We start from the raw sequence: 144,179 nt of genomic DNA, 5'->3' as shown, positions 1-144,179 counted from the left end.
ACCTGTCCGCTAGGCCGGAAAATTGTCCGGTAGGCCCTACACACGACCGAACATGTCCGCTGAAACTGGTCCGCGGACCAGTTTCAGCGGACATGTTCGCTCGTGTGTACGGGGCCTATAACTTTCACTAAGCCCTGGTTCACACTGCTGTGTTTTGACATGTCAAATCAGAGGGATTTTCCGGCAATGGCCAGCAATGACACCGTCCTAATCGGTGCGACTCTGTACTACTTTTTGCGATTTCGGCACGCGATTTACATTGACATCTGTGCAGAAACCTGCACAGATGTCTCTGTAATCGCGGCCGAAATCGGGACTGACAGGCGGGAGTGAAATCGTGCAAGTTCAGCTGAACTCGCACGGCTTCACTCCCGCAGCTCAGTGTGAACCTGGGCAAAGACCAAATAATATGCACTTATTTGGGTTATTTTTACCAAAGATATGTAGCAGTATAAATTTTGTCCAAAATTACTAATTTGCAAACTCTTATAACAGAAACAAATTTATTTATTTTTTACAAGGGGACAGTGGGACTTTGGCACTGCCCCCCCCCCCCCCCCCTCACCAAAACCCACCAGTCAGTCATTGGCTGCCAGCGCTGATTGTATGTCGATCGGCTGCTTTTTTTTCTAGCATGCTCATTCGACAGAAGCCAGTCATGAGATCCGCTTGTGTCAAACAAGGACCTATACACACAGGCCAAAAGTCGGCCAGCTTCTGTACTGGATGATTTTGTCCGATATTCGACCTCTGTGTACGGGGCCTTAAGGAGAAGTTTCCAGTACTCTGCCGATGTATGAATCTGTATCTGCACAGCATTGATTGGTGCTGTTCTGGTGATGTGACATTAAAAAAGACTTTCAGAAAATAATTAAAATAAATAATTAAAAGCAACATAAAGCTTCATACAAATCTTTAATTCAAAGCAAATACATTTTTTTTGTAATAACATGGTGTAGGCGGAGTCTAAGTTGACTGACAATAGCGTTTACTTTGTTCACACTGTAGATCTGGAGGAGATTCTGACAATTACTTTGTATATGCCCACATGTGTGACTCTATAATCACATGGGCTGCACAAAAAATGGAAGTAAACAGCTTAGAAGGGAACTCAAACTGAAACTGGAGCATGCTCAGTAGATGCCAACAGCTGGTCTACACAATCTTAGGACGCAGTGGGAACAAGGAGGGAGGGACAGTAAAAAGCAGGACCAACCAGGATTTTTGCAGTCTGCACAAAACAAATGCTCTACTGTATAGGTGAGTATGAACACAATGTAATACAGCTTGCATTTTTTAAATTTGGGCTTTTTTTTGTTCACTTACAGGTGGTTTGTTGTTGTGCACCACCGTGGGTTAAAAAAAAATGGACACTTGCATTAAAGTGTCATTAACACTTTAATGCAACACTTTCAGCCAACTAACGGCCCCCCACCCACCCTGGTTCAGGGGAGAAAGGAACCTAATGGCCAATGTCCTGTGCAGGGATGGACTGGCCGTTGGTACTACAGGGAGTTTCCCGGTGGGCCGATGGCTCAGTGGGCCGGCTTCAGTGACAGCGGACCGCTGCCCCCCTCCGCTCCTCTGTCTCTCCCTCCCCGCAGAGCTCACCTCCTCTCCCTCCCCGCAGCGCTCACCTGGGGGGAACAGAGAATCAGAGGGAGGATCAGAGGAGCAGGGGGACGACAGAGGAGCCTGGGGGAGGGGACAGACAGCTGACTCAAAAGCTATGGCCTGGGAGTTTCTCACTTCTGAATGAATGAATGAAAAATTTATATAGCGCAGCACATGTGAACTAAATCGCCTCTGGGCGCTCGTTGTTCCTGTCTCTCTTGATATCAAAAGAGATGAGTTTTGATCTTTCTTCTGCCTAATCTTGTCCCATAAGGGGGGCACCAAACTGATTATTTGCCCCGGGAGAAATAATGTCTAGCTTCCCCACTGGTACTGCCTATAAGAGTACCAGTACCAACTATTCTACTCTAATAAAGTAGAACGGCTAGTGAAGGGGGAGAGGGGGTGCGGGGGGGGGGGGGGGTTTGCGGGAGTTGTCCGGCCGCCATAGGAGAGACATGTCGAAGTGGGCCAGTCTGGATGAAGTCCAGGGCCAAATTTTTGTCCCAGTCCAGCCCTGGTCCTGTGAGATCCATTTTAGGAGTGATGTGACACATTAGCTTTCTCCTCTGATCAGCAGTTGTAGTTTCCAGTTCAGAGAGCGATTCCCTACTAGGGTTGCCACTTTTTCTTCAAGCCAAACCCGAACACTTTAGCATACTCTATAATTTTGTAAAAGACCTGGGAAACCTTTGGGCACTCCAAAGAGAATAGTAATGCAGCGTGCATAGTGCCCCCTCACGCTCCTATCAGGTCCTGTTCCGAGCCACATTCCCAGGCACGGACTGGCCATTGGGACTACCAGGAGTTTCCCGGTGGGCCGATGGCTCAGTGGGCCAGTCAGGTGCAGTCCTCGAGCCGCTCCTTTCTGACAGTGAGTAATCGCAATTTCACTCCTGTCAAGAGAAGCAGCTGCCGTCACTTGCTGGAGTGAGCATTAGCCTTTCTGCTCCCTCCCGCCCTATAGGGGGAGATAGACAGCCGGCAGACTTTCCTTCCTCTCTCCCCTTATCACTTATCACATGATTGGAGAGAGGAACAATGCTGCCTTTCTGGAGAGCTGTGAATGAGTACATGTGGGAGCATAGTTGCCAACATTGCAAAAAAAAAAAAAGGGACACTTTTTTGCATGTAGGTGGAGCCTTGTTATAATTAGGGGCGGGGCATTCGTTTGTGGGCGTGGTATAGCGTAATAGAAAAATGTGGTGCGCAAAGCGAAAAATAGGCATGGTTTGAGATGATGAAGGGATGGAGGGAGAAAGAAAGAGAGAAAGGGAGAAAGAAAGATGGATGGAGGGACAGCAGGCCCAGATACATTAACCAAATCTGTGCTGTTAACAAAATAACAAATGGATATGCAAATGTTGCTAAATCAAGTAAATGGTGAATAAAGTGCTAAGTGCACAATAATTATTTAACAAGTGAATCCATAATCCATAATATATCCTTAAAGTCCATTTAAATATAACTAAATTACTAAAAATATCCATGTGACACCAAACTTGTGCTCCCCCCATGTGTGTAGCTGCTCACCTCAGGGCATGCAACTACACAATTAAGTTTAGTCAAAACACGCAAGCGATCCACCTGGCAGTGCACACCAGTGCCTGTGCTGCTGAGGCCGCCTAGTAGGTAAGGGTAGCCTGACTGGACTGCCGGATAACGTGCGGGGGAGATGTCGGCGGGTGGCTGACAGCTGTGTCTCGTCTCGGCTGAGCTCGTCACGTGACCCGGCTGAGGAGGGGGGAGACTCCAGGCACGTGCATGCGCCAGCGCGCCGCCAGCCATCAAAATTAGCCAATCGGACAGACAGGCCAGCTCTGTCTGTCAGGGACGCTGTTAGAAATCATGGGGCCCCTGTACAGCCTACCTGACGGGGCCCCCTTTGATCCTGCCCCCGACTCACCCCTTGCCTCTCCCTGAAAGTTGAGGGGGGGATATGATGCAACAGTTGTGGAAGTCGAAGGTGACTTCAGAACTGCTCGTATCACTTCCACATGAAACCAGACAGTTGCTTTTACAAATATACACACACTCCTGGCTGCAGACCACAGCTGGAAATGTGTGTATGTGTTTAAAAAGACATGCTTGCAGCAAGGCCCCAGCTCTGATATAAAATGCCATGGTTAAAGGGTTGGGAGCTGTAAAAATGCAGTTTAGCTGTGCATTTTTACTGCTCCAAAAACACAAGTGTACAGTAGCATCTCACAGTGCCTTGTGATCTTTAGGCCTCATGCACACATTTTTTACTGTTTCCAAGCACCCCTTCCTGTTATCCTATGTGTCTATGTGGCAGAGGCATATACAGGCAAGGACAAAAAAAACAAAACATGGCCATTGCATCCCAGAACAGCAGTTCTTTGAGCAAAAAAATGCTTGACGCATGCAAATACTCCTAAACGCATGTTAACATTAGGCACGTTTACTGCTTGAGTGATAATTCACTTCAGTGACCAGAAAAACGTATTATGTTGGCCAATCAAATGAACGCCCAAGTACTTGATGCCTGTAAGTGAGCATAAACGCTTGTAAAAGTTTTAGGCACTTTTACAAGTGTCAGGCATTTTTTCAGGCAAAAGGCTGCTGCCAAGAGGAGGATCGTTTTTAGAGCATCCTGTGTGCATGAGGCCTTATACCATTAGGATAATCATTGGCACAGGAGGTGCTCTATGGCTCTGTCAAAGTGTGTCACATGCTGTTGGGTGCCGATTTTGCTATGGCTGTACAATGGTACAATTTGTAACACACAGTACAGCCATAAAGTAACAAAGTCAGCACACAACATGTGACACACTTTGACAGAGCCATAGAGCACCTCCTGTGCCAATGATTATCCTATGCTGAGAATCATAAGGCAATGTGAGGATGTGGATGATTCTATTATAATGGATGTTGTAACACCTCAATTCACTCACCCAGTGCTGCCCAGTGCCTGCCACACTACATGCCACCGGCGCCAGGATTAGCATTACCGCTCCCTCCCTGTAAGCCATGTCACATCAGTCTCTGAGACAGCAGCACGGGTCTGTACAGATCACTCCGCCGAGCATCAGTAAAGGAGAGCAGTGGCCTGGCAAACACTAGAGAATGTATGATTGTGCCCCTGGAGTGGCAGTCCAGGGGTGCCATACATTGCACGAGTGTTTGAGGGGCACTCATCGTGTGGCACCTTCAGGTCACGGATCTCCACAACACACTTTTCACACCTGCCGCTTGGGCCGGGCCTTTTGGCTAGGACCAGTGGAATTTTTATCCTGGCCGGAGGGCCGGCCAATGTATTTCACATTGGTCACTTTCCTCACCTTCCCATCTTCCTTTTCCCCACTTTCTTTTATTATGTTTCCCCGTGTGTTGTTTTGTTTTGTCACTTTTTTTGTGGTGCTTGCACTTTATGTGTGGCGAGTAGGGTGCTGGTCCTCGGGCCGGTCTCTGAAAGTCTTGGGAGTTGGTGGACTCGGCCTTCTGGTTAGGTTCACCGGCTCTCATGGGGTCTCCCTTCGGGGGAGCCTCACCGAGGAGGGTTCTGTTTCGGCAGTCCCTCTGAGGATGTTGGGTCCTTGTGGCTTCGGCTGCTTGGACCAAGATGGGTCCATATGGCTTCGGCTGTATAGACCACAGTTTACTCTTTTCCCTGCCAGGAGCCTAACGCCCCGGGGGATCAGAGACGGGTCCTTTTCGGAGGACCACTGACGTTTGCACCCGTCGCAGTTTTTTGTGATGTCACTCTTTATGTGTGTGCACATTTTTCCCTGCACCGGGTGGAGTTTTTGGGTTGTGTTTTGCACGCCACAGGCTTTTCAACAGAAAAAAAAACACTAGAGAATGTGACTAGGCTCAGGGTTGTATACCTCCGCCCGAAAATGAAAAAATAGTCCCTAGTCAGCTTTCACCTCATGAGCTCCTGATAGGGACCAGGGGAAATATATTCATGCACCCCCTAAGCAAGTAGGAGGAGGGGTGTAATTCAGTGAGCCCTATTTTTCTTCTTCTTTTTTTTTTTAAGAAGAAATGCACTATAAAGCACTGGAAGCCGCACCTGCTTTCCCCACTAGCCGGGACAAGTCCCGGCAGGCTAAATTAGCTGGGACTAAGTCCTATTTCACGGGGCTGTCCCTTTAAAAACGGGACAGTTGGCAAGTATGTGGGAGGGGGAGGAGAGGGGGGATCTCTGATTCAAAGGGGTTGGACACACTAATGGGGGACACCCTGGTGCAATGGGGGACACTCTGATGCAAGGGGTAAACTCTGATGAGGGACACTCTAATGCAATGGGAGACACTCTGATACAAGGGGGGACACTCTGATGCAAAAGGGGCTCTCTGGTACAAGGGGGCACACTGATGCAAGGGGGACACTCTAATGCAAGGGGGGCAGTCTGATGTAAGGGGGAACACTCTGATGGAAGGGGGGACACTCTAATGCAAAGGGGGCTCTCTGATGCGAGGGTGCACACTCTGATGCAAGGGGGGACACTCTGATGCAAGGGGGGCACTCTGATGCAAGGGGGACTCTCTGGTGCAAGGGGGACTCTGAAGGGGAACACTAATGCAAGGGGGATCTCTGATGCAAGGGGACACACTCTGATGCAAGGGAGACTCTGATGGGGGACACTCTGATGCAAGAAAAACTGTAATGTGGGACACTCTGATGCAAGGGAGACTCTGATGGGGAATACTCTGATACAAGGGGGGCTCTGATGGGGGGACACTGATGTAAGGGGGACACTTAAAATTAAAGTGGACCGGTCTGGATGAAGTCCAGGGCCAAATTTCTTTCCCAGTCAAGCCCTGGACCTATACACATTTTTCCTTTTCCAACTATATATACTCTGATTAAACCAAGAGTCCTTTGGTAAAAATCAATTGGCCAGAAGTGAAGATCTAGTGATCCTCTCGCCCGTTTGTTGGCACACTGTTGACCAAGAGATTCCAAGCCTGCCCACCACGGCAAGGTAGACTCTTCTAGGGCAGGACCTACACTAACTACACTAAGCTACCCTACTGGATGCTAGTCATCCTTTTTCTAATGTTGGATGTATGTTTGTAGTAGGCCTAATCCTATAATCTGTGTGTGTGATCTACTATCTCCTAATTTGGTTGTCTGTCTGTGTGCATCTATCTAAAGCATGGAGCGGTCAGTTTATGTACATCTGGACGTCGTCTGTTATTGTAGGTTAGTGCATGCCAGTCATTGAATGTTGACCAGTGTCAACATCCTGTTTTTACCTGGGCATGTAGCCCAACTTATCTGCAAGGCACCCCATTTTCTCTGGACCCTCTTGGTGGTAAATGAGTGCATATAGGTGGGGCCAGGGGGTAGTACCATTACGCTGGGCGTGGGGGAGTGTGGACAGATGAAACTCGGGGGGAAGTTCCACTGGCCACACTCACCCTATACTCAGGGTGGTAGTGTCCCCTCTTGGTGGTAGATCAGTGCATTTAGGTGAGGCCAGGGGGTAGTACCATTACGCTGGGCGTGGGGGAGTGTGGACAGATGAAACTTTGGGGGAAGTCCCACTGGCCACACTCACCCTATACTCAGGGTGGTAGCGTCCCCTCTTGGTGGTAGATTAGTGCATATAAGTGAGGCCAGGGGGTAGTACCATTATGCTGGGCGTGGGGGAGTGTGGGCGGATGAAACTTGGGGGGAAGTTCCACTGGCCACACTCACCCTATACTCAGGGTGGTAGCGTCCCCTCTTGGTGGTAGATGAGTGCATATAGGTGAGGCCAGGGGGTAGTACCATTACGCTGGGCGTGGGGGAGTGTGGACAGATGAAACTTGGGGGGAAGTTCCACTGGCCACACTCACCCTATACTCAGGGTGGTAGCGTCCCCTCTTGGTGGTAGATGAGTGCATATAGGTGGGGCTAGGGGTAGTACCATTACGCTGGGCGTGGGGGAGTGTGGACAGATGAAACTTGGGGGGAAGTTCCACTGGCCACACTCACCCTATACTCAGGGTGGTAGCGTCCCCTCTTGGTGGTAGATGAGTGCATATAGGTGAGGCCAGGGGGTAGTACCATTACGCTGGGCGTGGGGGAGTGTGGACAGATGAAACTTGGGGGGAAGTTCCACTGGCCACACTCACCCTATACTCAGGGTGGTAGCGTCCCCTCTTGGTGGTAGATCAGTGCATATAGGTGAGGCCAGGGGGTAGTACCATTACGCTGGGCGTGGGGGAGTGTGGACAGATGAAACTTTGGGGGAAGTTCCACTGGCCACACTCACCCTATACTCAGGGTGGTAGCGTCCCCTCTTGGTGGTAGATTAGTGCATATAAGTGAGGCCAGGGGGTAGTACCATTATGCTGGGCGTGGGGGAGTGTGGGCGGATGAAACTTGGGGGGAAGTTCCACTGGCCACACTCACCCTATACTCAGGGTGGTAGCGTCCCCTCTTGGTGGTAGATGAGTGCATATAGGTGAGGCCAGGGGGTAGTACCATTACGCTGGGCGTGGGGGAGTGTGGACAGATGAAACTTGGGGGGAAGTTCCACTGGCCACACTCACCCTATACTCAGGGTGGTAGCGTCCCCTCTTGGTGGTAGATTAGTGCATATAGGTGAGGCCAGGGGGTAGTACCATTATGCTGGGCGTGGGGGAGTGTGGACAGATGAAACTTGGGGGGAAGTTCCACTGGCCACACTCACCCTATACTCAGGGTGGTAGCGTCCCCTCTTGGTGGTAGATTAGTGCATATAGGTGAGGCCAGGGGGTAGTACCATTATGCTGGGCGTGGGGGAGTGTGGGCGGATGAAACTTGGGGGGAAGTTCCACTGGCCACACTCACCCTATACTCAGGGTGGTAGCGTCCCCTCTTGGTGGTAGATGAGTGCATATAGGTGAGGCCAGGGGGTAGTACCATTACGCTGGGCGTGGGGGAGTGTGGACAGATGAAACTTGGGGGGAAGTTCCACTGGCCACACTCACCCTATACTCAGGGTGGTAGCGTCCCCTCTTGGTGGTAGATTAGTGCATATAGGTGAGGCCAGGGGGTAGTACCATTATGCTGGGCGTGGGGGAGTGTGGGCGGATGAAACTTGGGGGGAAGTTCCACTGGCCACACTCACCCTATACTCAGGGTGGTAACCTCCCCTCTTGGTGGTAGATGAGTGCATATAGGTGAGGCCAGGGGGTAGTACCATTACGCTGGGCGTGGGGGAGTGTGGACAGATGAAACTTGGGGGGAAGTTCCACTGGCCACACTCACCCTATACTCAGGGTGGTAGCGTCCCCTCTTGGTGGTAGATTAGTGCATATAGGTGAGGCCAGGGGGTAGTACCATTATGCTGGGCGTGGGGGAATGTGGACGGATGAAACTTGGGGGGAAGTTCCACTGGCCACACTCACCCTATACTCAGGGTGGTAGCGTCCCCTCTTGGTGGTAGATGAGTGCATATAGGTGAGGCCAGGGGGTAGTACCATTATGCTGGGCGTGGGGGAGTGTGGACGGATGAAACTTGGCGGGAAGTTCCACTGGCCACACTCACCCTATACTCAGGGTGGTAGCGTCCCCTCTTTTTGGTAGATGAGTGCATATAGGTGAGGGCAGGTGGTATTACCAGTATACTGGGCGTGGGGGAGTGAGGGCAGATGAAACTTGGGGGGAAGTTCCACTGGCCACACTCACCCAATACCAAGGGTGGTAGCGTCCCCTCTTGGTGGTAGATGAGTGCATATAGGTGAGGCCAGGGGGTAGTACCATTACGCTGGGCGTGGGGGAGTGTGGACAGATGAAACTTGGGGGGAAGTTCCACTGGCCACACTCACCCTATACTCAGGGTGGTAGCGTCCCCTTTTGGTGGTAGATTAGTGCATATAGGTGAGGCCAGGGGGTAGTACCATTATGCTGGGCGTGGGGGAGTGTGGACGGATGAAACTTGGCGGGAAGTTCCACTGGCCACACTCACCCTATACTCAGGGTGGTAGCGTCCCCTCTTGGTGGTAGATTAGTGCATATAGGTGAGGCCAGGGGGTAGTACCATTATGCTGGGCGTGGGGGAGTGTGGACGGATGAAACTTGGGGGGAAGTTCCACTGGCCACACTCACCCTATACTCAGGGTGGTAGCGTCCCCTCTTGGTGGTAGATGAGTGCATATAGGTGAGGCCAGGGGGTAGTACCATTACGCTGGGCGTGGGGGAGTGTGGACAGATGAAACTTGGGGGGAAGTTCCACTGGCCACACTTACCCTATACTCAGGGTGGTAGCGTCCCCTCTTGGTGGTAGATTAGTGCATATAGGTGAGGCCAGAGGGTAGTACCATTATGCTGGGCGTGGGGGAGTGTGGACGGATGAAACTTGGGGGGAAGTTCCACTGGCCACACTCACCCTATACTCAGGGTGGTAGCGTCCCCTCTTGGTGGTAGATGAGTGCATATAGGTGAGGCCAGGGGGTAGTACCATTATGCTGGACGTGGGGGAGTGTGGACGGATGAAACTTGGCGGGAAGTTCCACTGGCCACACTCACCCTATACTCAGGGTGGTAGCGTCCCCTCTTGGTGGTAGACACACTCTTCTGGAACCTGAGTGTGGACGACACACTCTTCTGGAACCTGAGTGTGGACGACACACTCTTCTGGAACCTGAGTGTGGGTGACACACTCTTCTGGAACCTGAGTGTGGGTGACACACTCTTCTGGAACCTGAGTGTGGGCAACACACTCTTCTGGAGTCTGAATGTGGGCGACACACTCTTCTGGAGTCTGAGCGTGGGCGACACCCTCTTCTGGAGTCTGAACATGGGAGACACACTCTTCTGGAGTCTGAACAAGAATTTCTTCCAACTTGTTGGCAATCTTCGCTCCCAAAAAAGCTGCACCCCTCCCATTTAAGTGCAGTCCATCCCTGCTATAGAGCCGGTAATTGACCGCAAAGTCAGCCCAGTTCTCCATGAAGCCAAACTCCTCTTCTCTGCACCAGTTCTTCAGCCACTTGTTAAGCTCTCTAAGCTCCTGCTGCCTTTCTGGTGTGGCTTGAGGTACAGGCAGTATTTCTGAAAATACTGCCTTGGAGGTCCTTTTTTTCAACATAGTCCCTATGTCCCTGAAATCATTTTGTAGGATGCTCCATCTTCCTCTAACTTTGTCATGGGTACCAATATGTACCAAAACAGCTGGGTCCTCCCCAGCCCCACGCAACAATCTTTCCATCCGATCTGCAATGTCCCGAACCCGAGCACCTGGTAAACAACATACTGTTCGGAGGTGACGGTCTTTGTGACAGATTGCCCTCTCTGTCCCTCTAATCATTGAATCCCCTACCACCAGTATCTGCTTATCCCTTCTTGTAACCTTGCCCCCATCTTTACCGGAGGAGATGTTCCCATGGTTCACCTGGCATTTTGGTGGAGTCTCAATGTCTGGTACAGTTCCAATGTGCACATTACACTTTACTGGAACTTGCACATTAGCATCACACTCTGCTGGAGTCTCAATGTTAGCATCACACTCTTCTGGAGTCTCAAAGTTAGCGTCACACTCTTCTGGAGACTGGACGTGGGAGACACACTCTTCTGGAGACTGAACGTGGGCGACACACTCTTCTGGAGTCTGAATGTGGACGACACACTCTTCTGGAGTCTGAACGTGGACGACACACTCTTCTGGAGTCTGAATGTGGACGACACACTCTTCTGGAGTCTGAACGTGGACGACACACTCTTCTGGAACCTGAGTGTGGGCGACACACTCTTCTGGAACCTGAGTGTGGGCGACACACTCTTCTGGAACCTGAGTGTGGGCAACACACTCTTCTGGAGTCTGAATGTGGGCGACACACTCTTCTGGAGTCTGAGCGTGGATGACACACTCTTCTGGAGTCTGAACGTGGGCGACACACTCTTCTGGAACCTGAGTGTTGGCGACACACTCTTCTAGAACCTGAGTGTGGGCGACACACTCTTCTGGAACCTGAGTGTGGGCAACACACTCTTCTGGAGTCTGAATGTGGGCGACATACTCTTCTGGAGTCTGAGCGTGGGCGACACACTCTTCTGGAGTCTGAACGTGGACGACACACTCTTCTGGAGTCTGAACGTGGACGACACACTCTTCTGGAACCTGAGTGTGGGCGACACACTCTTCTGGAACCTGAGTGTGGGCGACACACTCTTCTGGAACCTGAGTGTGGGTGACACACTCTTCTGGAACCTGAGTGTGGGCAACACACTCTTCTGGAGTCTGAGTGTGGGCAACACACTCTTCTGGAGTCTGAGCGTGGGCAACACACTCTTCTGGAGTCTGAGCGTGGGCAACACACTCTTCTGGAGTCTGAGCGTGGGCGACACACTCTTCTGGAGTCTGAGCGTGGGCGACACACTCTTCTGGAGTCTGAGCGTGGGCAACACACTCTTCTGGAGTCTGAACGTGGGCGACACACTCTTCTGCAGTCTGAACGTCCCTTTCAATACTGCTCACTGTGGCAGGCCTGCCATGTGAGCTGGGTCTGCAGTAAATCTCGCCTTCATCTGCAATAAAGAAAGAGAAATTGGAATTAGCATCTATACCTACTATTTATATATTTTTCTTTATACAACATCAAATTATGAAGAAAAAAGTTCAAAGCTCCACTGCCAGGGACAAATCGTAAACCCGACATGACAGTGACACAGGAAAAACTGTTGATGGCCTTTGTATAAAAATGCTGGTTGCCTGGCAGTCATGCTGACCCACTAAAATTCCATGATTGGAAGCCAACAACAAGTATTTTTAGCAGTATAATAAAACAGCATCTACCAAACATAGGTAATTGCTGTGGGCACATTGTGTAATATATATGTGTATTGTTTATGTTATAGCATTACAGTACCTAGCACCACTATTTACTTTTAACCTATGTTTGGTAGATGCTGTTTCCAGGTAAGTGTCTTTATATTAAAAGTTAGCAGCTATAGCATTTGTAGCTGCTGACTTAAAAAAAATTTGGGGGGGAGCTGCCACTTCACATTGAGAAGCGGGGGGGCTGCCGCAAATTGAGAAAATTAAGAAGCGGGGGGCGTGAATTGAAAAGCAGGGGGGGGGTGCCACGAATTGGGTTTCCCTGGGGACCTCTGGGCCCCTTACAAAATATATATATATATATATATATATAAAAAGGGGGGGGTAGCCATCCGGGGCCCTGGGGACCTCTGGGCCCTTTAATAAAAAGAAAAAAATTATATAAAAAAAAATTATAAAAAAAAAGGGGGACCTTTGGGTCCTTTAATAAAAACCAATATATATATATATATACTGTGTATATATATATATATATATATATATATATATATATAAAAAGGGGGGTTGCCATCCGGGCCCCTGGGGACCTCCGGGCCCCTTACAGGTGTACTGTACAGATTTTCGCGTTCGCTACGTCGCCGCTAGTCTAGTTTCCCGTCACAAAGTTAGTCGTCGTTTTGGGTGCCTTAACTTTACACAGCAATCGTATTGCTGTATAAAGTATGGCCGTCGTTCACACGTTGAAATTTTAAAATTAACGTCGTTTGCGTAAGCCGTCCGGGAATACGGAATTACGCTACGCGCGTCGCCGTTCGAAAAAATTACGTCAATGCGCGCAAAGCACGGCGGGAAATCCGAAACGGAGCATGCGCAGTAGGTCCGCCGCGGGAGCGCGCCTAATTTAAATGGCACACGCCCATTTAAATTACGTGGGCTTGCGCCGGAGGCCGCCGGCGTAGTTTTCATCGCAAGTGCTTTGTGAATCAGGCACTTGCAATGAAAACTTGCGGCGGTGTAACGTATCTACGATACGTTACGCCGCCGCTAGTCTACGTGAATCTGGCCCATAGACTATAGAAGATAGTGACAAAAGTCCATATGTGAAATTTGCAGATAGGGCTGCTAGGAGTAGATATCCCCTAATCCCAAAGATTAATGGAAACTCCACCAAAGACGCCGGTCTGGTCTCCCAGAACTCTCACCTCAATGAGGGGTAAAAAAAGCAATCAATAAACTTATGTCCACCACACGCCAGCCTCTTCGATATCTCCTAGTGGAAGGTAGATGTAAAGCCCGGTCCCTTACCAGAGTACCTATATGTTCTCAAAGCCAGGGAACAAGAGGGACAAAAGAGGGTCTCCAATGGTGTAGTATAAAAAAATCAAGGACATTTATTGAATCAAATTGCGCTTACATGTAAAAATAAAACGAGTGCATAAAATGAACAGTGGCGTCCTCTGCGCCGTCTCACGTCACTCCTGGTGTACGTCTGTCCACGGCCAATCCCTACGCGTTACGACACGGTCACGTGTCTTCATCTAGGGAACCTGATTGTATGTATATGTCTTATGTGGGCAACAAAGGGTTAAACATGTATCTGGGGTTCTTCTCTTTCCATATTGTAAATCCTCTGCCATCTTGCTGGGTGGCACTGAGGTCATCAGTCCAGCCTGTAAAAAGTGGCATGCAAGATTTGTAAGGGTGCATTCACACCACGATTTTATCATCCTACTTGTTCTCACGATTTTTAGGTTTGAAATCGTACAAATCTGTATGGCAAAACGTATCCATTCACTTCCATTCATTAATGTAGGTCCCCAAGTGCATCCGATTTGATCCGCATCAGATTTGATACGATTTAAAATCGCATCAAAAATCGTGTTTGACCACGATTTTTGGTCCTGATTTGAAATCGTATTAAAATCGTGTCCGATTTTTTTTATATTGTGGTCAATCTAAATCGTATTAAATCGGATGACTGTGCGTTTTTATCCGATAAATCGTACCCGATTTTTTTATTACTAGACACTGGAACGAGCTAGAAACTTCAAGAATTGTACAAAAGAAAAAAAAAAACATTCAAATAGCCAAAACTTTATGGCCATTGCCAGACATTATTTAAAATCAGGATCCGATTTTTTAGTGAAAATCGGATGGAAAATTTACATACAATTTTGTCATATACGATTCCATCCGATTTAGCGGTCCGATTATCGGATGTAAAAATCGTGATGTGAACCTAGCCTAAAAAAAAAAAAAAAGTCAGTTAGAAGGCGACAGTTGGAAAAAGAAGGGGGGGGGGGGGGGGGGACTTGGCTCAGGGTGAACAGATCTAAAAATAGCTGCTTGCTTCTCTTTATTTAAAAAATCCTCATAATGGTGTTTACCAGCAATGTCTATGGCCATTCCTATACAAGTGTACATATGGGGGGAGGGGTGATTGTCATCAATGGGGGGAAAACAAATCCAATGAAAGTGTTTTGTATTTATCAATATCTATAAAACTTACCAGCGTCGCGTTCTTTGTGATGGCGCGTTCCATCGGCTTTACTGCCGGCATCAAAACATCCGATAACGGATCTGAAGCAGCGACGTAGACATCGCCGTGCCCTCCGCATCTTGGTGGGCTTCTTGCTTGTAGGATCTACAAGCTGCTGTTGGTTGATAGCTCCTTCCATAGCGGGGCTTCCTGTGGTTGGTTTCTCAATGTTATTATTTTGAGAAACAATCTGTTTACTTTTAAATAGTTTCATTATGAAGATATAATAAAACACGCTTTAAGTCTGAGAAATCGCTAATAAAACTGAATCGAATAAATCCGAATCCAATCAAACAGCAAGAGAACACTGGACAGAGAGAAGAACACGTCTTCACTGTACAGCAAACAACTCAGCTACTGATTCCTCACCTCCGCTCAGCCTTATATTGGGTCAGGCCTGCTATGACATCACAAAGGGCTCATGATGAAAAATAACTGACGATTTTTCTTAAAGGAGCCTCGTCCTTTTTTTGTGAGCTTTGTGAATTCAAGCTGTAGGCTCAGTATACAGATGTAATAGGGATATGCCTCCTGTAATAACATGTTTTTCTTGAGGTGACGGTTATTGTGAACGAGATTTAACCCTTTCACTGCCAAACTATATTGTTCATTGGTTTTAACCCTTTAACCACTTCCCTCCCGCCGGCCGTCATATGACATTCTTTGATTTGAGTGGGGGATATCTGAATGATGGGTGCAGCTACAGGCACCATTCAGATGTCATCTTTTTCATAAAAATTATCATATCGGCTTTTTAGCCGATTGATCGTTCTTATGGGTGGCGAGAGGGGTAGTCCCCCCTCCTCCCGCTGCCCTCTGATGCTTCTACCGACTCACCCCTGCCATCGATGAGTTGGAGAATGGATCCATCGGCTCCAGATGTTTACCATAGTGATTTCTGGCGCACCAGATGGTCGCCGGAGTCTCTATGATCGCTCAGAGGCCGGGCGCAATGGTATGACGTCACACCCGGCCTCTGCATTCAAACAAATGGCGCAGTTTTTTTAATTATTTTTATTTTAGGCTTCTCAGCCTAGAGGTGAGATGTGGGGTCTTTTTGACCTCATATGTCACTGTAAAGAGGACCTGTCATGCCAAATTCCTATTACAAGGGATGTTTAATTTCCTTGTAATAGGAAAAAAAGTGATAAATGTTTTTTTTTTTAAAGTGTCAAACTAAAATAATAAGGCTTCATTTCCATGGACGTTTTTACAGCCACTTTTTTTAGCGTTTTTTACAGCTTAAAAACGCCTGTCCATGTTTATTTTTAAAAATTTTTTGAGCTGGAGCTCAAAAATGCAGCGGTAGCGGTTTTTAGCGTTTTTGCGCGTTTTGATCGTTTTTGGAGCTTCAGAACGCACTGGTCCTGGGTTTTTTTTGCAGCTTAAAAACGGCTCAGCCATCTACAGCTCAAAAACGTCATGGTGGGCATGAGGCCATAGACTAAAATGGAGAGCCAAAAACGTCCATGGAAATGAAGCCTAATGCCCCATACAGACGGTCATTTTTTGTGATGAAAAAAAAATGACGTTTGAAGTGATGAAAAAAAACGACATTTTTGAAACTTCATTTTCAAAAACGATGTAGCATACACACCATCATTTTGAAAAATGATGAACAAAGTGACGGCATTCTAAAGGGGAAGTTCTATTCGCCTTGAGGCTGCTTTTAGCTGGTTACTTGTTAGTAAAAGATGATTCGTGCTTTTTTGTCTGTTACAGCGTGATGAATGTGCTTACTCCATTATGAATGGTAGTTTTACCTCCCGTCTCAAAACTTGCTTCTGGGCATGTGCGGGTTTAAAAACGTCGTTTTGCCCACACACTATCATTTTCATTGACACAAAAAATGACATTTTGAAAAACGACACAAAAAATTCGAGCATGTTCGAATTTTTTTTTTGTCATTTTTCAGAAGACATAAAATGACATTTTGCCCACACACGATCATTTTAATTGACATTTTTAAAAATGTCATTTTATTTCATCACAAAATTTGACCGTCTGTACGCGGCATAATGCCCCGTACACACCATCACTTTATGTGAAGAAAAAAAACGACACTTTCTGTGAAGTAAAAAATGACGTTTTTGAAACTTCAATTTTCTAAGACGAAGTTGCCTACACACCATCGTTTTCTCACAATGATCTTGCAAAGTGAGGTTACGTTCCACCACGTTTTACCATTGAAGCTTGCTTCTGGGCATGCGTGGATGAAAAAACGTCTTAGAAAACGACGTTTTTTGCTACACACGGTCAATTTCTGTGAAGTAAAAAGTGCACTTTTGAAAAACGACACATAAAATTGAAGCATGCTTCAATTTTTTTCTGTCGTTTTTTACAAGACATAAAACGACGTTTTCCCCCACACACGGTCAATTAAAGTGACGTTTTTAAAAACGTCATTTTTTTTCATCACATAAAGTGATGGTGTGTACGCGGCATTAGGCTCCATGCACACTGAAGCTGATAAAAGCTATAAAAAAACGCCAGTAGCTTTGCAGGGAGCCTTTCAACGTTTTTTTGCGTTTTTGCAATAGCTTTAATCAGCGTTTTTCAGTGTAGCTTTTTTTTTTTTTTTTCAATGGATTAAAAAACGCTAAAAAAACGCTGGCACTGGCGTTTTTGAGCGTTTTTCTGCATTTTTCAACGTTTTGCGTTTTTCAGCGTTTTTTCCCCGCCAAAAACTGGCACTTTGAACGCAAATTTCGGGCGTTCAGAAAAAAGCCAATAAACTCCAAAGCTCATTAACACTAAAAAACGCCCAGGGGTGCATGGGCACATAGGCTAACATAGAGTTCAGTTTATGGGCTTTAAAATAAAAAGCCAAAACACCAATAAACTGCAGTTTATCAGCTTCAGTGTGCATGGAGCCTAAAAGTAAAATTAAAAATATTTTTTTTTAGGCGCCACTGTCCCTGTGTGCTTGCAGAAGCAAACACATACGTAAGTCCCACCCACATATGAAAACGGTGTTCAAATCACACATGTGAGGTATTGCCGCGAACGTTGGAGCGAGAGCAATAATTCCAGCACTAGATCTCCTCTGCTATCTGTAACTCAAAACATGTAACCAGTAAAAAAAAAATTGAAGCATTGCCTATGGGGATTTTTGTGACATGGTGAGTAATGTTTGGGGGTAAAAAAATGATGGGAAATGTCAGAATTGGCCTGGGTGGCAAGTGGTTAACTGTCAAACCAAGGAACCCCCTCCCCCCTACACACACAAAGAATTTTTTCCCATTTCTCACCAATATGTTCAATTATACATAAAGGAAAACGTTCTTATTGTTAGTGTTGGATGGAGTGGAGAGAGATTGGAACCCCTGTCAGGTTTTTCTTGCTGTCTACTCATCCTTTAGGGAGAGTCGCTTTCTGTTTTTCATGTTTACCATTTCCACCAAAAGTGAATGAAAATTCCAGATTTTTGGTTGTCACCGGAAGAGGAAATAGAGGGAAAATCTTCCAATGGGGACACTAGTTCTGGTGACACCCAGGTATTATGGCACTTTGAGGGATTTCTCTCACTTCCTTTTGGCTATGGGAAAAGAAGTGAAGGGAAATCCCCCCAATGGAGACACAGATGGCAAAGAAAACCTGACAGAGGTGATAGCCCTCCCTTACTCTATTGTAAATAAAAAAGCTAGTGTGCGGAGGATGGTGGGGAATCAGTCTAAAAGAGGGTGCAGCATATTACACATGGGGCTATGGGGGAGGCATGTTGTTTTTGCAGACCCGAGCAACTGCCACTGCCAGATGGGGGGGGGGGGGGGGGGGGGGGTAGGGGCGAGCGCTCAGATAGTAATTTTGAGGGTAATTTTAGCCCTTTCACTGTTGGACATATTTTTTTATTTTTGCACATTGCTGATTTCTGCTCTCCAAGCACGCCATAGTTTGTGAAATGACGAAGGCCCCAGTCACACCTCTGACATTCACCTGGAATGCAAACACCCATTTATTTATTTTTTTGCCCAACAAGCATAGAGCAGCTGCTTTATGCGCGACAAGCGTGACAAAGTAGCTCATGGTGTGTTCCAGTTTGTTTTATTCACCGTGCATTTTGCCACATTTGTTGTATTGGCATCTCACGTTTGGGGGTGACATTTACAATAAATGGCACTACAAGCGCGAGGAACATATTTTTGCACATATTTTTGCATGGTAGCGGCTAGTTCCCTACCATCCAGATTCACCTAGTGATGTCACAGGAAACATGTGACCAGGAAGCAGGAAATAGAGGGCGGGAACATGAAGTGACTAGAAGTGAATGGGAGGATGCAAGCGGAGCAGACGTTTTCACCCTGAAGGTCTCTCCTTTCCCTCCCTCTCTATCCATCTTCTTTTACATTATATCCTCTCTGTATACCTCTCTGTCTCTCTGTGTCTGTCTGTCTGTCTCTCTCTGTGTGTATCTGTCTCTGTGTGTGGGTGTCTCTCTCTCTGTATACCCCTCTCTCTGTGTGTGTCTCTCTGTCTCTCTCTCTGTCTGTGTGTGTGTCTCTCTCTCTGTGTCTGTCTGTCTGTCTCTCTGTGTGTGTGTGTATCTCTATCTCTCTCTCTGTGTCTGTCTGTCAATTCAATTAAATTCAATTCAATTCAAATAAGCTTTATTGGCAGGACCAAATACAAGTTAGCATTGCCAAAGCAGGGAAAAGGGGAAGGGGGTAATATAAAGGGGAAGGGGGGGTAATATAAAGGGGAATGTCTCTCATGTCCCTCTCAGTCTGTGACACGCTGTCACATATTGGGCAGCTATCTTCACCATTGGCTCCTCTTCTCCCAGTAGAATTTGGAGTTTCCTCTTCTCTTCTGTAGAATTGAAGTCCGGGATGAGAGCGGAGAGTCTCTGGAAGTGAGTGTCCCTCACTGATGAGTACTTAGGGCAATGTAGCAGGAAGTGTTCCTCATCCTCAGGGACCCCCTGGTTACATTGCTGGCACAGTCTTCTCTCCCTAGGCTTGTAGGTCTGTCTGTGCCGTCCTAATTCCATTTCCAGGCTGTGGGCGCTCAGTCTGTACAGGCTCATTGTCTGTCTTTCTTTGGGGTCTTGTAGCACCTCCAGGTACGGGGCCAGTTTGTATTCTCTCTGCAGTGACTGGTAAATTGTTAGTTTTTTGGAGTTTGTTATTGCATGTCTCCATTCTCCAACATGTTTTTCTTTGGAGTTATAAATTATGATTTTTATGTGAGATTTTGTCAGGCCGAATTGTTGAGAGTTTTGGGGAGACAATGTGTTGATGAGTTGTTGCAGGCCACACGGCTTGGACTGGTTCTTGCTGTCCAGTAAGGCTTGATGGTGGTAGGAGTTGGGACTGCTGTTTTGTAGGTGGTCCCAGTATGATAGCGCCCTCTTCTGTACTGCGAGGAGTAAGGGAAATCTGCCCAACTCGGACCGGCAAGCACTGTTGGAGGTGCTCCGATGGACTTGGAGGAGGTGCTTGCAAAATTCCAGATGGAATATTTCTGTTGGGCTGGGGTCCCATTTGGATTGGTCTGGGTAGGTGACAGGACCCCAAACTTCACTGCCATAAAGAAGGATTGGGGCGATGACGCTATCAAATATTCTGATCCAGACTCTCACGGGTGGTTTTAGGTGGTACAGCCGTCTCCTGATGGCATAGTAGGCTCTGCATGCCTTGTCTTTTAGTGTCTCTATGGCTGGCTTGAAGCTTCCTGATTGGGTAATGTCTAGGCCGAGGTATGTGTAGCTGTTAGTTTCATCCACAGTGCAGTTGTTTATTGTGAAGGAAGGGCTCTTTGTTTGATTTGTATTTTTCTTTTGGAACACCATGGTTTTTGTTTTGCCCGAGTTGATTGGTAGTGCCCATGTGGCGCTGTATTTCTCCAGAACTTCCAGGCTGTCTTGTAGGCCTTTCTCTGTTGGTGACAGAAGTAGGAGGTCATCTGCATACAATAGGAACTTCACCTCGGTGTCATGTAGAGTCAGTCCTGGTGCTGCGGAGGATTCTAGAGCTGCCGCCAGTTCATTGATGTAGATGTTGAAGAGGGTTGGACTTAGGCTGCAGCCCTGTCTGACTCCTCGGGCCTGTCGGAAGTGTTCAGTTCTTTTCCCATTCACCTTTACGCTGCAGCTGTTCTCAGTGTATGAACTCTTGATGACGTCGTATGTTTTCCCTCCTATTCCACTCTCCAATAGTTTGAGGAACAGGCCTGGGTGCCACACTGAATCAAATGCCTTCTTAAAGTCCACAAAGCAGGCGAATATCTTCCCATGTTTTGTATGGTGGACATGGTTCTTGATGAGGCTGTGCAGGGTGTAGATGTGGTCTGTAGTGCGATGGTTTGGCATGAACCCCGCCTGACTTCTGCTGAGGACATTGTGTTGTGTCAGGAAGTTGAGGATCCGTTTGTTGAGGATACTGTTGAATAGTTTCCCTAGTGTGAATTCCCATCTGTCTCTCTCTCTCTGTGTATCTCTATCTCTCTCTCTGTGTATGTCTCTCTCTCTCTCTGTGTCTCTCTCTCTCTGTGTCTGTGTCTCTCTCTCTCTCTCTCTCTCTCTGTGTATCTCTATCTCTCTCTCTCTGTGTATCTCTCTCTCTCTCTCTGTGTCTCTCTCTCTGTGTCTGTCTGTCTCTCTCTGTGTGTGTATCTCTATCTCTCTCTGTGTATCTCTCTCTCTCTCTCTCTCTGTGTATCTCTCTCTCTCTCTCTCTCTCTCTGTATCGCTCTCTCTCTCTGTCTCTCTCTCTGTGTATCTCTCTCTCTCTCTCTGTCTGTCTCTCTCTCTGTGTGTCTCTCTCTCTCTCTCTGTATCTCTCTCTCTCTCTGTCTGTCTGTGTCTCTCTCTCTCTGTGTCTTTCTCTCTCTCTGTGTCTCTCTCTGTCTCTCTTTCTGTCTCTGTCTCTGTATCTTCTCCCCCCTCTCTGTCTCCTCCCCCTCTCTGCCCCCCCCTCGATCTCCCCCCCCTCTCTCTCTGCGTTGTAATGCCCGTAAATGAGCATCTCATCAGACGATCAATATAAACAGCTGAAAGTAACACTGCTTACTATCACTATTGTGCTAACAGCATTACTAAATCTCTGTGACCCCTCCTTCTAAATTTTGAATCAGTTCCTTTTTGTTGCCCAAGAAAATATAACATCTAAAAACTACCCTTGGAAAGTGTACACAACCGGTTACAGTACCAGTAGTAGCCCTGGAAGGGTTTTCCCCCTAATGACCAGGCCATTTTTTGCGATACTGCACTGCGTTGCTCTAACTGACAATTGCGCGGTTGTGCGATGTGTTACCCAAACAACATTTAATTTATGTCCTTTTTTTCCCCCACAAATAGAGCTTTCTTTTTGTGGTGTTTGATCACCTATGCAGTTTTTTTGTTTTTTTTTTGCACTATAAAGAAAAAAATAAAAATTTAGGAAAAAACACAAAATGTTGAACTTTTCGCTATAAAACAATATCCCAAAAAAATGTCTTCATCAGTTTAGGCCGATTATGTATTTTTCTACATATTTTTGGTAAAAAAAAAATAATGCAATAAGCATATATTGATTTTTGCGCAAAAGTTATAGCGTCTACAAAATAGGGGATAGTTGTATGGCATTTTTATTAATATATATATTTTTTTTTTTACTAGTAATGGCGGCGATCAGCGTTTTTCTTTTTTTATTGTGACTGCGACATTATGGCGGACACATCGGACACTTTTGACACTATATTGGGACCATTGTCATTTATACAGCTATCAGTGCTATAAAAATACAATGATTACTGTGTAAATGACAGTGGCAGGGAAGGAGTTAAGTGTGTCCTAGGGAGTAATTCTAACTGTGTGGGGGATGGGCTACCAGTGACACAACACTGATCACTGCTCCCGATCACAGGGAGCAGTGGATCACTGTCCTGTTACTAGGCAGAACAGTCAAAGGGGGCTCTCTGGTACAAGGGGGGACACTGATGCAAGGGGGGACACTCTAATGTAAGGGGGGCACTCTGATGCAAGGGGGAACATCTGATGTAAAAGGGGACACTCTAAAGCAAAGTGGGCTCTCTGGTGCAAGGGGGACACTCTGATGCAAGGGGGATACTCTGATGCAAGGGGAGCACTCTAAAGTAAGGGGGCACTCTAATGTAAGGGGGACACTCTAATGTAAGGGGGGACACTCTAATGTAAGGGGGGACACTCTAATGCAAAGGGGGCTCTCTGGTGCAAGGGGGGACACTGTGATGCAAGGGGGGGACACTCTGATGCAAGGGGGGCACTCTGATGTAAGGGGGACTCTCTGATGCAAGGGGGGACACTGAAGGGGAACACTAATGCAAAGGGGGACACTCTGATGCAAGGGGGACTCTGATGGGGGACACTATGATGCAAGAAAAACTCTGATGGGGGACACTCTGATGCAAGGAGGGCTCCGATGGGGGATACTCTGATACAAGGGGGGCTCTGATGGGGGGGACACTGATGTAAGGGGGACACTTAAAATTAAAGTGGGCCGGTCTGGATGAAGTCCAGGGCCAAATTTCTGTCCCAGTCCAGCCATGCACCTATCTGGATGTTGTGTCCGGGTTTCAGGCGAAGTGAAAACCAGAACTGTCCGGGTGAATCCCGGACAGGTGGTACTGGCAACCCTATTCCCTACCCTAAGACACCCTCATAATAAAAGCATAGTTTTCTATGCCTATGCAACAAGGGGCGGTCTTGTAAGCTGACCTCACCTAATGATCATAGAATTCTCTTGCGAGCCTAGGGTGGGCTGATGATGTCCCGCCTCCAAGAGGCGGGTCCTTGATACCCTGGGCTCACAGGAAGTAGGTTAAATGAAACTGAATGTCATTCAACCCAAAAAAGCAGCACCACTTATGGATTAGCTGACCCCACCTAATGATCATCGCATTCTCTTGTGAGCCTAGGGTGGCCTGATGACGTCTCGCCTCCAAGGGGCCGGTCTTTGATGCCCTGGGCTCACAGGAAGTAGGTTAAATGACACTGAATGTCATTCAACCCAGAAAAGCAGCACCATCTAGTAGAAATTACTGACTGCAGGGAGCATCAGAGATAACACGGGCATTGCAGCAAAAGCTGTTTTTATTATTATTATTTATTTCTAGATTTTTTAAAAGCACAAACTCACTAACATATATTGAAACAAGAAATCGAGTACATGTAGAAGATTCAAGTACAATGGTTCTATATTTTAAATGGTAATGGATTTTTTATTTTTTTTTATCCCGCAGCTGAAGTTTGGCCAGGGCCGGCTCTATGATGGGACCGGGTGGTACCAGGCAGCACTTTTAGGGGGGCAGCATACTGATGCCCACCAGCCCGTTCCGCCAGCTCCGCTACCCAAATAAAATTGATGTCCTTTTTTTTCCTCAAATAGAGCTTTCTTTTGGTGATATTTGATCACCTCTGCGGTTTTTATTTTTTGTGCTATAAATATATATATTTTTTAACTTTTTGCTATAATAAATATCCCCAAAATTTTGAAAAATAAACGATTTTCTTCAGTTTAGGCCAATATGTATTCTTCTACATATTTTTTGTACCAAAAAAAACACAATTAGCGTACATTGATTAGTTTGCGCAAAAGACATTGTGGCCGCCGGCAATTCACAGGTCCCTTTATACTCCTGGATACATGTATAGAGCCATGGCAGGTCCTTTTATACGCCTGTATGCATGTATAGAGGCATGACAGGCCCTCTTTATACATCTATAGAGCCATGACAGGTCCTCTTTATACTCCTATATACATGTATAGAGCCATGACAGGTCCTCTTTATACTCCTATATACATTTATAGAGCCATGACAGGTCCTCTTTATACTCCTATATACATTTATAGAGCCATGACAGGTCCTCGTTATACTCCTATATACATTTATAGAGCCATGACAGGTCCTCGTTATACTCCTATATACATTTATAGAGCCATGGCAGGTCCTCGTTATACTCCTATATACATTTATAGAGCCATGACAGGTCCTCTTTATACTCCTATATACATTTATAGAGCCATGGCAGGTCCTCTTTATACTCCTATATACATTTATAGAGCCATGACAGGTCCTCTTTATACTCCTATATACATTTATAGAGCCATGACAGGCCCTCGTTATACTCCTATATACATTTATAGAGCCATGACAGGTCCTCTTTATACTCCTATAAACATTTATAGAGCCATGTCAGGTCCTCTTTATATTCCTTTACATGTAAAGAGTCTTGACAGGTCCTCTATATACATGTATAGAGCCATGACAGGTCCTCTTTATACTTCTTTATACATGTATAGAGCCATGACAGGTTCTCTTTATACATGTATAGAGCCATGACAGGCCCTCTTTATACATCTATAGAGCCATGACAGGCCAACGTTATACTCCTTTATACATGTATAGAGCCATGTCAAGTACTCTTTATAGTCCTATATACATTTATAGAGCCAGGTCCTCTTGATATTCCTTTACATGTAAAGAGTAATGACAGGCCCTCTATATACATGTATAGAGCCATGACAGGTCCTCTTTATACTCCTTTATACATGACGGGTCTCCTTTAGTTATCATGATATAAAATAATGAATGTGGGGGCCTTTTGGTTGGCGTGATTTTTTTTCTGGGGGGGGGGGCAGCATTTCATTCTTGGTCCCAGGCAGCACAATGTCTTGGGCCGGCACTGAGTTTGGCTTTAATGCCCAATGAGATTATTCTATGTGTAATATGCTTTTGGAACACCATGTAATGTATCTACTTTAATGAAAGTATTATTATATTTTTTTAGGCAAGTGTAATACTTTTTTTCAGCTTTTTATTCCGGTGATGCCATCGTCATTTTGAAATTACAGTCCTGACTGCCTCGGGTCAATGACTGTACAAGTCCAAAGAGGATCCTTTGTAATCACAGTGAAAGGCATTCATAATACCAGCCTATTGCTGTATGTAATTTAAGGTGAGCTGGAAGCAGTGACATTGCAAGGCCCTTTAGGTTACTTTGCCCTGGATACCTGTCATGGGACTATTGTCTGCAACGCGTCAGAACAATGAAAACACAGATTGAGGGAAGTGCAGCAGGAAAGGTGAAGAGAGGAAAGAATACAGAAAAGGCCAGAAACATAGGAGAGTTTATGGGGTTTAGAATGGGCAGAGTAGATTGCACCCAAGCAGCTGCTTTGGGCAAAAAATGTTTTAAAAATTATCTACTTTTTTGTTTCTTTATGTGATCTTTGTATTTGTGTTTTTTTTTTTTTTAATCATTAAATAATTTTTATTGAAATTTCCATACAAATAACAGAAAAATTAACCACTCAAGGGCCGAGCCTCTTTCTGAGATTTGTTGTTTACATGTTGAAAACAAGTTGCTAGAAAATTACCCCCAAACATTATAATTGTTATTTCTAACACCCTAGAGCAGGGGTGGCAAACACAAGACCCGAATTCGGCCCGCCAGACCTTGCCATGTGGCCCGCGCAACGGGCCGTCCGTTGCCACCTTGTCTGTGTTCGGATCGGCACAGAACGCGATCCGCGGAGCGCACCGCTGCCTCGGCCCTAGGAAAGGCCACACCTTCGGCCTAGCTCCGGAGCGGTCGGCCATCTTGGTACACCCGGCGGCGGCTGTTGCCTAAGTGCGCGCTGACGTCATCACCCCTCCCTCATCTGCTCGTGGATCTTCTAGCCGGCTATTCTGCAAGAGCGCGTCAATTACAGTGAGTTTTGGCAATGTTGGACTGGATATTACAGTGTTGAGTGGGGGCAATGGTGGACATTACAGTTATAAGTGGGGGCAATGGTGGATGACTGGATGTTACAGTGAGTTTTGGCAATTGTGGATGTTACAGTGAGGGGGGGGCAATGGTGGATGTTACAGTGAGGGGGGGGGGGGCAATGATGGATGTTACAGTGAGGTGGGGGCAATGGTGGATGTTACAGTGAGGTGGGGGCAATGGTGGATGTTACAGTGAGGTGGACGCAATATTTTTTTTGCTGATCCGAAAAATGATCCGATCCGTGACTCTGATCCGAGGATCGATCCGATCCGTGAGTTTTTCGATCCATTGCACCCCTAGCGTCGGGAGTGTGTGGCTAGGGGAACACATAGTCTTACAGATACAACCGGCCCTTTGAGGGCAACCATATTGCTAATGCGGCCCCCGATGAATTTGAGTTTGCCACCCCTGCCCTAGAGAATAAAATGGCGGCCATTGCAATACTTTATGTCACACGGTATTTGCGCAGCGGTCTTACAAGCACACTTTTTTTGGAAAAAATACACTTTTTCGAATTAAAAAATAAGACAACAGTAAAGTTAGCCCAATTTTTTTTTTATATCGTGAAAGATAATGTTACGCCGAGTAAATTGATACCCAACACGTCACGCTTCAAAATGATGCCGGCTCGTGGAATGGCGACAAACTTTCACCCTTAATAATCTTCATAGGCGACTTTTAAAAAAGTCTACAGGTTGCATGTTTTGAGTTACAGAGGGGGGCTATAATTATTGCTCTCGCTCTATCGATCTCGGCGATACCTCACTTGTGTGGTTTGAACACCATTTTTATATGCGGGCGCTGCTCAAGTATGTGTTTGCTTCTGCACGCGAGCTCGGCGGGAAAGGGGGTGAGTTAAAATATTTATTTTCTTCTTATTTATTTTACCTTTTATTTTAATTTTTTACACTGTTCATTAAAAAAAATTGTGTCACTTTTATTCCTATTACAAGGAATGTAAACGTCCCTTGTGATAGCATGACAGGTCCTCTTAAATATGAGATCTGGGGTCAAAAAGACCTCAGATCTCATATTTACACCAAAATGCAATAAAAAAAAATGGCCCTTTAAGAGCTATGGGCTGCAGCAGCCAGCAACAGTAGACCCCTACCTCAACAGTATATCCCTCTCAGCAACATAAGACCCCCCCTCAGCAACAGCAGATCCCTCACCAGCAAAAATAGACCACCCTCCCCCCCCCCCCCCCAGAGACAATAGATCAGCATCAATATACCCTCCAGCACACCCCAGCACCCTTTACTTTACATACATTCAGTGCTGGAACCACGTTCCCCCTGCATTCCGGCTGAAAATAGGCCCTGATGAGAGTAATAATGGAGATTGGAAGGTTTATTGGAAAGTGCGCATACAGCAGTGAGAAGACGTTAGCGGTGTGTTTTCTGTTGGTGTTCTTTATACAAAGTGGTTAAACAACGCGCACATCATTCATTTGTTTGCAGCCACACACAAAGCCCCAGGTCCCGGCTGTGTATACAAATCATGTCACTAATAGCCACCCAGTGGAGTCCTCCTCGTTCCCAGTCTGTTATTATCTCTATGAAGCCGATCGGTTTGGACGCTGATGATTTCCGTGTCCCTGTCACTATCATGCATGATGGAGCAGGTGAACCTGAGTGACAACTTTCTTTATACCACCTGCAATCTGTATAGTTACCCCGCCTTGTGCCATGGATATGGTAATAAACCTCAAACCTTCAGGGCTCTCTCGCCCTCTGAAATCAGATTTGCATTGGTAGCACAGCTGCTGTCAGGCATTCAGGAGGCCTGTTTTTTTTGGAGGTGGGGGGGAGGGTGCCTTTTTTAAATCCCAAGGGGCATTTAGTGTTGGAATGCTTTGCCACACCCGGCAAATACTCAAGATTTGTCATTTTCTTCAGCCCATCCTTCAGAGCGATACTGGACCTTACTTCAGACTACATTGAAGATAAAGGCAAACTAGAAGCCCAGGAATACACGAGTGTTGCTGCATAATCATGCATTTTTTTTAAGTGCGTTCTTGAAGCACATTTTTGCTTTTTTTGCATCTTATTCTTTTTTATGGGCCAGATCCACAAAGAAGTTACGCTGGCGTATCTATTGATACGCCGCGTAACTTCTAGGATGCTCCGGCGTATCTTTTTTCTGTATTCAGAAAACAAGATACGCCAGAATTTTGCTAAGATCCGACTGGCGTAAGCCTCTTACGCCGTCGTATCTTAGTTGCATATTTACGCTGGCCGATAGGTGGCGCTTCCGTAGATTTACGCGAGGAATATGCAAATTAGGTAGATACGTCGATTCACAAACGTACGTCCGCCCGGCGCATTTTTTTACGTCATTTACGTAAGGCTTTTTCCGGCGTAAAGTTACCCCTGCTATATGAGGTGTACGCAATATTAAGTATGGACGTCGGGTCACCGTCAAATTTTTTACGTTGTACGTCGTTTGCGTAAGTCCTTCGCGAATAGGGCTGTGCGTAAGTTACGTTCACGTCTAAAGCATTGACGATTTGCGGCGTAATTTGGAGCATGCGCACTGGGATTCTTTCACAGACGGCGCATGCGCCGTTCGTAAAAAAACGTCAAATACGTGGGGTCACGATTAGTTTGCATAGAACACGCACCCAACCAGCCTCTTTTGTATTAGGCGGGCTTACGCCGCCCGATATACGCTACGCCGCCGTAACTAAAGGCGTAACTTCTTTGTGAATACAGTACTCGCCTTTCTAAGTTACGGCGGCGTAGCGTTTCTGAGATACGCTACGCCTGCCTAAAGATAGGCGCAGGTACGTGGATCTGGCCCCAAGTCTTTTAATGAGTTTTCATGCTTCCGATATTTTTTTGTATGAGGAGGAGACTGGTTGTTAAAACGGAATTAGTTTTTTTTTTATTTTTTATTATTACTTGGGCCCCCAGGTGGGTTATACAATAATGTGCTAGTATGCACCACATATTAGTACATTCAGAGGCATTGCTAGGGGGGTGCGGGGGGTGCGGGCCGCCCCGGGTGACACCCACTAGAGGGGTGACACCATCCCGATTAAAAAAAAAAAAAAAAGATGCAGGGTGCTATGAGATGTAAAGGGGTCCAGTGATGCAGGGTGCTGTGTAATGTAAAGGGGTCCAGTGATGCAGGGTGCTGTGTAATGTAAAGGGGTCCAGAGGTGCAGGGTGCTGTGTAATGTAAAGGGGTCCAGAGGTGCAGGGGGCTATGTGATGTAAAGGGGTCCAGTGGTGCAGGGGCTGTGTAATGTAAAGAGGTGCAGGGTGCTGTGTAATGTAAAGGGGCCCAGAGGTGCAGGGTGCTGTGTAATGTAAAAGGGTCCAGAGGTGAAGGGGGCTGTGAGATGTAAAGGGGTCCAGTGATGCAGGGTGCTGTGTAATTTTAAAGGGGTCCAGTGATGCAGGGTACTGTGTAATTTTAAAGGGGTCCAGTGATGCAGGGGGCTGTGTAATGTAAAGAGGTCCAGAGGTGCAGGGGGCTGTGTAATGTAAAAGGGTCCAGAGGTGAAGGGGGCTGTTTAATGTAAAGGGGTCCAGTGATGCAGGGTGCTGTGTAATGTAAAGTGGTCCAGAGGTGCAGGGGGCTGTGTAATGTAAAGGGGTCCAGTGATGCAGGGGGCTGTGTAACGTAAAGGGGTCCAGTGATGCAGAGTGCTGTGCAATGTAAAGGGGGCCAGAGGTGCAGTTGTGGAGAGGGGTACACAGTAGTAACAAAAAGATATTGAAGGATGCAGAGGTATGCAGGGGGCACAGTGGGGTGTTTTTACATTTTAACATGGGGGGGGGGTGCCAGATATTGTATCCGCCCCGAGTGCCAAATGCTCTAGGTACGCCCCTGGCCTATAGGCTCCTGAGATGTGAATTCCGGTTCTGGAGAAAGAGAGGTGGGGGGAGGGGACAAAGAAAAATGGAGAGAAAGAAGAAGGGATAGAACGAACAAGAAAGATGGATAGGGAGAGAGAGAAAGGGGGAAGAAAGGAGAACAGAGAGCAAACAGTAGGGTAAAAAATATTTGAAAAATGTTATTGGGGGGGGGGGGGGGTGACACCATATTTTACCGCACCAGGTGACACCAACCCTAGTGACGCCACTGAGTACATTGTGACAGATTAGTCATAATGTGCCCTCCAGCGCTGCACTGTCAGTGATCCTATGCGTCCTGTGGGTCCTGGGCACTTCCATCTTCACCCGCTCTTCTGTCCAGGTTCTGTCTCTTCGACCGCTTGAATGGCTGGGCTGTAATGATGTAACTTATGCATATGCACAGGGAAAGTCACATCACCATGGCACAGCTTGAGTGTCGTAAATGTACGCTGTGTATGTGTGGCTCAATGTACATGTCAGCTGACTGGCAGGGGGAGGCATTTAAGAGAGAAGAGTCCGATAGGGTCCAATATGAAAAAAAAATCAGTTTTAAAAAAATGCATAAAAAATAATTAAATAAATGAATGAGCTTTACTTTATATTAGAAGCCCCCCATCATATCGGAATTTCCACCTCACACCAGAAGCCTTACCATCACATCAGAGCCTCCCCTGCATTTTTTTCAGGGCTCCCCTTACGTCAGGGTGCCTATCAGAGTTCCCCCATACATCAGGATCTCCCTGAGCGTTCCCCCGTACATCAGGGTCCCTATCAGAATTACCCCATACATCAGGATCTCCCTGAGTGTTCCCCCGTACATCAGGGTCCCTATCAGAGTTCCCCCATACATCAGGATCTCCCTGAGTGTTCCCCCGTACATCAGGGTCCCTATCAGAGTTCCCCTATACATCAGGATCTCCCTGAGTGTCCCCCCATACATCAGGGTCCCTATCAGAGTTCCCCTATACATCAGGATCTCCCTGAGTGTTCCCCAGTACATCAGGGTCCCTATCAGAGTTCCCCTATACATCAGGATCTCCCTGAGTGTCCCCCCATACATCAGGGTCCCTATCAGAGTTCCCCTATACATCAGGATCTCCCTGAGTGTTCCCCAGTACATCAGGGTCCCTATCAGAGTTCCCCCATACATCAGGATCTCCCTGAGTGTTTCCCGTACATCAGGGTCCCTATCAGAATTACCCCATACATCAGGATTTTCCTGAGTGTCCCCCTTACATCAGGGTCCCTATCAGAGTTACCCTGTATATCAGAATCTCCAAAAATGTCCTTCTCCCTTCAGGGTCCCTAATCAGAGTTCCCCCATACGTCATGGTCCCCTACACCCCCCCCCCCCCTTATATCAGGGTCTCTATCAGAGTTCCCTCATACATCAGGATCCACGTCAGTGTCCCTATCAGAGTTTGTCCTTCTTCCTTCAGGGTCCCTATCCGATTTCCCTCATATATAATTGTCCCCTAACCCTTTTACATCAGGGTCCCTATCAGAGTTCCCCCATAAATCAGGATCCCCATCAGTGTGCCTTTTAGAGCTACCCCGTATATCAGAATCCCCATCAATGTCCTTCTCCCTTCAGGGTCCCTATCAGAGTTCCCCCATACATCATGGTCCACTACACCCCCCCCCCACCTTACATCAGGGTCCCTATCAGAGTTACCCATACATCAGGATACCCATCATTGTCCCTATGAGATTTACCCCGTATATCAGAATCCCCATCAATGTCCTCCCTTTAAGATCCCTATAAGAGTTCCACCATACATCATGGTCCCCTACAATCCCTCCCCCCCCCTTAAATCAGGGTCCCTATCAGAGTTCCCCCATACATCAGGATCCCCATCAGTGTCCCTATGAGGCCCCGTACTCACGACCAAACATGTCTGCTGAAACTGGTCCGCAGACCAGTTTCAGCAGACATGTTTGGCCGTGTGTTGGCCCGAGCGGACCATTTTCGGGCGGATCGGACAGGTTTCCAGCGGACAACTGTTTCCTGGCATTGCTTTAAAACAGTCCGCTGGAAACCTGTCCGCCCGGACATGTACGGTCGTCTGTACAGACCTACCGTACATGTCCTGCCGCCCGCCATCCCTCGCATGCGCCGAATGACTTCGACGCATGCGTGGAAGCATTTTAAAGGCGGCCCGCCCACGTCGCCGCGTCATTGTCGCGGACACGCCCCGCGTATTGTTTACGTGCGGACTTCTGTTCGATGGTGTGTATAGCCATCGAACAGAAGTCCCCGGGCAGTCCCCAGCCAGACATGTCCGATGGAAACGGTCTGCAGACCATTTTCATCGGACATGTCCTGCCGTGAGTACAAGGCCTGAAAGTTACCCTGTATATCTGAATCTCCATCAATGTCCTTCTCCCTTCAGGGTCCCTATCAGAGTTCCCCCTTACATCGGGGTCCCCATAAGTGTTCCTTCTTACATCATTGTCCCCATCGGAGTTCCTCCCTACATCAGTGTCCCCATCAGTGCAACCCCCTTAGATCAGTGTCCCCATCAAAAGCAGATACAGCTGACCTGAATACTCGGTCTGTGCACTAATGCTGCATTCTGCATTCTCATCTGAGCGTCATGATATGTCACGTTTTTTTTGTTGCCTTTTTTTTACGCTTTTTTCGGCATGACAGCATAGGGCAGCCTATTCACCTGAATGCGCTGCCCTACGTGCGAAAAACATGCCAAAGTAGCTCAAGTACCTTTTTATAGGAACTGAGCCAAGCACGTTTTGTATTCCAAATTTTTGTAAGTTTTTCGCATGTTCTGTCACACACCGTAAGCGTATTGCGCATTTTTGCTCGCTTTGTCACGTGGCCAATGCGCAAACAACCTGGGACTGCTACTTGCATTTGGGGTGTCATTAGGAAATAATGGTGCCACAGACACGTTGCACGTTTTAGAGCATTTGTCACGTGTTTCCAAAAATGCTGGCGGAAACGGCCTGCATTTCTGGAATGTGGTGTCAGTGCGGCCTTAGTCAGAGGATTTACCCGTGACCCTAGCTGTCCTCTATGCAAAATCATGTAGTGAGCCAGATGGGGCCCAGAGGTCATAGTTTGGAGAACTCTGGTCTAAAACATCTTTGTGTGATGTGGTATACCAAATAAAAAACAAATGTGAAACTACGCTAGTGGAATAAATGATGTAATCAATAGGTGGCAGCTAGCACTCTATGAGATATAAAACATGGAACCAAGCATTTTAAATGTGCTACTGTGCAGGTAAACATGTACATGTAAACTTACACCATATAATCAAGTGCAAACAAAATCCACTGATAATAAAAAAACTTATAAATCAAAGTCCGAAAAAAGTCTGCTCTTGTGCAATAATGTGTCAGATAGCAGCCAAAACACCAGTTGAAAGAGGTATTACTGCGAATATCACACCAGGATGGTTCTCTGTCATCAGACAGGCACAACAGAAGGCTTACTGGAGGAATATGACTCTCATATTATAGAGATATTTTATTTCACTTTAAACAATAATAGCCAATGATCTGCCAGGCTTACCGCTCTTATCCACCAAAACTGGCATCCAATAGGAGTATAGCTTTAAGCCTCCATCTCCACTAGTTACCCCAAATATACCTACATCTCAGAGAAAGAAAAGAGACCAAGTGCTCCCCCAGGGACACTTCCAGAAATGTAATGACATCACGGCACGTAGCTCCGTCTCGAAAGACGTCATCTGTGACTAAACGCACTGGGTGGAGCTACGCATATTTACATCATCACATTCCTTGAGGTGTCCTTCAGTAAGCCTTCTATTGTGCCTGTTTGGTGGCAAAGACCCATCCTGGTGTGATATCCACAGTAATACCTCTATTATCTGGTGTTTTGGGTGCAGTTTGACACATTGTTGCACAAGAGGTAACTTTCTTTGTATTTTTATTTACACATTTTTATTATTGGTGGATTTTTTTTGCACTTGATGATATGATGTAGTATTAACAGTATCCGTCACTGGAAACGCCTGAACCCAATCATTTGGAGGGGTGTTTATTATATATATTTGTAGCACCCTTTTGTCTAGGCAGGGTTGCTCCCAAAGTTACCTGCAAGGTGCATAGGCGTGTGCACAGTGTGTGGTGGGTGTGCCCAGGCACACCCTAATCACCCTGTGCAGCCCAGATTCCCCCTACTGCCCTGGCTCCCCCTGCAGCACTACCGGCTTCCCTCCTCTCCTGCCGGGGGTGTTTTAGGGTGAGCGAGGGAAGGGGCTGGTAAATATGCATTTATCAGCCCCTTAACTTTCTGAATGAACATGGTGAGTGATCGGTAGTGTGTGTTTGAGCTTTGGGGTGCACACCCTAATGCAATAGGCTGCGCACACCTATGGCAAGGTGTATTTGCCTTGGCCAATTGTTAGGGATCAATTGAGTTCATCCTAAGTCTGGAATTGCTGCACTTCTCTCTTCTGCCGCTAGGTCGCCGGGTACCTGGTGACATTAGGTAAAACAAGGGCAAAGCAAGGACAGATTAGGAGTATATGGGGTATCTCAGCCAATGGGCAGGGGTTTTCTTAAATCCCTTGGCCTGCTGGGGGGACCTAAATATTTGGGTGGAGTCAGGGGATCGGGGTTCTGTGCCACATGGACGGCTGTCTGGGTGGAAGTGTGTTTTGCAGCTCTGGCTGCTAGTTCGGAGTTTGGGCCTATCCCGGGCATATCTGGCTGCTAAGCTGTCTGAGGGCCTATCCAGAAACAAGAGAGCAGCGTAGGGTTTGGATTGCGGCTTGCAGTCCAACCAGAAGTGCCGGTTCTTCCAGCCAGAGAACCTGTCATGGTCGGAGGTAGAGGGGAAGCTGCTGCCACTAAGGCACCAACCACCTTATTACCAGGGACCACAGTGAGTGGCTGAAGCAAGTACCGGAGCATTATTCTCACCAACCGGGGATGATGAAGAATTGGGAAACTTCAGCAGGTGTCAAGCCAGGGACCCAGCCAGCAGAGGTGATGCTTGCAGGGCAGCTTTGCGTGCCAAGCCAGGGGCCGAGCAGGCCAGTGGGGTGCCGCTTAACCACTTAAGCCCCGGACCAATATGCTGCTAAATGCCCAGAGGCGTTTTTACAATTCGGCACTGCGTCGCTTTAACAGACAATTGCGCGGTCGTGCGACGTGGCTCCCAAACAAAATTTGCGTCCTTTTCTTCCCACAAATAGAGCTTTCTTTTGATGGTATTTGATTGCCTCTGCGATTTTTATTTTTTGCGCTATAAACAAAAATAGAGCGACTTTTTTGAAAAAAAATCAATATTTTTTACTTTTTGTTATAAGGAAAATTGAATAAACTAAATTTTAGTCAAACATTTAGGCCAAAATGTATTCAGCCACATATCTTTAGTAAAAAAAAAAAAATCGCAATAAAAAAAAGATTAGCTACCTAGCGGCAAAAGTGACAGTAATACAGCGATCAGAAAAATGATCGCTTAGGCCCCGTACACACGACCAAACATGTATGCTGAAACTGGTCCGCGGGCCAGTTTCAGCAGACATGTTTGGTCGTGTGTGGGCGCGAGCGGGCCGAATTCCAGCAAACATTTGCCCGCCGGGCCTTTTCCCAGCGGACAAATATTCCTGGACGTGTTTTAAAACCGTCCGCTGGAATCCTGCCCGCTCGGACATGTACGGTCGTCAGTACAGACCTACCGTACATGTCCAGGCGCCCGCCGTCCCTCGCATGCGTCGAATGACTTCGACGCATTCGTGGAAGCCTTTAAATGGCAGGCCCGCCCACGTCTCCGCGTCATCGCCACGTCATCGTCGCGGCGACGACGCGGACACGCCCCGCGTATTGTTTACGCGCGGACTTCTGTACGATGGTGTGTACAACCATCGTACAGAAGCCCTCTGGCAGACATGTACGGTGAAAACGGTCCGACGGACCGCTTTCACCGTACATGTTTGTTCGTGAGTACCCGGCCTAAGTGACACTGGCAATAGGGGGTGAAAGGGTTAACTAGGGCGGTGACCAAGGGGTTAAAACTTTATTAGGGGGAGTACGGGGCTACCCTGAACCTAACACTAACTGGCTGTCACACTAACTGTCACACTGATACTAAATGCAGTGATCAGTACATATATGATCACTGCATTCAGTGACACTGTGACAGGGGGTGGGGGGGGGGGTGATATGAAGGGGTTTATGTGCCTTTGTGTCCTGGTGTCAGTGTAGTGTTGGTGCGACTTCTGGGCCGTACACACGACCGAACATGTCTGCTGAAACTGGTCCGCGGACCAGTTTCAGCAGACATGTTCGGTCGTGTGTAGGCCCGAGCGGACAGGATTCCAGCATACATTTGCCCGCCGGGTCTTTTTCCAGCGGGCAAATATTTCTGGACTTGTTTTAAAACAGCCCGCTGGAATCCTGCCCGCTCGGACATGTTCGGTCGTCTGTACAGACCTACCGTACATGTCCGAGCGCCCGCCATCCCTCGCATGTGTCGAATGACTTCGACGCATGCGTGGAAGCATTGAACTGGCAGGGCCGCCCACGTCGCCGCGTCATCGGACACGCCCCGCGTATTGTTTACGCGCGGATTTCTGTATGATGGTGAGTACAGCCACCATACAGAAATCCCCGGGCAGACATGTACGGTGAAAACGGTCCGGCGGACCGGTTTCATCGTACATGTTTGGTCGTCTGTACGCGGCCTTACTGTGATGTCTTCTCTCCTCTCGGCTGTTTGAAAATAAAAGGGACACAACGGGATTGGCCGAGAGCGATCACGAGGGGGCGGACAGAAACGAACAGCCGCCCCCTCAAGACGGATCGCTCCCCGAGGTAAGCCGCACGCAGGGTTTACAGGGTTACATTTTTTTTACGTCGTTTACGTTAGGCTTTTTCCGGCGTAAAGTTACCCCTGCTATATGAGGCATAGCTAATGTTAAGTATGGACGTCGTTCCCGCGCCGAGTTTCGAAAATTTTACGTTGTTTGTGTAAGTCATTTGCGTATAGGGCTTTGCGTAAGTTACGTTCACGTCAAAACCAATGAGGCTTTGCGGCGTACTTTAGAGCATGCGCACTGGGATTCTTTCACGAAACAGAGCATGTGCCATTCACAAAAAACTTAAAATATGTGGGGTCAAGTGAAATTTAAATAAAACACGCCCACAACATCCCCATTTGAATTAGGCCGGCTTACGCCGGCCCACATACGTTACGCCGCCGTAACTTAGGGCGCAAGTTCTATCTGAATACGGAACTTGCGCCCAAATTTACGGCGGCGTAACGTATCTGATATACGTTACGCCGGCACAAAGATAGAGCATTCTATCTGAATCCAGCCCACAGTAATCACACCTCCTTGATTAGTGACCACAGAGAGAAATGTCCCAGTACTGTGGTTATCAGGAAACAGACAACCAGGAAGTGTGGAGATCAGAGAAGAATTACAGCAACTTGAGAGCAAAAACGAACAATGAGGACATGAAAACAGCACTGCATTAAGGTAAAGGAAGCTATTAAGATAAAAAAAAAATCCTTTACAAACCCTTTAAGGGTGTCCTGGCCCTAACCCTCTCTCCCACAGTTCTGTTCAAGAGAAGATAAATCTCTGCATTCAAGAAGTGTCTGGCGCCCATGAATTTATCTTGCACTACACCCACTTTGCCTTGTGACCCACTCTATATAAAAGGATTTCAGCTGTCCTTGACTCTGGAGCTCTAAGTGAGGCCCGGGATCTTGCTATATATATATATATGTACACAGTATATGGTATATGTTACCGTATAGGTATCGGTTTTCTTCTTGAAGTGAGGTTTCAGCCCGAAGAGCAAATTATTGCAACAACACTGTGTTGATAGCAAACAGGAGAGACAGCAAAGTAAACAGCAGTGCCATACTGACGCTGTAGTAAGATTCCTCGCCATCTGTAACATCCAAGGGAAATAAAGGCTGTCAGGACTGTTATTTACATTACTTACTGCTTGTCACATTATGAAAAAATATGGGCTTTAGTTTAGTAATAACGCTTGTTAGAGGAAGAAGAGATAGGATCAATTACTAAACATCTAAGGTCACAATGGCCATTGCTTTAAAACTGAACACTAGGTAGATAGAAAATATACTAATGAATGTAACCATTAATAAACTATTAGTTTAACCACTTAAGCCCTGGACCTTTAGGCAGCTAAATGCCCAGGCCAGGTTTTGCGATTCGCTACTGCGTCGCTTTAACAGACAATTGCGCGTCGTGTGACGTGGCTCCCAAACAAAATTGGCGTCCTTTTTTCCCACAAATAGAGCTTTCTTTTGGTGGTATTTGATCACCTCTGCAGTTTTTATTTTTTGCGCTATAAACAAAAATAGAGCGGCAATTTTGAAAAAAATGCAATATTTTTTACTTTTTTCTATAATAAATATCCCCCAAAAACATATATAAAACATTTTATTTCCCTCAGTTTAGGCCGATACGTATTCTTCTACCTATTTTTGGTAAACAAAATCGCAATAAGCGTTTATCGATTGGTTTGCGCAACATTTATAGAGTTTACAAAAATTTTTACTACTAATGGCGGCGATCAGCGATTTTTTTCGTGACTGCGACATTATTGCGGACACTTCGGACAATTTTGACACATTTTTGGGACCATTGTCATTTTCACAGCAAAAAATGCATTTAAATTTCATTGTTTATTGTGAAAATGACAATTGCAGTTTGGGAGTTAACCACAGGGGGCGCTGAAGGAGTTAAGTTTCACCTAGTGTGTGTTTACAACTGTAGGGGGGTGTGGCTGTAGGACTGACGTCATCGATCGAGTCTCCCTATAAAAGGGATCACACGATCGATGCAGCCGCCACGGGGAAGCAGTGTTTACACACGGCTCTCCCCGTTCTTCAGCTCCGGGGAGCGATGGCGAGGGGGCGGCTAGAAACGAATAGCCGCGCCCTCATCCCGGATCGCTCCCCGACGATTTCCGACCGCCGCATGTACCGGGGGGTCCCGATCGGACCCCCGACCCGTGGAAAGGCAGGGACGTACATGTACGCCCATCTGCCTGTACGTGCCATTCTGTGGACGTATATGTACATGCGGCGGGCGTTAAGCGGTTAAGCAGTATAAGTACCTGAATCTGACCTAATATCTGTCTTCTACAGTCCCTGTACAGCAGGGCTGGAATGTGAGAGGAAGGAGCAGCAAGGAGCCAATCGGCTCATGGACTGACAAGAGGGATGCTGATAGAAGGAGAGAGCAAAATGACTAGAAAATATACCCACTGTGGTGCTTCTCATTTCACTCATTTAGTGTCACAGGCTGGGGGGCAGTTCCAGGACAGTGGGCTCAGAAGAAGTGGGTTGAATGATGCTGGCCATCAGATTGAGGACATCTGGTGGCAGGAAAGGGTACTGCAGGGGGAAATCTATGAACTGAAGCATACAATGCGGCAAAAACCTGATTTGTTATTTTATCTTTTAACAGGCTCTTTATTTCTACCTTGTTGTGATTGGCTGGAGAAAAAAATATATGCCGCTCAAGGTAAAGATACCAAAGCTTCCCCCCTCCCCTGCACAGCCTGGGTGCTGGCTCTGTGTATAGAGCACGTGCAATAGAGGAAATACGGACAGCCGCACTCCAATGAAAAAAAAAATCTTTATTAACCACTTTAATACTGGGCATTTTCACCCCCTTCCTGCCCAGGCCAATTTTTAGTTTTTAGCGCTGTAGCACTTTGAATGACAATTGCGCGGTCATGCAACACTGTACCCAAATTACATTTTTATGATTTTTTTTACCCACAAATAGAGCTTTCTTTTGGTGGTATTTGATCACCTCTGCGGTTCTTATTTGTTGCGCTATAAACAAATGAAGAGTGATAAAAAAATGTTTTTTTCTAAAACACAATGAGCTAGATTCACAGAACATTTACGCTGGCGTATCTACAGATACACAGCGTAAGTGAACAGATGCGCCGTCGTATCTATGCGCCCTATTCTCTATACTAGATACGCCTGAATTCTGGCCTCATCCGACCGACGTAAGTCTCCTACGGCGTCGGATCTTGGGTGCATATTTACGCTGGCCGCTAGGGGCGCTTCCGTTGATTTACGCGCCGAATATGTAAATGACCTACATACGCCTATTCACGAACGTACTTGCGCCCGTCGCTGTAATCTACTCCGTTTACGTAAGGCGTACGTCCGTCGTAAAGTTATCCCTGCTATAGGTGGCGCAACCCATGCTAAGGTATGGACGTCGGAACAGGTGTTACATGACCGGCAAGGTGTTCATTTAGTAAACTCAAGGGGAGAACAATAAAGCTTGTAAAAAAAGGGTGCAGGTCCGCTTTACGCCACTAAATGTCATTCACTCTGTGTTTAGATCTACATTCATTCCTTTACTAGTTCAACCGGCTTTGCAAACTCCAGCTGGGATCTCATTTCCAGTCACAGCAAGCACTTACAGTCACCTCAGTCACAGCCAGGGGCATTTGCATGAGGGAGGCCATTTTGGAGGCCATTTTGGCAACTTTTACAGTTTGTAATTGCACAAAACGTTCCTCTTGCCTCCCCGCAGGCGTTATTTTCTGTATACGTGGATTGTCGTAGAATCTTCTCCATCTTGGCAGAAGACTGGTGTAGGTTTACAATGGCAGAGGATGGCTGCAGTTCCTTGTTCCGTGCCCAGGAAGTCACTGTACACAATCCTCTGTATACACAGGGCACCTGAGCTCTGTCCTGAGGAGGAAATCCACCGCCTCCAACATCTACTCCCTCCCGGTACAAGCTTCTCCTGTGTACACTCCATTATTTAATAGTAACACAAGAACACAGTGCAAAAAAAACCTGCAAACTTCTACAGAGCGGATAAAATATACATCAGGGCAGAAGAGGAAATAGTTAGAGCCAAGGTATATTTATAAAGCAGGGGTTGTGAGTGACTTCCAATCATTCACTGCAGGAGTGAATCAATCTCTGGTTGTGGTTATGACTAAGGCCTTATAGGCTGAAACGCGTCAACCATTCCTATTTGTGTTTGTCCACTGTGGCTTGTTAATAAACACTACTAATTTTAAAGAGCAACGACCGGAGTTCGGATCATCTTTTCTTTGTGAATCAATCTCTGTCACCTAAAACACATATGGGTGGATTCAGGTAGCGGCGCGCAAATTTGCGGCGGCGTAGCCTAGCGTGTTTACACTACGCCGCCTTAAGTAAGAGAGGCAAGTACTGTATTCTCAAAGCACTTACCTCCTTACTTAGGGCGGCGTAGTGTAAATGCGGCGGGCGTAAGGGCGCCTAATTCAAATGGGTTGGAGAGGGGGCGTGTTTAATGGTAATGAGGCTTGACCTCACGTTTTTGACGTTTTTTGGCTACTGCGCATGCGCCGGGGCGCCTACATTTCCCAGTGCGCATTGCGGCTAAGTATGCCGTACGGGCCTATTGATTTCGACATGGACGTAAACGACGTAACTCCCAATTCGCGGACGACTTACACAAACAACGTAAAAAATGTGAATCTCGCGGCGGGAACGGCGGCCATACTTTACCTAATAGGTGGAATAACTTTAGGCCTGTAAAGGCCTTACGGAAACGGCCTAAATCGACTGCAGCGGCCGGGCGTACGTTCGTGAATCGGCGTACAAACTCATTTACATAATCTACGCCGGCTGCAATGGAAGTGCCACCTAGCGGCCATCCGAAAAATTTTAATCTAAGATAGGACGGCGCAAGCCGTCCTATCTTAGATATGTTTAAGCGTATCTCTGTTTGAGCATACGCTTAAACATACGTCGGCGTAGATTCTGAGTTAGGCCGGCTTATCTACTGATAAGCCGGCCTAACTCTACCTGAATCTACCTAATAGGATTGTTTTAGGGCTTGTTCACATTATCGGTTGAGCATGGGTAGAGCAAGTAAAACCCTGTGGTTTAGCTGCGTTTTTACTACCCACCAACCGCTCCCCCTTTAGCTTTAGAGGTACACACCGCAATCACAATGCTTTGCTTCACAGCCACAGACTGAATTATACAGTACAAGACCGTTCTCTGAATGCGGATCGCTCGTCATTGACCAAAACATGTGATTGAGCCCTTATACCGCTGGCAGTGCTCAATACGATCTGGCATGGATCCCAGGGCAGAATACCAGAAGTTGGCAGGCGTTTAGGGGGAGCTACTGCTGCCTAGCAATGTGTGCCTTCCATCCAATCAGCTCTTAGAGCTCTCCCCACTGAGCTCCGCAGTATGTCATTTCAGCTCTCCGCCCCCTTTTTTCTGACAGCTCAAGCAAGCTTTAAAAAAATCTGAATGGCTATAGAGGCGGGAAGACTGCAAATAAATAGGTACAACTTATGTAAGCTGCTCTGTTTCATCTTTGTGTGTACCCTTCACTGGGTACAGTATATGTAAGGGTTTACAACCACTTGCGGACCGTGCTATAGCCAAATGATGGCTACAGCGCAGCCGTCCAGTTCTGGGAGGGCGTCTATTGACGTCAACCTAGAACCATGCCCACTGACACGTGCATCCAGCATGCTCTGTGAACAAGGTACAAGGCCAAATACAGTGGCCCTTTACCATGTGATCAGCTGTGTCCAATCACAGCTGATCACAATGTAAACACATTTAACTGTTCTCGGCATTCCTCTCCTCGTGTTGTCACAGCGTGAGGAGAGGAGAGCCGGTATTGGCCAGTGTGAAATGGGACATCTACACTGATAATCAAGGCACTGATCATCAGTGTCCTGATGATCAGTGCAGCCCCAACAGTGTCCATCAGTGTTGCCAATCAGTGCCCGTCAGTGTTGCAAATCAGTGCCCACCAGTGTCCATCAGTGCTGCCTATCGGTGCCCATTAGTCCTGCCTATCAGTGCCCATCAGAGCCGCCGATCAGTGCAGCATCGTCAGTGCCTCCTAATCAGTGTCTACCAGTGCCTCCTCATCAGTGCTGCCTCATTAGTACCCATCAGTGCAGCCTAAGGAGAGAAATTACCTGTCTGCAAAATTGAATAAATAAGAAAAAAAAAAATTTTTTTTTTTTCATTGTTGGTCTTTTTTTGTTTTTTTTAGCAACAAATAAAAACCCAGTGGTGATTAAATACCACCAAAAGAAATCTCTATCTGTCTCAAAAAAATAATAAAAATGTCATATGTGTACAGTGTTGCATGACTGCGGCAATTTATCCTTCAGGCCTCATGCATACTGGACGTTTTTGGACGTTATTACAGCAGCTGTTTTTGGCAGTAGACGTTTTTTTCTACAGTCAATAAACTCTCCATCATGTTATCCTATGTGTCCATGCATACATAGGGCCAGATCCACAAAGAAGTTACGTTGGCGTATCTATTGATACGCCGCGTAATTTCTACGATGCGCCGTCGTATCTTTGTTTTGTATCCACAAAACAAGATACGCCTGAATGGGGGCTAGATCCGACTGACGTACGTCTTAGTACGCCGTCGGATCTTAGGTGCATATTTACGCTGGCCGCTAGGTGGCGCTTCCGTTGATTTCCGCGTAGAGTATGCAAATTAGCTAGATACGCCGATTCTCAGAACGTATGTCCGGCCGTCGTTTACGTCGTTTACGATGTTTTTACGTCGTTTACGTAAGGCTTTTTTCGGCGTAACTTTACCCCTGGGTCTACGAGGCGTACGCAATGTTAAGTATGGACGTCAAGCCAGCGTCAAATTTTCCGTCCTTTACGTCATTTGCGTAAAACGTTCGCGAATAGGGCTTTACGTAAATTACGTTGACGTCGAAAGCATTGACTATTTGCGACGTGATTTCGAGCATGCGCACTGGGATACCCATTTACGTGGGGTCAAGTTGAATTAACATAAAACACGGCGCAAATTATTTGTGGATAAGGAACCTCTGCACTAGGTTACGGCGGCGTAGTGTATCTGAGATACGCTCCGCTCGCTTATATTTACGCCGAGGTACGTGGATCTGCCCCACAGGCTGTTATCAGCAGTTTTGGGCAGTGGCGTTTTTGAGCAGTAAAAAAAAAAAAAACTAGTGGGTCCTGAGAGACGTTTTTCAGCTGTAAAAACGCTCTAACGCTGATAAACGTCAATAAACACTGATAAACGCTCAAAAACGTCACTCACCAGCGTTTTTTAACGTTTTTGATCCATTGAAAAAAATAAAAAAAATTTCTTCAACCAAAAAACGCTAACGCAAAAAACTTTGAAAAAAGTTGAAAAACTCACTGCAAAGCTACTGCCGTTTTTTATAATGTTATTTTAACGTCCAGTGTGCATGAGGCCTCAAAGTGTGAGAGCGCTGAAAGCTGAAAATAGGCTTGGGCAGGAAGGGGTTAAAAGTGCCCAGAAGGCAAGTGTTTAAGGCAATGGGCTTGCAAAGATCTGACGGGGCCTGAACTGTGGATGTCAGTACCACATGGTAAAAGCGCTAACCACTTAGCCAATGTTTAACATATAATGCTGTTAGATTAAAAAAAAAAAAAGCAGCAGGGCAGATTTATCAATTACTGAAATCTAAACTGTTCTCAGGGGACATTTAATCTAGAAAACTGTCTCTGCTTTGCATTGATAAAAGACTTCATTGTCAGTTTTTAACACACAGAGAAGTTGGTGGAATGATCTTCCCAAGTCTATAATGAATGCACCTTTTTGACCTTAGCAGAACCCAACTGGGGATTTGCCAGTAGCAATATGGGTACACCGTACTTCTGTATACACGGCTGAAACCTGCAGCAAGATCCTACATAAAAAGTATTCTGTATGCTGTATGTTGAGCAACATTTTCATGAGGACAAGTGTTCAGCTTTAATGCAGCCGATTGTTTGCTGGGACACAGGTATCTATTGTCCCCCATTGTCCTTTGTTGATAGGAGGCAGGTAGCTACTGAGCTTGTGGACATCTAGCATTCTCCATTACTGGAACACAGACAGCTATTGCTGCCTAGCACCCTCCATTGCTAGAATGCAGACAGCAGTTGCATTTGACGCTTAGCAACCACAGTTGCTAGGATGCTGGCGGTTATTGCTGCCTAGAATCCTCCATTGATAGAATGCAGACAGCTATTGCTGCCTAGCATCCACTGTTGCTAGAATGCGGACATCAATTGTTGCCTAGCGTCCTAGGAGGCAGGTAGCTATTGTTACCTAGTGCCCACTGTTGCTAGGAGGCAGGTAGCATTTGATGCTTAGCGATCTCAGTTGCTAGGATGCTGGCGGCTATTGCTGCCTAGAATCCACCATTGCTAGGAGGCAGGTAGCTATTGCTACCTAGTGCCCTCTGTTGCTAAGAGGTGGATAGCATTTGATGCTTAGCAACCTCAATTGCTGGCAGCTATTGCTGCCTAGCATCCTCCATCGATAGAATGCAGACAGTAATTGCTGCCTAGTGTCCACCGTTTCTAGTAGGCAGGTAGCTATTGCTACTTAGTGCCCTCTGTTGCTAGAAGGCAGGTAGCATTTAATTATTAGTGACCTCAGTTGCTATGATGCTGCCAGCTTTGCTGCCTAGAATCCTATATTGATAGGATGCAGATAGCTATTGCTACCAAGCACCCTCCATTGCTAGAAGGCAGGTAGCAATGGACGCTTAGCGACCTCTATTGTTAGGATGCAAGTGGCTATTAGGCTGCCTAGCATCCTCCATTGCTAGAATGCAGACAGCTATTGCTCCGTTACTAGGAGGCAGGTAGCTATTGCCACTCAGCGTCCTTCATTGTTAGAATGCAGGCAGCTATTGCTGCCTACCGTCTTCCTTTGTTAAGACACAGGGGGTCTGGGATGCAAAGAGCTATTGCTGCCTAGTGTCCTCCTTTGCTAGGTGGCAGGTGGCTTTTGCCTCTTAGCATCCTCTGTTGCTAGGATGTTAGGAGTAGGCAGCTATTGCTGCCAAGCATCCTCTACTGCTAAGATGCAGACTGCTATTGCTGCCCTATTGCTGCCTAGCATCATCCGTTTTAGGAGGCAGGTGGCTATTGCTGCCTAGGGTCCTCCATTGCGAGAATGCTCCCTAGTGCCCTCCATTGGTAGAAGGCAGGTAGTTATTGCCGCCTAGCATCCTTCAATGTTAGGACACAGACAGCTAGGAGGCAAAAGGTTATTGCTGCCTAGTGTTCTCAGTTGCTAGGACGCAGGTTGCTCTTGTTGTGCACCAAAAGAACACATAATTTCCTCTATTGCTAGGATGCAGACAGCTATTGCTCCCCAGCATACTCCATTGCTCCATCCATCCTCCAGACAGCTGTTGCCACCTAGTTTCCTCTGTTGCTAGGGTGCAGGCAGCTATTGATGCCTAATATCTTCCATTGTTAAGGTACAGAAAGCTATAGCTGTACCCATAGCTGAAGCTACGTTGCGCCCAGTAAATAGATACCAAACATGTCACGCTTTAAAATTGTTCTCACCCGTGAAACTGCGACAAATGACGTAAATTTTACTATCCATAGGCGACGTTCTAAAATCCTTTACAGGTTACCCGTTTAGATTTACAGAGGAAGCCAGGTGCTAGAATTACTGCCCATGGTGTAACATTTGCGGTGATACCTCACATGTGTGGGACAATTGCTCTTGCATGCGTGCTTGACCGACGCATGCGTTCGCCTTTGTGCGCAAGCATGGGGGGGATGGGGGAACTTTACTTGTTTTTTTTTAATGATTTCTTTATTTGTTTTTATTTTTACACTGTTGCTTTAATTTTCTTTTTTTTTTTATCACTTTTTTTGCTGTTACAAGGAATTAAGGTGGTTCCGATACCGATTATCGGGACTGATACTGAGCATTTGCGCGAGTACTTGTACTCGCGCAAATGCTCCCGATGCTTCACCGATACTTTTTTTCGGAGAGGGGGCGGAGAGCAGGCAGAGAGAGCTTCTGCCGCTGTCTAGTCCCCAAAGAAAAAGCCAAGCCCTCCCCCCCCGCCGCCACCGCCATCTAGTTGATCAGCGCTGGTAACATTACAGCTTTCATTGGAATAGCTGTGTTCCCCGCCGCGCCTTGTCATATATAGCCCCTCCCCTTGTCCGGGCACTTTGATAGACAGATCACCCATCCAATTGATCAGGAAGTGAAGAGAAATTTCCCCAAAATAGGACAAACTTTTTTTTTTTTTTGATCCTGCTGAACACAGATCAACGTCATACCCCCCAACATTTTAAGATGGGAATGAGGGACACCTACTAGCAAATGTATGTAGGCATAGGACACACCCCTGCCACGCCCCTTAAAGGGGAAATAATAGGATAAATAAAGTGCTTTTTTTACCACTACTATTCCTTTATATTGGCTTTTAAAATTGACAAATGCAGCAATTTAGAATTTGGATGAAAGGTTTAGCACTGGGAAACACTTTTTGAAAGATAAAGTGCATTTTATATGTAGCACTACCCCCGGAGGAGCTGCTGGATTTTTGGGCGGCACATTACCTCATGGCTCCTCCGAATTCCTAGGGGTGAATGATGCGTATTGCATATAGTAGAAGTAAAGGAATGTCCACGACAGGTGCTCTTTGCCGTGCTCTTTATTACCCAGCCGGGTAAAAACAGTAAACTTGTGGTGAGGAAAGTAAAGTTGAAGAAGAAAGGAGAATAGCAGATTCAGGCCTAATGGTAGGAAACAGTCCTGCTTCCAAGCGTAACACTTCTCTGGGCCACTCCCGCCGGAGTGGGTTTAGTGTACCCGGACAGGCCTCTCTCATTGACCTGGCAGCCGGATTATCACTCGGACAATTGTAGGATAAAGTCTCTGCCACAGACCCTCCTTGGTGAACTTGAACTTGAGGAAAAGTCTCTGCCACAGACCCCTCCCAGTGAGCATCAGAAAGACACCTCTGTCACCGGTCCCCTCTGGATTGAATACTTGGAGATATCCTCAAAAAGAAAAGAATTGTACTACAAAAAGTAGCGACATGGCGGACTTTAGAGGGCAATCACAGGGACGTATATTGTTATAAAAATAAAGTTTAATTACAAAATAGTACATATACAGAAAAATTCATATAAAAAATGTTATCAAGAAAGAGAACATAGATACATATTCGAGCAATAAAACGTCTCGCCGACGCGTTTCGCCTTACGGCTTCTTCTGGACGAGTTGTATGGTTTTATAACACGAAAGTATTGCTACTTGTATGTGTCTGAAAGAGAGTTGTACATTTTTAACATATAGATAACATAAAACATAATCCAATAAAAAATGAAGGGCAGCATGCAATAGAGCCAAACATAGTACCAATGAAGTTGGTGGTCATCTGCATACATCAAGGATCGTTTAGGTTAGTACCAAAATATAGGTACATAAGCTGTTAAAACAGAGAAAAAAATAATAACCAGAAACTGACAAGCAAAATATCTCAGTGTGTATATAGCTTTAAATATGTGTGAACAATGTACGCATATATATATGCATAATATTGCGCTTGAGCAAACAAAGAAGGCCAAATAAGAAACCTACCCGGTTAGCAATAAAGACACGATTTCCTGATGGTATGGGGAGCCACAATAATAATAGGTTCTAGGAGAGAAAGGGGGAGCAGGTAAATGTATCTGTGCATATGATGAGACCTGATGAAAATATAAATAGCAGCCAAAATAGTAAATGAATAAGATGTCAGGAATGACAAATATCAAAAGTAGTTGAATTACCTCAAAGATAGTATAAAAAGGCAGCAACCGGGACCAGCAAGGCAGAAGACAGGTAAAAAGAACCTGGAGGGAAAATAGATTCCGTCGCTGGGTAACTACACTGCACTGTCCGCAGTAGAGGGCAGAAAAGGCTTTGAGACCTATATGAAAAATGGCCAGAATAACCCATATGCACAGCGAGTGAAAATAACAAATAAACAGGGATAACAATAGGGTATTACCTTGCCGCTTATGGAGTGATGTGTGTCCCGGGGAGGTAGCAGCCTGTGCTCCACGCCGAGGCAACGGCTGGAGCTGGCTTTAAATAGGCCTGATCAGGGGGGGTGTGTCACGTCGGAGAGACGCGATGACGTCACCGTCATCGCGCCTGGGCCTGCGGCGCATAAACAGAGGAGCATCAACTTGGAGATATCCCTCCTTGGATAAGTTACGCTTGGATCTCCTTCAACTTGTCGCCCAGGTGCATACTGATAGGTGGACCACCGGTGGTTTGTAAAGGGCCATTTTGGACCGCCTGCCTCTCAATGGCGCTCCTCAGACTGACTCCCCACCGAACAGCAGTACAGCTTGAGAAGCGGGAACCCAGTCACTCACTGGGTCCCCGTCGCTGTTCAGATGCTCTGGGCCAGCATGGTCCCGGAACCAGGAACACCGTGTGGCATGCACGCCCCGGCCAGGTAAGCCATATCGCCGGGGCGCCGTGATGTGGTCACCCTAAAGGTAGGTGCCACACTGGACGAAGAAGACCCAAAACCAATTGGCGTCTGCCTCATAAATACCCCTCCCAGCTTGCACAGCGAGGACAAACCCTCCTGATTGGCTGCTGGGAAAGAGCACCCAAACCTTGACTCCACTGCTGCCATCTGCAGCACCGGGGCAGGAAGAACACCCCAGTACAGCAGAATAAGCCCACAGCAAAGCTGAGACAGAGACCCTGTTTTGCACTTAACAATCCGGATCAGAGTTTAACTACACTCTGATCTACCCTTAAATTTAACTAGCACCAGTACTGTAAAGTACACAGGCGCTACACATATATAGCTATATGGATCAGACCAAAATGAGGGACAAATGAGGAGGAATGAGGGACAGAGGGACATTGCTCCAAATCAGGGACAGTTCCTTAAAATCAGGGACAATTGGGAGGTATGCAACGTTATAGCCCCAGACGTAGCTGTATGAACAGACTTAAGCCTCATACACACGGTCGGACTTCAAACAAACTTTTCCGTGGATTTTTGTTTGAAGGGCGTTGGCCATGAACTTGGTATGTATACACACGGCAGGAGTTTTTCAACAAACTTTCCCAAAATCACGTGTTTTTTCAGCTCTTTTCTGCTCTTTATCGCCACCCTTTGGTCAACTTCTGCTATTGTTGGTTGATTTTAACATTGGTTCTGAGCATGCATGTTTGTACTTTGGACTAAAGTCCAATGGACTTCTGTACACATGATAGGACTTTGCACCCTAGGACTTTTTTTGCCTAAAAGTTTGTCAGTTTGCAGAGCGAACTTTTGTCCGATGAAAACCGAAAAGGTTTGTCCGATGGAGCGTACACACGGTCGGATTATTCTGAAAACCTGCTCATTTTGAATTTTGTTGTCAAAAAGTCCGACCGTGTGTATGGGCCTTTATACACGTATAGGTCATTTGAACACGGGTGAAAAAAAAACGCCATGCTTGTAGTCGTGTAGCTTTTTTTATTTTCTGATCTGAACAAAGGTGCATTGTTATATATGGGACAAATGCACTCTGCTACATAAAGATCTGTAGTGCAGTAATGCGTTCGGAGGAGTAAAAAAAAAAAAAAAAATCTACGTGTAACAGTGACAGCTAGAAGAGGATAAGTAAATAATTACGCAGTACGCATATTTATGTGCCTGTAGCGTGGATACACAGGGTCTGTACAGAATATAAATTGCATTTTTTTGCTCAAGATCTTTCTGCCAGCCTCTGGTAACATGATCCTGCATATAAAAATCAGTAAAATATTACATCCGTATGGAAGAGGTCACATCCTGCTGCATACAAATAGACACAAAACTATACACTCTATGCATGAGTGCACAGTGGTTTTAATGCCGGTGTCAATAAGCACTAAAGCCAGCCATAGACTGAGCGATTTTCTTTGGTTGCAGGAAAGAAAATCGCTCGATTCCCCCATCAACATCGTCAGCGATTGTGCTCTCCCAGCAGGGTGGCGGAGGGAGGCGTCTCTCTGGAGGAAACAAAGTGATTGCCGCTAGCGGCTTTTATACCTGCTCGCAATAATCGCACGTAAAATCCGACAGGCTGGTTGTACCAAAGTTGATTGATTGATCAACTTGGATACATTCAGCCTGCCCATACATGGTTTGAATCTCAGCTCAGATTCAAACCGTCTATATCCAGCTTAACCCTTTGCCGACCGCTGCATGACGATATACGTCGGCAGAATGGCACGGCTGGGCATATGGACGTATACCGTGTTTCCTCGAAAATAAGTCTGGGTCTTATAATAATTTTGGCAACAAAAGACAGAGTAGGGCTCACTCGAATTTAAGATTAAGGCTGCATTCACACCTGAGCGTTTTGTCGCCTGAAACATGAAGCTCCAAAACGCTAGAGGGGAAAAAATACATGGAGATGGATTCACATCTCCACTCTAAAAGGCCTGAAGCCGAACGCCTAAAGCTCAAACAAGTTCTGGACCCTTTTTTGTCGCTCGAATTGAGCGTATTTGGGCGTTTTTCTGTTTTTAACATTGGTGACCCTAGACCTGTCCAAAATCGCGGTAAAAAACGCTGCGACAAAACGTGGTAAAAAACGCTGCAAAATCGCGGCAAAACGCTACGCTCAGGTGTGAATGCAGGCTAAGTCTCTGCCACAGACCCTCCTAAAGGTTGGAGACAATTATGGTCCGGAATCCTCTTTCAGTAGATTCAGCACCCAGATCTCCTTTAGGTAGTTTTGGTCAAATTAGCACCTGACAGGCGACCAACATCCAGCCTCTCAGAACCAAGGTTGTCCTCCGATGAATGGACAGGCCCCTCCTGGCACACCAGCCTCGTGCTTGGTATCCTTCGGACGGACGCCTCATCCGTTAGCCTCCTCCAATTGGACGGACAGCTCAGGACCACTTTTAGATTGGGGACCCAGTTAATCACTGGGCCCGCAACAGCAGATCAATTGCTCCGGGCCAACATGGTCCGGAACCAGGAACACTGCGACACATGCACATCCCAGCCAGGAGGGCCATTTGCTGGGGTGTCGTGGAATGGCTACCGCAATAGTGGGCACCACACGAGGAAGAAAAACCCAGAGAGAATGGCGCCTGCCACTAAGTACCCCTCCCCAGCATGCACAGCGAGGTGGCCCAACCTCCTGATTGGCTGCTGGGGAATGATACTCAGACACACTTGACCCCACTGCTGCCACCTGCCGTCCGAGGGTGTCGGGAGTCCCCGGACAACAGGATAGCACACAGCACAGCCAAGCTAGAGCAGAGACCCCAAATTTAAACAATTAAACTAGTTCAGAGCCAACTATTTCTCTGAACTTTTCCCTAAATTTCCAACAGCACCGGCTCTGAAAATAGCCAGGCGCTACACCTATAATCCACTTTATTACAGTATTATATAATGTACAATGTGTGTGTTTCTGTAATGTAATTGTGCCAAATACCTTCATTATAGCGCCGCTCTGCGCTTCTGTGACCCGCCGGAGCTCTCTTCCCCGCAAATATATTACACAAACACACACACTGTACATTATATAATACTGTAATAGAGTGGATTATAGGATTTTACAAGAATTTTAAACTAGCGTTTATTTTCAGGGTAGGGCTTATATTGCAGCCCTCCTGGAAAATAACACTAGTAGCTAGATTCAGAGATGTTTACGCCGGCGTATCAGTAGATACGCCGTCGTAACTCTGAATCTACGCAGTCGTAAATTTAAGCGTATTCTGGAAACCAGATACGCTTAAATTAGGCTAAGATATGAGCGGCGTAAGTCTCCTACGCCGTCGTATCTTGGGGTGCATATTTACGCTGGCCGCTAGGTGGCGCTTCCGTTGTTTTCGGCGTAAGAATATGCAAATGTGCTAGATACGCCGATTCAGAAACGTACGTGCGCCCGGCGCATTTTATTACGTCGTTTACGTAAGGCTTTTTCCGGCGTAAAGTTAGTCGAACAAAAAGCTGGCCTAGCCAATGTTAAGTATGGACGTCGTTCCCGCGTCGAATTTTGAAATTTTTACATCGTTTGCGTAAGTCGTCCGTGAATGGGGCTGGACGTAATTTACGTTCACGTCAAAACCAATACGTCCTTGCGGCGTACTTTGGAGCAATGCACACTGGCCGTTCGTTAAAAACGTCAATCACGTCAGGTCACGAATCATTTACATAAAACACGCCCCCCCTTTTCCTCATTTGAATTAGGCGCGCTTAGGCCGGCCCATTTACGCTACGCCGCCGTAACTTAGGAGGCAATTGCTTTGTGAATACAGCACTTGCCTCTCTGACTTACGGCGGCGTAGCGTATATACGATACGCTACGCCGGGTCAAAATTAGGCCGCCCTACCTGAATCCAGCTAATGGTCTTATTTTCGGGGTTGGTCTTATTTTAGGGGGAAACCTGGTATATATGTCCCCTTTAAGACGCATAATTGTGGGCGTGTGCGCACATCGGTTTTACCCCCCAAACCACTCACCTTTAAACTGCATTGGGGCAGTAGCCAGGGGTGTATATATGCTGCGGCCACGATGCTTTGTTTTGTGGCTGTGGCAAGAATTATACCCCCTGTTTCTTTGAGTGGGTGCTACCTGCCCACCACCCAATTTCAATCTATTTAAGTGACATCTTACTGGAGGGCCCAACACCTCCTCATCGCCTGTCAAACTCTCTCTAAAGAGTGATTTGAGCGTAGATCGCTTTTTAGAAACCAAAATACATGTGAATGAGCCTTATGAGGATGTTCATTTAGTTACCATTCTCTCCCCCACTTCTAATCTATCCGGACATAGAGCCTCTGTCTGTTGCAGTACAGTGGTCTTCTTAGTGGCATTACACAATTTTAACCGTACAGCTTTTTTCTCAATAACTTCACCATCTGCTGCCATTGTGTAACCACATGGTGGGAATCTGCAAGACATAGCAGGGGACCACGGGCAACAGTCAGGAAACTGTTAGGTATGTACAAAGCATTAAGTCCTCTAAGTGTCTTACATCACTGCAGGAGTTCCATGTACCCAGCCCAGGTGTGGTGCAACCTGGAGGAGCCCACAGGAGGAAGAGGAAGAACATCCATCACCAACATAGATAACAGACCATATCGTAGCCACAGGAGATCTTACATAAACCTATTGTAAGTGAAATCTACAGCATGCCATGGCTGAGATCTCCTCCTGTAATAGGAACTCGGCGATCTGATTCCAAATAGGAGCCAGTTGGGAGCTATGAAGCAACATCAGATATGTACAATATACAGGGAGTGCAGAATTATTAGGCAAGTTGTATTTTTGAGGATTAATTTTATTATTGAACAACAACCATGTTCTCAATGAACCCAAAAAACTCATTAATATCAAAGCTGAATATTTTTGGAAGTAGTTTTTAGTTTGTTTTTAGTTTTAGCTATTTTAGGGGGATATCAGTGTGTGCAGGTGACTATTACTGTGCATAATTATTAGGCAACTTAACAAAAAAAAAATTATATACCCATTTCAATTATTTATTTTTACCAGTGAAACCAATATAACATCTCAACATTCACAAATATACATTTCTGACATTCAAAAACAAAACAAAAACAAATCAGTGACCAATATAGCCACCTTTCTTTGCAAGGACACTCAAAAGCCTGCCATCCATGGATTCTGTCAGTGTTTTGATCTGTTCACCATCAACATTGCATGCAGCAGCAACCACAGCCTCCCAGACACTGTTCAGAGAGGTGTACTGTTTTCCCTCCTTGTAAATCTCACATTTGATGATGGACCACAGGTTCTCAATGGGGTTCAGATCAGGTGAACAAGGAGGCCATGTCATTAGTTTTTCTTCTTTTATACCCTTTCTTGCCAGCCACGCTGTGGAGTACTTGGACGCGTGTGATGGAGCATTGTCCTGCATGAAAATCATGTTTTTCTTGAAGGTTGCAGACTTCTTCCTGTACCACTGCTTGAAGAAGGTGTCTTCCAGAAACTGGCAGTAGGACTGGGAGTTGAGTTTGACTCCATCCTCAACCCGAAAAGGCCCCACAAGCTCATCTTTGATGATACCAGCCCAAACCAGTACTCCACCTCCACCTTGCTGGCGTCTGAGTCGGACTGGAGCTCTTTGCCCTTTACCAATCCAGCCACGGGCCCATCCATCTGGCCCATCAAGACTCACTCTCATTTCATCAGTCCATAAAACCTTAGAAAAATCAGTCTTGAGATATTTCTTGGCGCAGTCTTAACGTTTCAGCTTGTGTGTCTTGTTCAGTGGTGGTCGTCTTTCAGCCTTTCTTACCTTGGCCATGTCTCTGAGTATTGCACACCTTGTGCTTTTGGGCACTCCAGTGATGTTGCAGCTCTGAAATATGGCCAAACTGGTGGCAAGTGGCATCTTGGCAGCTGCATGCTTGACTTTTCTCAGTTCATGGGCAGTTATTTTGCGCCTTGGTTTTTCCACACGCTTCTTGCGACCCTGTTGACTATTTTGAATGAAACGCTTGATTGTTCGATGATCACGCTTCAGAAGCTTTGCAATTTTAAGAGTGCTGCATCCCTCTGCAAGATATCTCACTATTTTTGACTTTTCTGAGCCTGTCAAGTCCTTCTTTTGACCCATTTTGCCAAAGGAAAGGAAGTTGCCTAATAATTATGCACACCTGATATAGGGTGTTGATGTCATTAGACCACACACCTTCTCATTACAGAGATGCACATTACCTAATATGCTTAATTGGTAGTAGGCTTTCGAGCCTATACAGCTTGGAGTAAGACAACATGCATAAAGAGGATGATGTGGTCAAAATACTCATTTGCCTAATAATTCTGCACTCCCTGTACATATGTTTATCAATGGTGACTACAGTATTGGGAATAAACTGTTTAACCACTTAAGACCCGGCAGGCAGGTAAAGGACCTGGCCAGTTTTTGCGATTCTGCACTGCGTCGCTTTAACTGACAATTGCGCGGTCGTGCGAAGTGGCTCCCAAACAAAATCGGCGTCCTTTTTTTCGCACAAATAGAGCTTTCTTTTGGTGGTATTTGATCACCTCTGCGGTTTTTATTTTTTGCGCTACAAACAAAAATAGAGCGACAATTTTGAAAAAAATGCAATATTTTTTACTTTTTGCTATAATAAATATCCCCCAAAAATATAAAAAATAATATTTTTCCTCAGTTTAGGCCGATACGTATTCTTCTACCTATTTTTGGTAAAAAAAAATCGCAATAAGCGTTTATCGATTGGTTTGCACAAAATGTATAGTGTTTACAAAATAGGGGATAGTTTTATTGCATTTTTTTTTATTATTTTTTTTTACTACTAATGGCAGCGATCAGCAATTTTTTTCGTGACTGCGACATTATGGCGGACACATCGGACAATTTTGACACATTTTTGGGACCATTGTCATTTTCACAGCAAAAAATGCATTGTTTACTGTGAAAATGACAATTGCAGTTTGGGAGTTAACCACAAGGGGGCGCTGAAGGGGTTAAGTGTGACCTCATCTGTGTTTCTAACTGTAGGGGGGCGGGGCTGGACGTGTGACATCATTGATCGTGTTTCCCTATATCAGATCAATAACAGTGCCACAGTGAAGAATGGGGAAGTTGTGTTTACACACAGCTCTCCCTGTTCTTCAGCTCCAGGGACCGATCGCGGGACTCCAGAAGCGATCGGGTCCCAAAGTCGCGGTCACAGAGCTTTGGACCGGGTCGCGGGCGTGCACCACGGGCGCGCGCCTGCGACCCACGGCTGGGCACTTAAAGAGGACGTACAGGTACGTGCTTGTGCCCAGCCATGCCATTCTGCCAACGTATATGTGCAGGAGGCGGTCCTTAAGTGGTTAACCACTTAAGCCCGGTTCACACTGATGTGAGTTCATAACGAATGCGATGCGTCAAAAACATTCTAAATTTGCATTTCATCCATAAAGTCATTGTTTTCAATGACGCTCGTTCACATACATGTGTTGCGATTCCTCTACGAATGCGATGCGATAAAAAAAAGGGTCTTGTGCGATTTTATAGCGTTTTCGAATTTAGTCTCCATAGACATCAATGTAAATCGTTCTGGAATCGCATTAATGGTTCACATATGTGTGAATTCCACCACACTACTCTCCACAAAAAACAGGAAGTTAACGCCTTTTTTTTTACATTATGATTCCATTGGCTAGAACATCAATCGCAGCTATGTCCAACTCCTGAAATTCGCAATTCACACAGGACAAAAAAAACTGAACACATTTGCAGCACATTAAGTGTGAACCGAGCCTAATGCCGCGTACACACGATCGTTTTTCGGCTTCTGAAAAACAACCAAAAAAACAATCCGAACATGCTGCATTTTTTAACTTCGTTTTAAAAAATTACGTTTTTCCGAATTGTAAAAAATGATCGTGTGTGGGCTAAAACGACATTTTAAACCCGCGAATGCTCAGAAGCAAGTTATGAGACGAGAGCGCTCGTTCTGGTAAAACTACCGTATATAATGGAGTAAGCACATTCATCACGCTGTAACAAAAAAGCGGGAATCGTCTTTTACTAACACGGAATCAGCTAAAAGCAGCCCAAAGGCGAATAGAACTTCCCCTTTAGAGTACCGTCAATCGTGTTGTACGTCACCGCGCTTTGTTCATCATTTTTCAAAAACGATGGTGTGTGGGCAACGTCCTTTTTAATGATGAAGTTGGAAAAACGTTGTTTTTTGGACATGCTGAAAAACATCGTTTTTTGCCACACACTATCATTTTAATTGACACAAAAAACGACGTTTTGAAAAACGACACAAAAAATTGAAGCATGCTTCAATTCTTTTTTGTCGTTTTTCTCAAGACATAAAATTACGTTTTCCCCCACACACGGTCATTTTAATTGACGTTTTTCAAAACATCGTTTTTTTTCATCACATAAAGTGATGGTGTGTACGCGACATAAGTGACTTACACCGTCGGATCTTAGGCTGCAATCTCACGCTGGCCGCTAGGTGGCGCTTCCGTTTGTATACGCAAGGAATATGCAAATGAGGAGTTACGCCGATTTAGAAACTAACAACCGCCCGGCGCATTTTTTTTACGTCGTTTGCGTTCGGCTTTTTCCGGCGTATAGTTACCCCTGCTATATGCGGCGTATCCTATGTTAAGTATGGCCGTCGTTCCCGGGTCGAATTTTGAATTTAGAATTTTTTACGTTGTTTGCGTAAGTCGTTCGCGAATACGGATGGACGTAATTTACGTTCACGTCGAAACCAATGACGTCCTAGCGACGTCATTTGGAGCAATGCACGCTGGGAAATTTAGCGGACGGCACATGCCTTTTACATACTGTCATCAGTGCAGTTCAACATCATCATATAATATATATATTAAATGTCCAGCCCTTGTTGTTTTAACTTTGAATAGTAAAATATTTTTTTCTGCCAGTAAATACCTTATACAGAACACTTCCTCTTTCTTGTCTGGTCATTAGCCTAGGCTTATGAAATTGTGCACAGCTCTCTCTTTCACTCTCGTGAGAGTTTGCCAGGGAGGGAGGGGGGATGAGTCATAAGAGGGCAAATGAGAGCTGTAGAGCTGGAGGTGTCCAGGAAGTGAACAGGCAGCAGCTTAAAGGGGGTGTAAAGGTTTGTTTTTTATTTTCTAAATAGGTTCCTTTAAGCTAGTGCATTGTTGGTTCACTTATCTTTATCTTCATTTTCTCTTCTAAATGTTTTTTTTCTTTGCCTGAATTTCTCACTTCCTGTTTCCCCTCAGTAAGCTTGCCCCCATCATCTGAGCGGTGGTTAGTCAGCCAGAACAGCTTACTGAGGATGAACATGAAGTGAGAAATTCAGACAAAGAAAACAAAGAAAAAAAACATTTAGAAGGGAAATTAAAGGAAAAAGTAAGTGAACCAACAATGCACTAGCTTAAAGGAACCCATTTAGAAAATAAAAAACAAACCTTTACAACCCCTTTAACCACTTAAGGACCCCTTCACACCGATATACGTCGGCAGAATGGCACGTCTGGCACATCCACGTACATGTACGTGGCCCTTTAAGCCCAGCCGTGGGGTCGCGCGCCGCAAGCGACCCAGTCCGAAGCTCCGTGACCGCGGGACTCGCGGATCCGATCGCCACTGGAGTCCCGCGATCGGTCCCCGGAGCTGAAGAACGGGGAGAGCTGTGTGTAAACACAGCTTCCCCGTTCTTCACTGTGGCGCCGTCATCGATCGTGTGATCCCTTATATAGGGAATCACAATCGATGACGTCACACCTACAGCCACACCCCCCTACAGTTGTAAACACACATGAGGTCACACATAACCCCATCAGCGCCCCCTGTGGTTAACTCCCAAACTGCAACTGTCATTTTCACAATAAACAATGCATTTTAAATGCATTTTTTGCTGTGAAAATGACAATGGTCCCAAAAATGTGTCAAAATTGTCCGAAGTGTCCGCCATTATGTCGCAGTTACGATAAAAATCGCCGATCGCCGCCATTAGTAGTAAAAAAATAATAATTAATAAAAATGCAATAAAACTATCCCTTTTTTTGTAAACGCTATAAATTTTGCGCAAACCAACCGATAAACGCTTATTGCGATTTTTTTTTACCAAAAATATGTAGAAGAATACGTATCGGCCTAAACTGAGGAAAAAAAACTTTTTTTACATATTTTTGGGGGATGTTTATTATAGCAACAATTAAAAAATATTGAATTTTTTTCAAAATTGTCGCTCTATCTTTGTTTATAGCGCAACAAAAATAAAAACCGCAGAGATGATCAAATACCACCAAAAGAAAGCTCCATTTGTGGGAAAAAAAGGACGCCAATTTTGTTTGGGAGCCACGTCGCACGACCGCGCAATTGTCAGTTAAAGCGACGCAGTGCCGAATCGCAAAAACTGTCTGGGTCCTTTAGCTGCCTAAAGGTCCGAGTCTTAAGTGGTTAAGCTACCCACAGTTACAGTGGAACCTTGGATTGCGGGTAACGCAGTTAAGGCCCTTTCACACGTACGGACAAACGGTCCGTTTTTTACAAGTCCGTTTACGGACTTGTAATGTATCCCTATGGGATTGCAGACGTTAGCGGATGATGCATCCGCTAACGTCCGCAAAGATCCGCGTCTGCAAAGATCCGCTTTTGCGGACGGAAGAAAACCTCGTCCGTAGTCATCCGATTCCCCATAGGGAAGAGCGGAGGAAAGACAGGGCGGTCTCTGCACAGTGTGCGGGGACCGCCCTGTCCGCCGACAGCTCAGCGGGGATATACGGATGATCCCCGCTGAGCCGACGGACACACACGGAGCGGATCAATACGGATCCGCTCCGTGTGAAAGGGCCCTTAATGAGTGTTTCGCAATACGAGCACTGTATTTAAAAAAACTCTGACTCGGTTTGCGAGTGTTGTCTCACAATATAAGCAGGATTCAAGCCAAAGCGGTGTGCAATACCGTGTTTGGCCTGAGGTGGGGGGGGGGTGCCCGAGCAGAGCTGAATGGCGCCAATCTGAGCCAATCGGCCCCATTCGGAGCCGTTCGGAAATGCCTGGAAAATCTTGGAAATACTCCGTTCCCGAGCCTTTCCGAGTTCTGCCAAGGTGTCCTCGGCCCATTCCGGGTGTTTCCGAGGCTCTCCGGCGCCCCCCACCTCTGGCCACATGCAGTATTGCATGCTATTGAAGTCAATGCGGAACAAATTATTTTTGTTTCCATTGACTTCAATGGGGAAACTCGCTATGCGAGTACTTCGGATTACGAACATTCGCCTGGAACGGATTATGCTTGTAATCCAAGGTTCCACTGTACTCAGTGGAGGGAGATTTCTGCAGCATATTTGGCAAACACAGAATCACAGTATATGTAAAATAATATGCAAAGTGGTTGGAGGGAAGCTTTAGAATGGCAAAGATGTTTTTATTACAACTTATGTGAGCGGACTGCAGTTCCTCTTTAATAACTTGGATTTATGGGACACATACCAGCACTTAAAAAGAGGTAGCCGGGCGCATTGTTACGGCGGCGTACCGTATTTACGCTACGCCGCCGTAAATCAGAGAGGCAAGTGCTGTATTCACAAAGCACTTGCCTCCTAAGTTACGGCGGCGTAGCGTAAATGGGGCCGGCGTAAGCACGCCTAATTCAAATGAGGATGAGGGGGGCGTGTTTTATGTGGGTGGTGACCCGACGTGATTGACGTTTTTTACGAACGGCGCATGCGCCGTCCGTGTACATATCCCAGTGTGCATTCCTCCAAAGTACGTATTGGTTTCGACGTGAACGTAAATTACGTCCAGCCCTATTCGCGAACGACTTACGCAAACAACGTAAAAAATTCAAAATTCTACGCGGGAACGACGTCCATACTTAACATTGCGTACGCCTCATAGAAGCAGGAGCAACGTTACGCCGGAAAAGCCTTACGCAAAACGATGAGAACAAATTCCGCCGGGCACACGTATGTTTGTGAATCGGCGTATCTAGGTCATTTGCATATTCTACGCCGAAAACGACGGAAGCGCCACCTAGCGGCCAGCGTAAATATGCACCCTAAGATACGACGGCGTAAGAGACTTGCGCCAGTCGGATCTTAGCCTAATTTCGGCGTATCATGCTTTCTGAATACAGAAAGAAGATACGCCGGCGCAGCTTTGAATTTACCCGGCGTATCTATTCTTGCTGTGTGTGTTTCAACCTGTCTGTACTGCAGTTCCCTATTTAGCCCAGCAGATGGCGCAAGATATTTTCAGGATGAGTCACATAAGAACTCATTTTTTACCTCATATTTTTTTAATTTTCCATAGAATGGATATTTTTTTGGTATTGTTTTTATTGTACTATTTTATATTATTACTTTTAATATATTTTATTATATGGGAACCCATTTTTATCATGGAATTGTTCAATAGGATTTGGGCAACACAGTATTAATGGTTGCTAGGATGCAGGCGTCCGGATCACCATAACAACTAAAAACGCTGTGCAGCCCTAACATCCAATGACACTGTGTGACCAGTGATGCTTTGTGACCCAGCTGCATACGTTCTAGCAACCAATTACACTGTATGGCCTGGTCACCTGCATCCTAATGACCAATGAAAAGACAGAGGGGGTTGAACAGGGGAATGGGTAGGACAGGGGAACTGGGTGGGACCCCTCAAGGCATTAAAAGAGTTTGCGGCAACTGAGCTCAACGTCAATGTACATCTGAATGTATGGACCTTTTATTTAAAGGGGTTGTAAACCCTCATGTTTTTTCACCTTAATGCATCCTATGCATTAGGGTGAAAAAACACGTGGCAGTCACCGGCCCCCCGGCCCCCCCCGTTTTACTAACCTGAGCCAAAGAATTCAGTGACGCATCGTCCCTCTTTCCACGGGGTCCTGTTAGGAATGAATATTCGCTTTCCTAACACTGAACCACCTGTCCGCCAATCAGATGCTCGGGTCTGTTACCTGTCACCTGAATGGCAGAAACGACAGGTGCTGTAATTGGACGCCTATCAGACATCCAATCATAGGAGAGGACGGGAGGAGCAGGCAGGAGAAGACATTGAGGACACCGGACACAGCTCACCGTCTGCCGCCGTCACCCGCTGCCCACCCTAGACAGGTTAAGTGATGGGCAGACAGCACAGTGGCAGCGTTTGATGGGCATAGTGGCAGCATTTGCGGCACAGTGGCAGCGTTTAATGGGCACAGTGGCAGCATTTGGGGCACAGTGGCTGCGTTTGATGGCCACAGTGGCTGTGTTTGATGGTACAATGGCTGCGTTTAGAGGGCACAGTGGCTGCATTTGATGGTACAGTGGCTGTGTTTGGAGGGCACAGTGGCTGTGTTTGGAGGGCACAGTGGCTGCATTTGGAGGGCACAGTGGCTGCATTTGATGGGAACAGTGGCAGCGTCTGTAGGGGAACAGTGGCAGCATTTGATGGGCATAGTGGCAGCGTTTGATAGCACAGAGGCTGCATTTGATGACACAGTGGCTGTGTTTGATGGCACAGTGGCTGCATTTGATGGCACAAAGGCTGCGTTTGATGGGCCCAGTGGCTGCATTTGGTACAGTGACTACGTTTGGTACAGTGGCTGTGTTTGGTACAGTGGCTGCGTTTGCAGGGCACAGTGGCTGCATTTGGCAAAGTGGCTGCGTTTGGAGGGCACAGTGGCTGCGTTTGATGGGAACAGTGGCCGCGTTTGTAGGGGAACAGTGGCAGCATTTGATGGGCATAGTGGTAGCGTTTGATGGGGAACAGTGGCAGCATTTGATGGGCATAGTGGCAACGTTTAATGGGCACAGTGGCTGCGTTTGATGGCACAGTGGCTGCATTTGATGGCACAGTGGCTGCGTTTGATGGGCACAGTGGCTGCGTTTGGCACAGTGGCTGCGTTTAGAGGGCACAATGGCTGCGTTTGATGGTACAGTGGCTGCATTTGGAGGGCACAGTGGCTGAATTTGATGGGAACAGTGGCAGCGTTTGTAGGGGAATAGTGGCAGCATTTGATGGGCATAGTGGTAGCGTTTGATGGGCACAGTGGCTGTGTTTGATGGCACAGTGGCTGCATTTGATGGCACAAAGGCTGCGTTTGATGGGCATAGTGGCAGCGTTTGATGGGCACAGTGGCTGCGTTTGATGGCACAATGGCTGCGTTTGATGGGCACAGTGGCTGCGTTTCGTACAGTGACTGCATTTGATACAGGGCACAGTGGCTGCGTTTGTAGGAGAACAGTGGCAGCATTTAATGGGCACAGTGGCAGCATTTGGGGCACAGTGGGTACGTTTGTTGGGCACAGTGGCTACGATTGGTGGGCACAGTGCGACTGCAATTGATGGGGGTTTTTTTCAAAAAATTTCAGTTTGTTTGCACCCCGCCAAAAAAAAAAATATATATATAGACACGCATATAATATATAAAATAATATAATATATTTTTTTTCTTCTGGTTACTGTGCCTCACTATCATCTGTGATCTTTGCATTGCCACCCTGAATGCTCCCGAAATCCCACAACCTATAAAGTCCCCCACACACATCCCTCCCTATACAATACAATGAATTCCCTGCCTAGAAGACGCCGACCTTCCTTATGCTTATACTTCCAGTGGCGCCGTCACATGACACAGTAAACCGTCACGTGATACAACACCGCCTCGCAGCTCAAGTACGGAAGTGATCGCATTTCCAGCAGCGTGCCACGTGACCTCAATGTCGTACTCTGATTGGACAATGCTCTCAGCCAATCGAGACGTCGCTGTACTTCGGTAGGAACGTGATAGAGAATTGAGAGGCGGAGACGTCGGAGTGAAGCGGAATAAAAACGGCAGTCCCTGAAAAGAAAAGGGTTGTATTTTAATGAACTGCTCACGGGAAGATAACTGTCAGCAGACGCTTCCTATGAGGTGAGCGGTTGGAGTGGTCACGTGATGACTGCCTTCTCATGACGTGTAGCCTGGAAGGTACTGCCCACTGCTAGTATTTTCCAGCCTGCTGAAGAGAGATAGGAAGTGTTTCTAAGGTGATAACATCTGACCGGTTGCTATGGTGATTTGAAGTCACAGGAAGATGGCGGCGCCCAACAAGTCCAAGGCGCTGTTTGTGACCCAGGACGGTGTGCCCATGCGGTTCTATGTCCGGCCTGGACCCAATAAGCGGCAGCTGGCCCCTCTCATCACACAAGGAGGAGGTGTGGTGTGTCGTATCCAGGAGCCCGGGGCCTTCCTCTTGGCCGACCCCACCGAAGACCAACTGGGCCCCGGCTACATCTCCACCTCCTTCATCACCGACTGTGTGAGCAGCAACCGCAGCTTTTCCCCCCGGTCTTACCGTCTACTGCCTCTCAAGACTGGAACGGGCCTATTGAGAAGCTTAACTTCTAGATTCTCCACTGTCCCATGGGGAGAGACCGAGGATCTCAAAGGAAAAGCTACTGTTGTTCCAACTAGCAATACGGAGGGCCAAAAGGAAAATGCCACCACTTCAGTGGCCACCAGAGATGGGACGACTGGGGAAAGAGAGGACAACATGGAGCAGATGGGAAATCTTAGCCCAGAGTGGGCTCAGGAAGATGATCAGGGCCACAAAGAAAGTTCTCCTGTTGACCTGGCCAACAAAGAAGAGGCTGACGCACAGGGCAGTACTGAAACCTGCACCTCTATGGTGGCCACCACAAAAGAAGCAACTGGGGAGAGAGAGGACAATGGGGAGAAGGAGGTTACAAGCTCTAGAAGGACCCATGCAGATAAGGAGGGCCACAAAGGAAGGTCTGCTGTTCACCTGGCCAACAAAGAAGAGGCTGACGCACAGGGCAGTACTGAAACCTACACCTCTATGGTGACCACTACAGAAGAAGAAAATGGGGAAAGAGAGAACAATGAGGAGAAGAAGGGGTTTACTAGCTCTAGAAGGGCCTATGGAGGTAAGGAGGGCTACAAAGGAAGGTCTGATGTTGACCTGACCAACAAAGAAGAGGCCACCACACAGGGCAATAGTGAAACCTGCACCTCTATGATGACCACTACAGAAGAAGCAACTGGGGAGACAGAGGACAATGGGGAGAAGAAGGGATTTACTAGCCCTAAAATGGCACATGCAGATAAGGAGGGCAACAAAGGAAGTTCTGCTGTTGACCTGACCAACAAAGAAGAGGCTGACGCACAGGGCAGTAGGGAAACCTGCACCTCTATGGTGGTCACCACAGAAGAGTCAACCAAGGAGAAAGAGGACAATGGACAGAATAAGAGGTCTACTAGCCCTAGAAGGGTCCGTGGAGATAAGGAGAGCCACAAAGGAAGTTCTGCTGTTGACCTGTCCAACAAAGAAGAGGCTGACACACAGGGAAATGGGGAATCCTGCACCTCTACGGTGACCACCACTAAAGAGACAACTGGAGAGAGAGAGGGCAACATTGAGAAAATGATCGGGGCCTCTCGAGAAGAAAGCAGCAAAAGCCCTGCTTCAAAAAGTACAATTCCAACCAAACCAGCCTCTGAGTGTAGAGAGGACCTCAAAACTGATGTGTGTACAGCTTCATCTAGAGACGGCCCCGGCATGGAAGTGGCCACTGAAGATAAAAGGGTTGAAAAGAATACTGAGGGAACTGCTGCTGCTGCTCACAGTACATCTAGAACTCAAAATAAGCCCCTTTCTGTAGGAAAGATGGATGTAGAACAGACTCTTAATGTAGATGAGAACTATAGTTCACTAATCATTCCAGATCCTAGAACCAGCACGCCAGATCCTGGGAACCCCAATACTGTAAAGGACTTAGAGGCTGATACAACAGATGTCAATGCCCTCATGAAAGATGAAGAATCTCATCTTGTGACACAGTTTAGGAGGCCAAAAAGGAAAGTGGCAAGCATAACTAGGTTTGGCAATGGAGAAAACCAGCATAGTCCAAACATGAAGCAAAGGCAAGCTGAGAAGACGACAGACGTGCAAGTAAAACCCGGGAATGAGACACAGATGTCTGTTGATGAGAAGCACTATGGTCCGGTAGAGGAGAGTCACCGCGCTGAATCACCAGCTGGGCAGATGGAGCATCCTAAAGAAGGTTCCCCAAAGAAATACACTGCCAAGGAACTGGACAGACAAAGTGTAGAGAGCCAGCAGGTTCAAGCAGTTATTCCACTTCAGGGTCACAAGGCAGCCAATTCCCTGCGACAAGGGAGAATGGCCTTCACCAAAGAGGAAGACTTGGCCATCTTGGTCTATATTCGAGATAATGCTTCCTCCAGCTGTACAGTCACTGGCAATGTACTGTGGAAGGATATGGAGAAGAAAGATGTGCTTAGGAGGACCTGGCAGTCCACGAAAGCACGCTATGTTAAGTACCTTGTTAATCACAAGTATAAGTACAAGTTACCTCCCAAATGCTCTACTTTCTCAAGCAAGAACTCTAGTTCAAAGAGAATGCATGAATCTGATAGAACAAATGCTTCATGGCTTAACTGTGCTTCGACTTCCACTATTACTCCTAATAATTGTGATGCCACCCATCCTAGTGCCCCTGTTGATATTCCTCAGATTTGTGATACCACCCAACCTAGTGCCTCCGCTGATATTCCTCAGAAGTGTGATACCACCCAACCCAGTGCCTCCGCTTATATCCCTCAGAATTGTGATGCCATCAAACCCAGTGCCTCCCCTGTTATCCCTCAGAATTGTGATACCACACAACCCAGTGCCTCCTCTGATATCCCTCAGACTCGTGATGCCATCAAACCCAGTGTCTCAGCTGATATCCCTCAGAATTGTGATACCACCCAATGCAGTGCCCCAACTGATATCCCTCAGAACTGTGGTACCATCCAACCCAGTGTCTCAACTGATATCCCTCAGAATTGTGATTCTACCCAACCTAGTGTCTCCACTGATATCCCTCAGAATTGTGGTCCTACCCAACCCAGTGCCTCAGTTGATATCCATCAGCATTGTGATCCTATCCAACCTAGTGGTTCCCCTTGGAAAAATGGCACTATGCTTCCCACTGCATCTGCTATTACCCCTCGGAGATCTGACATCATGCCACCCACTGCTTTTGCTGTTGCCCCTCAAAATTGTGTAACCATGCTACCCAGTGCTTCTATTGATACCCCTCAGAAAAATGACACTATGCCACCCACTGCTTCTGCTTATACCCATCTGAGCTGCAATGTTACACGGTATGAAGCCTTCACTTCTGCTAATACACTGGAGACTAATATTGCCTCAAAGGAACAATACATTTCAACACCCAGGAAGAGGTCATCTGATCCAACAAATGATAATGAGTCTTCAACGGAAGAGAAAGGTGTGAACATATGCCAGGCTGCATAACTGCACTTCACTACACTAAATATCTTTCATGTGCACCGGGACTAAGCAAAGTAACAGGTTTTCTTGATAGCAGCACCAGAAGGAGTAGTTGCCTTTTCATATCCAACAATTTGATCTGAAAACGTTTATGCAAGTTACAGCTTGCTCAGACCTGTGCATGCTCTCCCCTGGTGATTGGGCACTGCATTGTGGGAAGCATTGGAAGTGTCCCCCCATACTCCAAAGTAGCACTTTGTTTAGGCTACGACATTGGGTGAGCATGAAAAAGGTAAGTATTAACTCATAGTGGTGTCTGCTATTAAGGGAATGTGTTACTTTGCCTAGTTCAGGCAAAGCACAAACTCACTATTAAAGCGGAGTTCCACCCAAAAATGTAACATGTAATTTTTTTTGGGGGGGGGAGTGGGGGCTTCAGAAGAAGGGGACTTCCTGTCCCACTTCCTCCTTCCGCCGAGGGGCTGCAAAGGTGATTAAGCTTAATCGCCTTTTGGCAGCCCCTCCCTGTAGGTGATCGCCTAGGACACGTGACAGGTCCTAGGCGATCGCCTGTCCAATCAAACAGCGCCGCTCGCGCACGCGCAGTGGGTGCCCGGCCGTGAAGCCGAAAGCTGTCACGGCCGGGTGCCCACAGTGACAATGAAGACGCCGGCCGGGGAGGGGGGAGAGGAGCGGAGCCCCGGCCGGCGCGTCGCTGGAGCAGGTAAGTGTCTGTTTATTAAAAGCCAGCAGCTACACTTTTTGTAGCTGCTGACTTTTAATAAATATTAAGGCTGGCCATACATTATACAGTTTTCTTGTACAATTTCCCTTTAGATTGACCAAAACCATATAATATGAGGTTAAACCTAAACACTTTGATTTTGTATGCAATCAGGTAGGCCCTTGCACTACATAGTTGAAGGTAACTGTAAAGGAAATTGAATAAGAACATTTTCAGCTTAACCGTCCAAGCCGGTCCCTAGAAACATCATGCCCCATATCTACATATATATATGTTGGCTCTTTGATACCTCCTGGTCTTGGTCAAGGGAATGTTTTGTGTTCAGTAGAGTCCTTCAGTCATGCCCCTCACACCTCCAGAAGACAGGCATCAGAAAGAGTCTATGTTAAGGTGCCCACTGAGGGCAAGATGATTGTCAACCAATTTTGGTCAGATCTTGTGAGGAGTTTTAAAGCTGCTACTGTGTAGATTGGCTGTTTATTCTGCAAGCTAGTTCTGCTCTGCTGGACTCAGCTGCTACCTACAGATGAGCAACCATTTGGGCCAATGGTTCCCAACTTCTGTCCTCAAGTACCGCCAACAGGCCATGTTTTGGGAATTTTCCTTAGATAAAATAGCTCTTATAAATACCAAGCCATTGACATTGGGGGTACTTGAGGACTGAGGTTTAGAAATCACTGATTTGGGCAATGGACAGGGTAAAGACAATGGCTCACTAAATACCTTTAAAAAAAAGATGGTGACCGGATAAGGTTTTCCAAGCTGTGCACTGCTCCTTCCCTAGCTTAGTACCCTCTGAGACAAGTCAGCTCCTAGTCCAACCATTGTGGTCTTTCATCTAGAGGTAGACCGATATGGGTTTTTCTCTGGCCGATACCGATGCCGATATTTAGAAATCATGGCGGCCGATAGCCGATTTATGATGCCGATTTTTTTGGGCCGATATGTTAAGCCGATTTTTTTTCAGGCGCTTTTGGGCTAAACAGTAAAGTTAGCCCATATTTTTTTTTTTTTCAACCAAAAGTTTTCATTACCTGTTTTTGTGTATTATATATATATATATATATATATATATATATATATATATATATATATATATATATATATATAATACACAAAAACAGGTAATGAAAACTTTTGGTCGAAAATAAATAAATATGGGCTAACTTAACTGTTTAGTTTTTTTTTTTTTTTTTATTTGTTAAAGTATATTTTTTCCCCAAAAAATGTGTTTGAAAGACCGCTGCGCAAATACCGTGTAACATTAAATATTGCAGCAATCGCTATTTTATTTCCTAGGGTCTCTGCTAAAAAAAAATATATAATGTTTGGGGGTTCCAAGTAATTTTCTAGCAGAAAATACAGGATTTTTACTTGTAAGCAACAAATGTAAAAAAAGATTTAGCCTTTAAATGGTTAAACTGAGAATTCTCCTACACGGAGTTCAGTTAATTGATAAGTAGCAACATTGTATATGTTTTCTAAAACTTGGCAGGCTGCCCAGGAGAGAGAGAGAGAAGGTCTTCTACGGGAAGCACTTGCATTGACTTGTATTGCAGAAGCTTTTCCAAGTCGCGGTGCTGAACTTATCAATCGGCTTTTTTAAAGCACAAATCGGCCGATGCCGATTAATTTAAAAACGCCAAATATCGGCCGATATATCGGCCAACCGATATATCGGTCGACCTCTACTTTCATCTACTTCTAGGCATTTACAGCTACCAGATCTTGGGGAAGAACATTTTTGGGGAGCTAGAAAACCTTTTCTGATCACCTCCTAAGATGAGATGTGATGTGTGCTCTTTGTCTCCTATATGCCTAGGCTCAGACAAAAACACTTTGACAGGCAGGGCACTCTTTGTTGCAAAGTTGGGTCAAAAGATGGTAGGGTGGTGTCTTGGTTCCTGGTCCTCAGATTTCTATGCCCAGTTTTAGACTCTAGAAATTTTGCTTTGAAAAACCTGAGCTCACTTTTTTTTTTCTCTATGCCTGTTAGGTAATAAGATGTTGCCTTTGCCTCATTCCCCCAAGACTGTTCGTCCAGGTAGGGAAGACTCCGGCGATTCTGAAGATCTGCATATATTTGAGGCTGCAAACCTGGAATTTGAGGTATGCTGTGCTACCTTCATCTGAATTTGTCAATACCACTGTGCAGTGATTAGATTTTGTCAATGAAGCTGCCAAACTCAGCTTTATTATTAGGTTTAAGGAAAGAGTTGCACAAGGAAAGCACCTGTGCAGGGAGGATGGCAAAGTCACAGTGTAAAGAAAGAACTCCAGACATAAATACAAGGCATAGATTACAGCAGTTCTGTACTCAATTTATTTGAATTTGGGACTTTGAAGACATAAAAAGGTGTGAGAATTCAATTGGGTTTCAAAACAAAGGTGGTGGTAGGAAAAAGTTATAACACTGATTGTTACTTTGTATTGGAGGTACTGCCAGGAGTTTACACAACATATTTAAGCCCCTGTAATACACCACAGAAGACGTAGGTCCCTTTCACACAGCCGTTCTGATCAAGTCCGCCTGTAAATTTTTCAGGCGGACCTGATTCGATGGTCCTCCTGTTCGGCCTCATCCTTATGAACTGTCGGGTGTAAATGGACACAATCCTCCAATTCAGTCCACTAAAAACTAGGGGTGCAACGGATAAAAAAACTCACGGATCGGATCGATCCTCGGATCAGGAGTCACGGATCGGATCATTTTCGGATCAGCAAAAAAAAAAAAAAAAGGGTCCGTTTTTTCATTGGTCCAAAAAAAAATATATATATATATATATATATATATATACAATAAAATAATATATATTTTTTTTTGGACCATATTTTTTTTTTTGCTGATCCGAAAAAAGAGCACAATAGCAATTCACAGGGGTGGATTAAAGAGGAAGCAGGTGAGGCTGTTTGGGACTTAAAGTACAATCTTGATGTTTTTACAGCAAAATATATATATATATATATTTTTTTTTTTTGCTGTAAAAACATCAAGATTGTACTTTAAGTCCCAAACAGCCTCACCTGCTTCCTCTTTAATCCACCCCTGTGAACTGCTATTGTGCTCTTTTTTCCCCCTTCCCCCCCCCCTCCTCTCACACCAGTGCTTCACTGCTAACATTCCCATTCAACTTGCTAGAGCCCAGTGCACAGCGTGACACGCCTCCCCGGGGAGGCGGGGAGGCGTGTCACGCTGGGCTCTGGCAAGCAGACTGGCCGCCGCTCCGGAGCTAGGCCGAAGCCGGGGACTTTCCTAGGCCTAGGCTCCGGAGCGCTCCGCGGATCGCGGGGTGTGCCGATCCGAACGGGGTGGCCCGTTCGGATCACGGATCGGTGACGATCCGTTACACCCCTACTAAAAACAAACGGAAGGGGATCTGTTCTCCTCCGTTTAGGCCGATAAGATCGGAGGGCAGGCTGGTGTAAATGGACAGTGAAGTCTGTTTACACCCAGCTGCCCATAGAGCAGAGCGGGCTCTTTTGTGTCCGCTCTGCATAAACTGATTGGAAATCTATATAAATATACCAGCATCTTCCTATCAATATTCTAACTCCTTTTAATATATATTAACTATTTATAATGCATATGGTGAAATGCAAGTGCTAGCACACTATATATGTGTCTATATAAGCATAAAGTGCAACTGTGATTTATACTATGTGTGTCAATCTATCTACACTGCTCAAAAAAAAATGAAAGGAACACTTTGAAAACATATCAGATCTCAACGGGCAAAAATCTCATGCTGGATATCTATACTGATATCTATACTGACTGGGTAATGTGTTAGGAATGAAAGGATGGCACATCATTTGAAGGAAATGAAAATTATCCACCTACATAGGGCTGAATTCAAAGACACCCCAAAAATCAAAGTGAAAAAATTATGCAGCAAGCTAGTCCATTTTGCTGAAATTTCATTGCAACAACTCAAAATGCTCCTCAGTAGTATGTATGGCCCTCAAGTGCTTGTATGCATGCCTGACAACATCAGGGCATTCTTCTAATGAGACAACGGATGGTGTCCTGGGGTATTTCCTCCCAGATCTGGACCAGAGCATCACTGAGCTCCTGAACAGACTGAGGTGCAACCTGGCGGCACCGGATGGACCAAAACATAATGTCCCAGAGGCGTTCTTTTGGATTTAGGTCAGGTGAGCGTGGGGGCCATTCAATGGTAACAATTTCTTCATCCTCCAGGAACTGGCTGCATGCTCTCGCCACATGAGGCTGGGCATTGTCATGCACCAGGAGGAACCCAGGACCCACTGCACCAGCGTAGGGTCTGACAATGGGTCCAAGGATTTCATCCCGATACTTAATGGCAGTCAGGGTGCCATTGTGTAGCCTGTAGAGTTCTGTGCGTCCCTCCATGGATATGCCTCCCCAGACCATCACTGACCCACCACCAAACCGGTCATGCTGAACGATGTTACAGGCAGCATAAAGTTTTCTGAGGCTTCTCCAGACCCTTTCACGTCTGTCACATATGCTCAGGGTGAACCTGCTCTCATCTGTGAAAAACATCGGGCACCAGTGGCGGACCTGCCAATTCTGGTGTTCAATGGAAAATGCCAATTGAGCTCCACCGTTTCCGGCAGTGAGCAGAGAGCACACTAGAGGACATCGGGCCCTCTGGCCACCCCCATGAAGTCTGTTTCTGATTCTTTGGTCATTCACGCCAGTGGCCTGCTGGAGGTCATTTTGTAGGGCTCTAGCAGTGTTCATCCTGTTTCTCCTTGCACAAAGGAGCAGATACCGGTCCTTCTGATGTGTTAAGGACCTTCTATGGCTCTGTCCAGCTCTCCTAGTGTAACTGCCTGTCTCCTGGAATCTCCTCCATGCTCTTGAGACTGTGCTGGGAGACACGGCAAACCTTCTGGCAATGACACGTATTGATGTGCCATCCTGGAGGAGTTGGACTGCCTGTGCAACCTTTATAGGGTCCAAGTATCGCCTTGTGCTACCAGTAGTGACACTGACCCTAGCCAAATGCAAAACTAGTGAAAAACAGTCAGAAAAGATGAGTAGGGAAAAGAAATGTCAGACAGCTCCACCTGAAAACCCATTCCTGTTTTGGAGGTCGTCTCATTGTTGCCCATCTAGTGCACCTGTTGTTAATTTCAATTAACAGCAAAGCAGCTGAAACTGATTAACAACCCCCTCTGTATACACCCCTCCCCTCTGCTACTTAACTGACCAGATCAATATCCCAGGAGTATTCTATCTGATTCAAAAGTGTTCCTTGAATTTTTTTGAGCAGTGTATATATACAATTCGAAGATTTCTTTCCAAAGGCAATCTAAGGCTTTTCACACTGACGGCTGATAAAAGCATGTTTATATTTTGCTGGAATTCAAGACTCCAGGCACAGCGGTCAGCTGCATTTGTACAGTGCGATTAGCTGCGGTTGCGTTTAGCCGCGGCACGATATTGAACGGGGATCCGACTTGGATCCCTGCCAATATCAAGCACTGTGTCTGGTATGAATCTTGAGGGGGAACTCCACGCCAAATTTCAAATAAGAAACCGGCATGGGTTTCCCATCCAAGAGCATACCAGGCCCTTGGGTCTGCTTTGGATTTTAAGGGGAACCCCAGTACGCCGAAAAAAACGGCGTGGGGGTCCCCCCAAAATCCATACCAGACCAGTATGTGAGCGGGCAGCCCAGCCAGTCAGGAAATGGGGTGGCGGAAAAAAAATGTAAAAAAACACACTACACAGGGTTTTTAAAGTAATTTATTAGTCTGCTCCGGGGGGTGTTCTGCCGGGGCCCCTGCTTTCTTCTTTTAAGCTCTTTTACAAGCGGGGGCCCCGGGCTTCTTCGACGTCTTCTGCTGAGGGGGAGGGGTTCCCGGTCTTCACTGCCATCTGGTTCTCTTCTGCAGGGGGAGGCCCGCTCTCTTTTTTAGCTCATTTACGAGCTAAAAAAGACTGGCGGGTCCCCCCCCCCAGAAGACGTTGAAGAAGCCCGCTTAAAAGAAGAAAGCGGGGGCCTCGGCAGAACGCCCCCCGGAGCTGACTAATAAATTACTTTAAAAACCCTGTGTAGTGTGTTTTTTTTACACTTTTTTATTTACCTAGGGTGGGGGGCCAGGATCTGGGGGCTCCCAGATTCCGATAAGCTCCCGCCCACAGACCCTGACAACCAACGGCCAGGGTTGTCGGGAAGAGGCCCTGTCCTCATGAACATGGGGACAGGGTGCTCTGGGGTGGGGGGACCGCAGGGCACCCCCCTGCCCCAAAGCACCTACCTCCCCATGTTGAGGGCATGCGGCCTGGCACGCTTAAGGGGGGGGGGCGCTCGCTCGTCCCCACCCCCTTTCCTGACCAGCCGGGCTGCGTGCTCGGATACGGGTCTGGTATGAATTTTGGGGGGAACCCCCACGCCGTTTTTTCGGCGTACGGGGGTTCCCCTTAAAATCCATAGCAGACCCAAGTACCTGGTATGCTCTTGGAGGGGGAACCCATGCCGTTTTTTTATTTGAAATTTGGCGTGGAGTTTCCCCTCAAGATTCATTCCAAACGCAGCTGACACAATGCACTGCGGTTATGTGCCGATAGCTGCGGGACATCGCAGCTGGACGCATTCAGTTCTATTTTTTCTATCCGCACAAAACCGCGGGTAACAAAACCGTAGTGTGTGAAGGGTGTCATAGGAAAGCATTGTGTGCTTCTAGCTGCTCAGCTAAAAACACTGTTCTATCCGTCCGTGTGAAAGAGGCCTAATAACTGCTAATCGGTGCTGACAAAAAAAATAATTCATGTGTTAGCACTTGCATATATATATAATATATTTAGTAGAGGTAGAATATTGATAGGAAGGTGCTGGTATATATATATATTAGTGCTTTCAAGCGATTAAAATTTCTAATCGCGATTAATCGCATTAATGTCATAGTTAACTCACGATTAATCGCGCGATTAAGGAGGTTCACCCTATAGAGCCGCACCAACGTTCGGGTTTTTCCGGCAACCTGTGACGCGCAGTATGCGCCGTTCGGAAGCCTGTCAATCACAGGCAGTGCTTGGGAACGCCCACTCCCGCGGGATCGCCGTCAGGTGAAAATCGGGATTAAGAGGTACGTGCTGACAAAAAAAAAAAATGTTTTAAAGGGTGAACCTCGTTAATCGCGCGATAAAAAAATTTACAGCGTTAAAATGGGTTTGTGTTAACGCCGTTAATAACGCGTTTAACTGACAGCACTAATATATATATATATATATATATATATATATATATATATATATATATATATATATAATAGGAGTCCATCTTTGTTGATCTTATGAATGGTTCATGCAATTGTGGATTTTCTATAGATTTGCGCTTTTTTTATTTTTTTTATTTGTCTATTTTCATTCCCTACTAGTGATTCACTAGGATTGAGTAGCAGCACTTTCAGCTGAAATCCATAATTATTCAGCAGGTTCTGTGGCGCTAATTCCCTTTTTTTCCTTTTATAAGTGAGCAGACACTGACCTGTCACCCGCACTTTCTGCTGTGATCAGTAGGCGATCTCAGAGCAGATGATTAGAAAGGAGTCTGCCCCGTCTGAAAGGGGCCTTAAATTCTAGAGTGCTCTGATCTACAGAAATGTACTGCTGTGGTGTCTCACTCAGACATTCTCGTCTTCTGCACTGTAATTGTGATTAGTGAGGCCTTATCACATCTGATGGGACAGTAATGCCCTGTACACACGATCGGTTCGTCTGATGAAAATGGTCCGTGTGGGCCCCATCGTTTTTTTTCCCCATTGGTGAAAAAAAATAGAACTTTTTTTAAAATTATCTGATGGTGAAAAAAACGTTCGTCTGTGGGGAAATCCATCTGTCAAAAATCCACGCATGCTCAGAATCAAGTCGACGCATGCTCGGAAGCATTGAACTTTATTTTTCTCAGCACGTCGTTGTGTTTTACGTCACCGCGTTGGACACGATCGGATTTTTAACTGATGGTGTGTAGGCAAGACTGATGAAAGTCAGCTTCATCGGATATCTGATGAAAAAATCCATCGGTCTGTTTTCATCGGATGAACCAAATGTGTGTACAGGAGATAATAAGGTGTGGAAGGGATTAGTCTAGAACCAGCAACCAAAAGAACTATCTGTTCACCCTGGTATTAAGGATTCCCTAGGCACTTCACAGGGGATTTGAAGTGACATGCTGGCATCTGGAGATGCTAGTAATAAAAAGTGTAATTTAAAGTGTTACTAAACCCAAGACTCTGCATTCACTATATCTGATCTCCCACAGTACACAGAACATGGAAATGCATCTATTTTAGTAAATATAAACTGCTAAATACCCTTTTTCATCAGCAGTATATAGCAGTCTTGTGACTTCTATCAGTGCCTGGTTAAAGCTTGTAGGAGGAGTTTTCATTCTCCTCTGACTGCCCTAGTAGGCTGCAGGACCCCTGACCCTGTCTGGACAGTGGTGATTGGCCATGTGCTGATCACATGCACCCTCCCAAAAAAAAAAAAAAAGCTCACTACACACCAAACTGAGCATGTGCAGAATGTCTCCAACTCCAAGGTGCTGTTCTATCAGCATATGAATTGGGGACAGTGAAAGAAGGGGAGAATCAGAGAAGATAGGATCTGATATTACTGTTGTGGGTTTAGTAAAACTTTCATTTTTATTTACATTTTCTACTTACTGGTTTGTTTTAATGTAACTGTACTATTTCCATTTTTTAAAGTGGTAGTAAAGTCTTTACTACCACTTTTACCTACAGGTAAGCCTATAATAAGGCTTACCTGTAGGTATAAAGAATATTTCCTAAACCTGTACGGTTTAGGAGATATTCCCCTCGCAATGTGCCACTTTAAGGTTGACGATCCAGGGTTATCCAAGACACAGAGTCTAAGCACCGGCTGGTCTTCACCAGAGCTTCTGATAGTGGAGATGGGCAAGGAGTCTTAGTGGCACCTGGAGCTCTTTACTGCAGGCTAGTACCAGGTTACAGCCTTCAGGATCACCCCACCAAAGAGTGAGTGAGGACTGGGAGGCAAAGGAGTTGTCAGATATAAATCCTATATAATAATAATAATCTGAGGTTGTGGGCTGGCAAGAGAGTGGTCATGTACAAGCAGAGGCACTAGACTAGACAGGTCAATCCCAGTCAACAACAAAACAGGCAAGCAGCAGTGTAATATGGCTTTTATGTATAAAGCAGGGTATCTTGTAGCAAGAAGACACATCACTAGCCTCTTCAAGGGCTGGAGCTTAAAGCGGGAGTTCACCCGAAAAACAATTTAACCACTTGCCGCCCGCCAATGACATATTGACGTCGGCAAAGTGGTTGTAGAATCCTGACTGGACGTCATATGACGTCCTCAGGATTCTGAGCCGCTGCGCGCCCCCGGGGGCGCGCATCGCGGCGATCGTTGTTGCAGGGTGTCAGTCTGACACCCCGCAACACCGATCTCGGTAAAGAGTCTCTCACGGAGGCTCTTTACCACATGATCAGCCGTGTCCAACCACGGCTGATCACGATGTAAACAGGAAGAGCCGTTGATGGCTCTTCCTCGCTTGCGTTTACAAAAAAATTAACAGAAAATTTTGTTGCGCAAAAAAAATAAATCGCAGAGGTGATCAAATACCACCAAAAGAAAGCTCTATTTGTGGGGAAAAAAGGACGCCAATTTTGTTTGGGTACAGTGTAGCATGACCGCGCAATTGCTATTCAAATTGCGACAGTGCTGAAAGCTGAAAATTGGCTTGGGCGGGAAGGTGCGTAAGTGCCTGGTATGGAAGTGGTTAAATACTTATTTTTTTTTAAATGCTTTATTGAACAAAACACAGCTTTCCAGAGTAGACACAACTGTTCAGTCATGCATACAGAATCCACTGCATGAAACATACAATTGTTTTTAACATATAGAAATCAAAAAAGCCAATGCAACAATACAATTCTCCACTGCCCCACATTTTTCTAGCCAGCAAAACATTGCAATAGCCTCATCTGCTGGCACTCCAGTGGACTAAGACCAGGTGTATCAAGCAAGGCCGCCCACAATTTCTCAGATTTACCAAGGCAATCTCTTTGCTTGTAAATATTGTGTGCGTAGTGGAGGGTGTAACAACATTATTGATCCATTTTATTTGAGAGGGTGGATAAGCAGATTTACAATATTGTAGGATTAAAAGAGAAGTATGTTTTTTTTTAATTTAGTTTCATACTTACCTAGGTGGATGCAGCATCGGTTCGATCCCCGCCACCTCTTCACAGAGAACCGAGCCACTTAACAACGCAGATGGCTCGGTTTTCTCACCTCCACGAGCAGAGAGCTGCTGCCTGTCAGTCAGCAGCTCTCCTGCTCTGCTCCTCCACGCTCATTGGAGTGCTGAGCTGTGGAGGGGCGGGGAGTGGGCATCTCAGCGGCTCACTAAAAGGCTGAAACTGCCATCCAGGCACCTGGCGGATCCAGACTTCCGAAGTCGGGATGACACGGTGCCTCGACTGATCTTGGGGATGTCAGCGGAGAGCGGACTTCAGACCACTCTACTCTGAAAACGGGTCACAGGAGTGCAAAACGAATTGTACTCCTGTGACCCAGAGGAGAATCTCAGGTTGGACTTCTCCTTTAATTTGTGGGCCTGGAAAAGAAATACCCTTTTTATCATTGGACATGCCTAGCATTGTTTTAGTGAACCTTGAAAACTCCGGCAGGGATTCTGCAAGCACCATTGGAAGTACTGGCACAGATTATCCCCTTAACACCCGCCGCACGACTATATACGTCCGCACAATGGCACGGACAGGCAGAAGGACGTATATATACGTCCTTGCCTTTCTGCGGGTCGGGGGTCGGATCGGGACCCCCCGCTGCGTGCGGCGGGCGGATTCCCTCGGGGAGCAATCCGGGACGACGGCGCGGCTATTCGTTTATAGCCGCTCCGTCGCGATCGCTCCCCGGAGCTGAAGAACGGGGAGAGCCGTATGTAAACACGGCTTCCCCGTGCGCATCGATCGTGTCGTCCCCTTTATAGGGGAGACACAATCGATGACGTCAGACCTACAGCCACACCCCCCTACTGTTGTAAACACACACTAGGTGAAGCCTAAAACGTTCAGCGCCCCCTGTGGTTAACTCCCAAACTGCAACTGTCATTTTCACAATAAATAATGCAATTTAAATGCATTTTTTGCTGTGAAAATGACAATGGTCCCAAAAATGTGTCAAAATTGTCCGAAGTGTCCGCCATAATGTCGCAGTCACGAAAAAAAAACGCTGATCGCCGCCATTAGTAGTAAAAAAAAAAATTAATAAAAATGCAATAAAAATATCCCCTATTTTGTAAACGCTATAAATTTTGCGCAAACCAATCAATAAACGCTTATTGCGATTTTTTTTTTTACCAAAAATAGGTAGAAGAATACGTATCGGCCTAAACTGAGGAAATTTTTTTTTTTATATATATATGTTTTTGGGGGATATTTATTACAGCAAAAAGTTTTTGTTTATAGTGCAAAAAATAAAAACCGCAGAGGTGATCAAATACCACCAAAAGAAAGCTCTATTTGTGGGGAAAAAAGGACGTCAATTTTGTTTGGGAGCCACGTTGCACGAGCGCGCAATTGTCTGTTAAAGCGACGCAGTGCCGAATTGTAAGAACGCCTTTGGGCATTTAGCAGCATATTGGTCCGGGGCTTAAGTGGTTAAGGAAGTCCTGGCAGAAGGTCCTGCTGGGCCTGGAGGTTCAGAAATCCTGGAGGTGTAGGAGCCTGTCCAGGAAATGCAGAGATGAGCAGCGCGAGAGACTCCTAACAGAGGGGAGGCATTCTGTAGCTTAGCAGGCAGGACTGTCCATTCTTTTTGTAATTTTAGCGCAGCAGATGTACTGTCGGCCAACAACGGGAACTTTGGAGCCTGTCGGATTTCTGTCAGATCAACAGGTGTTTTTCTGTACTTGTAGCATTTTTACAAGCATAAAACAGGAAATGTACATGGATTCCAGAGATGTATTGAATGTCTTACAATATTTATCTGTTTCAAGGAGACTGATGACAACCCAAGTCCTAAACAGCCGGCTCCAGTGGTCAGCCAGACTGAGAACAACAACAGTACATCACATGTGGATGAAACGCCCTCCACGTCACAGCCATCTGATAGCGAAGGCCTTCAGGAAGCCATGATTGATATGATGAGAGAGTTTAAGCTTGATGTCTCTCTTGTAACACAAGCCTTCTTTTATAACAGCGGAGAGCTGGGCAGTACCAGACACTTCCTGCGTACAGGCTCCCGTCCTGATGGCTATCCTATTTGGGAGCCAAAGGATGACTTGGACTTAAAGAAGAACAACCCAAAGATGCAATCACGTCTGATTAATAAATATGGTGCAGATAATGTTGCTAGAAGAGTGGCTTTCCTGGCAAGTTAGCATCATTTACACTCATACTCTTTGGGTAGAATGGTGTGTCAAGTGCAGTAATCCACAGTAAGCAATGAGATTAGTGAGATTAATTTCGATTGGTTGCTATGAATCGCTGTACTTTTCACATCAAAATTACAGTCCCTCTTACCAAACCTGCGGGTGCCATTGCTTGCAGATTTACATGTTTCACGCCTTTCATTATTGAATGGACGATATTGTTGTTTTTAATATGTCACTATTATATAAGTAAAAAATGCTCCCAGTAAAGAAGACCTTGGGGGAGATTTACTATAACTGGAGAGTGCAAAATCTGGTGCAGCTCTGCATAGAAACCAATCAGCTTTCAGGTTTTATTGTCAAAGCTTAACTGAACAAGCTGAAGTTAGAAGCTGATTGGCTACCATGCAGAGCTGCACATGATTTTCCACTCCCCTGTTTTAATAAATCATCCCTCATTGAATAGGTTTTGCCTATCTGTGCTGCAGTGAACAGAAACCACTGATTTAATATTTTACACACCCAGACACTTCCTGGAGTGTCAGATACCTTGTCCTCCCGTCAGATACCTTGTCCTACCCCCTGTGTCCTGTAGAGAGTAGCAGAGGACCTAGAAATTGACACTCCACGAAGTGTCAAATTTTGCAGTTTCTTCCGTCGTTTTCTTTTTTTTTTTATCACTACAGCAAAGACGGGCAGAATGGGCAGCACAAGCATCGAGCATTCAGTGTCTTCTTCACTTGGAACTGTTTTAATAAATAAATAAAAATGTATTTTAGTGACAGAGTTGCTTTAGCTTTGTTAAATAATAATATTGTTTCGTTTTATACGTTTTCAAGTAAAGTTTAAATGTGTTTTATTTTTTCGTACATGTGTTTTCTTCTTCCTTTGGCCATCTGTTATTTAACTACACCCATATGCTATGCGCAAACTAATGCCGCATACACACGATCGGACATTCTGACATCAAAACCGTGGATTTTTTTTCCAACGGATTGCTCGCTCAATCTTGTCTTGTATACACACGGTAGGGGTGCAACGGATCTAAAAACTCACGGTTCGGATCGTTCCTCGGATCAGGAGTCACAGATCGGATCATTTTTCGGATCGGCAAAAAAAAAAAAAAATCTCCCCCCACTGTAATATCCACATGTCCCCCCCCCCACCAACTATAGTACCCCCTCGGTGCAGACACCCCCCCCCCTCCTCTCAGTACAGTGACCCCCCCCCCCTCCTCTCAGTACAGTGACCCCCCTTCTCTCAGTCTAGTGACCCCCCTTCTCTCAGTACAGTGACCCCCCCCTCCTCTCAGTACAGTGACCCCCCTTCTCTCAGTACAGTGACCCCCCTTCTCTCAGTACAGTGACCCCCCTTCTCTCAGTACAGTGACCCCCCTGCTCTCAGTACAGTGACCCCCCTTCTCTCAGTACAGTAACCCCCCTGCTCTCAGTACAGTGACCCCCCTGCTCTCAGTACAGTGACCCCCCTTCTCTCAGTACAGTGACCCCCCTTCTCTCAGTACAATGACCCCCATTTTCTCAGTACAGTGACCCCCCAGATAGTACCGACAGACACTCCCCGAGCGGTGTGTGCCACGAGTGCAGGCTCCTCCACTGTGGGTGTGAACAGAGGAGGGCCGCCGCCGGGTGTACCAAGATGGCCTCGGCTCCGGAGCTAGGCCGAAGCCGTGGCCATAACATTAGGAAAGGCTGCGGCTTCGGCCTAGCTCCGGAGCCGCCGCCGTAACATTAGGAAAGGCCGCGGCTTCGGCCTAGCTCCGGAGCCGTGGCAATCCGCGGATCACAGTGTGTTCCGATCCGAAGGGGGTGACCCGTTCGGATCACGGATCAACTGTGATCCGTTGCACCCCTAACACACGGTCACACAAATGTTGTCGGAAATTCCGAACGTCAAGAAGGCGGTGACGTACAACACTACAACGAGCCGAGAAAAATTAAGTTCAATGATTTCGAGCATGCGTCGAATTGATTCCGAGCATGCGTAGGATTTTTGTGCGTCGGAATTGGCTACAGGCGGAAAAATTGAGAACCAGCTCTCAAACATTTGTTGTCGGAAATTCCGACAACAAATGTCCGATGGAGCCTACACACGGTGGGATTTTCTGACAAGCTCACATCGAACATTTCTTGTCGAAAGTTCTTACCGTGTGTACGCGGCATAAGAGCTAATTTACACTTGCTTTGGCTTCAACACCAAGGATGAGCTCAGGCGTGTTCGCAATCACACGTGCAGGGCCCGCCAGGAAGTCGGCACTGCACAGCGATAATCACAGGCAGTGAGACATTTCTCGATCTCTGCAGCCTTCGCAATGCCGACTTCCTGGCGGGCTCTGCACGTGCTAGTTGCGAACACGCCTGAGCTCATCCTTATTCAACACTCATTTAAAGCGCCTACCGCTTCAACATGTTTTTATGATGTGTTTTTGATGCTTCGGTGGTGCTTTGGAGAAGCATTGGTGATGCTTCCCTGATGCTCTTTTGAAGCTTAACAGATGCCATGTGTGTGTGGATATCTCATACCTGCAATTTATCCAAAACAAAGCGAAGCTAAAGCTGAATCAAAAGCCGCAGGTGCTTCAAGCAAGCTTTGCCATAGACTTCTATGGAGGGTTTGAAGACAATTTGAAGCACCACTAAAGGGACATGAGATATAATTGTTGCAGTGAAGCCGAAGCAAAGTGAAGAAAACGCAAGGTGTAAACAGGACTGTAAGCTAACCGTTTTATTTTGTTACAGGGGCTTTGACTGGCATTCAGAGAGCTTTAACAAAGCCTGACCGAAGCCTTGTTCTGAAGCAAATGCAAACTAGCCCTAAGGCTGCATTCAGACAGCAACGGAAATCTGATGCAGCGATTCACCGCTTCGGCAGCTCTCTGTTGCCAGCAGTGTTTTTTTTTTTATTAACTTTATTTGAAGTGTAAAAGACATACACTTCACGCCAATGTACAGCAGTGCGATGCCCTGCGTTGCTGTACATTGCTGTGCGATTCGACATGATGTGCTGCGATAACATGCAGCATGTCTGCATTGTATGGCAGCACACTACAATTGTTTCCTGTGTGTCCCTGCGGTAATAAACATTTTACCATGCAAGAAAACGTCTGTCACTGCAAATCGTGTGAATTCACTCTTATGCCCTGTACACACGATCGGTTCATCCGATGAAAACGGTCTGATGGATTTTTTCATCAGATATCCGATGAAGCTGACTTTCATCAGTCTTGCCTACACACCATCATGCGTCGACTTGATTCTGAGCATGCGTGGATTTTTAACCGATGGACGTGCCCACAGACGATCGTTTTTTTTCTATCGTTTTTTTAACCATCGGATGATTTTAAAACAAGTTCCTAGTTTTTTAACCGATGGATAAAAAAACGATGGGGTCCACACATGATCGGTTCGTCTGATGAAAACAGTCCATCAGACCGTTCTCATCAGACGAACCGATCGCGTGTACGCGGCAAAAGTGTAGTTGACTTTCTGTTGCTAACACTGATTGCACCTTGGTGTATTGGGGGTACAACACCCACCTTGCCCATCCTGACTCTACAGCTTCACAAAATGCCTGTTTTACACCAAACAGACAGCTCTGATCTACTAGAGATGAAAAAAAAATGGTTACTTAAAATTATTGTAAAGGCAGAAGGTTTTTTTTTTTTTATCTTAATGCATTCTATGCATTAAGATAAATAGCCTTCTGTGTGCAACAGCCCCCCTAATACTTACCTGAGCCCCATCTCGATCCAGCAATGTCCATGAGTGTTTCTCAGCTTCTCCTGATTTACTGAGACACAGCATGGATGCCTTTTGGCGCCTGCTGCTGTCAATCAAAGTCAGTTAGCCAATGAGAGGAGAGAGGGGGCGGGGCCGAACCGTGGCTCCGTGTCTGAGTGGATACAGGGAGGCTCAGCTTGGGTGCCCCCATGGCAAGCTGCTTGTTGGGGCACATGACAGAAGGAAGGGGCCAGGAGCGTGGGCGAGGGACCTGAGAAGAGAAGGATCGGGCCTGCCCTGTGCAAAACCACTACATGGAGTAGGTAAGTATAACATGTTATACCATAGGGTATAATGTATTTTTTCCCCTCTAGCGTATTTGAGCGTCGCGCTTCAGGCGACAAAACGCTCAGGGGTGAATGCAGCCTAAGAGCCAGTACACACCAGATGCAGCTCCATTTTTTCTGCACCAGAAACTGACTGCATGGTGTGAACTAGAGCCATTGGAATACATGGAAAACACTGTGCATGCATTTTTAGTGCAGAAAAAAAGCAAACGGAACTGCGTCTGGTGTGAACTAGCACTTAAAGTGGAGCTTCACCCAAAAGGGAAAGCTCCGCTTGTCTGCCTCTCCCCTCCGGTGCTAAATTTGGCATCTTTCGGGGGGGTGGGTACCTGTTGTGATTCGCACATGTGCAGTAGGAAACCAGCTGTGAAGCCGCAAGGCTTTACTGCCGGTTCCCCTTACCCAAGATGGCGGCGCCAGCACCTGAGAGCTGATTCAAGGATCAGCTTGGATGAGGACATCATGGGATCGATGGACAGTTAAGTGCTCTAATAGCAGGGCTTTTTTTCAGGGGGAACTTGGGGGAACTCAGTTCCACCACCTTTGGCTCAGACCCTTTGTTGCCTGCTCACCACAATCACTTGTAAACAAAGAAGTCTGGTTTCTGTGTTTACAAGTAACAGCTCTGCACTCTGTACTCTGTGTGTAACCCCGAACTCTGCACTCTGTATGTAATGCAATCCTGGTATTTAAAGGTGCGCAGGCGCCAAATAGAGCCGAGCTTCTTTCGGGAAGTCGTGACTCGCTGTGTGCGCCGTCGTTTAGCATGTCAATCAATTGGCATGTCAATAGGAACGCCCACTCCCGCGGGATTCCCTACCCGGAAGCCGCGGTGAATTGTAACGATAAACGCTATCTACGGCGAAAAAAAAAAAGGTCAGTGTAATTTTATTTGCAGAACTGGGCTGGATGTAGTGTTAGAAATGTTTTATAGGGTGAACCCCCGCTTTAATGCCCCTTTAAGACCCTTCTACATAACTCCCAACATTTTAAAAGTCCACTGCGGGACAGTTGTTGAGGGGGGGGGGGATAAGCTGAAACAAAGTTGTTGAGCGGGGGGGGGGGGGGGGGGCATTGAAGTTATCGTCTACACACTGCTCCGGCTTCTCCTCCGCATTAACGTTGTTGACGGGGGAGGTGTGACACTGACCTGCTGCTGTGCTGCCGGTGCTGTCCTGTCCATGCTGCAGTGTACCATCTCCGCCTGTCCTCCACCTCAGAGGTGGCCAGAGTGCAGATGGATGTTGCTGCCATCATCACCATGGCTCCACGATCATTCCTCTTCAAAGCCAGAGACCTTGCCTGTAGCTGCATTAGGCCGTCGAGTCATGGACCGCGGTAGCCGGAGAAGTGAAAAAAGTGGGTAGAGCCAGGGTAACACTGACACAACCTTGCTCTGGAAGTTTCTGTGTGTGAGTGTGTGACGTCACTGGTTGTTAGACGCCAAGCGGGGCGGTCATAGCAACCAGTGATCAGTTAGGGTGGCTGCAACTCTGGTATGTGTCAGGGAACCGCAGCCCAAATACGGAACACTGCCGCACCTCGCGGGAGAACTTAGGGTATCTGGTGACAAGATGTCACTCACTTGTTCTGGCACTGGGCTGCGGGAATTTAGCTATGATCGCGGGACACACTTCAAATCGCGGGAAATTCACGCAGAATCCGGGACGGTTGGGAGGTATGCTTCTACTGTTTGTGAAATCTAAACGGGGTCGTGATTGAGTTCCTGCACCTATTTTCTGAGAAAAAAAGCTCTGTCTAATAGTAAAAGTCAGCAGCTACAGTATTTGTAGCTTTTGACTTTTCATTTTTTGGTGGGGGGGCTGGAGCTCTGCTTTAAAGACAATACTTGAAACGGAATGACAGAGCATGACCGCTTGGTCGACATAGCGGCCGCTGGAAGGAACTACATATTGAAATATTGAATAGTAATGGCACCTATATATATATCTGTGCAAGAAACTAAGTTTGTTCTCGTCTATCTGCTGGGAAAGTAAATATCCAGAAAGCCTAATCTCCCTTATATTGTAAAGGCGGTGTCGCTGTAAAAACAAGGTAACAATTACGTAAATTCATGCATATTAGTCAGAGAATTATTGTCTAGTTAACCAATGCAAACTGATGCAAACTGTATGGCTTCTAACATTTCTGCTTATAAAAAGTTTTCAGACAGCAGAAAAGTTCCCATTCTTTGCTGCCCTTCCCAATCACGCCAGTTGAGTCAGCTGCAACAATAACAGGGGCCACCAGGTGGCGCTCTCTTTCCACATTCTATGCTTACATCTGACATGTGTTTCCGGTGAGGAGCAAGATGGCAGCCTCGGCTTCAGAGTTCCCTCACAAGCCGAGGGTCGAACGAGAGGAGTAAGATGGCTTCCTCACCGAGAAGCACTGCGGAAGTTTTCTCCGGCGCATGCGCAGTGAAGAAGCCGGTGGCAGCATGGCGGATAACAGAGTGACAGAATCGCTTCTGCAGAGGCTGCGGGATGGGGAAAGCGGAGGACTGGACAGCCTGGAGCTGGCTCAGACGTTGGGGGTGGATCACCAGCAGGTGGTGGGGGCTGTGAAGAGCCTGCAGTCCCTAGGGGAGGTAAGAGGACCTGTCTGTGGAGGATGATGTAATAGCATCCTGGGATCACGTGACTGCACAGCTGTTTTGGGGCTGCAGAATACAGTATGACCAGGTTATCTGGGGCACTCTAGGAGCCACCAGGGACCATGGGAAGGGTGCTGGCCTTTTAGCACCGGGGCACGTATATGGGCCCTCGCCACACCTGGGTGCACAGATGGGCCCCTCGCCTTGTAGCGCCAGGGGGGCACAGATGGGCCCCTCGCCTTGTAGCACCAGGGGGGCACAGATGGGCCCCTCGCCTTGTAGCGCCAGGGGGGCACAGATGGGCCCCTCGCCTTGTAGCGCCGGGGGGCACAGATGGGCCCGTAGGAAGGGCGCTGGCCTTGTAGCCCCGGGGGCCCGTAGGAAGGGCGCTGGCCTTGTAGCACTGGGGTCCTGGGTGTAAGTCCCATACAACTGTACGCGGTTAGAATGGTTCTGGCTCTGTAGTTTATTTCTTTATTTTCAATAAAAAAGCCCAGTAAAAGAGGACTGGAAGGGGTTGCGCGGCACGAGGAGGCGGAGGACTGGAAGGGGTTGCACGCGGAGGCCTGGAAGGGGTTGCGCGGCACGAGGAGGCGTAGGGCTGAAAGGGGTTGCACGGCACGAGGAGGCGTAGGGCTGGAAGGGGTTTCAGGCGGAGAACTGGAAGGGGTTGCGCGGCACGAGGAGGCGTAGGGCTGGAAGGGGTTGCGCGGCACGAGGAGGTGTAGGGCTGGAAGGGGTTTCAGGCGGAGAACTGGAAGGGGTTGCGCGGCACGAGGAGGCGTAGGGCTGGAAGGGGTTGCGCGGCACGAGGAGGCGGAGGGCTGGAAGGGGTTGCGCGGCACGAGGAGGTGGAGGGCTGGAAGGGGTTGCGCGGCCCGAGGAGGAGGAGGGCTGGAAGGGGTTGCGCGGCCCGAGGAGGCGGAGGGCTGGAAGGGGTTGCGCGGCCCGAGGAGGCGGAGGGCTGGAAGGGGTTGCGCGGCCCGAGGAGGAGGAGGGCTGGAAGGGGTTGCGCGGCACGAGGAGGCGGAGGGCTGGAAGGGGTTGCGCGGCCCGAGGAGGAGGAGGGCTGGAAGGGGTTGCGCGGCCCGAGGAGGCGGAGGGCTGGAAGGGGTTGCGCGGCCCGAGGAGGCGGAGGGCTGGAAGGGGTTGCGCGGCCCGAGGAGGCGGAGGGCTGGAAGGGGTTGCGCGGCCCGAGGAGGCGGAGGGCTGGAAGGGGTTGCGCGGCCCGAGGAGGGCTGGAAGGGGTTGCGCGGCCCGAGGAGGACTGGAAGGGGTTGCGCGGCCCGAGGAGGACTGGAAGGGGTTGCGCGGCACGAGGAGGACTGGAAGGTGTTGCGCGGCACGAGGAGGAAGAGGAGGACTGGAAGGGGTTGCGCGGCACAAGGAGGCGGAGGGCTGGAAGGGGTTGCGCGGCACGAGGAGGACTGGAAGGGGTTGCACGAGGAGGCGGAGGGCTGGAAGGGGTTTGCGCGGCACGAGGAGGACTGGAAGGGGTTGCACGAGGAGGCGGAGGGCTGGAAGGGGTTTGCGCGGCACGAGGAGGACTGGAAGGGGTTGCGCGGCCCGAGGAGGCGGAGGGCTGGAAGGGGTTGCGCGGCCCGAGGAGGCGGAGGGCTGGAAGGGGTTGCGCGGCCCGAGGAGGCGGAGGGCTGGAAGGGGTTGCGCGGCCCGAGGAGGACTGGAAGGGGTTGCGCGGCACGAGGAGGACTGGAAGGGGTTGCGCGGCACGAGGAGGAGGAGGACTGGAAGGGGTTGCGCGGCACGAGGAGGCGGAGGGCTGGAAGGGGTTGCGCGGCACGAGGAGGACTGGAAGGGGTTGCACGAGGAGGCGGAGGGCTGGAAGGGGTTGCGCGGCACGAGGAGGACTGGAAGGGGTTGCACGAGGAGGCGGAGGGCTGGAAGGGGTTGCGCGTCACGAGGAGGCGGAGGGCTGGAAGGGGTTGCGCGGCGGGAGGAGGTGGAGGACTGGAAGGGGTTGCGCGTCCCGAGGAGGCGGAGGCCTGGAAGGGCCTCTAATAACACTCTGATTTTTGAACTGACATTTAGTCTGATTATTTATACTTTGTTTCCCCAGATTATCGAGGCAGAGCAACGATCCAGCAAGAAATGGGAGCTGAGCTCGGAGGGGCAAGAGATTGCTCAGGAGGGCAGCCAAGAGGCCCGGGTGTATTACAGCATACCCAAGGGGGGCTTGGCCCAGAGCGAGCTCATGGTGAGTGTGTAGAGCATGCAGGATAAGGAAAGACGCTGAAGTTATGCTTGAATTAAACCAGTGATCATGACCCCGGAACGAGCGAAGCTCTTGTCTGAACCATCAGCCCTCAGGTTTGCAGTGCTGAATCCCTGCTACTCACCAGTAATTGGTTGCTAGGACTAATGGCGTCCTAGCAACCAATGATGTCACTGGTGTCCCGTCCCCTGCAGCAAGCTTCTTTGCCCAGCTCCCGTCCCCTGCAGTTCGCTGCTTCTCCAGCTCCTGCCTCACTACAAGGACCTATGCATCAGGTACAAGTACACTGTTTGAAGGGCTCTACCAGACTTTAGGTGCACTATGATGGATCACATGTAAAGGGGCACTCTGACCTTGGCACCCGGTGTAAGGGGGAACTCTGACGGGTAACAAAACCTGGGGAATGCCCAGGGAAAAACCAAGCCACCTTACCGACCAGCCTGCAGAAAAACCAATTAACCTGTCTAACAGTATGCGTTAAAAACAGGGGAACTCTGACAGGCACACCTAATGTAAAGGTGTACTCTAATGGGAACACTGTGTGTTGTTTTTTTTTTTTAAGTTAACCATTTCTTTATTTCTAACAACTTATCAAAAATTCCACACATTCCTAAGTCTTAATATATATTGAATCAAAACCAGAAATATAAATATACGTTACCATCCAGGTACCAAAAAGTCTAACTACTAAATAAATACAACATACGTGCTTACAATATACATACATATACCTGGTGCACCTGATCGGCTTATAGCCTTTAACCACTTCAGCCCTGGACCATTTTGCTGGTCAACGACCGGGTCACTTTTTGCGATTCGGCACTGCGTTGCTTTATCTGACAATTGCGCGGTCGTGCGACGTGGCTCCCAAACAAAATTGGCGTCCTTTTTTCCCCCCCCACAAATAGCTTTCTTTTGGTGGTATTTGATCACCTCTGCGGTTTTTATTTTTTGCGCTATAAACAAAAATAGAGCGACAATTTTTTTTTTTTTTTTTTTTAAAGGTAAATTTTTATTTTGAAATTTTTGTACATACAAAACAGACAATACAACAAACACACATCCTAGGCGAACATCGCCCGGTACATCATTTTACAAAACTTTGGTAGCTGGTACACATTGAGCATTTTCATAAAAACACACAGAGAAAGGTGGGAGAAAAACAACAGAATCGTTAATTTACTCACTTAGATCTATTCAACGGGCAGAGGTATCAGTCAAAGTTCAAGGCGCAGGAGGTATGGTGCTCTCGGAATCAACCCAAGAGCCCCAGACCTTCAAGAATTTTTTTGGACACCCTCTGGCCTCATATGTCGTCATCTTATACAGCGGTATAGCACGATTGATGGTGGTGAGCCAGAAGACAATGGTAGGTAAGGATGGAGACTTCCAGTGGAAGGTTATAGACTTCTTAGCATAGAACAGTACTATCCGCAGGAAGGTTTGCATATTCTTAGATAGAGTCTCGTCATCAATGTGGCCCAGTAAACACCTCAGAGGATTACATATATTGGGTATCTCAGTCAGAGAGCGACAATTTTGAAAAAAAATGAATATTTTTTTTTTTTTTGCTGTAATAAATATCCCCCAAAAATATATAAAACAAACTTTATTTTTTCCTCAGTTTAGGCCGATACGTATTCTTCTACATATTTTTCATTAAAAAAAATCGCAATAAGCGTTTGATTGGTTTGCCCAAAAATTATAGCGTCTACAAAATAGGGGATAGTTTTATGACATTTTTATTAATATTTTTTTACTAGTAATGGCGGCGATCTGCGTTTTTTAGCAATACTGCGACCTTATGGCGGACACTTTTGACACATTTTTGGGACCATTGGCATTTTTATAGCGATCACTGCTATAAAAATGCATTGATTACTGTAAAAATGCCACTGGCAGGGAAGGGGTTAACACTAGGGAGCGAGGAAGGGGTTAATTATGTTCCCTGGGTGTGTTCTAACTGAAGGGGGGGTGGACTGACATGGGGGAAATGACTGATCGCTGTGCATACATTGTATGAACATACGATCAGTCATTTCTCCCCCTGACAGGACCAGTTCTCGCTCTTTAACGAGCGATCGCGGGTGCCCGGCGGTGATCGCGCCCGCCGGGCACACGTGTCGGCACCAGGGGGCGAGCAGGGGGCGCGCACCCCTAATGGCTGCAATGCGAAGTGACGTATAGCTACGTGATTTCGCGCAGCCGAGCCGACCTGCTGCTCTTATAAAATCTAGACGGTATAAGCCTCCCGGTTTCTGAGAGCTCCACCACCATCCGCCATCTTCCCATAGTACTGAAGTGCGAAGCCTGATGTATGCCCGCCTCCCTCAGGACCCGGAAGGGTCTGTCTATCAGGCCCGGTTCAAACCGAGGGTTGCCCAATATGGGTCTCCGCGTCGAACAGCGGGTCGAGAGAGAGGAACACTCCAGCAGGCGTGCACATGTCTTGACCGTGTTGCCAATCAGTGGATGACCCTTGAGGCTAGGTGCTAGGGCCGTTGGGCACCACGGAGCTCTAAGAAGGGGTACCGCACTTTGCGCTTGTTCAAGCTGTGGCCATAGTTTGGTTTCTGTATGTCGGCACCAGTCTAGACGTCTACCTAGGTGCACTGCGTGGTAATAGGTTTGGATTTCAGGCATTGCTAGACCTCCAAATTTCTTTGGTATTGTAAGTATCTTTTTATGTATGCAAGGTTTTTTCCCTGCCCATAGGAATTTAATGAAAATGGCCTGTATTTGTTTGAAGTAGCTTACTGGAATATGAATCGGGAGGGCCTGCAGGAGGTAAAGGAACTTGGGTAGGATTGTCATCTTGAGGATGCTACAGCGCCCAAACCATGAATGGAGACCGCCGGTCCATTGCTCTAGTAGTGTCTGCACTGTCTTGAGGATGGGAGGGAAGTTTAGTTTGAAATGGCGTGAGATGGTCGTCGGGATAAATGTGCCCAGATATTTTAACGCCGTGTCCGACCATTTGAGGTGGAAGCGCGCTTTAAGGCTTGTGAGTAGGGGCTGGTGAATCCCTATTCCCATCGCCTCCGACTTACTAAAGTTAATCTTCAGGTTGGAGACCTGCCCGTATAAATGGAACTCCTGCATCAGGTTGGGCAGGGAGTCAGCTGGTTTCGAAAGGGAGAACATCAGGTCGTCCGCGTAAGCCGATACCTTGTATTGTATGCCTTTAACTTCTATCCCGGTGATGCCGGAGTTCAATCTAATGTGGCACAGGAAGGGTTCCAGAGACAGTGCGAACAGCAGGGGCGATAGTGGGCATCCCTGCCTTCTGCCATTAGTTATTGGGAAGGTTTCGGAGAGAACACCGTTTGCCCTGACCCTGGCCATCGGTCCCGAGTACGTCGCTGCTATCCAATTCATCATTTTGGTCCCCAACCCTATGTGATTCAGTGTCGCGAACATAAATTCCCGCTTTACCCTGTCGAACAGCATGGCCCCTTTCACGCGGGGCTGGCGTCGGCAGTAAAGGACCGCAGTTTTTGCGGAAGTTTTCGGCTGCTAGCGGGACGCTTTTAACCTCCGCTAGCGGACAAAAAAAGTTAAAACCGCGCCGTGCTGCTTTGGCTGTTCAGCCGCGCTGCCCATTGATTCCAATGGGCAGGGGCAGTAGAGGAGCGGTGTACACACCGCTCCAAAGATGCTGCTTGCAGGAGTTGTTTTAAAAATACCCCAGTGTGAAAGGGGTCTTATAGATTTCCAACTATTCGAATCTCGAGAGTCCTGAAATCAAAACTTACCTGCCTCTAAGATGTGGTGTCGGGGGTTTCCGATTACTGGCATCATAAGTGATGATGTTATCATATCACCCTGGATTTTAATAAGCAGGCCACCTTATAAGAAATTCCCAGGATAGCATATTTAGTCATTTACCTTTCACTGTGTATGTGTTGCTTTCTTCCAGAAACTGGCAATTGCAAAAATTGGATTCAGCAAGGCAATGTCAAATCGCTGGATTCGATTGGACAAGTCAGCAGAGGGCGGTCCAATGATCCATAGAGTGGTGAGTGAACACTTCCGTGTGGTATTTGCATTTATTTATTTATTTTGTTTTGAGTTTTCTAGAAAATTGCAATCGTACAAAAATAACCCAACACTGAGCTGTTTCCCAATACGTCACAAGACATACCAGAATAGTAACAAATACACCAAATATCATGAGTTCACCCAAAAAATAAACCGTATTTTCACCGCCGCTTCTGGGTATGTCTTCTGTGGGACTGGGCGTTCCTAATTGATTGACAGGTTTCCGACCGTCGCATACATCGCGTCACGAGTTGCCGAAAGAAGCCGAACGTTGGTGCGCAGGCGCTGTATAGAGCCACCCCTACGTTCAGCTTCTTTCGGCAACTCCCGACGCGATGTATGCGACGTTTGGAAGCCTGTCAATCAGATGGGAACGCCCAGTCCCGCAGAAGACATACCCGGAAGCAGCGGTGAAAATACGGTATGTACGGGGATAAAAAAAAAAAAAAAAAACAGCCGATTGTCATTATGACAACTCGGCTGAATGCATTTTAGTTTCACACACTATTGACTCAGTGTGAAACCTGCCAGAGTGACAGGAGCCAGCAGGGAGGGGTGTGTGTGGGGTGTTTTTTTTTTTTAATCGGCCACAAAAGTCGGCATCGTATATCGGCCGTCCCAATTTCTAAATATCGGCATCAGCCAGAGAAAAACCCATATTGGTCAACCTCTACAGTGTGTTTGTGTGTATCTATCTATCTCTCCCTTAAGTTGTTTTCTACCATGTCATCGTCCTAATCCCACAATTATTCCTCTGCAGGTGGATTCTGTAGAAGATGCTGTGAAGGAGAAGCTACAGCTGATTGAGAAAGGAAAGGCGGACGGTGTAAATGAGAAGGACAAAAGTGAGCTGAAAAAGAGGAAACTACTCAATGAAGTGTAAGTGGGTGCAGCGTGGTGATTGGCTATTATACAAGATCATTTACAGAGCTCAGTAATAACATGTCACTACAAGAGCTGCTTTTCAACCACCTAAATACTATCCTGCAAATACCCTTTTTTTGCAATCCCATTTTTCAATTTTCTGTGATTGCCAATTACTCGATCATGTACCCAAATTAATTTTATATCATTTATTTAGAAAGATTAAGCTTTCTTAAGGTTCTACTTAATAAACACTTTATTTTATTTTCTTATAATATGGGGGGGGGGGGGGGGGCGAGGTGACTGAAAAAATAGCCAGGACAGCACAACCTGCAATGCAGTGTACCCTTATTTTTTTGTGCAGGCTATGCATGGTTTCCTATAAACTTTAGTTATGTCCCGTGTTTTTGGGGCATTTTCTGAAAGCGCACAAAAAATCCTGCATACTCCTTCATTAGTGCGCTTTCAGAAAGCGCAGCACATATTGGTGTATGGGAAACTGTGTGTAACCTGCACGAAAACCTCAGGTACATTGCACTGCGTCCCAACCATAGTGCAGCAGTGTGGACGCGGCCTCAATGCTTCATGTACACGGGACGTTTTAACAACCTCTCCTTCAGCTGAACTCGCACGATTTCACTCCCGCTGGCAGTCCCGATTTCGGCCGCGATTTAAGAGACATCTGTGCATGTTTCTGCACAGATGTCTATGTAAATCGCGGCCCTAAATCGCAAAAAGTAGTACAGGAACTACTTTTTGAAATCGGTGCAGCGCCGCAGATGCGGCGTCGCACCGATTAGGACGGTGTCATTGCCGGCAAATGCCGCCGATTTGAGATGCGATTTTCACAAGTGAAATCGCATCTCAAATCGAACCAAATCGTACCCAGTGTGAACCTGGGCTGAACGATTTAACTTGACAGATAGTAACCCACGTTTAACCCCTTGCCGACCGCTGCACGACTATATACGTCGGCGAAATGGCACGGCTGGGCAAATCGACGTATATTTACGTTGATTTAAAGCCTGGGGTTGCGTGAGTCTGACAGTGGGTCCTGCGGACTCTATGTCCGCCGGGAGTCCCGTGATAGTCTCGCGGAGAGGAAGAATGGGGAAATGCTAATGTAAACAAGCATTTCCCCATTCTGCCTAGTGACAGGACACTGATCACAGCTCCCTGTGATCGGTAGCGGTGATCAGTTTTGTGTCGCACATAGCCCTGCCCCCCCCCCCCACAGAATTGGAACACATCCCTAGGTCACACTTTATCTCTTCAGCGTCCCTACAGGTTAACCCCTTCACTGCCAGTCACATTTACAAAGAAATCAGTGCATTTTTATAGCACTGATCGCTGTATAATCGTGAATGGTCCCAAAATAGGGCCAATAGTGTCCGATGTGTCTGCCATAATGTTGTAGTCACGATAAAAATCGCTGATCGCCGCCATTACTAGTAAAAAGGAAAAAAAATATATATTAATAAAAATTCCATAAAACTATACTCTATTTTGTAGACGCTGTAACTTTTGCGCAAACTAATCAATAAACGCTTATTGCAATCGACCTAAACTGAGGGAAAAAATACTTTATATATATATATATATATATATATATATATATATATATATATATATATATATATATATATATATATATATATATATATATATATTGTATATTTTATATATTTTTTTGGGGATATTTTATTATAGCAAAAAGTAAAAAATATTGCTTTTTTTTTTTTTTTTTTCAAAATTGTCACTCTATTTCTGTTTATAGCGCAAAAAAAAAAAACAGAGGTGATCAAATACCACCAAAAGAAAGCTCTATTTGTGGGAAAAAAGGGACGCCAAATTTGTTTGGGAGCCACGTCGCACGACCGCGCAATTGTCTGTTAAAACGTCCATTTTTGCCGCATTTGCATGCCACGCTTAGCGGTGTTTTGCTGCGTTTGCGTTTTTATAAGTGTGTTTTTTTTTTTTTAAATGGGCAAAAATGAAAAAATGCATATAAACAATACGCGGTTTGCTCGTTTTGGTGTATGAAACTTTGGCGTCTGAACTTCCATATTTTTTTTTTTTTACAAAAAAAAAAAGGCCTATAAAAGCAACTACCTAAAAAACGACATTAAACAAACCTGTGTACATGTACACACAGGATAACATTGAATGAGTTCAGAGGCAGTTGAACAAAAGTGTCCCAACTGCCTCTGAACGTTCATTTAGCAGCATCAGTGTACATGGGGGCTAATAGATTTGTGTTTTGAATGCGATTCAGGGATCTGTTTTTTTTTTTTTAGTAAAGCCGTCTGGGTGTTCTACTGAACCTGTGAAGAGTTACACAGTGGTCTGTACTGGGTCATATTTGCTCCCTTTGAGCTTTTACATGTTGCATTTTCAATTGGTTTTCATCAAGCTGAGAAAGGTCTGTACTCCGCAGTTTACTGTTGTGTGCAAAATCGGCTCCTGCAATGTCTGGGTGGGACACCGGGGGGCAGTGGATGGCTGCAACTGATGACCACATTTTTATTACACCCATCCTGCTGTTCTTAATGAAGGCAACAGAGGAATGTCATCATGAAACAATTAAGTATAATGATATCCTGTTAGTAGAGGTGCACCGAAATGGAAATTTCAGAACCGAAACCGAAATAAAAAAAAAATGTCAGGCCGAGACCGAAAATGACTTTTATTTTTTTTATAATTGTATGTTAAAACACCACCCCCACCTCTTGCCGCCATCACCTCCTGCCAGCTCTTGCCGCCATCACCTCCTGCCAGCTCTTGCCGCCATCACCTCCTGCCAGCTCTTGCCGCCATCACCTCCTGCCAGCTCTTGCCGCCATCACCTCCTGCCAGCTCTTGCCGCCATCACCTCCTGCCAGCTCTTGCCGCCATCACCTCCTGCCAGCTCTTGCCGCCATCACCTCCTGCCAGCTCTTGCCGCCATCACCTCCTGCCAGCTCTTGCCGCCATCACCTCCTGCCAGCTCTTGCCGCCATCACCTCCTGCCAGCTCTTGCCGCCATCACCTCCTGCCAGCTCTTGCCGCCATCACCTCCTGCCAGCTCTTGCCGCCATCACCTCCTGCCAGCTCTTGCCGCCATCACCTCCTGCCAGCTCTTGCCGCCATCACCTGCCACAATCGGCTCTTGCTGTTTTCGGACGATATGTATCGGCCACCGATATATCGGTGCATCCCTACCTGTTAGTTTATTAAGCTGGCTCCAATCTTGTCCAAATTTAAGCCGTGGGTGACCTTAGACAGGTGGCCCTGTTGGCAAAAAGTCGAAAGTTGAAAAATCAAAGGAGTCGTGGTGGAAATATGCAGCCGCTGTTTGGGTAATCAGACAGTCGCCGGTGCCAGCAGGGGGATTCCTCCAACCGCGCTGTTTAGCGTAAATAGAGGAATCCACTGATTTCTCTTTAGCCAGTGGGTGAAACTATGGTCTATGCATGTTATTGCTAGCTAATATAAAAAAAAAAAAAAAAAAAACAGTTTTTATATTCGCTTCCCTGTAACCCAGGGCTCAGAATGAGAGCAGGATTGTATTTGTGTGCACAGCACAATCGGTCTAAAGCCTCATACACACGATCGGATTATCTGACGGGAATTGTGTGATGACAGGCGATTGTCGGGAAATCCTACCGTTTTGTATTCTCCATCGGGCAATTGTTGGCTTTTCCACGGACTAATGTGGGATAGCATGCTTTAAAATTGTCTGCCAACAAATGTGTGTTGTCGGATTATCTGTGCGTGTGTACACAAGTCCTTCGGACAAAACTCCAAAGTACAAACGCGCATGCTCAGAAGCAATGCTCACCATAACATAACATTAGCAGAAGTTGCCCAAAGGGTGGCGCTAAAGAGCTGAAAAAACATGTGATATCGCATCTCAAATTGTCGGCAATGACACCGTCCAAATCGGTGCGACGCCGCATCTGCGGCGCTGCACTGATTTCAAAAAGTAGTTCCTGTACTACTTTTTGCGATTTCGGGCCGCGATTTACATTGACATCTGTGCAGAAACCTGCACAGATGTCTCTTAAATCGCGGCCGAAATTGGGACTGCCAGCGGGAGTGAAGCCGTGCGAGTTCAGCTGAACTCGCACGGCTTCACTCCCGCAGCCCAGTGTGAACCAGGGCTGAAACTGGTAGCCTGCTGAAAGGAGGAGAGAGTTGCGTGAGCAGAGCAATCGCATCACCAAAATGGTGACACTTTATTATCCAATCATCAAGCAGGCTGTGGGCTGGTGATGAAGCTATAAAAAGCACTGCAGAAAACAGAAGTCACCAGCCTGGCAGCGCCCATTGGTGTGTGTCCTGGATTATAATAAGTAAAAATAAGCTGCGCTGCATAAATAGTACTATTCAAATGAAAAAATAATACTTTGCTAAGATACAACTCGTGCACACAAAATCACCTGTGCAAACACAAATTAGTGAAATTGATATTGGATCAGTGTAATATGACAATAGTCCATAAGAATCCAAATTCCCGTGTTATCCAAGGTTATCAAAAGAAAAAGTGCCAAACAAGTCCAATGAAACCGTGTCTGATAGCAGGATAGATGAGACCCTCCACCTCTTATCTGCTTACCGACTCCAGTTGATCTCTAATGAGATCACATGCGCGTGTGGTTTAGCAGCCCTGCTTTAAATTGCCTGGAGTTTCCTGGAGTTTCTTGTACATACCGTATTTATTGGGGGTATTGCGCGCTCCGGCGTTGTACTTACAGTTTGGTGTCTTGCGCGGCGTCCCATCGTCGGGTCCGGCTTCCGCCTGCGGCTTCGGTGGTGTCCTCCCGGCTCCTCCCGCGCTGTCTCACCGTCGAATCGCCGCTTCCCGCGCTCAGTTTGAATGCAGTACACTCGGCTACATTCGGCCAGGCTCGGCTTCGCTCGTGCTCACGCTCTGTGACGTTTATGCGTGAGCACGAGCGAAGCCGAGCCTGGCGGAATGTAGCCGAGTGTACTACATTCGGTATATGTCGGCGCAGGCATTCAAACTGAGCGCGGGTATCGGCGTATATCGCGCACACACGATTTTCCCCTTATTTTAAGGGGAAAAAAGTGCGCGGTATACGCCGATAAATACGATATGTTCCGCCTTAGTATTCTCAAGCAAGTCTCCCAACATTGGATGGCCCAAAAGGAAAAAAGATGCTAACATAGAGTACTACCGTAACATAAAATGTATTTGATTAAAACAGGTTGCACTCACATGTTAGTAGAATAAAAGTTGCGTGTGGTTCTAATTATAGCCGGCTGGCTCTCACTATCCGCCCGTCCTTCCGGATGGCAGCGAGGTGTACAATGGTGACGTCGGCATATAAACCTGGCTTAACTGAAAATATTTAATCAAAGGATTATTTATTCCGTTATCAGTTTTTTGTATTTGTTTTCTGAGGCTTAAAGCATCTCTAAACCCAAGAAGTGACATGTAATCTATTGCAGCTTACCAGTCCTTGGATGTGGTGGCTGTATTGGCTTTTTTCAGGCATTTTATCGCTTTTCACACGTTGATCCTGCCAGAAACACGCTTCCTGTTTGTAGGACAGGGACTGAGTTAAGACCACAGAGCACTTCCCCCTCTCCTGATCTCCATAACATAGGGTGGAGGTGTTCTATAGGGCACAGGGAGAGCTAGGAAGAATGCTAACTGAAAGCATGGGAAGTGATCTTCTCACAAGATTTCTGGGAAGATCAAACGCTTTTTTGTTTTTTTTTTGTTTTTTTTTTGTTTTTTTTAAAGCGGGGGGTCCACCCAAAAAAAAAAATTTTAACATTACATTCAGCCGAGTTGTCCTAATGACAATCAGCGTTTTTTTTTTTTTTTTTTTTTATTATTTTATCCCCATACATACCGTATTTTCACCGCCGCTTCTGGGTATGTCTTTTGCGGGACTGGGCGTTCCTAATTGATTGACAGGCTTCCCACCGCTGCATACTGCGCGTCACGAGTTGCCGAAAGAAGCCGAACGTTGGTGCGCAGGCGCCGTATAGAGCCGACTCTCAGTCCGGCTTCTTTCGGCAACTCGTGACTCGCTGTATGCGACGGTCGGAAGCCTGTCAATCAATTAGGAACGCCCAGTCCCGCAGAAGACATACCCGGAAGCGGCGGTGAAAATAAGGTATGTACGGGAATAAAATTAAAAAAAACAGCCGATTGTCATTCTGACAACTCGGCTGAATGTAATGTTAAAATATTTTTTTGGGGTGAACCCCCGCTTTAATGGAGTCAGTGTAACCATTTTTTCAGTGATGGTTTACATTGAATGGGGCTTTGAAATGTTAAAAGCCAAATTTCAGTGTGACTTCAGGTGCTACTTGTTGACTTGATGCACAGATGTCTAGGCATGGTACAGCTGAAATCGCTAAAAATTGTGCAGAAACTTCTTCACAAAAATGCAGCACCGTAAAGACGACGTCACACCGATTTGAACACTTCCATTGCTGACAATGGGATGCCATTTGGATCTGCAAAAAAATCACATGACAAGTCACACCAGTGTGAACGGGGGGTCAGTGGCATATTTCACAGAATAAAATAAGTTTTTTTGTTGGACTTCTAAAAGGCTGTGTATGTAAATCCTGTAAACCTGTTAACAGATTTTTTTTTCTGAAGTTGGGAAGACAAATATAAAGCTAATGAGCTAAACTTTTAGGCAGCCCATACATCAGTGGTGGTGAACCTTGCCACCCCAGGTGTTTTGGAACTACATTTCCCATGATGCTCATGCACTCTACAGTGTAGTTGAGCATCATGGGAAATGTAGTTCCAAAGCATCTGGGGGTGCCAAGGTTTTCCATCACTGCCAATCGATTCGATCTTCTGTCTTTCCTTCCACGGGTGTCCAGCTCAGGGATTTTTGACTCGGATAAGCTGATCCCATATAGATTAAAACCAGGCTTGCATTACAGTAAACTTGCCACTTGAACAGCCTATACTCCTGTAGTAAATGGACCTTGGTGGGAATGTGATTTATTGGGAGGCATGTATTCTGAAGTCATTTTGATTTTCTTTTAACTCTTTTTTAGGACGGTTAAAACGTACTGGGTAACAAAGGGAAGTGGGTTCAGCACCAGTATTGCCAAACAAGAAACTGACCTTACCCCAGAAATGATTGCCAGGTAAGAAGCGCGTGTTACTGTGGCTGCTTATGTACAATGTTTTTGTCAACTCTTTGGGGTCTATTTAATAAAACATTCTAATACTATTATTTGCTGTGATTGTCAGATCCACCTAGTGGTCCAAAATGTGGTATATTTTGGCTCTGTATTGGTTGTTCATTTTGGCAAAGCGTCTGCTCCATGTGTGGTGTATTGCAGTGCTATTTATTGATCCCTTTAGACATTTCATTGTGAATGGTACCCCAACACGCCATAGCACACTGCAAGGCACATACTGTCCACAGGGATGTGCTGCGTATATATATATATATATATATATATATATATATATATATACACACACGTTAAAAGACAAAGGTGCTTTTTATCGCACCTTTTTAAACATAATCCACTTAAAAAAAAAAAATGTAATTACTGCTTTTACTTGCCCATTGACTCCTAACATTCTGTTGCAGTGCATTTTGTAAATGAAGTCCATTCTTTACCCCAGTAGAGCACCACAATAGATTTTTATATATATATATATATATATATATATATGTCACTTTTTATATATAATTAGGGCTGTTACCGATTTAAAATCTTTGCGTTCGATTTAATCAACTTTTTTTTATCGATTGACTAATTTTGATTAATTATAACACGCATACATTTTTTGGAACACCACCATATATAGTCCCCCACTGTAATATCCACAGACATCTCCCCCACTGTATAGGAAGATTAGTGCTGACCGAACACGAGCAGTTGAGGCCGGGTGATGACGTCAGCGCGCCGCTCTAGGCTCACCTAGGCCATCAGTGGGTGGACCAAGATGGCCGATGCTGCGGAAGCTATGCCGAAGCCGCGGCCTTTCCTATGGCCGAGGCAGCAGCGGAGCTCCGGATCACGTGGTGTGCTGATCCGCATATGGTGACCTGTTTGGATGGCGGATCATTTACGACCCGTTAAACCACTAGTACCGATCAAAAAAATTATCGATTAATCGAGGAATTAATCTTTTAATTTCCACAGCCCTAATAAAATTTTTATATATATATATATATATAAACATTTTTTTTTTTTAATCAGCACCAGGGATGGTACTTGCATTGAATAAAAAGTGTCCCTTGTGCTGGTGGCTGCTCTGTTCATTGAAACTTTGGTTCCTCAACCTACTAGCGATTTTAGCACTGCATTTAGGGCAGTCATGTGACTCTCGGCTGGTTTCCAGGGCTACCGCAGGAGGGGCTGAGCTGCCATGTGATTTCCCCGGCTGACTTCAGAGGGAGATCATGGCCCCCCACCTGCAGTATCCATCAGAGTTGTATAGCGGACGCAAGTCATGTGACCAGCCTGAAGACCGCTGAAAATGGGTATTTACAGCGCTTGTTTTTACAAAATACTACTGCTGTGTGCTCTACCAGGCTCTAATAGAGGATCTGGCAGTCTTTGTCTTTTATATAGGTTAACAAACCATACACCTATAGATTATCTGCAGATTTTCTATGGTCAGATGGAAAAAGTGGAACAGATTCCTCCCATCTACTCTGAACTGTATGGATGGAAGAATCTCCAACTGGCCCAAGCTTCCATATCTTGGTAGTCGGCCCCGCTGACTCTCACAATACCTGAACATTCTGATTGGGTGCAGGCATTGTTTAGGTTGAGAGCCAGCGGGGCCGACTAGATACTGAAGCTTGGCCCTGTGGGAGATTCCTCCATCCACACAGTTTAGCGTACATGGAGAAATCTGTTGCACTTTTTCCATCTAACCATAGAAAATCTGCAGATCTATAGGTGTATAGAAATTATCTGTCTATTTCATTTGAATAAAAATTATGGTAAATCTTCTCTACAGGTGGTTCTCAAAAAATTAGCATATTGTGATAAAGTTCATTATTTTCTGTAATGTACTGATAATATATATATATATATATATATATATATATATATATATATATATATATATATATATATATACTTTCATATATTTTAGATTCATTACACACAACTGAAGTAGTTCAAGCCTTTTATTGTTTTAATATTGATGATTTTGGCATACAGCTCATGAAAACCCAAAATTCCTATCTCAAAAAATTAGCATATCATGAAAAGGTTCTCTAAACAAGCTCTTAACCTAATCAACTAATTAACTCTAAACACCTGCAAAAGATTCCTGAGGCTTTTAAAAACTCCTAGCCTGGTTCATTACTCCAAACTGCAATCATGGGTAAGACTGCCGACTTGACTGCTGTCCAGAAGGCCATCATTGACACCCTCAAGCGAGAGGGTAAGACACAGAAAGAAATTTCTGAACGAACAGGCTGTTCCCAGAGTGCTGTATCAAGGCACCTCGTGGGAAGTCTGTGGGAAGGAAAAAGTGTGGCAGAAAACGCTGCACAACTAGAAGAGGTGACCGGACCCTGAGGAAGATTGTGGAGAAGGACCGATTCCAGACCTTGGGGGACCTGCGGAAGCAGTGGACTGAGTCTGGAGTAGAAACATCCAGAGCCACCGTGTGCAGGAAATGGGCTACAGGTGCCGCATTCCCCAGGTCAAGCCACTTTTGAACCAGAAACAGCGGCAGAAGCGCCTGACCTGGGCTACAGAGAAGCAACACTGGACTGTTGCTCAGTGGTCCAAAGTACTTTTTTCGGATGAAAGCAAATTTTGCATGTCATTCGGTAATCAAGGTGCCAGAGTCTGGAGGAAGAATGGGGAGAGGGAAATGCCAAAATGCCTGAAGTCCAGTGTCAAGTACCCACATTCAGTGATGGTCTGGGGTGCCATGTCAGCTGCTGGTGTTGGTCCACTGTGTTTTATCAAGGGCAGGGTGAATGCAGCTAGCTATCAGGAGATTTTGGAGCACTTCATGCTTCCATCTGCTGAAAAGCTTTATGGAGATGAAGATTTCATTTTTCAGCACGACCTGGCACCTGCTTACAGTGCCAAGACCACTGGTAAATGGTTTACTGACCATGGTATTACTGTGCTCAATTGGCCTGCCAACTCTCCTGACCTGAACCCCATAGAGAATCTGTGGGATATTGGGAAGAGAAAGTTGAGAGACGCAAGACCCAACACTCTGGATGAGCTTAAAGCCGCTACCGAAGCATCCTGGGCCTCCATAACACCTCAGCAGTGCCACAGGCTGATTGCCTCCATGCCACGCCGCATTGAAGCAGTCATTTCTGCAAAAGGATTCCCGACCAAGTATTGAGTGCATAACTGAACATAATTATTTGAAGGTTGACTTTTTTTTTTTTATTAACCACTTGCCGACCTCCTCATGTAAATATACGTCAGCAGAATGGCACGGACAGGCACATGCACGTACCTGTACGTCCTCAGCTTGACGTGGATCGGGGGTCCGATCGGGACGACGGCGCAGCTATTCATTTATAGCCGCCCCGACGCGATCGCTCCCCGGAGCTGAAGAACGGGGAGAGCCGTATGTAAACACGGCTTCCCCGTGCTTCACTATGGCGGCGCATCGTTCGAGTGATCCCTTTTATTAGGGAGACTCGATCGATGATGTCAGTCCTACAGCCACACCCCCTACAGTTGTAAACACACACACAGTGAACCCTAAATATTATAGCGCCCCCTGTGGTTAACTCCCAAACTGCAACTGTCATTTTCACAATAAAGAATGCAATTTAAATGCATTTTTTTGCTGTGAAAATGACAATGGTCCCAAAAATGTGTCAAAATTGTCCGAAGTGTCCGCCATAATGTCGCAGTCACGGAAAAAATCGCTGATCGCCGCCATTAGTAGTAAAAAAAATAAAAATGCAATAAAACTATCCCCTATTTTGTAAACGCTATAAATTTTGCGCAAACCAACCGATAAACGATTATAGCGATTTTTTTTTTTTTTTTTTTTTTTTTTCCCAAAAATAGGTAGAAGAATACGTATCGGCCTAAACTGAGGGAAAAAAAATTATATATGTTTTTGGGGGATATTTATCATAGCAAAAAGTAAAAAATATTGCATTTTTTCAAAATTGTCGCTCTATTCTTGTTAATAGCGCAAAAAATAAAAACCGCAGAGGTGATCAAATACCACCAAAAGAAAGCTCTATTTGTGGGGAAAAAAGGACGCCAATTTTGTTTGGGAGCCACGTCGCACGACCGTTTGTTAAAGCGACGCAGTCCCGAACTGTAAAAACCCCTTGGGTCTTTAGGCAGCATATTGGTCCGGGGCTTAAGTGGTTAAAAACACCTTTCTTTTATTGGTCGGATGAAATATGCTAATTTTTTTGAGATAGGAATTTGGGGTTTTCATGAGCTGTATGCCAAAATCATCAATATTAAAACAATAAAAAGGCTTGAACTACTTCAGTTGTGTGTAATGAATCTAAAATATATGAAAGTCTAATGTTTATCAGTACATTACAGAAAATAATGAACTTTATCACAATATGCTAATTTTTTGAGAACCACCTGTATATTATTTATTTACTTATTTATTTTTTTCTGTTGCATTGTTTCTTCCCTTTTTTGTATCCTCTCACCATTCCCCCCCCCCCCTCTTTTTGCCGTTCTGCTCATTCTCAGTGGCTCCTGGAAGGACATGAAATTCAAGGCATACAATTTCAATGCACTGGGCGTGATGCCAGAATGTGGTCACTTGCACCCTCTAATGAAAGTCCGTACACAATTCCGACAGATTTTTCTAGAAATGGGGTGAGTAATTGCGGACTGTGCCTCTTGGACCTGGTTCACACTTATGCGTTTTTTTTTTTTTTTCCTGCTGTTTGCAGAAATGCACTACAGTTCATTTAACATGGTTTCTTATGGTGATAACAGATGACGGATAGCTGCCGTAACCCCAGTATTTTTTTCCACAGCGGGCGGATCGGTCCGCTTTAAGATAAAAGTGCTTCCTGAGGTAGATTTGCCACAAGATCACTTTTATGGGCGGTGGGAGAGGTCCCCTCCCACCGCGTCCCATGCGTCTCCATGGCTCTGATAAGCCGCGCAGACAATCCGGTCCTGTGGCCTGATGGGCAGGAAGTCGAGTGAGGGCATCATGGACCCCATGCTATACAGTACAGACCAAAAGTTTGGACACCTTCTCATTCAAAGAGTTTTCTTTATTTTCATGACTATGAAAATTGTAGATTCACACTGAAGGCATCAAAACTATGAATGAACACATGTGGAATTATACATAACAAAAAAGTGTGAAACAACTGAAAATATATTTCATATTCTAGGTTCTTCAAAGTAGCCACCTTTTGCTTTGATTACTGCTTGGCACACTCTTGGCATTCTCTTGATGAGCTTCAAGAGGTAGTCACCTGGCGCAGCACCCCATCACACTCCTTCTTTGTCAAATAGCCCTTACACAGCCTGGAGGTGTGTTTGGGGTCATTGTCCTGTTGAAAATAAATGATGGTCCAACTAAATGCAAACCGGATGGAATAGCATGCCGCTGCAAGATGCTGTGGTACCCATGCTGGTTCAGTATGCCTTCAATTTTGAATAAATCCCCAACAGTGTCACCAGCAAAGCACCCCCACACCATCACACCTCCTCCTCCATGCTTCACGGTGGGAACCAGGCATGTAGAGTCCATCCGTTCACCTTTTCTGCGTCGCACAAAGACACGGGGGTTGGAACCAAAGATCTCAAGTTTGGACTCATCAGAGCAAAGCACAGATTTCCACTGATCTAATGTCCATTCCTTGTGTTCTTTAGCCCAAACAAGTCTCTTCTGCTTGTTGCCTTTCTTTAGCAGTGGTTTCCTAGCAGATATTCTACCATGAAGGCCTGATTCACACAGTCTCCTCTTACCAGTTCTAGAGATGTGTCTGCTGCAAAAGGTGGAAGAACCTAGAATATGAAATATATTTTCAGTTGTTTCACACTTTTTTGTTATGTATAATTCCACATGTGTGAATTCATAGTTTTGATGCCTTCAGTGTGAATCTACAATTTTCATAGTCATGAAAATAAAGAAAACTCTTTGAATGACAAGGTGTGTCCAAACTTTTGGTCTGTAATATATATATATATATATAACAATTTAATTTTTAATGGGGGGAGGGGGAACAACTTTATATTTTATTGCTTTTTAAGTGTAAATGTGAGATCTGAGGTGTTTTTGACCCCAGATCTCACAGTAAAGGGGTCCTGTTGTGCTTTATTATTAACAAGGGATGTTTACAGAAGTGAACACATACATAAGTCGCGCCCACATATGAAAACTGTATTTAAATCGCACATGTGAGGTATTGCTGCAATCGTTGGCAGCCAAAGGTGTACTTATGCTGCAGCAGGAATTAAACCTCTTGTTGCTTTTGCTAGCTGCTGCTGCTTGCCAATTGGGATCCATTTGTGTAAATGGGGCCACTCTGCAAGCACTTCATGACTGCACACTTCTGCGTGGGTTTAAGGGGGTTAAACTTATCCCACTGACGTGTTGTAGACTTTCCTGAGTTAGCTGGGCTTTGCCATAGACTTCCATTATACCCTGCAGCTGTGGTGCACTTTGTGAAAGTGCACCAAAGTTCCTGCATTCTGAAGAAAGGTCTATGGCCAAGCTCAGCAAAGATGCAGGTACATTGCACTGCACTCGTTGTGTTTGTAAACCGCAGGTCACAGTGTGAAAGCAGTCCTATACTATTATGCCCAGTGTATTGCTTCACACTGACTTGAAGATCTCCTCCTCTCTTTCCTGCTGCTGGCACCACTCTGGAGACCGCTAGCTTGGATAAGAGGTGGAGTGCAGTTTTTGGCACTCCGCATGGGATGGGAGCCGGCACTACAAAGGAGCCATCGGCTGATGTGGCTCTTGCTCCCTACTACAGCTCCTACTTTACAAGTTGTTCCTCTGCATTGCCCCCCGGTTGGGATGTCGGGTGAGCAAGCCTAGACCGTGATCTACCAGTTACCTGACCCCCTGATATAAACCTTTGAAGGATTCCGTCAGGGCATGGACTCCCAATGTTCTGCATATGATGTAGAAAAGGATCTGATGGTTTGTCAGAGGTAAAATCTTGAGGTTACCCCAGTGGGGTTTATAGGGCGCTTTCACACGGGCGGATCAGTAATGATCCACCTCCGTGTGTCCGCAAAAGCTCAGCGGGGATCCTCCGTAAAATCCCCGCTGAGCTGGCACACTGTGCAGGGACCGCCCTGTCTTTCCTCCGCTCTCCCCTATGGGGGATCGGATAAACACGGACCGTATGTCCGTGTTTATCCGATCCGGCAGACGGAAGAAAAATAGGATTTTCTTCCGTCCGCAAATGCGGATCATTGCGGAGGCGGACAATTACGGGTGTCAGCGGATGGTCACCCGCTGACACCCGTAATCACATAGGGACCCATGTATGTCCCGTTTTCATCCGCAACGGACGGATGAAAATGCGGACATACGGTCCGTACGTGTGAAAGGGCCCTTAGTGTTATGAAAAACTAGTGAGCAGTAAAATCTATAACCTTATTATGTCAATTTATTTTTAAGCCAGTAGCACTTGACTGGTGATTTTATTGTAATGTTTTTGTCCAGCTTCACAGAGATGCCGACCAATAACTTCATAGAGAGCTCTTTCTGGAACTTTGATGCCTTGTTCCAGCCTCAGCAACATCCAGCCAGAGATCAGCATGATACCTTCTTCCTACAGGGTCTGTATGGTGTGCTGTGTAAAACTCCTATTGATCTTACATGGTAATTATTGTAATATCCAATAACAATTCTGTCCCGCTGTTACAGATCCAGCCATGGCATCCGAATTCCCTATGGATTATCTAGAACGTGTGAAGAAAGTTCATTCTGAAGGAGGATATGGCTCACAAGGGTGAGAGTCACTGTCAACATCTTTGGACTCCATGTTACACAGCTCCTCCTGGGTGGTGTCACCCTGTGGTGGGAGGGACAGATTTCATATCGCATTTAGTGAGGAGAAAAAAGTATTTGGTCCTCTGCTGATTTTGTATGTTTGCCCACTGACAAAGAAATGATCAGTCTATCATTTTAATGGTTGGTTTATAACAGTGAGAAACAGAATAACAACACAAATATATTCATAAAAAAGGCATTTAAAAATAAGTTATTAATTTTTTAATTGGTGAAATAAGTATTTGACCCCTTCACAAAACAAGACTTAGTACTTGGTGAAGAAAACCCTTGTTGGCGATCAGAGGTCAGACGTTTCTTGTAGTTGCCCACCAGGCTTGCACACACCTTTTTGCAGATCGTGTGTATGGGGCATAAGAGAGTGCTCCTAATCTCAGCTCGTTACCTGTATAGAAGACACCTGGAAGTAGGAAATCTTGCTTATTGATCAGGGATCAAATACTTATTTCACTCATTAAAATGCAAATCAATTTATAACTTTTTTAGAAATGCGTTTTTCTGGATATTTTTGTTGTTGTTGTGTGTCTAACTGTGAAAATAAACCTACCATTAAAATTATAGACTTATCATTTCTTTGTCGGTGGGCAAACTTACAAAATCAGCAGGGGATAAAATACTTTTTTTGAACCTCATCGTAGGTCTATCACCCTGTGGTAGAAGGGACAAGACACTGTGTAGCATGGCTCCTCCTTGGTGGCGTCACCCTGTGGTGGGAGGGACAGACCCCATGTCACATAGCGCCTCCTGGGTGGTGTCACCATGTTGTGGGAGGGACAGACCCCATGTCCCATAGCGCCTCCTGGGTGGTGTCACCATGTTGTGGGAGGGACAGACTCCTTGTCACATAGCGCCTCCTGGGTGGTGTCACCATGTTGTGGGAGGGACAGACTCCATGTCACATAGCTCCTCCTGGGTGGTGTCACCATGTTGTGGGAGGGACAGACTCCATGTCACATAGCTCCTCCTGGGTGGTGTCACCATGTTGTGGGAGGGACAGACTCCATGTCACATAGCTCCTCCTGGGTGGTGTCACCATGTTGTGGGAGGGACAGACTCCATGTCACATAGCTCCTCCTGGGTGGTGTCACCATGTTGTGGGAGGGACAGACTCCATGTCACATAGCGCCTCCTGGGTGGTGTCACCATGTTGTGGGAGGGACAGACTCCATGTCACATACGTCTATCTTGTCTGTGTCACCCTGTACTCAAGTGTTTCTGTATTCTGTGCAGCTATAAATATGACTGGAGTATCAATGAGGCCAAGAAGAATATCCTGCGGACACATACGACTGCAGTCAGTGCTCGAATGCTGTACAAACTAGCACAGCAGGTAAATATGGGCTCTGGAGCTATGCAGGGGTGATTGGGTGTGTTATCTAATGCCTATTGATCATTGGTCTCCATATTGTTGCTATAAAATGTTCCTATTTAAAATTGTATAAAGTGTTCAAAAGTTGTATAATATTTGTTCCTATAGTCCTTTTCTCAACGCCCTGCTTGAATTTCACCTTTCTCTTGCTAATGGAATAAAATAATGCAAAGATAAAGTGGTGCCCAGAAAGCTTATATTTGCTATGGTTTCTGTCCCGCAGGAGTTCACCCCGGTGAAATATTTCTCCATTGACCGCGTGTTTAGGAACGAGACACTGGATGCCACCCATCTAGCAGAGTTTCATCAGATCGAAGGCGTGGTGGCAGATTATGGCCTGACCCTGGGGGATCTGATGGGCATTCTGAAGGAATTCTTCAATAAACTCGGTAAGCTGAATTTTATAATGTATGTTGTGTCTGAAGGAGCAGGTCTTGCTACATACAGGGGCAGATTCACGTAGATCGTCGCAAAATTGTGCGGGCGTAACGTAACTCATTTACGTTACGCCTCCGCAACTTTACATGGGCAAGTGCTGTATTCTCAAAGCTATGACTAAGCATTAGTTGTTAATGCGAAACGCGTCAGCTGTCTATCCCACTGTATGCTGTTGTGTGCTGTGCATTTTTTCCTTTTTACAATAAAGAGCACGTCTTTTTTCAACAAGACTTTTTGGAGTGCGGCTGTCCATCCATTCTCCCACCTGCTTAATTCTATGCATTGCCAGCACCCGTGTGATTCCTGAGTGGACATTGATTACCTGCCTGTGCTCACCTGGAGCGGCGGTCTCCCTACCTACACTTGCTCCGTAAGTTGCAGCGGCGTAGCGTAAATCACCCGGCGGAATTCAAATTCGGCGTGTAGGGGGCGTGTATCATTTAAATGAAGCGCGTCCCCGCGCCGAACGAACTGCGCATGCACCGACCGTAAAATATCCCAGTGTGCAATGCTCCAAATGACGTCGCAAGTACGTCATTGGTTTCGACGTGAACGTAAATGACGTCCAGCCCCATTCACGGACGACTTGCGCAAACGACGTAACTTTTTAAAATTTCGACGCGGGAACGACGGCCATACTTAACATTGGCTGCGCCTCATATAGCAGGGGCAACTATACACCAGGAAAAGACTGACGTAAACGTTGTAACTTTATTGCGTCGGCCGCGCGTATGTTCGGGAATTCGCGTATCTAGCTAATTTTCATACTCGACGCGGATTTCGACGGAAGCACCACCTAGCGGGCCAAAAAAAAAAACGACGGCATAAGAGACTTACGTAAGCCTGTCGGATCTAATGGATATCTATGCGTAACTGATTCTAAGAATCAGTCGCATAGATACGACGGCTCAACGCAGAGATACGACAGCGTATCTGGAGATACGCCGTCGTATCTCGGTTGAGAATCTGGGCCTTAGTTTAAGGGCTCATTCACGTTTGCAGTGCTGGCAGAATGTGGGGTAATCCATCTTTTGGCTTCTAATTTCTGCTGTACATTTTTGTTTTAGGAATCACCAAATTGCGCTTCAAGCCTGCGTATAATCCTTATACAGAGCCGAGCATGGAGGTCTTCAGCTACCATGAAGGTAATGTTGTAAACGGGACTATTATGACATCTCAGTGTCCGGGCATGGCTTGTGCTCATGTATACACGAGGCAGGTGTGGGATCACCTAGTGATTTACAGTGCATCTGGAAAATATTCACAGCGCTTTACTTTTTCTATATTTTGTTATGTTTACAGCTTTTTTTTCCGAAATGCAGTAACTACTTGAGCCCCAGGCCATAGTCAAAAGACGGCCTCAAGGTGGCTCTGTAAATCCAGGAGGACGTCATATGACGTCCTCGGGTCCTCCAGCCACTGGGGGGGGCGCGCGTCCCTGAGATGCCGATGCGCGTGCCTGGCGGCCGCGATGTCCGCTAGGTACCCGCGATCGGCAATGACAGAGCAGGGATGTGGAGCTCTGTCACCCCCCTCCACACACAGTTAGAACACACCCAGGATACACATTTAACCCCTTTCTCGCCCCCTAGTGTTAACCCCTTCCCTGCCAGTCACATTTTATACAGTAATCAATGCATTTTTATAGCACTGATCGCTGTATAAATGTGAATGGTCCCAAAAAAGTGTCCGATGTGTCCGCCGCAATATCCCAGTCCTGACAAAACTCGCAGATCGCCGTATTACTAGTAAAAAAAAATAATAATAAAAAAAATGTCAGAATTCTGTCCCCTATTTTGTAGTCACTATACGTTTTGCGCAAACCAATCACTATATGCTTATTGCGATTTTTTTTTTATTTTTTTTTTTTTTTTCTTATTTTTGGTAAAAAAAAAAAAAAAAAAAATTTAGAATACTTATCGGCCTAAACTGAGAAAAAAAATAGTTTAAAAAAAAATGGGATATTTATTATAGCAAAAAGTAAAAAATATTTGTGTTTTTTTATTTTTTATTTATTTATTAATTTTTTTTCAAAATTGCCGCTTTTTTTTTTTTTGTTTATTTATAGCGCAAAAAATAAAAACCGCAGAGGTGATCAAATACCACCAAAAGAAAGCTCAATTTGTGGGGAAAAAGCGAAGGTCAATTTTGTTTGGGAGGCACGTCGCACGACCGCGCAATTTTAATTTAAAGCGCCGCAGTGCTGAAAGCTGAAATTTCGCCTGGGCAGGAAGGGGGGTATGTGCCCAGTAAACAAGTGGTTAAATTCATTATTTTCCTCAAAATTCTACAAACAATACCCCATAATGACAACATGAAAGTAGCTTGTTTTGAAATCTTTGCAAATTTATTAAAAATAAAAAAGTATCACAGCCTTTGCTAATTACTTTGGTGAATCGCCAATTGCAGCCTCAAGTCTTTTTGAGTATGATGCTACAAGCTTGGCACACCTATTTTTGGGCAGTTTCTCCCATTCTTATTGGCAGGACCTCTCAAGCTCCATGGGATGGAGAGCATCGGTGCACAGCCATTTTTGGATCTCTCCAGAGATCTTCAATCGGGTTCAAGTCTGAGCTCTGGCTGGGCCACTCAAGGACATTTGTATTTGGTTATGTCCGCGCCAAGGAGATGTAATAGGCTGCTGCCTCCCCTCTGAGTCCCTGATCCAGGGCTAGTGTTTATGCAAATATTCTGGTGTTGGGGTGTGTGGCGCTGCCTGCCACTTCGTGATCGAAGTGTTGAATGTGGGTATCAGTGCAGTGACTATTAGTTCAGTGACTATTAGTTAAAGGGGAGGTTCACCCTAAAAACCACTTTCTCTAATTACACTGGCCCCCCACATTACAATACGATTATGCCTGTTATGTTTTTTTTGATGCTGTACATACCTTCGTACAGCTATTCACCCGTGGCTTCCGGGTTGCGAGTCCCGCGGGAGTGGGCGTTCCTCACATGCTGGTGATTGACGTTTTGACAAAAAACGAGCTCCCCCCCCCCCCCCCCCCGTCGCGTAAGCCGCGTCACGATTGGCGAAAGGAGCCGAACGGCGATGCGCAGTATAGCGCCGACTCGCCGTTCGGCTCCTTTCGCCAGTCGTGACGCGGCTTACGCGACGGGGGGAGCTCGTTTTTTGTCAAAACGTCAATCACCAGCATGTGAGGAACGCCCACTCCCGCGGGACTAGCAACCCGGAAGCCACGGGTGAATTAGCTGTACGAAGGTATGTACAGCATAAAAAAAAACTTAACAGGCATAATCGTATTGTAATGTGGGGGGCCAGTGTAATTAGAGAAAGTGGTTTTTAGGGTGAACCTCCCCTTTAAACTTTATAAATGTATAAGTGGATGTTACCAGTGTATGGCCCTTAAAGGGGACACCCAACCGGCGGGTCGCCCCTAACCAGTGGTAACCAGGTGATTTATGCAATAATTACTATGCACCAGTGGTGTAAAAACTGTCCAATGGTAGGCAAACATATGGCCCTCTTTGAAAAACGTTTGGACAGAAGATCCAGTGTCTACTAAATATAAAATAACTATTCGAGCCAGAACACCTGATTTTAGATTCCGTCTCTGATTTACACGTGGTTTCCCCTATTGTGAGCGCTGTACCTGTTCCTATAAATTAGCTGGATGTCCTCGGCACAAATGAGAATACTGCTAGAAGAAGAAAAATCTTTGCACTGTAACTCTGAGCTCTCTTTATGTATTTCAGGTGCTTCCAGGTAGTACATATGTAATATAAATGCAGTGGAACCTTGGTTTACGAGTAACGCCGTTAACGAGCATTTAGAATAACGTGCAACTTTAAAAAATAAAAATCCTGACTCTTTGTTTGTGATGGAGCAGTATTCAAGCTAATGAGGCATGCAGTACTGCATTTGGCCAGAGGTGCGGGGGCGCCGGTGACACTCAAAATGGTTCAGAGCCATTTGGAAATACTTGGAATCACTCGGAAAACCGTTCCCAAACCTTTCCGAGATCAGCCGAGCTGCCCCCAAATATTTCCGAGGCTCTACGGTGCCCCCCCCCCCCTCCCAACTCTGGCCACATTCCGTATTGCATGCCACAGAAGTCAATGCGGAACTAATTATCTTCATTTCCACTGACTTCTATGGGGAAACTTGCTTTGATATGCAAGTGCTTTGGATTACAAGCATTCTCCTGGAACGAATTATGTTCGTAATCCAAGGTTCCACTGTATATCACAGGTGAAAGAAATTTTTACAGATAAATGCAGTAAAATAAAAGGCTCATACATTGTATCATATAGAGCAGGGGTCTTCAAACTATGGCCCTCCAGTTGTTCAGGAACTACAATGCCCATCATGCCTATTCATGTCTGTGAATGTCAGTTTTACAATGCCTCATGGGATGTGTAGTTCAACAACAGCTGGAGGGCCGTAGTTTGAGGATCCTTGATATAGAGTATATTGCGAGCTATACAGGGATACAATGTGCAACCCAAATAAAGCTGCACAAAGAAACAGATTTCCTTTTTAATAGTCTAAGTGGAGACTTGAATGTTGGAAGCTGTCAATTTGGTTCTGTATGTGGAGGGGAAATCACCACAAAACTGCACTATCATATCTCGGCTGACTTGGCTTGTAGTATTAAATCCCTAATGATTACATTTTAGGTGTCGATTATATAACTGACATTATCCCTTATAATCCCCATATTCCTGCAATAAAACAAATATGTGTATTTTCCTGATCCTCCGGGCAAATCCCCTCGCTGCTAATTGAGGGATTGTAAACGGTTGCATAATACAAAGCTGCTTACCATAAATGACAGAACCCTCATAAATAAACATGGCAGCATGGATGTGAAGTCGGTATTGACCTCCATCTGCATCACGGAAGCAGATAAACTACAAAAGGGAAATGTTAAATCATTTTTTTATGAGGTCCGAGGGGTATTTTAAAGGTCTTAAAGGCTGTTTAAGACTGTTTTCCTTCTTCTTTTTTTTATTTATTTTTTTGATGATGGGTTTGGAAGGGAATCTGTTATTTTAATGAAAAAATAAACAGTATTTAACCTCCCTGGCGGTATGATTCTGTCTGGAATTACGTACCAAAAGCGGTACTTATTATTTTGCAAGGAAATTTGGCCTTTTTGTACTGTAGGCCTGTAATTTTTAGGAATAACTCACTTAAATCTGACCAAACAAGAATCTTGTAGGCATCCCGGGTATGATTTTTTTTTAAAAAACAAAATTTATAAATCATAATATAATAAATAATTATAACAAATAATAATATAATTATAATTAAAATGATTCAACTCAAAATCACTGAAATTTGCTCAGTTGCAGAATTGTCGCTGTCATTACTTTTTATTTTTTTTTACGAATTTCCCCACAAATCGCTATCACTCAATTCTGCAAGTGATAATTTATTATCGCTGTTTTCTAGCTGATCTAAAACCATTTTTGACATAAAGGGACACTTTTGGACAATCTACAGTTTTCAGGCAGAAAGAACAGTTTTTATTATATAAAAGTTCATGTAGGGCACTGGGCAGACCACTAGGGACAAGGGGGGTGTGTATTTTTTACATACAGTACTGTAATCTATAAGATTACAGTATACTGTATGTATAGTGTTTGTTTACTTTTTTGAATTTGGCGCCGTTCTCCGCCCCCGTGCGTCGTAACGTCGCAGGGAACGGAGTTCGGCGGCACACGGGGACACTGTGTGAATCGAGCGAGGACGCCGCTCGCTCACACAGCGGGGAGGCATCGCAGGATCCAGGGACAAGGTGAGTAACTTGTCTGTGGATGCTGCGAAAGGTAAGCCGCTCCTATGCACAGCTACCCCTAGCGTGACTCGGGGATACCGATCCCAGCATGAAAAACCCACCCCGAGTCATGCTCGGGGATACCGCCAGGCAGGTTAATGTCAAGGTTGGGTTCACACTAGAAAAAAGGAGAAAATACTGCGCTCCCTAATGGTGACTAAACACAGTAAAAATTATGTGTATATTGAAAATGCATCTAACCTGACAGTAAATACAGTATTGGAAACATAAAGTAGCAGTGGAAAAATGTGCGACAACACAAATAATTGAACAGAAGAAAATACGGAAACTGCGCTATAAACCAACATGTAAATAAAAACTGTGGAAAATATCTTAAATATAAACAATATAAATACCACATTAAGTGCATAAGTGTAAATGTAAACCATATAACTTTATATCAGATGATATAGGCGTCCAATTGTCGACAACTGAATGGCAGCAAAAAAGGGAAAAAAAAGTCCTGATATGTGTCAAACAAAAGTGGGTCCACAATAGCAGAAATGTGAAAAAGTAGTCTGACGCCAATATCACACGTGCCCCTTCACCAGATATGCAAGCCTGCTTACCAGAACACAGGCTATGTAGGCCTGGAAATCAAACACACTCTAGGCTGGCGTTGGTCGTACGACAGGGAGATGAACACGGGTAATCCGAACGGATACAGGCCGATCTCCTCAATCTCAGCGGCTGGAGGGTAGATGGAAGTATTCCGAACGGGTGGAAACGATCACCTTTACTCACGACGGATGTCTCGTACAGTACCGAGGGAAGAAATACTCGCATAGCATAATATTGTATGCACAAAGTTTAATATAAAAAGAATCAGATGTACTTACAAAAGCATCTGAATAAAATCACGATTTAAAAACAAAGAGCCGGCCGGCAAGCGGACACCCGTCCTATGGGCGAAGACGTCAGCGCGTCAACCTCCTGACTATCGTTTCGTCTCACAAAGACGTCGTCACAGGGGATCCTTTTTATGTTAAACTTTGTGCATACAATATTATGCTATGCGAGTATTTCTTCCCTCGGTACTGTACGAGACATCCGTTGTGAGTAAAGGTGATCGTTTCCACCCGTTCGGAATACTTCCATCCACCCTCCAGCCGCTGAGATTAAGGAGATCGGTCTGCATCCGTTCGGATTACCCGTGTTCATCTCCCTGTCGTACGACCAATGCCAGCCTAGAGTGTGTTTGATTTCCAGGCCTACATAGCCTGTGTTCTGGTGAAGGGGCACGTGTGATATTGGGTTCACACTAGCCCACACAGTAAAACAGCGTTGTGCCCACGTCGGCTCTGGCAAGTTTAAATGAATTGCACTGGGGTGTGTGTGTGTGTTGCGTGGTTTTCTTTATTTTTTTGGTGCCGTTATAAGCACCGATTTCCCTGTATAGCTTTTCAATAAAGCAGCTGACGGCTGCTTCTCCTCCCCTTCCTCCTGTGGCTGTTAGCTGCTTTATTAAAGGCTATACAGGGAAATTGATGCTTATAACTTCCCCCACCGCTGCACAAATCGCCCCCCAACTGTCTACCGTGTCCCGACTGTGCATTCATTACTGAGCATGGTAAACTATGTTTATGAATGGGAAGGAGCCTCTGTCACTGTTCATTCGTCTTCAGTGCAGCTGAGGCTGCTAAAAAAAAAGGAACTGGGCAAACTGTGTCTTCAGTACCTTTCCCTGTCTCAAAAGGGAAATTTCTATCTCACCAAAGCCAACAGGGCTGATTTAAAAAAAATATATATATTTAAAGGTTAAATTGTAAGAATAATAAAAAATAAAATGACCCCCCCCCCCCCCCAAAAAAAAGAAAGTATTGTAAAAATTGATATTGGCGAGTACTTCAAAAAATGTATCTGAACTTGTACTCGGTCTTAAAGTGGTATCGGCACAACCCTACTTCCTATGGTAGTGACATTTTCACTGCAGAGCTGCATAAGGACAAAGCTTCCAAAGTGAAATGGGGCAGTGACGATGAATCGGCCTGCACTGGGTATAAAAAATGGCTTTGTTGATCTTGGCTTCATTTCTGTTTCTTGACGATCATATCTTCAGAAAATCCCTTAAAGGGGTTGTAAAAGGTAAAAAAAATTATTGCCCTAAATGGCTTCCTTTACCTTAGTGCAGTCCTCCTTCACTTACCTCATCCTTGGATGTTGCTTTTAAATGTCCTTATTTCTTCTGAGAAATCCTCACTTCCTGTTCTTCTGTCTGTATCTCCACACAGTAATGCAAGGCTTTCTCCCTGGTGTGGAGAGGGCCTCTTGAGGGGGGAGGGGGCAAGCAGGACTGTCAGGACACCCACTAACACACAGCTTCTTTCTCTATCTGCAAAGTTGAGAGTGTCCTGACTTGCCTGCTCGCCCACTCCCCCCTCAAGAGGCTGTCAGGACACTCTCTACTTTGCAGATAGAGAAAGGAGCTGTGTGTTGGTGAGCGTCCTGACACTCCTGCTCGCCCCCTCCCCCCTAAAAAGGCTTTCTCCACACCAGGAAGAAAGCCTTGCATTACTGTGTGGAGTTACAGACAGAAGAACAGGAAGTGAGGATTTCTCAGAAGAAATAAGGACATTTAACCACTTACCCCCTGGACCATATTGCTGCCCAAAGACCAGAGTACTTTTTGCGATTCGGGACTGCGTCGCTTTAACAGACAATTGCGCGGTCGTGCGATGTGGCTCCCAAACAAAATTGGCGTCCTTTTTTTCCCACAAATAGAGCTTTCTTTTGGTGGTATTTGATCACCTCTGCGTTTTTTATTTTTTGCGCTATAAACAAAAATAGAACGACAATTTTGAAAAAAAATGAAATTTTTTTACTTTTTGCTGTAATAAATATCCCCCAAAAATATATAAAAAAAAATTTTTTTCCTCAGTTTAGGCCCATACGTATTCTTCTACATATTTTTCGTAAAAAAAAAATCGCAATAAGCGTTTATTGATTGGTTTGCGCAAAAGTTATAGCGTTTACAAAATAGGGGGTATTTTTATGGCATTTTTATTAATATTTTTTTTTACTAGTAATGGCGGCGATCAGCGATTTTTTTTTTTTCGGTATTGCGACATTATGGCGGACACTTCGGACATTTTTGACACATTTTTGGGACCATTGGCATTTTTATAGCGATCAGTGCTATAAAAATGCATTGGATTACTATAAAAATGCCACTGGCAGTGAAGGGGTTAACACTAGGGGGCGGGGAAGGAGTTAAGTATGCCTGGGTGTGTTCTTACTGTGGGGGGGGGGGGTGGCCTCACTAGGGGAAACACTGATCCTCGGTTCATACATTGTATGAACAGAAAATCAGCATTTCCCCTGCTGACAGGAACGAGAGCTGTGTGTTTACACACACAGCTCCCGTTCCCTGCTCTGTACCGAGCGATCGCGTGTGCCCGGCGGCGATCGCGCCCGCCGGGCACACGCACGGGAGTCAGGGGCGAGCGGGGGGCGCGCGCCTCCGGCGGCGCGCGCGCGCCCCTAGTGGCGGCTAATAGACAGGACGTCATATTACGTGCTCTCGCCTAGGAGAGCCACCTTGTGGACGTATTTCGGCGGTGCGCGGTCGGCAAGTGGTTAAAAGCAAAATGGAAGGATGAGGTAAGTGAAGGAGGACTGCACTGAGGTAAAGGAAGCTATTTAGGGAAAACAAATTGTACCTTTACAACCCCTTTAAGCCAGCCATACACGGTGCAAATTACTTTCCTGCAACCACAGGAAAGAAATGTGCTCTTTCCCCTATCAACATACAATGTTGACGGGAATGCCTCCTGCCGTTTCATTGTATTCTCCCAGAGGGGAAAGCCGTCCCCGCTGGAAGAACAGTAATTATTGCTAGCGGCTAGACCAGCCGCTAGCGATGATCACATTTAAGATCCGGCAGGTTGGTTGTACAGAAGTTCATTGATGGATCAACTTGGTACATTCAGCCTTCCCATACAAGGTTCGAATGTACCTGTTGAACCGGCTGAGATTCAAACAGTCTATGGGCAGCCTTATTCGCAAGCATGAATGCGCTGCAACCCATTGGGGGCGTTTTCATTTCAGCACTCTAGATAGGGAACAACAGAGACCAGGCTGACTGTTTCCAACATGTATAATCATGTTTTGCTGAAATACTGGTGTCCATACACTGCCCTGTTTTTCAAACCTGTTAAGATACTGTGGGTCAATTATCAAAGTAACTATTACTGTGGCCTACTGGTGGTGTTTCGATTTCTTATTTTTAGGAAGCTAACGTAATCTCCTTCTTTTCACAGGCTTGAAGAAGTGGGTGGAAGTGGGGAACTCTGGAGTTTTCCGGCCAGAGATGCTGCTGCCTATGGGGCTTCCAGAGGGAGTGTCGGTCATTGCATGGGGTCTCTCGCTGGAGAGGTGAGATGAAGAGAACATGCCAGTGCTGTCCATATCCATGGTCAAAGTGCAGCCATTTTGTGTGGTAAACGGATTCTGTACATTGTAGAGGACAGAGTTGTGTATAAGAAATGGGCAGAAGTCCTTCTAGCTGCTGACACGCTGCTCTTCATGGCCTGGTACATAGTACGGGTTGTACCATGGACACCTGCAGTGTGGGGAATCTACAGCATAAAGGTGATGACTTTCCTGTAGTTACTCTGCAAATAGTTTGCCTGAGCCAATCAGATCTCTACTATGATCAAGGGATCTATGGTGGGAATTAACCACTTAACGACCGCCGCACGACGATATACGTCGGCAGAATGGCACAGCTGGGCAGATCGACGTACCGGCATGTCGTTTACATGCGCGCCTGCGACCCTGTCCGAACCTCCGGGACCGCGGACCCGATCGCCGCTGGGGTCCTGCGATCGGTACCCAGAACGGGGAGAGCCGCGTGTAAACACGGCTTCCCCGTGCTTCACTGTGGCGGCTGCATTGATCGTGTCATCCCCTCTAAAGGGAGACACAATCGATGACATCACTCCTACAGCCACACCCCCCTACAGTTGTAACCACACACTAGGTGAACCCTAACTCCTACAGCGCCCCCTGTGGTAACTCCCAAACTGTAACTGTCATTTTCACAATAAACAATGCAATTTTTAAATGCATTTTTTGCTGTGAAAATGACAATGGTCCCAAAAATGTGTCAAAATTGTCCGAAGTGTCCGCCATAATGTCGCAGTCACGAAAAAAATCGCTGATCGCCGCCATTAGTAGTAAAAAAAAAAAAAAAAAAAATTAATAAAAATGCAATAAAACTATCCCCTATTTTTTAAACGCTATAAATTTTGCGCAAACCAACTGATAAACGCTTATTGCGATTTTTTTTTTTTTTATTTTTTTTTTATTTATTTATTTATTTTTAACCAAAAATAGGTAGAAAAATACGTATCGGCCTAAACTGAGGAAAACAAATGTTTTTTTATATATTTTTGGGGGATATTTATTATAGGAAAAAAGTAAAAAATATTGCATTTTTTTCAAAACTGTCGCTTTATTTTTGTTTATAGCGCAAAAAATTAAAACCGCAGAGGTGATCAAATACCACCAAAAGAAAGCTCTATTTGTGGGGAAAAAAGGACGCCAATTTTGTTTGGAAGCCGCATCGCACGACCGCGCAATTGTCTGGTAAAGCGGTGCAGTGCCGAATTGCAAAACCTGGCCTGGGCATTTAGCTGCCTAAAGGTCCGGGGCTTAAGTGGTTAATAAAGTTTTGGCGCAGGCATAAGGCTCCACCCTGCTCAGCTGAGGGGTATGACCTTTAACCCTGCGACTACCATGGTTAACATGCCTGCATATCATCAGGGAAAGGAGCTTTACTAATATAGTACACGTCACTCGCACCTGTTTACTGAGCCATTATAATGGCACAAAATGCTTTAATTCCTCCAGCATGTGCTTGTAGCATGAACCTGACATCTGAAGCTGTCTCGGCTTTCCTGCTTTACTCATTTGAAGCAACTTTCCCAACAAAAAAAAAGCTTAAACCACTTCAGCCCCGGACCATTTTGCTGGTTAATAACCGGGCCACTTTTTGCAATTCGGCACTGCATCGCTTTAACTGACAATTGCGCGGACGTGCGACGTGGCTCCTAAACATAATTGGCGTCCTTTTTTCCCCACAAATAGAGCTTTCTTTTGGTGGTATTTGATCACCTCTGCGGTTTTTATTTTTTGCGCTATAAACAAAAATAGAGCGACAATTTTGGAAAAAAAAAAATATTTTTTACTTTTTTGTTGTAATAAATATCCCCCAAAAATATCAAAAAAATAAAATAGAAAACAATTTTCCTGTTTAGGCCGATACGTATTCTACATATTTTTCGTAAAAAAAAAAAAAAAAACGCAATAAGCAAAATTATAGTGTCTACAAAATAGGGGATAGTTTTATGGCATTTTTATCAATATTTTTTTTTTTTTTACTAGTAATGGCGGCGATCAGCGATTTTTTTTTTTTTTTTTTTTTTTATCGGTACTGCGACCTTATGACAGACACTTCAGACACTTTTGACACATTTTTGGGACCATTGGCATTTTTATAGCGATCAGTGCTGTGAAAATGCCACTGGCAGGGAAGGGGTTAACACTAGGGGGAAGGGGTTAATGATGATGATCCCTAGGTGTGTTCTAAATGAAGGGGGGGTGGAACTGACATGGGGAAATGACAGATCGCTGTTCATACATTGTATGAGCATGTGATCAGTCATTTCTCCCCCTGACAGAACTGGGAGCTGTGTGTTTACACACACAGCTCCCGCTCTGTAACAAGCGATCGCGGGTGCCCGGCGATGATCGGGCACGTGCATCGGCACCAGGGGGCGCGCCCCTAATGGCTGGAATGCGAAATTACATTTACCGTATTTATCGGCGTATAACGCGCACTTTTTCCCCCTGAAAATCGGGGACAAACCAGGGGTGCGCGTTATACGCCGATAACGTACCTCAGAGCTGTCATCTCCTCTCCGTTCGGCTCTGCTTTCACTTTACACACACACACACAGTTCCGCCTCCGCCATTGGACCAGTGTTCTGCTTATCACAGTAGCTAGTCCAATGCCGATGGCGGAGGCGGGACTGTGTGTGTAAGGTGTAACCTCCTCTCGTCCTGCACATTGAGGTGCCTGCCCAGTCCCAGCCCAGTCTCGATACAGGCTTTGTTTGAGCCTACCATCATCACCCGCTCCAAGCCTCGTTCTGGGTTATACTTCCTGGCCAATTGACGTCACGCCCGGGAAGCACAGGCTTGCCATCGACTGGCTGTTTCAATGGCGGACTGATGTGACACCCACCAGCACAATTGGGCTCGCTTCCTCGCATCCATCTGGCTGAGTCATCCCCTCATTTCCATCGCAGACAAAAGATAGAGGTCCCACAAGGTTCCATCTATTGCAGCTCACTGCTTCTTGTCATCTGGTGTGTTTCACTCCGTCCCAGGTACCATCCCATTGCCATACAAGCTGAGTTTATTTGTGCTGCAATGAGGAGTTTATTTGTGCTGCATTGATCAGGCTGCATTGAGGAATTTGCTTCAAAGTTGTTTTTTTCCTGAAACTTCCCTCTTAAAATTGGGGTGCGCGTTATACGCCGGCGCGTGTTATACGCCGATAAATACGGTAGCTCCTTGAATTCGCGCAGCCGACCTGGTCGGCTAGTGGTTAAAGAAGTACCGGCCGATAGGCGTTAAATTCGGAGAATAACTTGGGATAATCAGAATAACAATGCAGCAAGAGTCAGGTGAAGAGTCGTAAACTGATTGGATTACCTTCAGTGTCAATGTTGACATAGTGAACAGCCTGGCTGCTGATTAGCCTGTCCTATGTTTAATCCTGACCACATAATCCCTGTGCCCTCATTAGAGACCTATGCTCCACTTCTGCACATGTAAACAAACACACGGGACCTGTTCTGTTTTTTGACTCCTATAGATGCTTGTGTGATGGATCCTCATAAGGGCCATCAACAGTGCTGTTAGATTATGTGCTTTAGGCCCCTTTCACCCTGGGGTGTTTTTCAGGCGCTTTAGCGTTAAAAAAAAAAAAAGCCTGAAAGAAACTGTATCTGCAATCCCTATGTGAAAGCCGGAGTGCTTTCACACTAAAGCGCCTGAAAAACGTCCCAGTGTGAAAGGGGTCTTGGCGTTAAAAAAAAAAAAAAAAAGCACCTGTAAAGCGCCTGAAAGAAGCTGTATCTGCAATCCCAATGTGAAAGCCCAAGTGCTTTCACACTGAGGCGCTGCGCTGGCAGGGCATCAAAAAAAGTCCTGCAAGCAGCTTCTTTGCAGCGGTGAATACATTGAGGGAGCTTTTTTTTTTAACGCCAAAGCGCCTGAAAAATGCCCCAGTGATAAAGGGCGCCTTACTAGCTTTTTTTTTTTTTTTTCTCTCATCACCTTCCAGGACGGCACCCGAGAGATGATGGCTCCTCCCCACAGGAAACACAATCACTTAACAATTTAAAAGTCCCCACCCTTCCCCTTGATCCTCAGTATTGATTGTGTTTCTCCGAACACATCGTCACGTTTGTTTTGTTTGAAAACCTAGAGACCGGGGAGGGTCGAAGGTACCCCTGTTGAGACAGGTCTTAGGGAGGCCGGGGAGGGCTGAACTAACCTGTAGGCCTTCGGGTCTAACTCACAGGTCGCCCCAGGCGTGCACCAGCGCTCTGAGCTGCGGGGAGGCTTGCCATCGCTAGGGTGCAGAAGAAACGCCGCCATTTGAAGAGCTCTCTCTTCCCGGGTACTGCTTCCTACTTTTGGAAACATGGCGCTCCAAGCCTCTCTGAGTGAAGGTGGGCTTTTGCCTCACAGCGCAACCCGGAAGGAACGCCGGAGAGAAGCGTGGCGGCGGAAGGGTCGGCTTGCGGATAGCCCTTACAAGAGGTACCGACAGCTGGGGACCCAGCCAAACCTCCTCATGGACAGGAGGAGATGAAGGCAAATGTGACTGCAGGCAGATCCAGGTCGGGGCGCAGTGAGTACATTCCCCCTTGGAAAGGGAGGAGGAAAGGGAGTGAGAGTCCTGGTCTTCAGGGTCTGAGTCTCTGGGGCCAGCCAGCCAGCACAGGACTGGTTTTTACTTCTCACCCTTTCACCTCCCCAGTACAAACCTGCAGTTCTGGGGGAGGACAAAGTAATATTATGCATATATGTATATCTCTTGTCTTGCAAAAACCCCCCAGCGGATCCCAGGAGACCCCAAATAAACAGTCTCCTACCGCTACAGGGCATAGCTCCTCATAACTTGGCAGAGAAAGGAAAAACTTTCCATGAAGCCGCCAGGCAGTCCGTAACTTAAGGTCTGACATAGAGGAGCTTATCCCTAGAGAAGACATATCCTCCCAAGAAGGCCTCGTCCGAACGGAACCTAGTGCCCTTTCCCCGCCCTCACAGTCATTCCCTCTAGTCCAGGTAGAGGAAGCTTAAGGAGGACAGGGAGGATATGGTAAGCCAAGCTAAACAGGAGCCATTCACCCTAGAGGGTCTGGTTGGACTCCTGCAGGCAAATACAGGCCTCTGAGGAGATTATAAAATCCCTAGAATAATCTCATAAAAGGGGGCTGAGCAAGGCTCAATCCAGTTAGGGCCAGCCTGCCATGAATCTGACAGGCAGATCACAAGGGTGCAGTTAGGTTTTTTTAGCCAAAAAACTGACCTCCTAAACTCTTAGGATAGGCCCAACAGGGGGCATACTAGTGGGTTTATTACCCTTGTGGGGGTTGTTTATTGGTTACAATATCTCCCAAGTTCCAACCGATCACTTCCTCCTTACACTGCTGGTGTATCTGTCAGTGTGTTAGAGTTAATCTAAACCGCACACTATGGCAAGGGTCCCACCCTAAAGGTGGCTCAGGCAACAAACCATTTAGGTGGTGTGAGAAGCATAAAATGCTAGCCTGCAACCCTTAATTGGGAGTTTCTCTGGTACAAACCCCTGTGTTAAAACTATGAAAATCAGCCATACAGGTGTCTGATTGCCTCCAGCCTGAGACTATGGTCACCTCTTCATGAGAGACCTAATTGATTTCTGAGTCTGTGCTCGTTAAGACCTTAAAGGCTTGGACTAGCTCCACCTGTGTGTGGACCAGCTACACCTACTCAGACCTTTGCAATAGCAGAATAGCAGCTACCACTATTGTGGTATAGTCACACACCTCGGATTTCCAGTATTTGGAACTACCATGTTCCTTCACTGGGATGAAGGATCAATATCTGAAACTCAGGTTATGCTAGGATAGAGCGTTGGTCTGTCCGCACATCAGAAATGCACAACATGGGTTTATCTTGGGTCATTTCTGAGATATATGTGTGTGTGTGTGTGTGTGTGTATGTATATATATATTTGTGTGTGTATATATGTAGACTGATGATCAAGGGATATCTTATGACTCACCAGAAATGCCTAAAATTGATTAGATAACGGTACTCTGTTCCTTATCAAACGCATAACACTGAATGGTGGTGACGCCTCTATGCTATATTCGCACACTATTGTTATTCAGAAACATACCACATTGAGTTACTGTCGGTGTAATTTCTGTCGGATACATGCATGTATATTATTGCTTATCAGAGAAGCATGACATTGATTTGTCGGTGACACCTCTATTATATAAACCGCACACTATGGTTATTCAGAAACATACCACACTGAGTTACTGTTGGTAAAAATTTCTGGAGGTTACATGTTGGTACACTATTACTTATCAGAAACGCATGATGCTGAGTTACTGATAGCGACACTTCTGCTGGTTATATGACTATGCAATTTTGCTGATTAGAAACGCATAGCATTGTATTATTGTTAAGGATATTTATAAATTCAGATATGCACTGCTTTAAGGGTCCTTTTTTGCTAGTGACATTTCTGTTGATTAGATGACCCGACAAGGTTGCATTAAGTAACACATTGGGTTGCTGACAACATGCTGTTGGTCATATAAACTTTCCAAGTTTTTTTTTTCTAATCAAAATAATGCACAACTGGTATTGTGGGTTCATGACGGTATACTGTTACTATCCAGAAACGCACAGCATTGAGTTTTCTTGCTAGTGACGTTTCTATCAGGTATATGACTGTGGGTGTTGGAATACACAATGTTACTGTCTGTAACATTTCGGTCCCTTGTCCTATACCCTATTGTTTATCTGAAGTATGCTAATACCACTCTCTGCTAGTTATGACTGCAGGGAGTATAACACCAGCAATACACGGTTGAGGCCGCATATGTCCTTTTGGTCATACTGGCCATGCGACTGTTTGTTTTTTTCTATGATCATCAGAGATATACTATAGGTGCTAGTATTATTTTCTGTTGATTGGAAGACCGTACTGCGGTCAGTCAGGAATAGACAACACTATAGTGGTTCTTGTCCTCCTGTCCTGAATCTATTACCTTGGGTCGCTGCACATAAATAAAACGCAGCAGTAGAAGGTGTCTGTGTCCTCTGCGTTGTTTATTACTCAGAAAAAAAAAAAAAATCCAGATTGGCTAGTGGCCTCTCTGTTGGATACAGGACCTATAAACCTATTAAGCATCAGAAGCTCACACTTGGAGCTTCTGTCCTTTCTCTGGGCTTAGGTTATATGGTATCTTGCTACATATGAGAAATACACACCTAAGGTTGGTTGTGTCTTCTCTATCCTACAGGTGTCTGTATATCAGAAAACACAGCAGTGGAGGCTGGGGGTGTCTATCTGTCTTTCCATATTAAGTCTGAGCTTGCTGTCCTTCGGAAATACAAGATCTAGGACCTGTATATCTGGGACATTTTGGTCACTTCATTTCGGTCACTTTATTTCAGACCTTATTTTCCATTCACATGGAAGGAACAGGATTTCTGATTGCGGGCCTTTACTTCTAGGCATGCCAGGGACATTCCCTAGACCTGAACCCAGTAGGGTTATAGGACACTGGAAGGAGGTCATAAAATCACCTAGTAGGTTCTTTTTAGTAGGAAAGGGGTTACGCTGTTAGGGGCTGTTTGCCTAAAAAATTCAGCATCAGGATTCTTTCTGACTGGTTCTCCCGATCCGATCCGAGCTTTATAGCTCAGTGTATGTCCTTCATGTCACCCCCTCGGACGAACTGGATATGAATAACCAATATTCATCTTTTACTCCTACTATGGCATTGGTCCCTTGTGGTAGGGATCTGCTTAACTTAACACTCCTTGGTGCGTGGAGTGGATCATGACCTCAAACACTGGATTTTTACAGAATACTGTATTCTGTTGGCGTGTGGCACTCATGGGTTTACCCTGAGATTATAGGGTAAAATGTATCTGCATATTATACGCGGGGGGCGGTGAAAAGTTTTCTTTCCCCGACACCTTTGTTCTTTTCTGTTATATACCAATGAATGCAGTGGTTACTCGCAATTTCGTAACAGGCTCCTTTCTGCGTAGTTTAATGATCGACTCGCAGGGTTATAAGGAGCCTAGGGTATATAGAACAATCTCACATCTGACATGTCGGTATTCAGATGGGAAGGAACCCAGAAATGGGGAATGACCAGGATGGGACCTGCTTGTCAATCGGCTTGCAGAGCAGCTGTTTTTGTCCGGTCTAGCAGTGTACGTTGGAGACAGGAGTCTGTCCACGCGTATTAGCGGACGCACGAACGAGCCACGCCAAGGTATCCTGTGGTCCAGACACTGACCAATAAGTGTCCTCGCTATAAAGTCACATGCATTCCAATGAATGGAGGTGGACTGAAGGGAGTGCAGGAGCACACCAAACGCCCTGCTTGGTCACATACCTGTCCAGTCATTTGAGTGAAGGGAATAGACTTCCCTTAATCTAGTATCCTTGAGTGGGTTTATTTCCTTGTTTCACCAGGACTTTGGCAAACAAAAAAGGGGGACCCACAAGGATTGTACGTCGGGAGACCCTGTTTCTTTCTAAACCATTCTCCTGTACAGACTAGTGGCTTAAAACCACATGTTGTTTTTTTTTCTTTTTTTCTGGGTTGATCAAAGTAGGTCTTTGTTTCACAGAACAAATCCTGACTAAACTTTGGATGGTCTTATGCAGCTTTGCAGACACTATCAACCACGATGGCTAGAATATTGGCGCAGCCAACCTTTCTATCCTAAAGAATACTCAAGCTCTCAGAATTTTTTTCTTTAAGAGCACGTGCCACCTAGACTCTGCATCCAAAGAGGAGACAGGAGCATAGGTGGAGCAGACCTGCAGGTCATTTTCATGATCCAGCTAGGATACCCTCATCACACACTAGGAAGTGGAAGTGGTGAAATAAAATCAGATTCTGACATCTAGCAATAGACCTTGCAGGCAAGGGTCCCACCCTAAAGTAGGCCTGTTGGTTACTCGTCTATCCTCTCGGGTGCCGTCCTGGAAGGTGATGAGAGAAAACGGACGTTACTTACCGGTAACGGTGTTTCTATGAACCTTCCAGGACGGCAGGCCTACTTCCCGCCCTATGTGGAGGGAAAAGATGAGCTAAACGCTAGGTGGTAAGTACCTATACGGAACAATGTCCCTTGTGAACCAGTTCAGGACTACTCTAATTCATACTGAGGATCAAGGGGAAGGGTGGGGACTTTTAAATTGTTAAGTGATTGTGTTTCCTGTGGGGAGGAGCCATCATCTCTCGGGTGCCGTCCTGGAAGGTTCATAGAAACACCGTTACCGGTAAGTAACGTCCGTTTTTTTTGGGCGCTGGCAGTGTGAAAGGGCTCTGAAAGCACTCAGGCTTTCACATTGGGATTGCAGATGAGGCTTCTTTTAGGCGCTTTACTGGCGTTTTTTTAACGCCAAAGCGCCTGAAAAACGCACCAGTGTGAAAGGGGACTTAAAGTTTGACTGCCACTTTGTACAACTTTTTGATTGTAAATAGAAATTTCAGCACCGCAGTTGCATGCCAGTTCACACGTGAGGTGCTGAAAAACACATGCATTTTTTTTTTTGACAAGGAATCGCACCGCATTCTTGTTCATATGACATGCGATTCTTCAGCAGTGCAATGTGAGCCATCATTCTGTATTGCTCAAATCGTACCGCATCTGTAACATCGTGCAGGACCCTTTTTTTGGTTGCACCAGAACTGAATCCTATCTGCAGTATAGTGATCTTGCTTATTGATTAAGGTCCAAACCAGGAGGTGAGTGCATATGGTTCATTAAGGCCCTGTACACACGATCAGTCCAAACTGATGAGAACGGACTGAAGTTCAGTTTCATCGGTTAACCTATGAAGCTTACTGATGGTCTGATGTGCCTACACACCATCAGTTCAAAAACCGATCGAGTCCAACGCGGTGACGTAAAACACAACGACGTGCCGAGAAAAATTAAGTTCAATGCTTTCAAGCATGCGTCGACTTGATTCTGAGCATGCTCGGGTTTGGAACCGATGCTTTGGCGTACCAACCATCGGTTTTGACCTATCGGTCCAATTTTAAAGCAAGTTCTCTGTTTTTGGACCGAAGGACAACAGACCGATGGGGCATACCGTTTTCATCCGTTTGGACTGATTGTGTGTACAGGGCCTTAGTGTTATGTTATTTGGGACTTATTTATTGTTTTCGTTATTTGGGACTTATTTATGTAAAGAGGTTGTAAACTCTGGAAAAAAGAAGGAAAAAAACCCTGCAAGACTAGGGCCCCATGCACACGAGACGCTGGTAAACTCGAGTTCAGAGACATTTGGGCATTTTTTTCAACTGCCCCTGAACACATTTAATGTTATCCTATGTGTCCATGCACACATTCACGTTTTTTTGCGTTTTAAAGCAGTTGGGTTAAGGCTTGTTTTTTCAGAAGCAAAATTTTGGGTTCCGACGCAAACGTTTTTGCGTTTTCAAAGCTTTGGGAGGGTCTACAATGTCTTTGTTATGAACGCTGATAGCTGCAGACGCGGTAAAACGCTGCGAAATTCGCGTCAAAAACGGGCGTTTTAAACGCCGTTTTTTGCCTTTGAAAACTTGAGTTTACATGTGTTTGCATTTGCTTCTCGTGTGCATAGGGCCTTGGCATAAATTCTGAAATGCTTGCCCGCACACCGCTGATACAGTTGATATTTTCCCTGGCGTTTCTTCCAGGTTCGTGGGCTCCGGCGCTGTGATTGGCCGGAGACGAAATGACATCACTCCCGCGCATGCACCCGGGAGCCGCTGTTCATGGGGCTCGGAAGGAACGCCACCGTGGCTGCTCCTTCAGAGCACATGCACCAGTGAGGTCACTGGCTGCATGTAATGTAAATCTCTCCTAAACGGTACACGTTTAGGAGTTATTTTCACTACCTCTAGGTAAGCCTATAATAAGGCTTACCTATAGGTAAATGTCAGCAGAGGAAGTTTACTTCCTTATTAAGAGACTGTGTTTAGTTGCACTGCATTTGTATTATATCCTGGAGGGGTGGAGTGAAAACGCTTAACGGTGCTGGTCAGCAATTAAGAATTTTAGATTGTGAGCACGTTTTATTTTATTTTTTTGCGTGTGATTTGTCTATTAGGTTTCAAATGATATAGATGGCTTATGGTATTTTGCACTAATGTTGATTTGTCTTTTTTTCACTTTTTATAGCAGTGATAATTTGACATGATTTCTAATCTTTCCCATGCTAGAAAATGTTTTTAGCTTGACATGCATTACTCTTAGGCCCCTTTCACACTAGGGCGGGAGGCGCGGTGGCAGTATAGCGCCGCTAAAAATAGTGGCGCTATACCGTCGAATTTTCCGCGGGATTCAGCCGCTAGCGGTGCGGTATTAACCCCCCCCGCCAGCGCATCGCCTCAGTGTGAAAGCCCTCTGGCTTTCACATTGAGTATGCAGTGCAGGAGTTTTTCAGGCGGTATAGCAGTGCTATTTTTAGCGCTGTACCGCCTGAAAAACTCCTCAGTGTGAAAGGGGTCCAAGTGTAAGGCAATCGGGTCCGCCCTCCAGTTTTCATGCGAACCTGATCGGACCAGCCATCCTTCTGTATGGGACAGTGGCTGTCCGAGGACATGTGTCCACTGTCACCCGCCGGCATCCTGTCCAATGTGGTCCGCTAAAAACAGACTGATGGGTGGGGGATATGTTCACCATCCATCTGGCGGATCGGATTGGATAACAGTTGTATAGTAAGACAGGCAGCCCCATAGAGAACAGCGGGCTGTGTTTTCTCTGCATAGCGGACATGGACCTGTCATCCGCCTTCTTGGCAGGAATCAGCGGAGGGATCCCCCACTGAGCAGGTGGATCCGCTTGGATGGATTCCGCTCCATCTGAAAGTGCTAGTTCGATTTACTAAAATTTCTCATTAAATGCAGCAGGACTGGAGCCTCACTGTTGCAGTGCGGGGAGCTGAGACTCTGGGGTAGTTGGTGCTGAGGTGGGATCTTGTCTACAGGGGACCCTGAAGATGCTAGAATCCAGTTCATGAATTGGTTCAGTGGAAAATATACTGACTGTGATTCTATCTCTGTTTCAGGCCAACGATGATCAAGTATGGCATTAATAACATTCGAGAGCTGGTGGGGCACAAAGTCAATCTACAGATGGTGTATGACGGTCCGATATGCCGCCTGGACTCATAATAACTTAGCAGTTGGGAAGAACAACATGGAGAACTTCAACAACTGATTGAAGGAGAGGCAGAAGTCTTCAGTCCATCAATGGCCAGGCTTGGTGCTCTCATATTTAGAAGCCACAGAGTGACCATGTTTGAAAACATCCACCATATTACCCATATTTTATAAATGATGTGACATTTATATATCCCTCCCTTTTCTAAGAACAAGATAGTAAAAATGTTTTTTATATAAAAAAAAATAAAAAAGACCCCTATTTATTTACATACTCTCCTGGACCTTTAGAATTTGCCCTCTTTCAGGTGTGAATTGTTGAAGTCTTGTGTCTGCTTCACCTTACAAAAGGGAATACAGAAAACACCAACAGTTTTACTACTATATTTGCAGACTAGATACAACCAGCCACAATAAAGATTTACTTTATCAGTAAATGGGTGTTGTGTTTTTAATTTTCTCACCTCGTCTTTCAGGACAGCACCTGGAGAGAGCGCAGCTCCACCCACTTCCCAGGAAACACTGCAGTCAATGCTATAACTTCCGCCCCCTTCCACCATGGCCTCAGTTGTAGTGTTTCCTCCGGCCATGGTGGAAGCGCTGCAGGGAACCAAGGGTGTGCTGTTCTCTCCCCAGGCGGGGAAGGTGGTTTTGGAGCATACCGGTGTTTGATGTGTTAGGAGGTGATCCTCCAGGAGGCGGACTCGACTTCTCCCCTGACGCGCGGGTGAAGGTCGGGTACTTCTCCTCTTCGGTCTGGCGAGGACAGAGGCTGCTGGAGGTCCCGCTCCCTGAGTCCGGGCATCGTAGCTTGCGGGGGGGGGCGGTCAGGTGCCGTTCTTCCGGCATACGAGGTCCCGGAGCGGAGGGCGTAGTGATGTCCTTTCCGGGTGGAGGCGGGACTTCCGGCGGCGCGTGGTGGCTTCCGGTTCCGGCCGCCTGGAACGCAGGAGGAGGAGTGGCCTCGGCGGTGCTATTTCCGGGTCTCGCAGCGGCGAGAAAGAGCCGGGAAATTTAAAAAGCTGTCGCACGCCCGCAGCGTTCTGGGACCATGGAGCCAGAAGACGCAGCGGAGGTGGCGGGAGCAGGAGCCACAAGCACCAGCCCGGCCCAGGTAGCAGACCCAGCGGTGGTCAATGTACCAGGGTATTGTTATGTCCCTCTTTTCTGCCCCTTCGGGGGAGGGGAGCCTGCCTCACTCACCCTAGTCACTTCTGTGGGTGTGTGTAGTTTTCTGGTACAGCGGTGATGGGTTCTGGTTTTATTTTGTTCACTAGCTGTGTGCACTTGGTGATTTGCTGGTCTGGCATACAAAGGTTAAACATAGCGTTGTTGTCCTTTGTGTCGTTTCAGAAAGTTAAAGAAAAACTTAAAGTGGTAGAACCTCCTCCTTCCAAGAAGCGGTGTGCTACTTGTAAAGCTTCCCTTAAGGGGAACTGGACCAAACCTTTATGCAAAACTTGTATTGCGGAGATTGTCAGGGGGGAGGCCTCTACTAGTTCGGCCTCTGAGCAGCCCACCGTCAAGGGTACGGGGGAGTTGCTCTCTTCGTTTAGGGAGGAGTTGCACCAGACTTTCCAGTCTTTTCGCTCCTTCCTGGACAAGGGTCCGACTAAAGGATCTAAGGTCAGGGCCAGTACCCCCTCCACATCTAGAAGGTTAGACAGTGAGTCCGAGGAGGAGGAGCCTGAAAATGTTGTTTCAGGATCAGAGGCGGAGGAAGAAGAAGAAAGGGATACTTCTTCCTTGCGCTATAAACTGTCCTTAGAGGAGGTTGATGACCTATTAAGGACTATTCATTCTACCCTAAACATTAAGGAAGATGCGACTCAGCTGTCCTTGCATGACAGGATGTACCAGGGCTTGGATGAGGTGAAACATCGTACCTTCCCGGTACATAAAGTATTGTCCGAAACAATTAAGAGAGAATGGAAGGACCCGGAAAAGGCACCCTTCTTTTCTAAATCTCTGAAAAGGAGATTTCCTTTCGATGAAGATCCAACGCAGGCATGGAATAAAAGGCCTAAGCTGGATGCAGCATTCTCAAGTTTCCCGCAATACGGACCTAGCTTTTGAGGATACAGGTACCCTTAAAGATCCCCTGGATAAAAGAGCAGATAGCCTGCTCAAAAAAGCCTGGGATACCACCTTGATTAATCTCAAGCCAGCTATGGCATCCACTGTGGTGGCTAGAAACCTTGAGCATTGGCTGGATCAGCTTAAAGGTCACATCGAGGCTGGGACCTCTCGTAGAGAGCTTTTGGAGTCCTTTCCAGTCCTTATGAAAGCGGTAGGCTATATAGCGGATGCATCTGCTGAATCCGTGAAGCTCTCCGCCAGATCCTCGGCGTTGATAAATTCAACCAGAAGGGCCTTATGGGTTAAGACCTGGCAGGGGGACACAGCCTCTAAAGTGAAACTTTGTGGGTTACCATTTGAAGGAGACTTGGTGTTTGGCACAGGGCTAGACGCCGTTCTGGATAGGACGGCGGATAGAAAGAAGGCTATTCCTTTAAAAAAGGTAGATTCGGGGCCCAAGAAAAATTTTCGTCCTTTTTTCCAAGCCAAGGGTCCTAAGGATGCGCAAAGAGGCCAGGGTGGTAGACCCTGGCGGTCCCAGAGGGGCCGCGGGAAGCCTGGGGTGTTATTTCGCTCCCCCAGCCAGCCTGCTAAGCCCCAGTGACGGTCTCCCAGCTGTGGGAGGTCGGCTCCAAGCCTTCCTTCCACAGTGGGCAGAAGCGACGTCCAGTCCGTATGTCCTCAAACTGATTGCAGAGGGCTACGCACTGGAGTTCTCGGGAAGACCACCGTCGCGGTTTTATGTGACCCAATTGCCCAGAGAGCAAGAGAAATCTCGGGAAATGCTGTCATTAGTGCAGTGTTTCTCAATTCCAGTCCTCAGGCCCCCCCAACAGGTCAGGTTTTCAGGATTTCCATTATTTTGCACAGGTGATTTGATCAGTTTCACTGCCTTAGTAATCACCACAGCCTTTTCATCTGAGGGAAATCCTGAAAACCTGACCTGTTGGGGGGGCCTGAGGACTGGAATTGAGAAACACTGCATTAGTGGAAGATTTTCTCCAACAGAGGGTGATTACGCCAGTGCCCCAGAGAGAACAGGGGGAGGGCTGTTATTCCCATATATTTCTAGTAAGGAAGCCGTCGGGCAAATTCAGGTTAATTTTAAACCTAAAAGTCCTGAATCTAGCTATCCGGTACAAGAGATTCCGAATGGATTCTATATACTCGGTGAGAAAGCTTCTTCCTCTGGGGTGCTTTCTAGCATCGATAGATTTAAAGGGTCACTAAAGGATTTTTTTTTTTTTAGCTAAATAGCTTCCTTTACCTTACTGCAGTCCTGGTTTCATGTCCTCATTGTTCGTTTTTGCTTTTAATGTTGCTGTAAATCCTCTCTGTTCTGGACACTTCCTGGTTGCCTGTTTCCTGATAACCACAGTGCTGGGAGATTTCTCACGGTGGTCACTAATGTGATTATTGTGTGTAAAACGAAACTGGATTGGTGCTGAGGAGTTTTAGACAAAGTATCACTGCTCTCTATTGGCTGACTGCCCTCTAGTGGCTCTCTGTACATCAGAGAACCAGCAAACAACAGCAAAAACGAAACTACACTGCAGGCACATTATATGATTGTTTTTTATCTATTTTTTAATCATTTTTAAAAGGAATCAGTTAACTATTATGTCTCTATGCCCTGTAAACAATCATTTCAGCTAAAAAAAAAAATTCCTTTAGTGACCCTTTAAGGGATGCATATTTGCACGTCCCGATCAGGACTTCCTCCCAGCGCTATCTGCGCCTAGCCATCAGAACAGAGAGCGGAGTGAGACATTTCCAATTCAGAGCCCTCCCATTCGGCCTTTCCTCCTCTCCCAGAGTCTTTTCAAAGGTGGTGGCAGAGGCCTTGGCACCCCTAAGGCTCAGGGGGATTTCTATAATTCCATACTTGGACGACCTCCTGGTGTTCGCCAAGTCGGAGGAGCAGCTTCTCCTGGACCTGAGGAGGACCCAGGCTCATTTGGAAGGGCTCGGATGGATTCTGAACAAAGAGAAGTCAAATCTAGTGCCCTCCCAGAGGATAGTCTTTCTAGGATACGCTATAGACTCTGTTCAGGGGAAGTTTTTTCTACCAGAAGAAAAGATAGAGAAACTTCAGGCTGCGGTGAAGACAATTCAGTCGAATATGCCGATTTCTGTTCGCTCAGCCATGTCCACAATGGGCTTACTCACGGCCGCCATTCCGGCGGTGCAGTGGGCTCGTCTCCATTCAAGGGACCTACAACAGGCGATCCTTCAGAATTGGACCCATGGGGAATCCCTAGAGAAGAGATTCAGAGTTCCGTCTTCAGTGAAAAGGAAACTTTGGTGGTGGAGAGGCCAGGCAAATCTGCGCCTAGGCCTGTCTTGGTCCTTCCCCACTACAAGGGTCCTAACTACGGACGCGAGTTCGTGGGGATGGGGTGCACACCTGGACGGGCAGATGGCACAGGGATCCTGGACGAGGGAGGAGTCCAGGAGGTCCTCCAATTGGAGGGAACTCGGGGCCATTTGGTTAGGGCTAAGGGCCTTCCAGGAACTGATTCTGGACCAACACGTCCAGATTCTGTCAGACAACGACACAGCGGTGGCGTATGTTTCCAGACAGGGGGGCACGAGAAGCAAGGTACTCCTCAATCTGGCCTTACAGACTCTGTCCTGGGCAGAGGTGAACTTGGCATCCCTATCGGCTGTACACCTAAAAGGCAGCCTAAACCTTCTGGCAGACTTTTTAAGTCGGACGAGGGTTCTGGAATCGGAATGGTGTTTATGCCCGGAGGTCTTCCAAGAGCTAGTAAACAAGTGGGGAACTCCTCAGATAGACCTGTTCGCGTCCCAGTCCAATGCCAAGGTTCCGGCTTATTTTTCTCTAAACAGAATGGACCAGGCAAAGGGTCTAGATGCGTTAGTCCAACGCTGGCCCTTCCGCCTGTGCTATGCCTTCCCCCCAGTTCAGATCATTCCTTTAGTGCTACGGAAGCTTCAGGAGGAGATGACTACTCTGATCCTGATAGCCCCGTACTGGCCCAAGAGGCCTTGGTTTTCGAGTCTGTTGGAACTGGCAGTAGAAGATCCCTGGGTACTGCCAGTCAGAAAAGATTTATTGTTTCAGGGCCCTCTACTTCATCCAGACGTGAGTCGGTTAAGACTCACGGCCTGGTTACTGAAGAGCTAATTCTTAGCAGGAAGGGTTTGTCCAAACGTTTGGTAGATACGCTACTTAGTAGCAGGAAAGAGGTCACGAGGGCCATCTATTTCAAGACTTGGAGGGTTTTCAATTCTTGGTGTGAAGGTAAAAATTATTCTCCTTGGAATACTTGTTCCGTCTTGGAGTTTTTACAAGATGGTATGGATAAGGGTCTGGCAGCCAGCACCTTGAAGGCGCAGGTGGCGGCTTTGTCAGTGTTTCTAGAGAGACGTTTATCAGATTTTTTAAGGCCTTAGCCAGGGCTAGGCCTTCCCCGTTTAAATTTTTCCCCAAGTGGGATTTATCAGTGGTCCTGGGGGGTTTGACTAAAAAGCCCTTCGAACCACTGGTAGACGCCTCTATAAAATTTCTGACTTTGAAATTGGTGCTTTTGGTAGCGGTCACCTCAGCGAGGAGGGTTAGCGAGCTTCAGGCGCTTTCCATTTTGGAGCCTTTTTTGTCAATCTTCCCTGATAGGGTAGTATTAAGAACTGATCCGAGTTTTCTTCCGAAGGTAGTGTCAGTATTTCATAGGACGCAGGAAATAGTGTTACCTACCTTTTGTCCAACTCCTTCTTGTCCGAAGGAGAGATAATTCCATTCCTTAGATGTCAGGAGATGCATTAGACGCTATCTAGAGGTCTCTAGTGAGTTCAGAAAGGCGAATTCGCTTTTCGTTCTGTTTTCGGGATCCCGCAAGGGGCATGGGGCTTCCAAGAGTACCCTGGCTAGATGGTTACGTATGGCTATCCATGAGGCATACAAAGCTAAAGGTTTGGATCCTCCTCCGGGTGTAATGGCCCATTCTACTAGGGCAGTGGCAACTTCCTGGGCAGAACGGGCTGGAGCTTCGCAAGAACACATCTGTAAAGCGGCAACGTGGACGAGCTTTTCCACCTTCGCTCGTCATTATAGGATGGATTTGCTCTCTGTGTCAGAGCAGTCTTTTGGCAGGAAGGTCCTGCAAGCGGTGGTCCCACCCTAGAGTAAGTACTCGGTTATCTCCAGGTGCTGTCCTGAAAGACGAGGTGAGAAAACCTTAGTTAGACTTACCGGTAACGGTATTTCTATGAGTCTTTCAGGACAGCACCGATAACCCGCCCTTTTATTATTAAAGATAATATATATATATATGCTAATGCGTGTAGTTTCTATGTTCTGCTTATCTAATTTCAGCGTGGCCGGAGGTACTCGTGAACAACTGAGGCCATGGTGGAAGGGGGCGGAAGTTATAGCATTGACTGCAGTGTTTCCTGGGAAGTGGGTGGAGCTGCGCTCTCTCCAGGTGCTGTCCTGAAAGACTCATAGAAATACCGTTACCGGTAAGTCTAACTAAGGTTTTTTCTCATACCAGACTCACTTTGGGTAAGCATATTTTTTTTGCACCCATTAACCTCAGAGCATACTGTTAAGTTCTTGGACAGGGGAGAAACTGGAACACCAATGGAAACACACTGCGAGAGAAGTGTACTGATCATTGAGGGCCCATTTTAAAAGTTCACGTTGCGGTAATGCACAGCAATGCATGTTATGTGTTGCAGTGGCAATTTTTTATTTTTTTTGATGCAGCAATACACAAAGGCATTTGAGGTGCGCAATAGTGCATTGTTACAAAAAAAAACCATGTCTGATTTTGAGTACATGGAGGTGCACTGGCAACCGTTCATTTTAATAGGCTGTTTCAGCGCTTATTAACACACATTCCAATTTTAATGTGATACTAATGTATTTTTATTTATTTTTTAATATAACAAACATGTCATACTTACCTGCTCTAGTAGTGTAGGGGTTTTGCACAGAGCGGCCAAGATTCTCCTCTTCTCTGCTCCCTTGCTGGAGCACCTGGACCCTCCCTCCTGCCGAGTGCTCCCATAGCATGCAGCTTGCCATGGGGGCACCTGAGCCGAGCTGCTGCTCCTCTGTGTCCATTCAGACAAGGAGCCGTAGCTAGGCTCTGCCCCCCCTTTCTCTCCTCATTGGCTGACTGACTTTGACAGCAGTAGAGCCAATGGCACCCGCTGCTCTGTCAGCCAAAGAGGAGAGGAGTCCCAGACAGCTGAGACTCTTGTGCAACATCGCTCGATCAAGATGGGGCTCGGGTAAGTATTAGGGGAGCTGCTGCACACAGAAGGCAGAGAACAAAGTTTTATAAAAATTTTTTTAAAGGGCCACGTTTTTTTTTTTAAACTTGTTTTCGTGACTGCCTGGTGGACGGGGCGCGTCACTGCTTTTTTTTTTTTTTTTTATCTTGACGCAAAGAATTCATTAAGAGAAAGAACCTTCTGACTTTAGAACCACTTTAAATGGACCCTTAGTCATCATTGAGGCGTATCATTGGGGTGTATCGGTTGTACACTACATGCCATTATTTTTACATTCCCTCCTTACAGTTTTTAACCACTTTAAACCCGCACGCCGCCATATGAAGTCCAAAAAGAGGATCTGTTATCCCGGGTGGACGTCATATGACGTCCTGTACTTTGTGTGGGGATATCTGAATGATGCCTGCACCTAGAGGCATCATTCAGATATTATTTTCTTCCGGCGGCGATCCTGCACACCGTAAGAACGGTCATAGCTTGATTGTTCTTATAGATGGCGGGAGGGGACACCCCCTCCCGCCGCCATCCGGTGCTTCTCCGGGCTCTCCCGTCCCATCGGGGGCCCGGAGAGATGATCGCCGTCCGCCGGATGTGCAGCATAGAGATGACTGGTGACCAGATGGTCACCAGTCATCTCTTTGACCGTCGGAGGCCCGGGCGCGATGTGATGACGTCACGCCCGGGTACCCGTAAGTAAACAAACCGCAATTGCGGCTAGTAAGAATGAGATCTGTGATTTTTTTTTTTTTTTTCACAATCTCATGGTTTCCAGCCTGGAGGAGAGATGTGTAGTCTTATTGACCCCGCATCTCTCCTTAAAGAGGACCTGTCGCACACTATTCCTATTACAAGGGATGTTTACATTCCTCGTAATGGGAATAAAAGCGATCTGAAATTTTTTTTTTTTTAAAATAAGTAAAATAAATAAAAATTAAATTTCCCCTGTGCCCGTTAGCTCGCGCTCAGAAGCCGCCGAGGGACCCCAGAAGACGTGGATCGGGGCCACTCTGTGAAAAACGAACTGCACAGCGGAGGTAAGTATAACATGTTTGGTATTTTTTAAACAAAAACAATTTTGCCTTTAGTGTCTCTTTTAAGGCAGCATTCACACCTGAGCGTAGGTCGTTTTTTTCCGGCGTTTTTTCGCACGTATTCATGCTTATTTGCGCGTTTGCATTCAGCGTTGTCTGACGTTTTTGTACTTCAACGTTTTTTATTTTAGCCAATAGGAAAATTTATCATCTTTTCATCACTTGTTGCTATGTTGGTAGATTTTTTTTTATCTTCTGCCTGGGTGAAATGTTCTATTGATTAAAGCGACAAAACGCCCGTAGCAAACGCTCGTTGTTGCGCTAGTCGCTTGAATCGAGCGTTTCCATTACTTTCTATGGGAAATAGAAACGCTCAAAACCACCCAAACCGCCCGATTGGCGCGTTCGGCGTATTGGCGTGCAGATGTGAACCATGTCCATAGGGAATAATGTATTTTTTCCCCTCTAGCGGTTTTGAGCGTCACGCTTCAGGCGACAAAATGCTCAGGTGTGAATGCAGCCTTAAGCCCTGTATTGAAGTGGTTAAACATACTGGCACAAAGGTAGGTTGGTTGGTAGATAAAAAAAAAAAAATCACACGCTCTACAATAGGGTAAGAAGTTCCTTTTTTTATTTTTACAGTAATCTATACATGGAATCTGTCAGCAGGAAACCACTTTCAACTAATTTGGCATTTATTGCAGCTAAATTGTCATAAAAAAATAAATTGGGCAAGTGTGTGTATGTGTGTCTAAGCTACATGGGAGATTTGTAATATCTTTGTCATGCTACTTAAATCACTAGAAATGTGTTAGATTGCTGAATCAATGGCTTTCCAATTATGTAAGTTTATTCAAAATGCAGATGCGACTCGCTTCACTTTTATTGCACATCATACCCATTAAACCAGCCTTTCTCAACCTATTTTACTGCCAAGGAATAATTGCAAAAATATTCAGGTCTAGGGGAACACCTGCTAAAACCAATTAGTCAAGGGTCAGTGGGAAAAAATGCCCCTTTATATTGGTGGTCAGTAGGAAGAATGCCCCCTTTTTGAAGACACTAAAAAGAACAGCGGTGCCATACTGCTGGCTTATTGCGAAACTATGAAGGCCCCGTCAAATGGGAGGTCAATCAGCCGCAGGTCAAGGAACCCCTAGTTAAGGATTGTTACACTAGAACTTATTTACATATTTAAAAAAAACAAAAATTACGTTCATTTATGTTCTGATTTAAAGGAGTTGTAAAGGAAAAAAATGTTTTGCCTAAAATTAATGTCTGCAAGGTAGACAGAATAGTGTAATGATTCTGTTAAAAACGAGTAAATACCTATTAAATTCCTTCATCTATATCACCTCCGGCGTTCTAGTTTCTGTTCTCTCATTCACTTACTGGTTTGCGGCGCTCATTCATGTAAGAGCTACATTTCCCAGTATGCATGGCGGCACGCCCAGTAATTCACACCTCCTTGAAGTCTCTAACACGTAGAGAGCGTCCTGCCACACAGATGTAGTTCCCAGGAGGGCGTGAGCACGTCACTGACCACCGCAGTAAAGCCTCCCATCACGGTGGTCAGTAACAATCAGACAAGCAGGAAGTGAACAGAACAGAGAAGAAATAGAGCAACTTCTGAGCAAAAACGAACAATGAGGAAGTGAAAAGAGGAATGTCTGCAGGTAAAGGATGCTTATTATGAAAAAATAAAGCCACTATTTTGTGTCGCAAGCTTCAGCTCTCGAAGTTTGTGTA

General features: G+C 46.2%; 2 protein-coding genes across 2 annotated transcripts; both read left to right on the top strand.

Annotated features, from left to right (window-relative positions):
* Positions 1–64,646: 64,646 nt before the first annotated feature.
* LOC120933331 lies at positions 64,647–82,021 on the top strand. Its single transcript, XM_040346490.1, has 3 exons — positions 64,647–68,032; positions 70,776–70,888; positions 80,788–82,021. The coding sequence occupies exons 1-3, from the start codon at positions 64,804–64,806 to the stop codon at positions 81,169–81,171; spliced, it is 3,726 nt and encodes a 1,241-aa protein (XP_040202424.1). The 5' UTR covers positions 64,647–64,803; the 3' UTR covers positions 81,172–82,021.
* Positions 82,022–87,595: 5,574 nt separating this feature from the next.
* Positions 87,596–134,492, top strand: FARSA (phenylalanyl-tRNA synthetase subunit alpha). Its single transcript, XM_040346489.1, has 13 exons — positions 87,596–87,836; positions 89,920–90,057; positions 93,995–94,093; positions 94,877–94,995; positions 102,019–102,111; positions 106,654–106,782; positions 109,613–109,728; positions 109,817–109,901; positions 111,191–111,290; positions 111,553–111,718; positions 112,835–112,912; positions 121,828–121,942; positions 133,962–134,492. Exons 1-13 carry the CDS (start codon positions 87,660–87,662, stop codon positions 134,065–134,067), a joined length of 1,521 nt encoding a protein of 506 aa, XP_040202423.1. The 5' UTR covers positions 87,596–87,659; the 3' UTR covers positions 134,068–134,492.
* The last annotated feature ends 9,687 nt before the right edge of the window (positions 134,493–144,179 follow it).

The sequence above is a fragment of the Rana temporaria genome, chromosome 3, assembly GCF_905171775.1.
Source record: "Rana temporaria chromosome 3, aRanTem1.1, whole genome shotgun sequence".
Lineage (NCBI taxonomy): Eukaryota > Metazoa > Chordata > Amphibia > Anura > Ranidae > Rana > Rana temporaria.
This window is presented reverse-complemented; position numbering and strand designations above follow the sequence as displayed.

Coding starts and splice junctions, on each gene's coding strand:
- LOC120933331 (XM_040346490.1), top strand. CDS start 64,804: ATGGCGGCGCCCAACAAGTCCAAGGCGCTGTTTGTGACCCAGGACGGT. Junction 68,033..70,775: donor GTCTTCAACGGAAGAGAAAG/GTGTGAACATAT, acceptor TATGCCTGTTAG/GTAATAAGATGTTGCCTTTG. Junction 70,889..80,787: donor CTGCAAACCTGGAATTTGAG/GTATGCTGTGCT, acceptor ATCTGTTTCAAG/GAGACTGATGACAACCCAAG.
- FARSA (XM_040346489.1), top strand. CDS start 87,660: ATGCGCAGTGAAGAAGCCGGTGGCAGCATGGCGGATAACAGAGTGACA. Junction 94,094..94,876: donor GTCCAATGATCCATAGAGTG/GTGAGTGAACAC, acceptor ATTCCTCTGCAG/GTGGATTCTGTAGAAGATGC. Junction 112,913..121,827: donor GGTCTTCAGCTACCATGAAG/GTAATGTTGTAA, acceptor TTCTTTTCACAG/GCTTGAAGAAGTGGGTGGAA.